Source organism: Zosterops lateralis (genome assembly GCF_965231275.1).
Source record: "Zosterops lateralis genome assembly, chromosome: 1".
NCBI lineage: Eukaryota > Metazoa > Chordata > Aves > Passeriformes > Zosteropidae > Zosterops > Zosterops lateralis.
This window is the reverse complement of record NC_139762.1, coordinates 68602770-68720156: the sequence shown is the minus strand read 5'-3', so window position 1 is coordinate 68720156 and position 117387 is coordinate 68602770. Positions and strand designations below refer to the sequence as shown.

The 117387-nt window shown below is 42.9% G+C and overlaps 1 protein-coding gene across 1 annotated transcript; it reads right to left on the bottom strand.

The window, feature by feature from the left end:
• Positions 1 to 7675: 7675 nt before the first annotated feature.
• IRF4 (interferon regulatory factor 4) lies at positions 7676 to 84207 on the bottom strand. Its single transcript, XM_083857012.1, is given in 15 exon segments — positions 7676 to 9502; positions 11439 to 11551; positions 15415 to 15768; positions 17093 to 17200; positions 18962 to 19103; positions 19654 to 19742; positions 20521 to 20707; positions 21211 to 21458; positions 21461 to 21497; positions 47161 to 47332; positions 48849 to 48923; positions 54882 to 54931; positions 70421 to 70503; positions 78023 to 78056; positions 83945 to 84207. Coding segments are annotated over 15 exon segments (1857 nt in total). The 5' UTR covers positions 83966 to 84207; the 3' UTR covers positions 7676 to 9358.
• Positions 84208 to 117387: the final 33180 nt, after the last annotated feature.

The window sequence follows — 117387 nt, the reverse complement described above, 5'->3', positions numbered from 1 at the left end:
ATTGGTGTTAAAATCAATGATTAATTGAACTACTCACTACTTAAAATCAGCCTTCTTGGCCCATTAAACTCTTGGCAGTCTTGATGAGATTCCCTGGCGGACTGCACAGGAACTACTGTCTTTGTTCCAAAAGTAATGCTCTTCACTTTCTACTTCCAAACATGGAGCTGGAGATGGCTGGGCAGGAGCAGGAGCACGTGGGTGTCTGTGGGGAGATACTCACCTGAAGCCAAGGAAGCTTTGCTTGATTTTGTTGAGGAACTGAGGAGATATTCAACATCCCACTTTCACTAAGGCTTCACCGCATCAGGACCACTGGCTAACTTTCACTCCTCTTTAAAATGTTCTTCAGGTTATGCTCTGCTCCTTATCTGATCTCTGGGCTCTCAGTTCCTTCTCTAAGGCCACCTTTGTCCCTCCCTCAGCATCATCTTCTTGTCTCTCCACCTGGCCTTGCCGTGACCTTGGTTGTATCACTGGCTGTGGCTTTGCTGCTTTTTTTCAGTCTCCCCTTGTCCCTCTGCACAAAGTTCCTTCAGGTCCCCTCCAACAGCTCTGAGTATCCTGATTTTATCTCTTGTAGTACTGGGTTCACTCCAGCTCCCTCTATCCCATGAGCTCATGAGCTACTTTTACCCCATTCTCCAAGTGTGGAGGAAAGCCTCCTGGCAAGGCCTTCCAATGATCCTTTCCTCCAGCTCCTCTAGACCCAGCCACACACCTAACATTGACTCCCCTAAACACAACCAGATCCTTACTTCTGACCATCAGCATCCCGCATCCTCTCCTTCTTTCCTGGCCTCCCTTCCTTCTGCTTGCCAGAGCACCAGTGGCTGCAGCATCCCTCTTGCTGTGCTGCCTTCTGCTCCTTTCCTCCCTCCAAGCTCTTCCTCAAGCTTCCTCACCTACTCCAACCTCAACTCACTACTGTGTATTCCTCAAACTGTCCCTTGCCCTGCACTTACACCCACACTCAGCAGCCCCACTGTCACCTTCCCTCACAGCCAAGGCCTGACCACTGCCCTTTGGGGGGCCCTTTCACTCCCTTTTCTCTCCTCCATCCTCCCCTAGGATGGTCTCCAGGCTTGCTCCTGGCCCACTCCCTTATGGTATTCCTCTCTCAGCTCTCAATGAGCTCTTCCATACCTGCCTTCATAACAGCTCCCATTCCCCCCACCTCCCACATAACTGACCCTGCATGGCCACAAGCAGCAGCTCATACCTGTCCACCTCTTTTTCCAGCCAAAGTTAGCTTGTCTCTTTGCTTTTATTTTTTTTTTTTCTTTCTGAGGGGAAGACGTGTCTCAATGCACTGATTTTTATTTTTACATTCTTTATGCCTTTCCTGCTCCCCATGTCTGCATGTGCTGCCTTATTTCTGAGAACTAGCTGACTTCTCCTCCTTCCCAAAACCCACTTCTCTACTTCACTCCCTTGCAAAAGGCAGAACACACTAAATGGCCCTCACGAACCTCAGCTACACCTGAACTGGCCTCAACCTGCTGTCCTTCTCCACACTTTGCTCCTTGCCCTCACTGAGTTCGTGCCTGTAGCTACTGTCCTCTGCCTCCTTCACCCTGCAAAGATGCAGTTTTTCCCTGGGAAATACATAGTTTGGCTGGAGTGGTAGAAAGCAATGCTGATAATCCTTGCATCCCGCTAGACTAATTTTCTGGCACATCCACAGGGGTGTGCCAGAGGGGCTGGAAGAAGAGGCTGCAGAAGAGCATTCATCTTCCCCTGCCCACAGCCAGCCAACCTCTAAAGCTGGTGACCAGGGGAAAGGGTTGTTGGTGCCAAGAGCTACGGCCTTCATCCTGGGAACACTTGGTATGTGGAAGGAGGAGAAATGGGTTTATTGGGCCCTTGGGGTATGTGCTTTGTTTTCCACAAGACCTTGCAGGTAAGATGGAGTTCTGGAGCAGCAGAATTAGTGAGCAATGTCCTGCAGGGCAGTCCCTGGGAGTTAAAAAAGGCACAAGGTATCAATGGACACTTCTCCCTGGTGGGGTCTAAAAAATTAGGTGCTTAATATGTGTTGAGAGCTTGAGAGCCTGCAGCAGATGCTGATTTGCACTTGATCTTTTTTCCTCTCCCCAGCCTAATATTTTCATAAAAATTTTAGGGTGTCATTAGCACCTCCCTCACATGGGAATAAACCCTGCCAATTGGGTAAAAGATTGTTAGAGGGGGGTGAGAGTGGCTTGCTAGCTGCACACACACACACTCCGTATGCAACACCTTCATGGTTTACTTAATGATTCTGGCTTTGATATAAATTTTGCAATCAAAAAAGAAAGGAATTAAAAAAAAATATTAAGTCAGGCCAAATAACTTTGCCAGATATGTGCATGTAGCAGGCTGCAGGACGGTGAGCAGCACAGAAGTCATGCTTCAACTTCCTGCATTCATCCTCTCTGCTCTCCCCTGCGTGCAGGAGCAGCCCCACCGCCGCCTCCCAGAAACGAACCCGCTCATTTCCAGAAAACGCCGCGCCGTCCCCTCCCTGCGGCCGGGACCCCGGGCTGCCTCCGGCTTTTAGGGGGTGCTGGCGCCCTCGGGGCACAGGTGCAGCCCGCTCCAGGTGGGACAGCTCCCTGGAGAGCGGGAGCGGGGGGATGTGCGTGCCGGGGGGCCGGGAGGAGCCGGGCTGGGCTGGGCTGGCGGTGTCACCGCGGGCGCGGATGGGGCAGGTTCGGGTCCCCCGGCAGGCGCAGCCTGTCACAGCCCCGGGCTGATCTCAAACTTCCTTCTTGCGGTTCACGGCGCCTCGATTTATTCATTTCCTTGTAATTTGCAGATAGACATCGATGCTTGCTATATTTAAGTAGTGCCTGTAACTCTGCGGGGATTGTAGGTAAGCCATTTTATTTGTAGCGACGGTTTTTAAAGGAAAGTGAGACTTCAGAGTCATCTTTGGGGCTGGCGCTGTCTGCGGGTACGGGTGACCTGCATCCACGCCCAGTGACACCAGGCAAACCCCCTCTCTGGCCCAGACAGCTCCCAGCTCCTCCAGCTTCCTGCCGCCACCACCGAGAGGGTTTGTCTGCCTTTGTCCCCACAGACACAGCTGCACAAAGCTCAGCAAACAAACCAGATAATTAGTTCAAATAATAATAATATTTGCAAGACAGTGCAATTAAAACTTCCAGGATTCTGTTGTACTGGGGGTGGAAGAAGCTCAAGAAGAAAACACTGTGTTTGGTTGTAAAGGGCAAAAAGGATTTGCAATATTCCCATTCAAACATCTGTCGTTTATTTCATCACTTTCCTTCGGAAAGTCCATGTTAAGAAATGGATGGTAACCTATGTTAAAAACCACAGAGCAGCCAATTCTCTGGATGGAGGGTCACCAACCAGTTTGGGAAAAGATGAGCTCAAGGGTGAGGACATCAAGAAATCTTCAGACAGTCTGGGTTTTTTAGCTGAGTTGTGAAAACCCCATTGCTCTAAACAGCTCTGACCTTTCCTATTTCTTGGAGACTGACGTCTCCACGGTAGATGAGGTCACTCACCCTGTTTTTGAAGTCTTACTCTCTCACTACTCCTTGCATGGGTTTTTTTCTGTGGGAGGGGAGAGCCACGAAGAGGGCTAAACCTCTTGATCATGTGAGAAAAAAGGAAATGAAAATGAGCTATTGGAGATGTATCAAGGCCTGACCCATAACTTTGCTATCTGAGGATATAAAATCGGGAAACACAGATGTTTGAAAGGAAAAAAGTAGGAAATCTAGCTCTAAATGTGATTTTATTGGAGGCTATATGCTCTGTGCTAGAAACTAGAAATGCTCAGCCTTTGCTTTTATGAGCCAGTTATGAATGGCTCTGACAGGAGCGTGGGAAACCATTGATTCAATCACCTAGAGAAACTGCAATTTGAATGTGGTGCCTCGGGTGGGGAGAAGTGGCACACCTACAGGAAAGTTACACACTACAGGAAAGCCTAGCATGAATGATTGCCATGATTACATTCTGCTGATCAGTTCATGGGTTTGAGGGTCAGAATCACAAGTGGGAAGACACAAGAACATCCTATCCACAATTACAGCAATTGTGGTGCTGTCTAGAGACCAACCTTCAAAGGCTGTGCCCTGTCCTGCTTGGTATGCACAATTAAGAGGCACTGTCTGCCTTTAGATCTTGCTGCCAGTGTAGAGGAAAACTGATAGAGGACCCAAGAGAGAATCAAAAGGGTTAGATAGACCCACAACAAGGTACCTTGCAATGCACATACTAGATGGCTGCAACCACCAGGAAAAAAGGAAATTTCTTGATGACCATTTGCCAAGGCACATCAGACCAGGAAGAGAAGGCATTAGACTATGAGGTAAATAGTCCCTGTTATATGAGTAGGACTTATCCATGGACAAAGGCTAGTGCATTTTGGAGACAAAGAGCAGAAGTGCTTGAACCTGAAAGCATCTGACCACTGCCTGTGCTGCACTGGCCATTCCCAGGTCAGAGAGAGAATCTGCATCTTGCAGACCTGAGGAAATCAGGGCTCTCTATCTGCCTGATCCAGATTTAAATATCTGCTCTTCATGAAGGAAGTGAGAAGGAGCAAGATGAACACTATGGTGAGGATGGGATGAAATGTGCTTCATGCACATGGTGATGTACACATTGCACTTGCACTGACATAGCTGAGAGAGCTTGGAAAACATATTTCAGGTAAGATGCAAGTCTTCTCTAACCTCACCAGATCCACACAGATGTTCACAGAATTTTCTCTGGGAGGTGGTTTCATTGATACCACACAGACATCATTTCTTCCTGGCTAGGAAAGGGATTAAAAGCTGGGGTAAGCAGACAGTACAATCAGAGTCCATAAGTTTTTGGATTTCAGACATTCTTATAGCAAGAATTCAGAAGCTGGTCTCAAAATCAAAACAGAGAGAGCCCAAGTGCCAAAGATTAAAAGCACTTCCTAGGAATACAGAGGGCATGCATTAGCTGTGGTTTGTGAAAAGTCATCTGGATCTGTCTATTCTCTTAGCTTAAAAAACAGAATGTTTTGCATAATTCATGACCTGTCTTTTGTAGAGAGCAGGAAACGATAGCTGAAGCCTGGAAGACCAATCTGAGAGAAGTGCCCAGCATGCCAGGTCTGGCCTCAGCTGGCAGCACTGTAAGCTGGAGTGGCAGGAGGCTGCCAGCTGCCTGCAGAGACATGCGAGGCAGCCGTGCTGTGCAGAAACAATAAAAATGCATTTGCAAAATGAAGTCTGGTGTTTCACTGCCATTGTTTACCAGGGCATGACGCTACTCCTATCTGAGATGAGGACCTGGACTGGGCTCTTTGCACTCTTGATAACTGCCTTTTTGTGGAACATCACCCTGTGCAGAACCACTCAGACATCAGCTGTCCAGTCAGCCTCTGCTAGGACCAAGCAGAAAAACAAGTCCAAACCCAGAACCAAGGCATCTGGCCTTTCCACTTGAGCACAGGTGACTGCCTTTTCCTCTTGCCAGCTGCCAAAAGGACAGCGACAACCCATCCAATCAGTGTGCTCCTAAGTTATTTAACATATATCATTCAAAGAGCCTTATTCTGAGACACCTAAGTTAGCTCCTCCTTCACTGTCATTTCAGCACGGTCAGGGCACGGAGCATTCTGCAGGCATTGGGCCAGCTGGCTCCTGAAGGCCAGCAGTGGAGCTGGTTGTGGGTCACAGTGGATGTGACCACTTCTCTGGGATGCAGCAAGGATGTGCTTACCTGACTACACTCTTGAAAATGCTTGAATGGCTGCACACTAGCAACCTCACAAATGTTCCAAGTCACAGGGACCTGCTGACAGCTCTTCAGAGCCAACCAAACTCATAAGCATTAAATCAATAATCATAAGCAGTAACTCTTAGCCTAGTACCAGCCAGATCAGAGTCCAGATAAAAAACACCCTGGAAATCTTTAATATCTTGCCATCCAAGTTCACCTAAATCTGACACACAGTTCTGCCTGGGAAAGGAGATACCATTGTGTCAGTCTGCTTGGCCTTTTCCGTGAGCGCTCTTTCTCTTTCTCTCTTCCCTCCCTCTTCCTCCCTCCTCCCCCCCGCCCCGTGCCTCTCTGCAAGTACACACAGACAGTTATCTGAGAGCATGCAAGAAAAAAATGCTTTACTTTTTCCTGAAAGCCCTTTGCTGAGGGTGGTGTTTCCCCACCTCCACGCTGGTGACAAACGCTGATGTAAACACCATACATATGCCTGGCTAAAAGGCCACAGGGGTTTTCACGTGAATCCTGTGTTTTTTCCACAAGCCTCATTACACTGTACTTCAGCTTAAAATATATCTCATTGTTTCTGGTTAACCTACAACCCCTCTAAGGCAGTTTACAGTTTACATCAGTAGGCAAAACTACTCAGCAGAACCAAATTTGGAATATAGGTGCTTCTCAGTTACAAAACCCTTTCAAGAAACAGTTGCAACTGTTAAAATCAGAAAAACCAATACTGACACAGAAAACGTTTGGAAAAAATATAAACAGCTATGCCTTTGGTGTTGACAAGAGTAAAACATGTCATTTACAATGCCACAGAAAACATAACAGGAAGGAAGTAGACCTCAGAAACTATAAACAGAATTTAACCGAGGTAGGAAGTACCTGAAATGCTTTCACATAGTGACTCTAAAAAAGATACTAAAAGGAGAAAATGTTTTCAGGGTTTTTTTTTTCTTGTTTGCTTTTTGTTTCTTCCTCACTTTAGGTATTCATAATTATTTTGAACAGTAAGAAATGGTCACAAAAGTAAATGCAGCTTTAAGTCTTCATATGCAAAACAATTTATGGTACAAATAATTTGTAAGCTTGATTTTCCTTCCACTCATCCTCCTGCACCACTCCTTCAAGCAAGTTGTCTTTGGCCAGAAATTAGATGGTGCTCTTCTCCCTCTCCCTCTTCCTCCCCACAGCTTCTGGCTTTAAATTATGCTACTTCCAGGAAAATAAATAAAAGCCAAGAATTATAATGCACCTCAATAGCCAACAGGAGTATGCACAAAAAGAGAAAATACTTTCCCCCATCTTCAGATGCTTCACAGATCTCACAACATTTCACAATATTTCACACCTTGCTTGCTCTGTAAGCTCCTGCACCCAAAAAACCCTCTCAGAACCCTGATTTCCCAAAAAGAGGGCTACCTGGTAAATTCCCTCCTATGTGCAACTTCACTACTTTAGTTCACTTTACCATCCTCCTTTTCACCCTTACCTAGCTCTACTCACTTTAAAGTGCACCAGAAACTATAACAACTATAACAACCAGGAACTAAATGGCAGTCAGAGGATCCCCACATGCTGGGCTGGGCAGGAGAGTACCAGCCTGGTCCCCAGCCCCAGAAGCCTTGGAGGGGCAGGGGCAGAGCATGGCAGCACCAGATCCCCAGCTGCAAGGCTCTGCTGCACTGCCCATGCACCTGGAAACCAAGAGCCAAAGGGGAACCTCCCCATTTTCCCTTTTTCTGCTACCTGTGGCTAATATTGCAGACATTTCTGTAAGCAAAACTCCTTACCTCTTGACCTTTCTCTGCACTCTTGGCTCAGAGCAGAGTTCCCCATAGACAGCCAGCAGCGCTGCCCAGGTTCACAGTGCAGAACCACACGTGTTAGATTTTACCCCACAACTGAAAACAACACATATGCACCGAGTTGGTAGGGAAATAGAACTTTATTCCAAGACGTGAGCTGAAGCAATGAGCATATGAAACAACAATCACTAGGAAAAAGTGAAAAACACATCAAATATTTGTACTGTACCAGTTAAGTTTGAGCACAGAAGTCCCTTTCAGTAAAATGTACGCGCAGGACAGAAGCACATGCGAAGCTCAGATGGTCACCTAGATCGTTGCTTTTAATATCTAACAAAGAGGTCTCCCCTACAAAAATCTTTAAGCCAGGAAAAAAAACCCTTCAAGTAACAAAGTAGAAATGATCTGCTCATTCTGCTTGGCACTGTGGAGAAGGAGAAGGATAATATATCCCAAAAGAGTATGCATCTGTAAGATGTATAAATTCAAAGTCCCTAAGACACAAGTCTGGTGCCAGACCAAGTACCGTTTTTTCTTCCTCATTTAGGAAGTCAAGTGAAGTATGTCTGCTAAGCACAGGGGGATCATGCTCTGGAGGGAGAGCTGCTAAGACCACATGGTCTGCCTGCCAGCAAGGAAACTTCGTTGACACACACATCCAACAGACCTCTTCTCTTTGTCTTTCTGACTGCACCCTACCACTGAAAGCTGCAAACTGCATCAAATTCTGCAAACATTCAAACAAGTATTTCCTTGACTGTCTTAGTACAGGAAGCCAAAAGCTGTTCTCCTTGAGCTCTTCCTTCACATTCATTTCAGTACCAGTGGAAGCAAGCTGCAAGTGCACACAGACAGCAGAGTTGGCTCTGTGTAAGTCAGCGGTGGTGGTTATTTTAACCTGGCTTATGCATGTGACATCAAAAATGGGTAGCTGGACCATTTCTGTGCTATTTGCAAGGTCTGCCAACTTCATTCTAATGCATACATATATACATACATATATGTGCATGTATAATGCATGCATAGTAGCTTAAAATTATGAGAAAAATGCAACTTATTTATAAACTTGCTCTTTGGGACTCTAGAATTTCAGTGGTTAATCCACTAAATTCACAGGTAATACAAGTTGAATGGTCACTTTTCTTAACACAGTACCATAAAAGCATCACTTTATAAACTGCTATCATGGAGGCTAATCCAATAACAACAATGGCAGCAACAAAATTCATTGTCAAGGACAAGTGTCAATCAGGCATTAAAAAAATATGTCTCTGAAGAATTGCATTGTTTTCAAAAAATACACTGAAATATTCTGTACAAGAATATAGGCATCACACTTATGAATCTAAATTTATAACCACTTACATGTATTAGCTATTCTCAATAAACCATCTACATTTGCTACCCACCTACAGTAGCTACAGCTTCAAATTGGGAACACCGCAAATTTATGTACCTTCCCTGAGATCAGTAATCCAAAATAAATAGCCCTGCAAAGGTAACAGTGTAAACTCTGGATTTAAGTCTTCGGTAAGGATCAGTCCTCAAAAGCCAAGGAGAACATTAAGCAAACGTAAACACAGCAATCATTTTGTCAGTTTTGAGTTATTTCTCAGCAACAGGGGAACCCTATGTGAGACGTAGCATCCAAATGTTGAAGACCCATCATTTTTATTGTACAATACAGTTGTCCTAGTTGTTCACTTTCCTATCATTGAACCCCTGAACACATCCAGCTGGGATTGTGGATCTCCAAATCATGACCCAGATCTGCTCTTCCACTCTGCACAATCTTTACAGTGCTTTTAAAACCACTCTTTCTGAGGTTCTTACTCTTGGATAGAGGAATGGCGAATAGATCTGTGATAATCCTCTGGACCAGTCACAAGTTCTGGTAAATCATAGCCTCTCAGCAGATGTCCACTGTTTTGTTGAGCAAAGTAATAGAGTTGCCTGGCAAACATTGGTTCAACCTTAAGAATAGACAAAATGTTAATCAGACATGTGACAAAACTTCACACTTCTCATCTTAGTTATTCAGGGTGGTTTTAAGTTATAAACAAGATGGGACAAAACAGTTCTGCTTACCAGAATGGGAAGACAATTTCAGCAGTCTCACTGATCTCTGTTTTAAGCTAGGTCTTGCCTAGCCTAGCCTAGCTCTGCTGTCAAGTGCCTCACTACCTGCATACACTCCTTACCTTCACTGCCTTCATTTAGAAGGGATTGTAGCAGTGACACAAATGATGCATGAAAACTTGCAGTCCCTTAGCCAGCCCCAGGATGTGAGCAATGCCCACAGGACACACATGTCCATGGCCATTGAAAGTGTTTAAATACATATTGAACACACCAGAAGTCTTGTCTGCATTGCAAAGTACTTTGAGGACTTAACTTGAAATGTTGGAGCCCTCAGGTAGGCTGAAGTATGTCACCAAATGACTGTGTCCGAAGTTAGACTTCAACTTAACATCAAGGGTACTTTTGTTTCTGTTCATTCAAGCTCTGATGAGGAATTTGCTCAACCACCAAGTGGGATTTGTATGAGCTAGCACCGCCTTCACTTCTGTCTCTTCAGAAACCACCACTCCCTCTCAGGGCTTTGGGCTCTGACTGTAAATATTTGAGCTGCACACTGAGAACAAACACCTGAAGCTCTCCTTACTCTCAGTGGAGGACAGGCTGGATGACGCTTCTCCACTACCCTCTCCTGCTGGTCAGCCAATCCCCCCATATTAAAAGACACAGTAACTGTTTTGGAGGAAATAAATGCCATGGTAGAGATGGGAAGGTAGTGGGACAGGTGCCCCAGGCAGCTTCCAGTGCACAACTGTTTGGTGGGATGGTAGAGTCCCACCAGCCCACAAGTCAGGACAGATCAAGAGGATAAGCAGATTGAGCAAACAGTGGAAGCAAAGCTCTAGAAAGAGCAGGAGGTACTGGCTCACAGAGAAGATGCCAAGACAGAAGATGGATAATGGGGCTGGAAAGAGGATCTAGGAAGGAGGGATAGAAAGGTGGTGAGTCAAAACAGGAACAGAAAAGAGTTGAAGAAGAGTCAGGGATGGGCAGCTATCTCTAACTAGTCATTGCACAGCTCAGGATGGATCTATGAGCTTCTCTACTTCCACCTCAGAGATCTGCTAGGCAGCAGTGTGGCAGCACAAAAGCTGCACAGCCTTAGGAGAGGCCACAGCTTATGGCAGAGGTCTGACTTGGGACCCATCCTGCTACTGAAGGGGCTTTTGAAAAATTTAGAAGAGACATCAGTTTTCTTCTCAAGGATGCAGTAAGCTAAGCCCTGCCACTGATGTGAGCCTTGCCACCTCTCTTGTGGTTTTATGTGCCAATACAACCAATTCAGAAAGTACCTGGTCTCAGTCTCTCTCAGAGAGCATCCCGAAACAGCAGCTTTGAGTGTGCATGAACTGAGGTCAGCCAGTCCCTGAGCCTGACAGCTACTGAGCCCTGAAGCTGCACAGGCAGCCCCTACATCCCATTAAGGGCTGAGGTCCTTGAGATGCAGGCTGGGATTCTGGAGCACCTTCAGGTGCAGTGGGTGTAAAAGCACCACATCCTGCACTGGCCAGGCCAAAGAGCTGCACAACTGGGCTGGTGGTGATAACAACACAGCCCAGCAGCTCCAGGTACATTTCAGCTTTAGATGGGATTTGCAACAGATCACAAATGACATGCTCTGTAAAGAGGGAAAATCAGGTGCTCTGCCATACTGAGGGCTACTAGTCAGTCCTTTGCAGATATGGGGATTAAACCTTGTTTTGGAAAGTGCTGCATTTTCAACAATTTACTGCCTCCCTCATAATCTACACGAGGCACAAAAGCCCAACTGGCAGATTCATATCCTCCAAGGAGTGTGCTTGTTTTAGGTAAGGCAGAAATCCTACTTACATGGGCTGTAATTAGTTTCCTCTGCCTCTGTGGATCTGGAAATTCCTCCCCAAAGCACAGAGCGACCTGGTATCTTGGCAGAGGACGTCCATGGTGAGCAAAGGCTTGCAGCTCTGCAAAGAGAGAAAGTACCGTGCTGTGGAATAATCACGGGAGACAGGCAAGCACCACACAGCCACTCACTCACCCCCACAACCAGCCCACAACCAGCATGAGAGAGAAAATCAGAATGGCAAAAGGAAAAAAAAATTGTGGGTTGAGATAAAGACAGTTTTAAGTGCAAAAAGAAACAAAAAATAAGATAAAGCAAAGAAAAACAAGTCATGAAAAATGCAATCACTTGAGACCGGCTGACCTACACACAGCCAGTGCCCAAGAAAGAGTAACCTCTGGCAAATTCCCTCATGTCCTGTTTTACTGCAGAACACAAGGTCATATGGAATGGAATATCCCTTAGGTGGGGTTGGCTGCCCTGGCTGTGCCCCTTCCCAGACTCTCATCTACCCCAGACTGTGGCCTGTGAGGTCAGAGTGAGACATTGAGAAAGCCTTGACATTGTGCTTGCACTGTTCAACATCAGCTAAATTGTCCCTCTGTTATCAGCACTGTTTAGGTCACAAATCCAAACCCTAGCACCACATGGGCCACTAGGAAAAAAATTAACCCTGCTCCAGTCAAAACCAATACAGGCCAGTAAGACAGACTTTGTGGACAACCCTGGAGAAGATAAAGTAACTCCAGGGGATGATGAGAGAGGTCAGGAAAAAGACAAAAGGTAAGCACAAGACATTGAGTTTGGAGACTTTCCCTCAGATCAGGGGGAGCTGGTTACAACACTGTGACTTTTCTGTTTGCTTTGTCTCACAATTAATTTCATATGCACAAACCAAGATGTCTTCCAATTAGTATTTCCATGGGATCCCGACAGCAGAAGCCCTGGAGCAGACACTACTGCTTGCTGGGAACCATCCAAGCAGACACACAAGAGCAGCACTGAAACCAGTGGCTTGGTAATGCCAGAGACACTAAATACTGCCAGGCATAAAATTTAGCCACAGCCAGAGTGTCACAGAGCCACTGCCATCACTGTGCGCAGTGGGGGACACTGAGGTAAGGGGAGGGCTCTACTTCAGCCACATACTGAGCCAGCAAAAGCACTCTCTGTGTCTTCCGTGCCCCTGCACTCTCTTCACTAACCCACAACCTTGTGCAAAGTGTAATGAGCAAATTACATTATTATTCTAATAGTCAGTGTCCCCTGTGAGAAGTAGCAGGGGAGTCCTTCATAAGGTACCTCCAATCAGACCAAAATCTGCAGTTCTGTGGACAAAATGTTGTGGTTTTGACACTGCATTTCCATCCAGAAAAGAGAAAATTCTATCTAACACAATATCCTTGCTAAAGTGTTTGTTAAGTGCTGTGTTTCTACATAGCTGATAGGTAAATATTGCATTTTAATTTATAACCCAGTTCATGCTTTCTTGAAAAAGCTGCAATTACTATTAAAGCCAATGTGTTATAATGAAGCACCCTCCCTGCTAGAGAGGGAAAGGAGAGCCTTTGAACTTGACATGACAAATGCATCTTTTCCCAAAACACACCCCTGCCATTCCTACTCTAACTGCAAGCTTTTCAGACCAAGGTGTGGATTCAGTGGTTACCACAACAGCATCCCAATCCTTACTTCTGAGAGGGCTAGTAAAACATAAAACATGGGATAAAGTGTAGCTTTCCCCAAAATCTCCCCAAAAGCCCCTGAAAAGAGCCCCTGGGGGTAAGGCAAGAAAGAAGAGATATTTTCCATGGGACTCTGCTTCCCTCTGTGCTGCTACAGAACAGAGAAGGACAATCCACCCAAGGTCAATCCAGCCATGCTGCTAATGTGCAACTTCTTTCAACTTTCTCTTTCCCTAGTTTTATTTGGCCTAAGCAATTCTCCAAATCCTGAATACCTGTGGGAGTGTGCATAGCACAGATCTGGAGAAGAAAGCCCTTTCTTCCCACCACCAGGATAATCATGGTTTGAGATCAGCCCTGCACTTCTCCAAAAACTTCCACGCACTCTATCTTCCTTTCCAGGCCCAAGTGCATCATCCAACACCAAAGGGCTCCCCATGTGCCTTCCTAAACCTTTCCCACCTCCTGATACTCCAGCTCCAGCTGCCACTCCTGTCCCACCAACCCTTCTCTGGCTGCCACCCTCCCACTCCAAGCTCTCTTCCTCTGTTTTTCCACCCCCCACCAAGCCCAATTCACAACAATTGCAATGCATTTATCTCTCTCTCCACAGAGACCATTCCCCTGGTTTCTGATTTATTGTCCCATTTTAGCTTTCTCAGCAGCACAGGCCCCAGTGCTTCAGTGCAGTTTGCATTGTAGGGCTCAGCTCCTCAGTGGTTTCCCAAGAGCTGTGGTTGGTTCATAGCAGTTCTGCACCTGTCCCTTTCTCTGCTGTTCATGATCCCTTCTCCTGGAAGAGATCTCCTGCCTCTCTTCCCTGTGGAGCTCCAGTTTCGCAGTGTAGGGGATTCCCTGAGCTTGCTTGCAGGCTGGGACCTCAGCACATTCAATTAAGATGCAGATGTGACAGGCAAGTCACAAATTTCACTCAGCATCATCACATGCAAAAACCCCACTTTGCACACACCACAGACTGTGACTGCAACCACACACTTGGGTTTGCACAGGCACTGGTGCATAAGTAATTTGGGAGGGGTGAAAAATAACTATTGCTTGAACTTATCTTTGGGGTTAAGTGTCTAAAAGGAGATGTCCTGTCAACCATTTGGAAGAACCCAGAGCATGTCTAAAAAAACACCTGAGAAAAGGGAAAGGGATTTCCAAAACCATCACCAGGCGCAGAATTATACATCTTTAAATTAGCATGTGATTGAAGCCCAACCCAATACCCAACCTCAAATTCCCCTTTCTAACTGCCAATTCTCACATCTATGTAAGATTTCTCTCTTTAAATGCATTTTTTTCTTGGCTGTTACTCTAGGACAGAGTATCCACCTTGGAATATGAAGTATGCTAAAGCTGATGATTTGGATTAATTTTTTTTTTTTTAATTTTGCAAGGCATTATTCCCCTGAGAGTGTCATACCAGTGCTGATGCACTGTTCTAGTACAAAAACATACCAAATCATAGCCACTTAGTTCACCTCTAAGCAAAGCCAGAAATATCAACAAAGGACCAATGTCTATTCCTGCTGCCCAGGCTGTCCTCTTGGGACAATGACCATCTCCCACTAGTTCCTCTGGGTGGACAGCTCTCCTCTCTCCAACTCTTCAGGTGTGCTGGGAAGTGGGGTTGAAGCTTTGCCCCTTCCCTTCATAGGAAGGAGAAGGCACTGCCCTAAAGTACTCCCCTGCTCCCTCTGCACTGCCTTGTGCAAAATGAGACATCTCCAGAAAGCTCTGGTGAGGTATGCACCTCCTTGCTCAGGATATTAGGCAATCTTGAAACTCCAGAGTTTGTGAAATCCTTTTGAAATCCTAAATATCTTTTAGACACTGGCACAGACTGAAAAGAAGGCTTGCTACTGAAATTTGTACGCTCTGAGCAAGACCTCAGGCTTGCTCTGGATCAAGCTGAGAGGAGTGCAGATGCAGACCACAGACCTATCCAAGACTTAGACTAGCAAATCCAATATGACGATCCAGTTTTTAATGTCAATTTATGGGAAAAACTATTTTGCTAGGAACCTCCTTATGCTTCATGTAGAAATGTGAGGGATTTGGTGTCACCAGCTGAGCCTCAGTTGACTCCTGCTGGTCTGTGCGGGGGCACTGAATGTGCAGAGGGCACAGAAATTTATAGATTACTCGGGACTCAAGTACCCCTTGGCTGCACACGCCCAGAAGTATTGAGGAGCAATTCTCACTTTAATGAAAAGAGCACTCCCATAAAGCTGATGTGGACAGTGACCATGGGACATTTCCAAAAGGGTATCAAAGCCATAGTGGGAATTACCTGCTAAGAACTGCTGAGTATCAAAGAGCTTGCATGTTTGGTCCCTCTCCAGCTTGTTGGGTCGGTCACTGCAGAGCGCCAGAGGCCCATCCCAGTAGATCCTGCTTTGGCAAAGTCTCTTGGCATAGAGGCCATCAGGGGCCATCCATAGAATCACTCCTCTTTCCAGGTGGTTCAGTAGCTTTTCTATGTTCTTTCTCTGGCCATTATCCTCTGGATAAGGGAAGATAACTTGGTCCAGGCTGCTGACCTCATAGCTTTGGCCATGGGATATCCTACAGCCTTCAGGACTGGAAGTTGTCACCTCCTTCACCAATATTTCACGGTAATACAAGCAGATGTGGAGTCGGCAGTCTACAAGGAGAAACAAACAGACAAACAAAAAACAATCACTGTGATACATTAGTATGGATGTTTTATGTTTCAGATCTGTGCTAAGGCCAAGAGACAAGCTTGCATAAGATTTCTGAGCCCAGTGGTCAGCATCACCCAGAAGCTCACATTAGTAAAAAAAAAATTAAAAAGAATATAAACACTAAAAATTTTTGGGCACAGTAGCATTAATGGTCTCTCATCTTATTAAAAGGGCTACTGATGGATGGGAATTTGGTAGGAACTAAAATCCCACAAACTTCACATTTCCATTTAAAAGGAAAAATCTGCACAGAAAAAGTTGATGTTGGTCACATTTTCCAAGGTCACGTCACAATTAAACCCACCAGCTCAGTACACTTCCTCAGATTTAACAAGGAAGTAGCTGTGTTTCCCCCCAGACTTTGCATAGAAATGGCTTCTGCACAGGGGACCTGCAAACTTGCACTTAGCTGCCTGGAGAGAAGCAACTGCTCGCTCCAGCTCCAACATCCCCTGCTGCATCCAAAATCCCCTGCCTTGCTTTCAAATCGCCATTTGGTCCACTTGGCTGACTCCTATGAATTCACACAGCACTGAAAATATGTATATATAGTATATACATGTGTGTACAATATATGTTCACATACACACACAAAGACACACACATCTACACACACACTGACCCTGATTCAAGAGAAAAATCCCACTTAAGAAACCCACCAAGTATCACTTTACAGGTCTATCCATGTGCTGTGGAAAGCACATTTCCACACCTTTTGCCAGAACTACTTAGAAAGTTCTCCAGCATCCAGACATCTGCAAACCTGGCTGAAATAATTTCCCTTTTCTTTCCTGAATGTCTTTTTTTTTCCTTTTTTTTTCACCAGGAATAACAAAGCAGAGCAAAGCCAGATGGCACCAACAAGAGCAGTACAAGGTACCCAGGCAACATCAGTTTAGGAAGTGGGGCTCCTCCCAGATGAAAACCTGAGCCTTAAGTCACTGACACTCCTAAATTGGCAAACTCCCCTGGGAAGGCCTGATTTGGTGTCTCACCAAAGCAAACCAGTACTAATATCACAAGCCAGCAAAGCACTTCCATTAGCTTTAACCACCCCCATGCCTTGCAGCTGGGGCTGGAAGTGCTTAATTATCCTGGAAAACAGAGATTTACAACCATACACCAAATTCATTCATTAAAGAGGTTTGTCTCTTTTTTCCTTCTTTTTTCCTTTCATTGAAAGGAGAGATGGTGCCTGGGCAAGTCAGAAGTGGAAGTCTCTTGCCAAGCTCCCCAGGAAGCCTGGAGGGTTATGGGCCTTACCTGACAGAGCGAGGGCTTCACCAGACCTCATGCTTGGCTCAATCGGGATGCCAGGAGTCTGGGACTCAGGAGGAGCACAAGCATAAAAGGTTCCTGTCACCTGACAACCTGTTTTCACAAACAAAAAGTTAGTGACAGTGGCCTAAATCCTAGAAGAAAAGCTAGGGCAGAGATCACAGCAATTCAAAAGTGAGTTTTCCTGGGCCCCATAAGGAACTCTCTCTCTCTTTCCCCTTCTTCTTAAAAAGGTCGTATTTCCCAATTTCTCCAGGTAGGCCAATCCTACCAACCACTCCAGATGTTACTTGGACTGTATTTTCATTTGGGTCTGCATGAAAGAGTCCCTTAGCCTTTCTATATTCCCCCTAGTCCTTTTCCTTACTTAACATGTTATTCATTAGAGAAATAATTTACATTTTTAACTAGACTACAGTGTTCTTAAAAGTTGCCTGCATAAAACAATCCATATTTCCAAAAAACTTTACTAATGATGGGTATAACAATAAAGCTGGTATTAACACTGTTTAAATATAGGTAAAGAAGAAGGTGCAGCAGGAGGTTATAGGGTTTTATTAGCAGAACTACTATTAAACTGTCCCAACAGGTGCCTTTCAGTAAGTGGATTATACCCTGAACAATTGATGCTTTTCCTCTGTTTCTTAATGCAAATAAAAGTCTTTGGAGGATGATGCAAGTGACTTGCAGACAAGCACACATTACCTTTCTCAGTGGCAGAACCCACCACAATCAGGAGCTGGAGCAATGGGGATAAAAAGCACCCACAATATCTTGAGGAGTTTTAGAGCCCAGTGATAAACATAGTATCAACCACTTACAACTGCCTACACATTCAGCTAAGTATCCAAATGTGTTTAAGTGCTGCAGAGGATGTACTTCAGGGCACAGCTCATCCTGCTTGCTACCTTGATTTTTTTAATAGCAAATAACTCAACCAAAAGCAAAGCATTCTGCCTAATAATTCCAATATACTGCCAGCAAAAGTTGCAGTGTACTGAGTATTTACTTTTTATTAGATGCAAAGATTTTGCTGCATCAAAACCAGGAGAGAGCTGTCCTTTGAATATATAGCATCTATTTGCAAGGATCCTTTCTTGCTTTCCATTCCTTCCTGCCCTTCTGAACCAGGTGCTTCTCCTCACAAAGCAAATGCCTGCATCCTCAGGTGAGTTACTCTGCCAAGGTCTACAGCACACAGTTCCCTTTCTCCTATGTTTTATTCCCTGCAGGCTTCAGCACTGCCAATTTTCACAATTTGGGCTTTTTCCTACAGATGCGGAGCCTTGAAAGGCATGATTGTGTTAGGCTCTAGTACTGTGAGATCTTTGGGGAAGGAAACATCTCTTTATTCTGTTTCTGCTGTACCAGCCCCAAGAGAGTCTCAATCCATGACAAGTTGTCCCACTGCCACAGCACTAAAATAAAGTAATAATTCCAGCTTTCCTCTAGGGAGAATAATGCCAGTCTAACCCACAAGGCTGGAGGGAAAACCTCACTGGTCTATGCCTCAAAAAGTCCAAAATCAGAGAGAAAATCTGAAGAACATATGTTCCCATTTGAGGTTTTTGTGAGGGTTGGTTGCCTCCTTTATTGTTCAGGGCTTTGGAGACAGCTGAGGATTTTTGGGGGCTGATTTCTATCAATGCAGAGAACTGCACAGCCCACACACCACACGTACAGTGGCAGCGAATGCAAGAGCCAGGACAAAGGTGGCTCACTTTCAAGGGAACCCAGCACTCCCCTCCATCCACACCGCTTAATTCCAATCAAAGCCAAAAATGATAAACCTGGAGTCTGAGGTTCCTGCACATGGGCAGCCTCAGCCAGCAGCCCTAAACAGGGGTGTCTTACCATTTTCACAGCTGGGCCCTTGCCAGTGGTGACCGCGAGCGGCGAAGGGGACGCTGGCACACTGGTAGGGAATGTCGGGATGCGGCTGCTCCGGGGCAAAGTCCCTCCAGTTCCGTTCATGGGGCACCATGTAGTTCGGTACCTATTCAATTTAACGAGGTCATTCTTTTAGTAGGCAGCTGTCAGAACTAAGGCTATGCATTGCAACAGCTTTCTCATCTCAGCTCCTTGATTTTCCCTGCCAAAGCCCATGGAGGTCTGAGCTGTGCCCGGGCTACGCTGATGGCACTCGGCCACCACCACCAATGAGGCTTTCAAATGAGTTTCTCACCACTGGTGTAAATAATAAGCTGAGTGGAATAACAAAAGGCAGTCAAAGCACTGCTGGTAAATGTCTGCTTGAAAGAGCAAGGCTTCATTGGGTGCTTGCATTCTGGCATCAACAGAATGGCAGTGCACTAGGAACTGTCGTCCAACAGAAAAGAGCTATTACTCCGGGATAAACAACACCAAGGGAAATCAATTGCCCTGTGGCCTCATCTGACATTAGAAAAGTTGCTTCTCAATTTCTCAGTTTTCATAATGAAGTTTCTTCACAGGGAGAACCTGAGAGCCCCACCAGCAAGGACAGATACAGAAATTGTGCTGCTCAGTGTAGTGGCACCCAGCAAAACACTCAACTAATGCCATACCTGGGATGGTAGTGCAGTGTAAGGAGATGTTATTGGGAAGGGATGGTTCATCATTAATGGCTGTTCCTCCATGCTGATTTGTTTTGCACCTGTGTTCACCAGAGGGATGAAAACAAATTATGTCAACCACATCTTAAGGCAGTCTGAAATCAGCACATTAAAGACAAATCCATACAACCTGCCACTGAACAGAGAGAGGACCAAAATGCCTTCCAGTGCACATTTGTGACTGGATTCCCTGGCCCCTCTTGCAGTCAGCTCCAGGAGCAGTCTGTCACACTGGGCTCTGCAGTGCCCCACAGCACAGTGCAGCCCAGCCTAGTGCACAATGATGCCAAGCCTTTGCCTCCCACAGGCCCTGCCTGGCACCAGGGCATTCTTGGAGAGCAGGCACTGCCCTGCCCCTGCCCTGGAGGCTGCAGGCTGGCCATGCCTCACTCCATCCTCCCCAAGGCAATTACCTACTGTCTGCCCCAAAATTGCTCTTCTCTGTATTCAGAACCTAGATCCAGCACGCAATTTTTTTTTTTTTTTGGTCTGTCCCTTGAGCCTTCTGCTTGGCTCTCACTACACAGAACTGACAGAGAGGCCCCAGCTAAAAGAGCAATTCCTCCAGTGATGTGCAGGCGCTTGTCTGCATCTTCCTGCAGGGGCTCCCTTTCAGTGCTCCACCTCAAACGCCAGCAGTCCTCCCACAGACACAGCCTCTCAAGTCACCAGAAGAAGCTGCACTTGAGCCCTCATTTTGGTCCCTTAAAAGACTTAAAAAGGCTGCAGGGCCATTCTGGAAAAGCACACTTCAGGCTTCATATGCTTGCAATGAGACATATTCACATTCTGTTACACAGAGAATTTGAGATGCTTTACCTTTTTTGGCTCCTTCTGGCACTATTCTGTACACTTTATAGGGATCTGAGATGTCCAGCTGGCTTCTCTCCACCAGTTCTTCAAAGTCATTGCTCTTGTTCAAAGCACACCTTAATCTTGTCTTCCAGGTAGGGGGATCTGGTTTATCAATGCCCTCTCTGAACTTTCCTTTAAAAAGAGCCCAAGCCTGGAAACATTTCAGATAATCAAAAGAGCAGGAAAATGAAAAAAAAAAAAAAAAAAAAAAATAAAAAAAGAAGAAGAAGAAAAAAAGAAAAAAAAAAGAATCAAGTACAAGGTATAATGCTTGAAACAGCATATATGTGTGTGCTTACATGTGCATGAATTGTTCATGAATTTACTCCCTACAGGTTTAGGCTAAAAAAAAAGCAGCATGGTAAGGTACAAAAACCAATTTAGTGTGCATAGGAAAGGGGAATGAATGTGGAAACAGATGTGCTGTGGCCCCAGAAGCATTTAGCTCCACGCAGAGAATGGTGGAAAGGTGGGCTGTCCCACAAACACAGGGACACCAGGACACAGCCAGCACCACCAGCCAGGCAGTGTCCAGCTGGAGCTAACCAACCAGCAGAACCAGGCTGCAGAGGCAGGTGGCAAGGATGGGATGGTGAAGGGCATCCCTCCTGCCCTGCCAGTGTTCCACAATCCCCAGCCCAGGCTGAGCCTTACCTTGAAGAGGGCAGCGTCCTCCTCCCGGTTGTAGTCCTGCTTGCCGGCGTGCTTCCAGGGGATGCGGAAGATGCTCTTCTCGTCGTTCTCCCACACCAGCCCGGGGTACTTGCCGCTGTCTATCTGGTCGATCAGCCACTGCCGGAGTTTCCCATTGCCGCAGCTCACCGAGTTCATCCCGCACTCGCCCGGCTCCAAGTTCATGCCACTCGTGTCAGAGGTTGGGCAGGGGGTTTTGGGGTGCCCCACCAAGCTGAGCTCTCCACAGGCGTCCAAGCACCGGCTCTCTGGGAGGCTGTGGAGGGTGGGAAATGGGCAGGATGTGGGGAGAGGCAGACTCACAGGTCAAGTGCTGGGCTAAGCCTGCACCAGTCGTGCCCAGCCCCTGATGTCACACACACCACACCAAACAGCAGCCACGGCACACAGGGGGGCCCCGGGAAACACGGTACAGAGCCTCAGGAAATCGGGCTCAGCCCCCCACAGCCCTCCCCAGGCACTGCCTGTGCTGAAGACTTTGACAGACTTCCCCCTGTCCCAATACCGTTTTGCATGAACAGACATTGGCTGTTGAAATTGTTATTGTGACTTAAGGCACAACTCCTTTGCCCTGCTGAGAGTTCAGCTGGGGGTTTACTTTTCAACCAAAAGAGGAAAAAAATGCATTAAAATATACTTGCATACGACCATATGCACATACGTGATCTCAGACATACCACGCACACAATTCGGAGGGTTTCACATGCAGTCACGGTTTATATGGCATCTATCTATAACACCAAAGCAGCTTTCACAAGCTCACTTCAGCAAGACACACTTGAACACATGACGTCCTATACATATCTACCCCTCCAACTGCTCCCAGCACGCACACATAGCAACATTCAAATCTATACCCTGCATATGCCTAAAAGTGGAAAGGCAGCAACCCACAGAGCCCGGCAGAAGGGCACCCGTGTCCCCAGGGACGTGGGAGCTTGCAGCCCACCACACAGAGCCCTGGAGCTGCAGGCAGAGGCGCAGGCGCGCACGGAGAGCGGAGCGGCTCCCAGGGATGGGCCCCCGCCGGGAAGGGGCAAACACCGGGACACCACACCAGGGATGGGGACCTGCGTCAGGTGTGTCCCACCCATCTGGGAAATGCTCGAACGCCCGAAATCTTAGTTTGGTGGGTTCCCACTCCACCTCCTCTATTACATCTAACAAAATTAAGCGATTCCTCACCCAGAAATCTTTGCCTCTACCCACGAGGAGCCCCCCCGAGCCCTTTCCCAAACAGGCGCACACTGCTGTGGGCAGATGGGCAGCACCGCCCCGCGCCCCTCACACCCCTCCGGACACCAAACCCGCTCCCTCGGCATCTCCCTTACCCACGGCGCGCCCGGCGGGATGGGGCACGTTCGGGATCACGGCTCCCCACCGCGGAGCCCGTACGAGTCCGTGCCAAGACCCCAAAAAAGTCACTTTCCCCCCTTTCACTGTGCAAGAAGAGGATCCCTCCCACACGTTCCCGCCCCGCTCCCGACGGGCTGGGGCCGGTGCGCGCCGTCACCTCGGGAGCGGATAACGGGCGGGGATTATTCCTTTGGCTTTAAATTAAGGAAAAAATAGAATGAGGGGGAGAAAATAAAATGGGAAGGGAAAAAAGGGAGGAGGAAAAAAAGGCAAAGGGCTCGCTCAGGTGGCGACAGGCAGAGGAGAAGCCCCGAGGGGGGGAAGCCGAGGCGCCCGCACCGCCCACCCCGCGGGAGCGCCGTGCCGGGCGGGCGGGGGCCCCGGGGCTCGGCTCCCCGCTTACCTCTGCTCTGTCCCGGGCTGGAGCGGGCAGGGCCGCCGGCTGCCGGGCGGCTGCTCACACGGGGCGCGGAGCGACTGGGCCGACGGCACCGGGAAGTTTCTTTTTATGATGGAGGGCGTCGAGCGCCGGGCGGGGGGAGGCGGGCCCGGAGGTGGAGCCGGCGCAGGGGAGCGGGGACTCGGCGAGCTGGAAAACATCTGAGGCAGTGACACATCCCCGGTGCTGGTAAACACGCCGCGGGCGGGAGGGCGCAGCCCGGAGCCCTCCGCGTCCCCGCTGGGTTGGGTTTTTTTTAATCTGTACAGACAGACGCACATACATAAATAGCCCGGGGAAACTCCTACCGGCGAGAGCTTTTACTGTAAAGACCCAGCTCGCTACACCCACCAGAACCGTCCTAGACGGCGCCGGCCGGGCCCCCGGGATGCTCGGGGAGACGCGGGGCCTCCGCCCCCCCGCCCACGCCGTGCCCGGGGTCGGTGCCCCCCGCCCGCCCCCTCTGCCCCCCAGCCCCGCTGTGCCCGGGCCGCAGAGCGGGAGCGCGGAGTGGGATGAGACACACCTGCCTCCCTTCCCCGCAGGGCTCGGGCTCTCCCCGCCCGGCCCACACCGTGTTTTGCAGCCCGAAAGGTGTGAAATGGGGGGCAAGGTGGGGGGCGGCGAGCCCCGACGGGGCGGCAGCAGCGGGAGCGGGGACAGCCCCAGCTCCGGCCCCGCTGAGCCCGGGGGATGCTGTCTCCCTCTCTGTCATCCAGAGGCACCAGGGCTGGATCCCGCTGCCTTCAGAGCCCCCTGCCCTAAGGCGGTGGATGAAGGAGCTCGCTCCGGGCCCGCATGAAAGTCTCTCTTGCCGCCTTTCGGGTCCCAGGCACGTGTTCCGTGCCCCGACACTCCGGGGTTGTTGTTCTGTTGTAACGTCCCCGGCGCTTCCATCCACATCCTCTCTGCTGCAGCGCCTCGGGTCACAGAATCTGTCACCGCGCTGCGCCCGAGGGAGGGAGGGACATTAATTGCAAATCTTCAACGCCATCTTCTGAAATTTAAATGTAATTATCGCCACTTTTGGAGGGAGAAGTGAGAAGTGCAGGCGTTTTCAGGTGTTGGGTTTGCAACACACCAGCCATCCTCTGAAAAAAGCATTGGCAGGGCCAGTACAAAATCCTTTCAGGTGTGAGCCAAGGCACCTTTGGAACACTGGAATACATGTTTGAGGTTTGAGGTCACTGCTACCATAAATCAAGACAAATAACCACAGCTTTACCAAAAGGCATCTGAAAGACTTTCTAAAAATCCAATTTCCATTTGTAGGGTTAAGACTGTGTGGTGTGGTACTCGGGGCACCAACTGTAATTTCACTAAGTATAAAACCATCTTGAAATGCATCACTGTCAAAGGAACACTTCTCATGTCTTCTCTTTTGTGGTTTTTAAACCAGCAAATTCAGGACCAGGGTGAAACATGCAGATTGTATCTGCACTAGGTCAGACCCTTCAGGAGAAAAATAAAAACCTTCTTTCTCAAAAAAGAAATAGTTGCTCTTCTCCAAAGGAATCCATGTATAGATGTAGAGGTAGGTAAGTTGCATATTAAGAGAAGATGCAGTCATAAAGTCCCCAGAGAGTACATATGTAAGAAATTACCTGGCTGGGTGATTAGTTGCTTTGTGCAGCAAGAACTCTATTACAAAACTATCTCCAGTTCCTTAAATGTTAGAGGAGATGATTAAAGCCAGATCCCTACATGCACACTCGGCCTTTGCAAATCAGTCTTCTCGTGAGTAAGACATTCTAATCTCATTAGCTTTGCTGACTTTGTTACTCAGTGTTTCTGGACATCACCCATTTCCATTTGAGATGGCAGAAATATGTAGGACCACCGTTTTGGTCTGCAAAGTAGAAAGCTCTGATCAATAACACGACTGTGGTGTCCCCATTTAATGTTGCATCACTGGGTGCTTTTTGCATATCCTAATAGACAATTCCTCCCTAACCAGCCTCGCTAATGATGCAAACACTCCAGCACCTCACAGGCTGTTCATACATTTCTGGTGTTTTCCGCACCATTGCAAGTGCCTGACTCTTCAAACCTTACCCAAAAGCCCTGCTGCCTTCATGGAAGTTTTCTGAGTTAATGACTGAAGTCCTCTTGTGAAAATGCTCTTGCTGCTGTTTAACCACGGCAGTCACCACCGGGCCCCCTGTTTTTCACACTCTTAAGGTCACACTGACTAAAGGCATGCCAGGAAAAGTGACTGTTTCTTCTCAACAGTTTCTTCTCAACAGGCCCTCGGCGCAAAGGAAGATGGCTTCTGCTTTCACCAAACCCCTCTGAAGTCCCACTGACTCACCTGGGAATTGCACACAAGGTACAAAAGCGAAGAGAGACAGATGTCATCTCCAAGCTGCTGCCAAGGGCTCTCTGAAGTGAGTCCCTACAGAAAGGGGCAGTGCTGAGCCATGGGTCACACACATTAAATGTTCTTGCACCCAGGAGTTTACTCCTCCTTTCCTTCGGGAAGCTTTCCCTCTCTGGGTACAAAGGCTCTCCTGTCTCCCTTTAGGGAGTGGGTGAACTCAGTCCCTAGGCCAGGGGGACCTGTTAGAGGTATGCTGGATGCAATAAGTCTGGCAGCAGAGACCTTTTGAAGACTGTGGCTTGTTCAAGGGCTCGCTCTGCAGCAGAGACCATGAAATCCCCTCGGGCATCAGCACAGGGGGAGTTCCATGCTGCCGCAGAAGAGGAACCTGCAGAGGGGAGTGAGGGGCACCCACGCCCTGGTGCTGCTCCACCCTGGGGTGGGAGGGCTGCACTGGCTGCCCTGACATTCCATCTGCAGTGGCTCTGCTGGGAATATGCTCGTGGGGGCAGGTCCCAGTGCTCAGTAAAGGTCTGGCCCTCTGCACTCTGGCTGCAGCCCAGAGCAGACTCGCCAGTGAGCAGCAGCGTGGCAGCGAGTGAGCTCCTTCCCCAGCTCTCCTCTCAAGTGAAGACCCTGACCAGGGCTCTTCAGGAACCCAGCGAACCTTGTGCAGAAGCCCTTGACAAATGACATTGGTAAAAGCATTTTCAGAAGGGCATTAAGCCCCTAAAAGTATTTTTGGAAAGCCCACAGCTACATATCTACACCTTTAGCTGTCCAAAAACCAATTTCCTGAGATGGAGGCTGCTGGTGGCACAGGTTTCTACCATGGGGTTTTCATCCCTCAGAGGTACTTGCCAATCCATGGTTACAAGTCCCTGTGGAATAATGTCCTCCACTGCCCAAAGCAGCAGCATCCAAAATTCAGACCCAAAGAGGGGCACTGTTAAAGCCTCCCAACACCATGCTTCAGTAACAGGTCTGAGGCACGGGGTTGAGTTCAGAAGTCATTCATACATCAGAAAGATGTCTGTGGATGTAATTGAATTAATTCAGAAACACTGTGGAAATTTGGGGCAGATTTCTGATTACTTTGATTTATTCCAGCAAAGCACCTGCTCTATAAGCAGTCTAACATGGATCAAACAAAAACAACAAACAATTTTACGCATCTTCTATTGTAGTAACTTCAACTTCTGGTGTCATAAGAGCTGCCTTCTTGTTTTGGAAGGGTATTTGCAGTTCCTCCATTTAAAATAGTGACTCCTAAAACAGTATTAGTCATATATTTTCCATAATACTAATTGCAAAGACATTTTAAACCATTAGAAATAAACCAAACTGGCAAGCATAGCTATGTCTTTCAAGCAGAAGAGTCTCACAGCCCAGCTGACATTATTTTAGGTGGATTTCGTGGATGTTTTGTTTTCTTTTCCTGTACTTCCCCTCTGCTTCATAGCCAAGAATATTTCAAACCAATTCCCATTAGGCTGCTTTCATGCCTCTGTACATCAGCCTGTGCACAGGACTGAAAGAGCCCTTCACCACATGTCCTCACTCCTGAGACATTATAGAATCATGGATTCAGTTACATTAGAAAAGCCCTTTAAAATCAGCAAGTGCAACTGTTAACCTAGCACTGGCCAAGTCCACTGCAAAATAAGACAATACAACATTAACTGAAAAATCTATTTTCCAGAGAAATGTGCAATTAATGTCACATAAAAATGCTATTCTGTGGCTTTCCTTTGGAGAGAAAAAGTTGACAAGCACATCCAACCAATGTGACACACAGGCAGCGAGGTGCCCTTCGCCAGTGCCCAGATGTCAGGCCAAGAGCTTGGAAACCCTGGGTTGACACTCACCTCTGAAAACCAACAGCAAAATTTTTATGGACTTCCTGCTCCTCAAGGAAGGAGGCTCCTTGCCTCTTGATTGAACTCCCCAAAGCATTTCAACCTATGGTATTCCAGCTACTTTCATCAGCAAGCAGCAGTCATGAATCTAAAGGAAAAAAAAAAAAAAAAAAAAAAAAAAAAAAAAACAAAAAAAAAAAACTACAGGAAAAAATAGAAAAAATTAAGTAGTTTTCAAATTTAAAAAATAAGGAAAGCACCTGGTCCAGGCCAGGAGCTGTTGAGAGCAACCTCTCCCTTAACTCAGATAATCTGAGGTTCCATCTCTGCAGTGCAGCCTCCAAAGACTGCCTGGGACTGCTGGCATGGGAAGGGAAGGGAATCATGGTCCTCTGCCAGTGATGGGAGGCACAGAGTGGCCGTGTGTCCCCTGTTCCCTGGAGGGAATAACAGGTTCCTGTCACCTGGGAACCTATGTTACCCTTCATCCAGTGGAAGAGGCAAATCCAAATAATAGGATTTATCTTTTTTCCTATCCAATCTCCTTTATTTGCAGTAAAAAGTTGGAGTGACAGGTAGGAACTTCAGACCATCAGCCCACCTGACCAAATTTCTTCAGCTATGTTGTGTCCTCAGAGTATTTCCCATAAAGGCAGTTTACAGACTGCACTCAAAAACATCCTAAATACGATGAGCACTGGCAAAAAAAACCCACTTACTGCAATTTGATCACATCACAGAAGTTAGGCCAAGCTAGGGACAGACTCTCACCATAGTGGAGAAGTGGGACTGTTCCAGAGGTGGTACCTGATCTAAATAAAATTTATTACAGTGAAGAACAAGGTAAAGACTGAATTCCTGCCCTGGAAACTTTCCCTGTTTGGAGTCTGTTTCCCAACTGTGGGACACACAAGGAGAGGGCCAGGCTGACTGTTGTGGGACAAGTATAGAACTGGTGACAGGGGTGCTGTCACCTGTGTGCCTTGCTTGGGACACCACCAGGATCACTGCCTGAAATCCATTCCTCCAGCAAGGAAGAAGTGAGTTTCCAGAGAACTGGGGAGCACTGAGCACTGTGTGGCTGACACATTGTTTGATTCCTGGCACATTCTGAGCTTGTCAAGAGTCTGTGGCTGGATGACACTCCAAGTGCTGGACACCCTGGGATGCTGTGAGAGCCCCATGCCCAGGGGAAGGGGGGCTGCATATATGACCACTTTGAATACTTCTCACTTTAACCAGTTGTTGCCAGCTTTCATACCAGCAAGTGTAAGCAATGTGCTTGGGTTCCTTTTTGTCTAAGTTCAAACCCACATAATTTCCTGGGTTCAAAAGTTCAGCTTGGTTTTGTATATTTTGGGGTTGAGGTTCTACTTCCAAGGAAATGAGCTGCAAGGAGCCCTTCTCCAAGTCAAAAGAAAATGACTTTTGAAAGAAAATGACTTGGAGAGGGGAGAGATAGGGTGGCACAAGAAGAAAATTCACTAAAAACCAAGCACTGAATATTAAAAAAACCCACAAGATATATACTACATATATATTATCCATTCTGCTCCTGCTACCTACTATAGTTGTCCATTAAATTTAAAACTATCTGAGGTTTCTGTTCTTTTGAACTGGAGTATCTTTCTGAAAAGCAGTGCAAAGCAGGAATTTAAATGATAGAGAAAGGAACTCAGGTGGAAGGGAGCTTTGGGAAGTTTCACAAAGGTCATAGATGTGGGTGCCACTAGGATTTCCCTGCTTTAAAGAAACTGGGAAGATCACCAGTGGCACACTTGGGGCACATACAACACTGTGGAAGGAGCTTCACAATCTCAAGCATAATTCATCCTGTCTTGATTAGCAAGGGGTAAATCCCCAGCCCAGATTTACTGAACAGATGGTGATGACATGCAGATCGTTGTGAGAAGGAGGTGGTGATGGTCTAGCAGTTTGCTACATTCTTCTTTTTGATAGACAAAAGAGGAACCCAGAGCCCCACAGGAAAAATACTTAGTGAGCAAGGAGGGCTATGATCTAATGTATTTAAAGAAAAAGAAAAACCCATTTATCTATTGGTCTTCTTTAGGCAGCAACAAAAATAATGTGCCTACATTTTTCTATTGAGGAGAGACCTGGCTCATCATTCACAGGGGCACAATGTGAGTTTGGCTGTGATCTACAGGGAGTGAGCAATCAAGCCCTAAATGAATGTACCGTGGTATTTCACTTTGAAAAGAAGCAGGTCGGCTCTATTAGATGTGCAGGAGAATGATTTAAAAAGAAACAAGTCTTTGTAAACAAGGATTTCGGTGGAGAGTGAGAATGGGGAGGTAGCAAGTCAGAATTTCTCCTGCTATCAGTGATCAGTCTAGCACGTACATAAACTGGTGCAGGCTTTCTGAAAGTTTTCAAAAACACATAACAGCAAATCCAATCAAAAATCACTCTACAGCACAACACCAGATGAACCACTGGATGCTCAATGGTTTCAGCTCTATCCCTTGGATCAGCAGGGCCCACAAAGCACTCCCCTGGACAGCTGTCCTGGGCAGGGGCTTTAGTGCAAGATCCTGCAGGGGAAAATTCATCCCTCTACAGTCCTGTGACAACTGGGACATTTGTGTTACAGTCCTCCTTGATCAGGTACCTTTATAAATGAGAGGGAATGAGAGCATGGAGAGTGCTTGACAAGCTTGAAGTAACCCATCTCTCCTGGGATGTCAGCATCTTTCACCTAAAACAGCTTTGGAACATTTTTCATCCTGGGTGATGGAGGATAAACCCAGTAAATGTGAGGGAAGTTCACATGAGCTGAAATGTTGCCAGAAGACAGGAGGAAACTTCACAGCATTGTGACGTTGTGGCCACTCCAGAAAGAGATTTGGCTGCTTTTGGAAATGTCCCCAGGAACAATGAATATGTGAAATTATTGTAAGGATACACTGTTACATCTCCTCCCACCCCTCTCCACCCCAGATCACAGCAGCTTTTGGTATCATTGGAAAAGGAAGGACCACGGCCAGAGTAGTGCTGTATCCACAACTGTCTCATCAGGGGATCAGCATCTGGGACCACCAAGAGCAGATTTGCAAAGAGGGGGGAGTTCAATGGCAGTGAATTGCTGCTTTCCTTCCAGTGACATGGGAAATACTCCCCTTATTAGACACATTGCCTGCGTGGCTTTATTTCACTCTGTCTTGGGAAAATTCTGAATATTCTCTTAATTTTGCCTGACAGTTGATGCAGGCCCACGGTGCCTTCTGAGGACTGAACAGCTGCAGTGACTGTTGACAGCTGATGCTGCCTGGATGGCCTCTTTCATTGACTTTGGTACCAGGTTGCTCTTTTTCAGTGGTGAAAAAAGAAAAGATCTTTGCATGCATGGCTACTCATGGTTGGCATGAACAGGAAAGGTGCTCTGAAGGGTGACTTACTAGCATGGGGGAATGCTTCCCTTTTGAAGCAAAATAATTTTTTTCACATTGTCAGTGATGAAAGCCTAGCCACACACACTTCTGCTGAGGGTAGCTGCGTGCTAGAAAACACCAAGAAATTCCCTCACCCACTCAGCATTACTCATTTGGTTACATAATTTTTTTTTTTTTTTTTTTCTTTTGCTATGGATTGGGTCAATAAATACACTGGCCCTTAAAAAACCCAGCTGTCTGTTGTGTTCGTTTATAGCAAATGCAATTTTGGCTGTGACAGAGCAGGAAGGCACCATGGGCTACTGATCCCAGCAAGATGGTATGAATATCTTGCCACTGGTATTATTGCAGCACCTCAGGCTCATGGTGGGACAGTTCATCTCTGGATATTCAGACCTACCAGCCTTGCAAAGGCCTTTGAAATTCTCTTGCAGTGCTCCCCAGCTCTTGCTCTCCAGAAGGACACAAGTCACTGCCACTGGTTGCTGTAAGAAGCATATTGTCAAACGTGCTATATTGTTTTAAATGTTTTCTAACCCTTTTCTTTCATTTAGTCCTTGCAGATGGGAGAATTTACTGATATAAGATGTGAGATGAAATCCCTTTGCACCTCTATGTAAGGCAAAATCCTGTTACATCTCTCTACTGCTACATGAGCCTTTGCCCCACACTGGCTGCCTTGAGAAAGGGGAAAAAAAAAACCTTAAAAATTAAGAAATGACCATTTGTTTGCCTTAAATTGCTACTCAAAGCACCAAAAGTCAGATCCTGCTGTCACTGAAATGGGGATGACTTCTTCCTCTTTGTTCACTGGGAACAAAGTGTCCAGGCCAGGAGCTGCCTGTTGCACAGGGACAGACAGTCCCAGTCCTGCCAATGCAAGGGGCTGCCTGCTGCTACACTGCCCCAGTAGCTGTGAATTATGAGGTTTCCCTCCACAGCTGCAAGGCAATGACTTTTTAAAAGACTTTTTTAAAAGGACGGACAGCAGCATTTAAGGGGATGCAAACAAAATTCCCTGCTGACACAGTAAAACTTCTTGAGTAACAGTAAATGCTCCACATAAAATGGCAGATGGATTGGGTTTCTGAGGCACCTCTGGGGCAAGGACTTTAATGCCACAGTTACTCCCAAGTTACCACAGCACTATATGACTGACAACAGTCCCAGGACACAGCTTCAGTGATGTTGCTCCCAATCCATCTAAATTCCAGCCTAGATCAATATGTGTTTAATGTGCAATGTATGACAGAGATCAGTGCCTAGGTAATCCAGTCATCCCATGCCTGGGATAGGTGTGTGCTTCCACATCAGGCAGTCAGATAGATTCTCGGAAAGCTCCAAGACTGGTGTTTATTTTTCATAAGGCAAATGAGAAACATATCATATAGTGTTGGAGAAGCAGCAGGACAGCCTGTCCTCATTAGGAAATAAAAAGTGTCTGACAGAGAACTCAAGAACATCATTATTGCTGCCCCAGGCTCATCTGGGAACCCATATTAAAAGGGCTCTGCTTGGGACCAATTCTTTCCTCTTCCCTCAAAGGTTCCCTTGAATCAAGTTCTCATAATTTTGACACTTGCCAGAGATCAAATAGGATCCTTTTAGCAACCCTCAGTCTATAAATTTACACTTCAAAATATTAACTCACATTTCCAGAGCACAAAGGAGGTCATAGATGCCTCCAGTGCCTTGGGGTGAGGATAGATGTTGGTGCCACTAAAGAGCACAAGGAGAGGATCTGATGTTGTACCTGCAGAACTGAGAACTATTCAGCTTGGTGCACTTTCATAAAGCTCCTCAAACCTTAAGGGAGAAGAGGTGGCCTGTTCCTTTCACATTTCTGCATGAGCAGGAGTTTAAAATGTAAAATATCAGTACCAAGTGGACCTGCTCAGGAGAACATCAAAAGTCAGCATGGGCTCATGTAGCCTAAGTCTGCAAGTCCTAAATCTTACCATGGAAACACAGAGTACCAGTTTGGGAGGGACCTCAAGTCTCATCTGGTACAACCTTTCTTGGCAAAAGCATGGTCTAGACATGGCCCAGCACTCTGTCCAGCTGATTCCTGAAAGCATCCAATGTTTGGAGAATCCACCACTTGCCTGGGGAGATTATTCCAATGCTTGATTCTTCTCATTGTGAAACATTTCCCTCTTGTGACCAATAGCAATCTCCCCAAGAATAACCTATACCCACTACCCCTCATCTTTTCCCCATGACCCTCTTAAAAGGGAGTCTCCATCTTCTTTGTAGCTACCCTATAAATACTGGGACATGGTGATAAAGTCCTCTCTGAGTCTTCTTTTCTCAAGCTGTTTGTCCAACCCCGGGTCTGGGTAAACGCCAATCTGTGATACAGTCCTAGATTGTTTTCCAAGGTACAAGATATTACATTTGTCCTTCATAAGGTTCTTATTCACTTGCTCTTTCAATCTATTCAACAGGGTGCCACTCCCTTCCAAAGTGTCCATTTCCCCTCTCAGTTTGGCATCAGCACCAAATTTCATCAGGGTATCCTTGATCTCATCATTCAGATCACTTATGAGAATATTGAACAGCATTGGGCCCAATATTCTCTACCAATGCATTCATGTCCCTTCCTCAAATTCCTGCTCCACAATATTGGAATGGTGCCTTAACCATTGGCTTGTCAAGTGCAGCTCACTGGCAGCTAGTTTGTGTATTCACTCTAAGCTAGAACCATCAGTTTGGTCATGTTTTCATTATTGGATTCTGGGGAGGCTTTTTGGTATGCTGAGATACAATAGTCAATGAAATTATCCAAGTAAGTGTCCTTTTTCTTTCACCTTTCTGATTACATGCAATATTAGCCATCTTTTCTGCCCCCTCAGTAATCCCAGGACAAAACCTTTACCTCACTGTGCCTTTCTCAGGAAACTTAGAGTTCCCGAAAGTTCCTCCAATTTTTCCTTCCAGTTCCCACAAGTACCACTATTTTCTTGTAGTTTTTCCCTTGTGAAAAAGCAGCAGGAAATCAATAGACCAAAACCAAAGTCTGACTTGGCTTTTCTCTAAAAACATCATTATGCTATTCTCTTTACCTTCACTAAGCTAGAGAACTACAAACCTCCTTAAGATCAGCTTATCTGTTATGACTGTTCACCTCCAGGGCTTAACAAATGTGCACCATGGCTGCCCAACACACCAACAATGACAGAAACTGAGAGGCACTGATGCAAAGCTCTAGAAGACTGTAGGAAAAAGAGAAATTTGATGACAACCAAAAGTCCTACAAAGACTACGAGCTTTTTTCTTCTACTAAATGTTATGTGTTACATTCAAAGATGATCACAGCAGATACCTGCATAACACAAACTACTCTGTTGTTCTTTATTCCTACTATCAGATGTCAGGATACACCACCTTGCTGGAGGATCTTTTGAAACCTTAATTTTGGGCTATACTCTATCAGTCATCATGTCTAAATAAATAAATTATGTCCCTCTAGGGGGGATCTTTATAATCTCTTCCCACGTCTAGTTTTTACTGACAGGTGGAAGGGAAGGTATATCATGTCAGAGGTCTTCCTTTTGCAACTGCTATGACTCTGCTCCAGGAGTGACCTTGTACCTGCAGGGCCTGGCTAAAGTCATCCCTGAAATGTGAAGCTGCAGTTCCATAAAGCTGCAACAACATGCGACAGACCACGAATATTGATCACTCTCCTTTGAAGGATGGCCAAAAAGCAAAACTGCCAAAAGCATTGTTGACTTCTGAAAATGTGCATTAAAGGCTTATCTTAGGGTTGCACTCAAATGTTTAAAGCTTCCCCTGCAGGTGGTCAGGCTAATCCTCTCCCAAACTGAACCAGCTCAGTGTCCCCGGTGCACAATCAGCTCCCAGCTCCCTGGGGTGTGGCTCATGCAGCCTTCCAGTAAACCATGGCATGGCCTGTCCCAGCTCATCAACCCTCTGGCAAGCCAGGGAATACCATGTGGAAGCACAGAACCAGCTGGGATGCACAGCTGGCAACCCTTCTCACTGCACAGGTTTCACTCTAAGTGATGGAGACATGACCCTATTTATTACCATCTCCCTGGAGAATACGGCCATTTCACACAACTGCATTGTCGAGTACTTCCTTCAGGCATCATCTTGGCATCTTCTGTTGAAATGGGGTTTCTAATGTGTCATTCCATCCCTTTTCAAAAAAAGTAGCTGCAGCCTAGCACTATTTACAAAGATTCCTTCTTGCTTTAATTGCAACTTCTTGTTTAAAATATCCACTGCCCATCTACCCTCCTTCTCCCCCACCAAGCAGATAGGTGGAATTTCTCTTGCTCAGAGGTTCACAGTACTTCATGAAATATTAAATTAGAATATGGCTTGTTTAAAACAGCTACTAATGCCTTTCTTCTATAGCCCACAAAACATTCTTGTAACCAAAGCCACAAAAAAGGGGGTATTTTTAAATGAGCTGTGCAGATTGATTCACCGATTACCGTCTCTTCCTCCCCTTTATTGTTTCCCATCAGAGTTAGCAAATCACTCTCAGAGCACTCCCCAAACCATGCTCTCCCTACTCTTACCTCTGCTATTTCCACAGCCTGGTCCTCGTATGAGTTATTTTCAGCTAGGTAAATAATCTATTAGTTTCTAATCACCCTAATATACATGCTTCCAATTAAAAATGGATTAAACTGTTCAGCTTTCTTGAACAAGTGATCAGAACAGAGGCCAGCAACCACCTCCATTCAGTGGGAGGAAAGCCTGGAGGGACTAATAGGATCCTAATTACCCAGCTTAGTGCTCCAGGGCAACCCTGGAGAGGGCAAAGAGACTTTGGCCATCAGTAGAAAGACAGGGGCTTCTCCAATACACAGTTTGCATCTACTCTGGCTGGAAATTTAAGGTTTTCTTTTTCAACTGAGGTGCCCACAGCAGGCACTGCAAGTTCCCCAACCCTGCATGAAGTTCCATGTGTCTCAAGCCACTGGGGCTCCCTGATCACTCAGCCTGAGTCCCCACACCCTAACCTTCCCTCAGGAATTACCAGAGAGGTGGCACTGATGGCATTTCACAGAGTGAAATGCATTCAGAGAAAAACAGCTAAATCAAGGGGGAGTCCCTTCCTCTGCTGCCTGGAGTTTCCAAGCTGTCTTTGGAAATGAATCAAATTCACGTCTTCCATGAAGCAGTCCAAAAGTAGCAGCAGCAGCTTGGCCAGGGAGACACTGATTTTGTTCTTCTTCCAGTTCTCATCTGCCAGAACAGCCTTTATTAGATGTATTCACCATATGCACTTTCTTTCCAGAACAAGAAAATCAGGACAACACTTTTTTTTTTTTTTTCTATTACCACAGCCATATATCCAAAGTACTGTGGAGAATCCCTCCTTCTTTTTAATCCTGCAGACTTTTTCCTGGAGTACATGGAACATATCAGCACATGCATCACAAGCTGTAACCATGTTACCCTTAGCTATTCCAATGCTTTAATTTTTTGCCATTTGCTATTCCTCCACTGCCTGCTGCCCACCACTCTCCCCATCAATCTTGAAATCACAAGCACATTCCGTATCCCAACTGTTTAATTTTCACCTGTGATTTTATGTCCAACTGATGCACCAGAGGGATTAATTTCATCTACAACAGTCACAACCAGAACTGCTCTGGGCCTCTTTCTCTTCACTCCATTTTTTTTCTCATATACAAATTATGACAGCTGCACTTCATTGTTCAGGTTGAAATACAGCAAATGGTTCCTGGGGGAGTAAGATCCCAAATTTTCTCCCATCTACATCCAACCACCATCCTGTGTACCTTCATATGCAGGTGGGATGAAGGTGTTGACACCCCCACAGCTCCTTGCCCTGCTCCAGGATCTCTGTTACAAACATATTTTAGCACCCCTGAGATGGAGGGCAGATACCTCATTTGACAATACACAACCAACACTGACGCAGTGCTTTTCAGTGGGGGCATCTCAAAGCTGTACGAGGGAAAGTTGTAGCTGCTTCCCCATTTTACTGGGAAAATGAAGCAAATCAGACTGAAACAACTTGCATAATCACACAACAAATGGTAGATCTGGTAACAGAATCCCAAATGCTGCCCAGTCCAGCATTTTATGGACTGAACAAAGGTGACAGACTCAGTATGCCTTCTTGGTAAGTCAAAACCACAAGTCCTTTGTTTCAAAAAGGACTATGGAAACTCGCAGCCTGTCTTACTGCAATACTGGTGCTCTTGCAACCCTGTCTATGCCATTTCTGCAATTTGTGCATTATCAGGGAGGTATAATTCTAAGGGAGAGAAGTCCAGCTAGAAATATGTGAGATCTCCCAAGGGAAACACTGATGCATGGTGACCAACCCAGGGAAATGTAGGTCAAGTCTAAAACAAAAGAAAATATTGTGAAGTATATAAGACTCGTTCAGTGACAGCAGAGTCTAGAGTGCACTTCCAATGAATTAAATGAATTATTGTATTACATTAATATCCACTGGTGGTTATACCTTTTCCCATTCATCCTCCACAATTATGCCTTACCCAGCTGAGAAATGACAGAGGTACACTTGCACAGCTTCCGAAAAAATATGTGCAAAAATATGAATTTTTTGTTTGTTTCTTCTTCTTTTTCTTCTTTTGAGACATTGTGGGACTTCATAAGCTGTTCTGCTGGGAAAGTCACATGCTGCAGACTTAACTTCCAAAATGCAGCCCTTGGAAAAATATGGAGTGAGCATGCATATACACAGCCCTAATTCTGACACCTTCAACATATACTTTCTCTAAACACAAGACAGAGTTTTCCCTACTTAGAAACTTTCAACAAAGTCCCATCTTCTTGTAAAATAGAAGGGAGAGATTCATGTAAAATGTTTGCAATCAGTAGTAACCTGCACAGGATGCTGGTCCACCAATGAACATTGCTTTCTGGCATACAAATCAGAAATAAAATATCCCTTTTTAATGTTTCTAGTGACAGGCTCAACACTGCCATGGATCAGTGTTACTTATCCAAAGCATCCAGTGCTGTACAAGAGCCAGAAGGCCACAGATGACAACATCCAACAGAAGGCACATCAGGCTTTGGAGAAAACCATCCCAACCATCACAGGACAGATACACAGACAGCCAAAGTGTACTTGTTAATACAATTAATTAAATCAGCAACCTTATAACAAGATCATTTATTTATATAAACACATACTTACAGGAAACAAATTGTTTGCAAGCCACAACACACTGGCACTTACCCTGACTTCAGAGGTCTGGGATAAATACTAATTATTAAAAAACAAAACAAAACAAAAACAAACATACAAATCCACACAGAGAAAAGTAAAAGGATGGAAGGAGGGGAAGAAATGCAATACATTGAAACAAAAATCCCATTTGCTGTATTATCCACTGACTAATTAAATAAAAACTCACTTCCAGAGAAAGAAAGGAAAAAGGAGAATCAGAACTCAAACTTTCAAAGAGTCAATTTGTAAATGTCTCCTCCCAGGTCTAACACTGCTTTGCCTATGCCTGTATGAATAATGACCAATCAAGCAAACAACCTAAGAACACTTCACACTTCATGCAGCTTCAATGTCTTGGTTCTGATCTCTCTATTTATAGTTCAATAAATAATGGAGGATACAAACCTGCACATTCATAATTGTCTCATCTAAAATGGAAACTAGGCTCAAGTCTGACTGAAAATCCCACTTTTTGAGGCTGTCTGCAAGTGAGTTTTAGTCCCAGTTCACTGCAGATGTGTTTGGCTTACATGAGCAGAACCAAGTCTCCTACAGCAGCTCAGTCTCAGGACTGAGCTATGCAGCTGCTCAATGGCAAAAGGACACCTCTTGCTCACACTTCATTAATGCCCATTCCTAATATTTACACTAGAAACTACATGGAAAACTACAGGAAGTCACCTTGCTACTCACAAGCTACTCAGTTTTGGTAAACCGCAGTTGGCATAATTCACTAGAGCAAAGCACACATTCAAATATATAAAGAAGAATTTGTTCCTTGGCCGAGGGGAGAATAATAATATTGGAGAGAACAGCTAAATGTAGCAGTGAAATAGTTAAGCACAGGAGCTGGGCCACATGGAAAACAAGACCCACATTTAAAGCTCTGCTGGGAACAAAGTGTGAAATTAGCTGTTTCTGTCACGTGCCTTGTGTCTCCAGGGGTATCTACAGAAACACTGCAGAGTGCAACATCGTCTTCCTCATGCTAGTACTTTCTACAGACCATCATCATATTCCCTCTGCCAATGCAATCTTCTTGAGGAGGTGGAAGGACTCTCAGATAATTTGCTGACAAAGACAAAACTCCTTATCAGGTTATAGGCACGTCTAAGGACATGCAGGTTTGCCCTCTACTTCCCTCAGCAGACAGTACGGTGGGACAGGACTCCAGGAATCAGATCAAAACTGCCACTTTCCAGAACTCACAGCAGTTCCATGTAACACTGAAGGGAACGAAATACACAGTCAGGAACAGCAATACAGCACCACAGTTCCAGCACAATTTTTGCATGTGATCTGGTTAAAAATTACCCTTGAAAAGTACTAAGTGATCAAAAGGAAGATTAGGCAGTAAAGCATTTTTCATTTGGAAACTGCTGCTTTCCTTTAGGCAGAGGAGAAGCCTTCTCTCCAACTTAGGAGGTTTCCCTAGATCAGAAGGGATTATACTTTAAACATTTTTTCTGTCTCATCAGTGTTGTAGCACATATATCTAAGACACTGCTCTGGATAACAGATGGGAGAAAGAAGATAATCACACTACTAATTCAAGTGTCACATAGCAGGCTGTATTGAATTTAAAGTCTCTTCATAGAAAGACATGAAGAGGACTGAAACACACAATAATAACATCTGAGCCATCCCCTTTACACTGAAGATGAATAATGTATTATGTATTGTGAAATGTATTTGAACAAGGTGCAGTTATCACCTTCAGAGCAATCTACAGACACATCTACTCTATTCTAGTAGAGGATATTACTGATTAGTTGAATGCCCAAGATTCCTTAGGAATCACCATCCACACATTCCCAATAGTATATAAAGTAACAAGTGCGGGAGAGGAAGGAGAGGGAAAAAAGAGACGACTCAAAACTCACTGTGCCTGAGCATCTAATTCTGCCTTCATAAGGGAGTCCCACTGCAAAAGCAGCTCAGCCTTCAGCAGTGACTGAAGTGGCCATGAGATCTGGCTATAAACTGACTGATTATACTTTCAGGTTCGTGGGGTTTTTGCTTTAGGTTTGGATTTTTTTTTTCCCGATTGCCCAAATGTCAGAAATACTCTCTTAGTAGAGGTAGTGTCAAACCAGAAATTCAGTGAGTTATCTGTGGGAATTTGAACAGGGCATTTCCTCCCTTACACTGTAAGTTTTTTAATGTTTTCCCCTGAGACTCATCTGCCACTTACATCAGCTTCCTCTGACAGACCACTACTGAGAGCCTTGATCACTGTCAGCCTGAAAACCAGGTAAGTTTTACAGCTGATTAAGCCCTAACTGGGTGTGCTGTGGAAAAGAAGGCATTTCAAAGTAATAAAAATGCTGGATTCACCACATAGCCCGTTGCAATGATGGGCCAGCAACAATCAGTAAGACAGTAACATGCAAGATCCTCTTGGGAGACTATCAAGAGGTGCTTGTGCTGAAGATTCTTGAACTCACCTGATAGAACTCAGTGAAGAGTGGGGAAGTTTCAAGAAGTCTGTGTGCAGGGGAAAAAAAGTAATCTAAACACCAAAATGAGTTAGTCTTGTACTCTTACTGTACCTGCAGGGATACAAACAGCAAGAAGCCTTCTGGACACCATTATTGATTTCAAGAAATACAAAAGCAGATCAGGTGTTAACATTTAATTTTATTTATAAAAAAATCGTAGAACGTATTAAATACAAACATTTGGAAAAAGCAATCAAGGCTTCGCTAAGATGCCCAGGAAGAGGAAGACAGAGAATCAAGAAGCTTACCAGATTTAGAGTTTTTAATCTAGTGGAATAATTGCTATAATTTTTCAGTGACATCTTCATAGGTGGTGGCCATTATAGCAACCAAAGTTATTATCCCTTTTAAAAAACAGATATGATTTGCCGTATCTTCCCACTCAACCACAAAATGTAAGGAAGCAACTTTTTCCAGGTTAAAAAACAGAGTAATAAATACTATTAATGCATTTACCCATTACCTACATTCTATAACACTAGACATTTGCTTATAATCACACGTGGATATCAAGTTTAGCCCAAAAAAAATCGATTATACATTTCAAATCTGGATATCCAATAAGGTGTTATAAACTTTATACATTTTCCAGTGAACATCAAAATGAGGACAGTGTTTTAAAGTACAGAAACAAAATAACTGAATGCATCATCTACACTACAAAGGCCAACTACTAAGAGGTGAACTGGGTCTAGTCATGTTCCAGATAGCTGGAAAGTCCTACAAATTGCCACTGAAAGGCTGGTTGGAAGACAAATCATGTCACATTCTCAGTATGCGTTAGCTCCTCTCCCTCTCTAAAAGGCTAAAGGTGAGAGCTGTAGCTCTCTCTACTGCACCTGTGGTAATTAGGGAGGAAACCATCATTCTGCTCTCTACATGGATAAACCAGACTCAAGTTTTCTTAGACTGCAGTTGCTCTCATACTGCTCTTACCTGCAGTATGCAGTGCACACAGACCACTACACAAGGTGTTGAAGGTGGAGTCTGCAGAAAACACCCCCTCTGCCTTTCCAAAAGAGAGAAGCACTTCCACTCACTGACAATACGGCATTCCCTCCGTCTTCCCAGCTTACCCTGTATCTGCTTTGGAGCTGCAGCATAACACACAGTGATGTAGCTATATGGCCCTAACACCAAACTCAGTTCCAAAAAAAATCCTGTTCAGGGGACTGACTCTTTGGAGATAACCAAACTATTTAAAAAAAAACAGTGCAGATTAATCTTGGACACATGAAAATTAACAGGTATTTCCCATTCTGCCTTGTATGTGTCAGAACAGCAAAAGAACTGCCAACTTATCAGCACCCACAGCATTCCTACTGAAAGGACAAGATGCCAGGAGTGTTACAGGATACACAGTGTTGGCAGCCAGCTACAGGATGGACTGGCTAGATACCTGCAAGACCATAGGCAGAATACTTCTGACAAAGCTGCCCTTCAGAGATGGGCTGGTGCTGCCCTACATATCATACCATGAGTAGAGGGTTGAACAAATGGACCCGCATCCTGAATGTGTGTCCAGACCCTGTTACCGAGGAAAACATTTTCCAATTATCACATCTACTCTCAGAGCACAGAAGGGACTGCCAACGTGGACACTGCTGGGCTGGAACTGTTAAGCAGGCAATTATTTGCAGATCAACATCTTCAGAAACAGCTAAATCCGTCTCTTACCTGACAGTCACAGAGCAACTGCTAGATATACCAAACAGGCAGTGGTTCATTTAGCTGCAAGCTTGAAAACAAAGTCAGTTCCAGCACTTTTCCCAAATCCAGCAACATCCCGTACTGCAACAAAGATATGACTATCCTGCTCTCATCATGCTCAGTACACCTAAAGCATGTAGTGCAATGAGAACCCTGATGCAGACTTGACCTCAGATAAAATGGATAGGTCACTTCTGCCCCATTCCCTTTTTTCCTTTTAGGAAATTATTGATATGCATGACCCATATTTCACAAGCCATAACATATTTTTTTTAAGATACTTAACAACAGATATTAACAGCCAGAGTTTACTTGACCCAAAAGCCTTGCTTCCATCCAAAGAACTCACTGTCACCTGTAAGCAGGAATTCACACATGGAGGAATCTTGTGCAGGAATGGGAGGCCAGAGTACTGAAGAAATTGAAAGAGACACAACAGTCTATTTAGTATGCTGATTGCTTCTCACTCAGTGCTCAGCTTTTAGCATGACATACACCACACTTGAACAAATTAAGGGTTTGGCTTTAGTTTTCTATTATGGCTGTTTGGGGTATTTTTAATTTTCTATAATCTTCAAGAAAAGTGGGCCTTCCATCCTCCAAGTCAAAGACAAGACATCATGATCTTGGCATCAGGGTCACCCCACATTACACCATCAGAAATCAATACATTGCCCAGCATCCCTACTGACATGTTTGAAGTTACACTCTCACAAGCCGCTTGAGTCAGGCAATGGCTCCATTCCAGAAACATACAACATTACCAAGAGCAGAGTATGGCCCCTAGTTTCAACCTAGTTTAAAATATATTGTACAAATGCATTCCTATAAATCTGATCACAGCAAAATACATAGTGGTGTTTAAATGGCAGGACAGTTGAATTCCAACAACTCAATCTTTAAACCAGTGAGAAATGTGGGCAATTTTAAAAGAAAACAATAAACTTCTCAAATACAGACATTTGTGAAATATACATGCACACGCACACTCTCGCACACACACGCACCCACTTACTTCACTCAGTGTTAGATTAAGATTACACAAGGCAATTTTCCAGGTTGCATTTACAACCACAATGACAAGAACAGCATTTTTGAGGTAGCTGAAGTCAAAGAGCAAACCACAGCACAAGCAAAGAAACAGGTGCTCGCACTCACACCGAGCCCACTCTTTGGAGACACGTTATCGTGCGCGCAGGGGCGTGTGCTGAAGAGGCACGTGTTCCATGGGGAATGAAGTTCAGCGGCTCTGGAGACATGATCAACTATTCTCCAGAAAAGCTTATGTTGGGAGACCAGATGCACAGTCAAGGGACCATGGCTTAAATCACTGCACATCAGCTGAGCTGTGGTAATAGCCTGGGTGCTCTTGGTCTGTGGCAGCTCTGCCGACAGCTCAGTCTCATGGGCACTGAAGCAAAGACAACTGTGGCGGTTGAAGGTCTTATTACTCAGAGCTGTCTGTCCCACTTCTCTCCTAGATGCCACTGCTGGGGGAAAGATACTTGGGCCCCTGTCTCACCTGATCTAGCATTCAAGTTCACGCCCACCTCCATGCTATTACTCGCCAATGGACTGTGAACAGGAGCAGCAGAGACACAGACTTGAGTTCCCTTCTTCAGGTGCAGTAACACCTTTGCCACACTAAGAGTGCAGAGATGCCAAACTGCCACAGCTTGAATCACCAGACTTCATCTCTCCAAGCCCTTTGCTAGCCTACAACAAGAGGAGTTAGTTAGTTGAGCTAACCTCACAGTAAATGCCAGGCAATGTGGGCAGAAGGGGATATAGCTGTGGCTGGCAGACAAATTGCCTCAGCCACAGTAACTGGATCCTGTCTCTGGGCACAAACAGAGCTTGATCCTGCCCGAATTACAAAACTGTGTGAAACACACTCATACACACGCACACATAATGTCGTCAAGAAGCTTTCTATAAATCAACAGTTTGCACGGTTTACTGCTGAAAGTCTTGAAGATGGGATGGAAAACATGGCAAGATGTTTTGCAAAAGTACAAAGAAAAAAAATTGACCTCTTGCAATTAGGTCTCTGTTGTGTAGTTGCTGTATGAGAGTGATGGCACAGATGAGAAGTTGTTATTCCACTGCCTTCCTCCAGTAGTCTGATGCAACTCTGCCTGCTCTTTGTATTTGCTCAGAAGATTTTTGGCTTCTTGCAGATCCTGAGAAGAGTTTTCCCCATATTCTTCTTTCAGCCACTGCCTGAACTGCAGAAATTAAAAATACGTATACAAAATGATGAAACGGTAACATGAAATTGATGGAGAAGTAATTCTTCCTGTCCTACAGAATTTCAATAACCTTTAAGATCATACACAGTTTAAAGAAAAGCACTCCAAATATTGCATGTCCTTCAACAGCAGCACAAGAATGCACAGCACAGGAACACATATTTGAAATCACTGAGAACCCTTACATCTCCTGAAATGACACATCTGTGGAACAGGAACACCTGCTGGGAAAGGACATCCTGAACTTAAAATCTTGTTCCTGCTGCATACACAAGCAATAAGAGGAATCAGCTTGGAAGCCAATACGATCAGCCAACTTGCTCAAGTCACAATAGGCTCGAAGAAGATTGAAATCAGAAAGTGAACCACTCTTAAAGGTTTTTTATCTTGAGCCCACAAACACCAGTGGTAAAAAATGCAGTGTGGATATACTAAGAAGTATCTTCCAGGAAGAAATAGTCCACAAGTTTTACAAGCTGTAGAATAGGACCCCATATGTTACTGATATGAATGACTGAATATGGTACCTGGTAACATATGTACCAGGCTCAGCTGATGGTCAGTCCAGCCCTGTAACCTGCTTTGAAAGTAACCAGATATAAATGATGAGGAAAGAATCAAGCAACGGCAGGGCAATAATGCTGGGACCTTTCCCCTGGTCATTTCCTCAGGTGTTCCAAGTTCCATTGCAGCAACTTTCAGCTCAGGTGCTTTCAGAGGCTGAGGCAGTATCTTTGTGTTGGATCACACAAATGAATTCTTTTGTCATGAGATCTCATTTTAAACCCACATTTTTTACCACAAGATACCTGTATGCTCCATAAGTACATAATGAATAAATCCCCCACTCCTTTTCCTTGATTTGGACCTGCCAACAGATAACCCTGTCTCATAGGAAAGAGTGGAAAATTCACATATTTACTTTTTCTATCCACTCAAATCTGACACATCTTTGCCTGTTGGAGAATTTCAGTCCAGCTGAGTACAATTCCAGATGAGGAACTGTCCAGTTCTTTACAATTTTCTTGAGCTTACCTGCAGAAGCAGCTAGTAGACACAGATTCCACCTGTTGTGTCCCAGTGGGGGTAATATTAATTTTCCAAACCTCAACCTTCATAGCTTCATTCTGTTTGAGGCCCATGAACAGCTTGATCCATAAAGATCATTTATTAGGTCACTAGGAGACAAGACCTCAACATAGATACTTCCTCCCATTCCTTAAAGAGGTCCTCAGGCAAATCTGAAGCATCAAACTGCCATGTGGAAGTTTGGAACAGGTGCAAACTGTGTCGTGACCTTAGTGACTAAACCTCATCCTGTAGGACCAAGATCTAGAGGACAGCATTCCAGAGAGCCCACAGGATACCACCACCCTTTAGTGGCACAGCAAAACACCAAATGCTGCTGAAATCTGAAAAAAGTTCACGCCCTTGGCAGATGGCATCATTCCACTGAAATCAGGTGTGTAAACAGACACCTGCTAAGGATGTGGTTGCTCTTAAGAGACAGTAAGAAACTACAGCCCAGCCAATGAATACAGGTGGATACTTCTTTTTGCAACCTACTGCCTCCCCCTCAGTGAATAAAGACAGAATGCACAGTCCATGGTGGATGAAAAAAGAGAGACGTTACTGTCTTTATCAGGCTATTTGCATACAGCCTTAATTGTCATTGCTGTTAGACCAAACCAATTAGAGTAGAAATGACTGTAAGGGAGGAAGGAGACAAGTCTGGAAAGTCCCTCTCTGACTTTTGTCTCTTAAAAATCAGTTATTCTGCCATTTACACCAGTTCCAAACAACCCAGGAAACACTCAGTTAAATATTAAAAAAACACAAATATTTACAGTTGCTAACAGCATCATGCAAAACAAATGGTAGTTTCTAAACACTGAGCTTTCTGCAGCAGAATGACAGGGATGGGATGGGATTAAAAAAAAAAAACAATATCCTTTGTCTCATGTATTTTGCTTTCTGACTTTGGTTTGCCTCTGTTGTTGTTTTTAATAAGCACCATAGACAAAAAAGCCCACGCAACAACAACATGCCGAGCAATGGAAAATGGAAGGGATGGCCACAGTAGGTTGGTAACATAAGTGGAAGTCACCAACCACTCACAGGGAGCAGGTCTGTTGCATAGAATGGGGTTTTTTTGGAGTTAGAAATTAATTTTTGTTTTATGAAATCCCTTTGGCAGTCCTACTCTTTTGTTGATTCTCCTAGTCCTACAAAACCTTCAAAGGCTAATAAGAACAAAAAAAAAGAGTCAGATCTGAGGCTTCCCTAAACATCAGAAAATTTATTAAATCTTAGGATATATTCTATAATCTAGGATATATTAGGAAATATATCCCACAGGAGGTGGGAGTGGGGTCACAACACACAAATCATAATGAGGACTTAGTTTAACCCCTGGACAGGAAGATTTGTGATGATGATTTCTTTCCTGCTTACTATTTCAAATGAACCTGTTGGGGAGAAACCCACTACTTTTATGGAACTGGTAGTTAGTTATAGGCTGGCCCTTTTGCTGTGTTCTGAGAACTCACCCTTTACCTTTTACCCTTCTAAAGGTGTTAATCTTGAACTGTGTCTTAGCTCACAGGAAGCACAGTTGGGTAGGAGGTGTTTAGATAGTGTGCTTAATCCCTTCTCCCAACCCAGCACTCCCTGATACCTTCAGATCTACCTGTATCTCCTTTGTGGAGCAGGCTGAAGCCATTCCCTCAAAGCAAAAACAGGGAGTCAGATAAACCACACCACAGACAGACCCCAAAATAATGAGAAGCAATCCATGATCTGACTTGGAGTTGTGTTTCACAGCTCTTTTTTGTAGTTCATTTACCTGATCAACATCATGTTTTTCGAATTCCTGTAGCTGTCTCTGGAAGCCCATGTTTGGATTGGCGCAGGATCTCGCCGCGCGGACAACGGACAGCGCATCTTCCCAGCCAAAGTCTGTGATGGTCATGATGTAGGCAACCACCAGGGTGACACTCCTGGAGACACCTGCAAGGCTGCATGGAAAAGAGGGTGCAATACACTAAAGCAGTGCTGTATTTCACCTGTCACAGCTGAAAACATCGCTTCTCAACATCACAGCACATTGCTGTGTTGCCTGCCATGAGTAAGAAATATTATAATATTTGAATTAAATGGTTTTGGTGCTGCTTTTTCAAACGCAGCAGAAAAAAATCTACATGATCAAGAAAGTAGGGTTTGAATGGTAATTCATATGAGACTGAAAAACAAGAAATAAGCATGAAGTAGTCACGAAAGCAGGGGACAGTGCACACATTCTAAGTTAGATTTGAGTTTTAAAAAGGCAGAAGTTACACACTTTCTTTCTTCTTTTTCTATAGCTCAGAGCAGTGAAATAAGACTGTTTTCCCTCCACCATGAATAAAGGCTGCAATTTCATGGGGCCAAAATGAACTTTAACTGAACCAATAAGAGGTACATGTCTGGTTGCTTGAGTTCCTCTTTTTGCTATCCACTGCATTGTGCAGCTTAAACTCTCAGGACTCCAGTTTCCCCAGATGAAAAGCTGGGATAGAGTAAGAATGATTCATTATGCCTGGCTGGACAACACTGGACAAATTCAGAATTATTTTTATTGAGAATATAAAGAACGTGTTTAGTTATATTTACCACAGTAAAGAGTTACCAGACTCTTTCATAATTTTATGTTTCTGAAATACTTCACAAATTTAAATAAATGTTTTTTAAAACTCTATCAGTATTCAGACTACTTATTCCTGTTTTCCATACACCAAGACTGACCAAATGGCTCACGTACAGCCCTGTCATGAGTCAATAGCAAAGTGAGGGTTTATGCTCAGGGCCTATGTACAAGTCCAGTGTTCAAATCACGAGATGACTCTGATTCCAGATATAGACTCAGATATGTCCCTTGGACATATAGCACAAAGATCACAACCAATAGCAGAGAGCAAGAAAAAACCCAGGGTGGGATTTCCTTTTCTATTCTTTACAGTCCCAGAAGCATCTCTCCAATCAGGGTCTTGCTATTAACAAATGCAACATTTGAATGCTTCAGCAGTTTAAAGAAAAGAAAGAGGGGAAAAAATCAATTTCTGTTCAGACATGTTTTTTAAACTCTGAAGTCACCAAAACAGCTGTTAGAGAAACTAATCAAATTATGAGGATTATGGAAAAGATATTTACAAATACAGTGATTAAAATTATGGGAAATAAATAATATGTCTCCAGCCAACACACTCCTAGTCAAATCAATCCTACAAAAATGTTTTCTAAGAGAAGGTGAAGAATAATTTCATGGGCTCCTTTCATCTCCAAGCAGCTGTCCACCCCAGAGACTCAAAAGTCCTAGCATAAGGCTTTAATAGCATTTGCAAATCTTCTGGAGCTTTTGAATAAAGGGGGACAACTCAGTCCAAGAGGATTTTGCTACAGAGGGGAGATGACCACTAATTTATTACAATTATCAACATCCAAATCAAGGTAGAGAAATTCTTAAAAAGATTTTTTTTTAGCAAGCAGTATACATACCAGTGAACTAAGCAGCCTTCACCTGCGAGCCGGCACTCATGGATAAATTTGATGCTCTCTCTGAAATGCCTTGCTCTGAAAACAAAAGCAGAAGGGGGATAAAGAAAGTGCTGTATTTAGTAAAATCACTACTTAGAAAGAGAGAAATATATCCGAAAGCTCACCTCACACTGTTTCTAGAATTTAGAACTGAATACAGGGCCCACAAAGTAAAAGTTACTGTCTGCCAATGAAACACAAAACTCACTGGCATAAGTTATTCTACTCTATCCGAGTAAGAAACTGGTATTTTAGGTACTACAGTGTGATAAACTTTATTCTAATGACTGTCAAGTTTATATTTCGGTTTGTGTTTGATTATATTTCAGTTTGTGTTTGATTATTCTTTAAAGCAGTGACTTGACCTCACACGTCCTTGTGTGCTCAGATGTCAGATGGAACTCAGCACAATTACATGAGCAATTCTCCAAACATAATGTCTCTCACAAAGAGACACTACCTGCTACCCAAACTTATGCTTAACTTTACCTCCTCCTTCAAGTCATGCAATAGGGCGTTTCTAAACATTAAGACCTTCTGCTTGGCTATGTGAAATTACTCGGTTTTGTCTCTGCTATGAAAAAATGCTCAATTCAAGATTCAAGCCCTGTTTTCTTCAGTTTTTTCTAGTCTTCTCCTTTCAGACAGCAGTACTCCATCTGCCCATACTCAGGGGCAACCTACAACCCACCCTTTTTAAAGCAGCAGAGCAGAAAATGTAGAGAAGACTCTGTTTGCAAAGTTTAGGGTTTCTAATCTCATTATCCTTTACACATGCCCCTTTCATTTTAAATGGGGCATAGTGGAGGATAGCAAGTGGGCAGTTGTCATCATGTGAGTGACTATGCAGCATTGCCTCTCTGCATCCCAGTTCCAAGTTGCCCACCCCTCCTTTCCGACTCCGAAGCCTTTGGCACTGCCTGCAGTTTATCGCAGTTGCAAGCAGCAGCTCTTAGTTCAACAGAGCTGGAGTGCACTGTGGCCCTTGAGTGCTCCTGCAATTCAAACTCAGGAGTAGTAGTAATGTGGGCAACACGGGCAGAGGAAAGAGGTTCTTAGGGGGCAGTCATTACAGGTCTGTTGGCAAGGGCAAACCTGAAAGCACATTGCGCTCAACACCCATGAAACACAACGTCCTGTATTCAAGATGTTTCCCCTTTCTGGGTGAATATTACACCACAAGGGTAAAAGAAAAAAACCTCAGCCCAGCACCAGCAGCCACACAAAAATCAGGAATACCCACATAAAAGGAAGCTTCCCTTCCTGCCTAACAGTGCAGCTGCTGATGCTGTAAACACTCCTGACCTGAAGGACAACACTGATGCAACAGAGTGTCACTGCCTGCAGAACTTGCAAAGGCAACGATATCTAACTGGAATAAATGAAAAGAAGATCCCAAAGCCCAGGACTCCCTCTCCAATGCAGTTCCTGCATCACTGGATATAGCATGGAAAACACAGCTAGAGAAGACCTAAGCAGTTTATTTGGAATATCTCAAGGCACAATGCAATCCCAAGCTTTAGGATAGCAGGTCAACTTAGGAGTTTATGTTTCTCAAGGAGGTGATGAAGTATGTGGGATAAGTGAAGACAAAGCCTTACAAATGCATGTGTGCTCAGACTGGACTGTCACACCAACCCCACTGTCACTGGCTGAGTGACAAATCATGGTCTGCCAGGGGAGCACAAGAGGTTTCACATAAACAAACTTAAGAGGACAGAAGAGATCTCTGGCTATGTGTGCAAGAGGCTTTGATATTGCACAATGAAGAGCTTAGCTGAGATTAAACTATTCACTCAGATGCAGCTTGCTTAGGTCTGTATTGACAATCTCATCTTCTCATCTTTTCTCTTTCTCTCTAGAAAATCTGGCCAGGAGGGCGGCTTCATGCATCAGTGAATTCGTTTCAATGGTCTCACACAAATTTTGGTAAGACACTTCCAACACTGGTTTGAAAAATATCTGTGACTGCACATAACACCTTTGCAAGGTACTAAACATCTTGAACTCCATTCACCCAGTTTTCTTCACCCTTCCTCACTGCTGATGCTCAGTCTGCTGATGTGCTTTCAAGTGTGTTTACAGGCAGTCATGAAAATGAGAAGAGAAATAGTCACATCTAGAATTAGTGTTGCTCTACAGCACTCCAGCCTGTCCTCACCTCAAGCCACAGAAAACAAGGTATGTACTCCTCCACAACCCTACAGCATCAGGGTCTCCTCTGGAGCCAGCAGACACAGTTGCCTAAACTCACTCTCAAAGTTATAGTAAAATCATGTTTAGATGAAAACTAAGATTGAGGACCAGTTAGCTGTGTGGCAAGTGCCAGACACAAAGAAGAATGGTGAGTCTTACATTAACCACAAAACAGTTTACTATCATCTCTAACAGGAAAGCACTTGACAAATGTGTTGATTTGCAGCCCATTTGTTGGACTTCAGGACAATTTATTACACGATATCTGGCTTTTACATCTCCCAGCTGAAAGCTGGGTCCTGAACTGCATCATCTTTATAGTGGGAAAACACCACAGGAAGAACCACCACTAGTACAACGCCCCTACCAGGATGTTGTAAAAGTTATCTAAACTTATGCATTAGCACGCTGCCTAATTCAAAACTAGACCAAGAGTAGAGTTATGATCCCAGAGCTGTATTTTCATTGGTTGCTAGTTGGACTTCTACTAATATTTATAAAGGTTAAAAAGACAGCACCCAAATCAGATAGGATGAAGCATCTCGATGTTTCTTTCCTTTGGTGGTGTAAAAAAAAACCAGCAATCTACCCAAATTTTCTCCTCTTAATAGGTCATCTGGCTTCTGTATAGTCACCACTAACCACCTGATTGTTGAAGGTTAATTCCTTAGAAACACACAGCCAAAGACAATTAACTGGAACAGGGCAGGAAGGGAAGATTTTATTTCTATAGAAATACCTTTTTAATGATGAGTTCTATAGAAGATGACATTTCTGGAGCAGTTACTGGCCCAAGGTAAAATTCTCACAGACCAGGGAAAACATTGATTTAGCATCTAGGAAGTACCTTGAGTCTGAAAAGCAATTGCTTTCTTCCTATGCTTGCTAGGGGCAGAACAGGGGAGTAAAATAAAGCTTTTGAGACACTTTAGTGAACACCCACATGCTAACAGGGGAATCCCTGCTGTATTTCCCTGGAAACTCATCCCTCTGAGAAAAAGAACTCCACTAAACAAGTTTTCTAGGAGTAAATGTGCATTATACACACAAGAAACCAGAGGTTTCCTTCAGAAAAACTGAGCTGAGGTGCATTAAGAGCTCACAGTCCCAAAATTCAGTGGGTAAAAGGCTTCCAGTTGGTTCTTGCTGTTGGGAAACAGACAATAGAGCAGTGTGCACCCCATCACTTGTGCCTGAGAGAGAGCTAAGAGATTGCTGAGAGAGCACAAGGACCTGCAATACAAGGCACTGCTTGGTTAGGTTATATTTCTCCCTGACACCAGCAGAATCCCTCGTTCAGAAGAAGAGGGTAGACACACAAAAATGCTGCAGAGGGACCAACTCCCTTTCCTGTTCCCTAGCTATCCCTCCCTCCTCAGTGGGGACAGGCAGTATGGTTAACCACTCCTAGATAAGACTGCACCCAGTCCTCACAGGCTGAACAAAGACAACTTCCCCTTGCTTTCAGAAGACTGCATGTGCAAAGCAAGCAATGGTGCTATTTGTGAGCATCATGATTTGATTTTACTTGAAGGCCTGGACTGTACAAAGCCAAAGAAAAAAAAATCAGTTACTCATCAAGTTTTATTTTAAGTGATAGAATGTATCAGTATTAGAAGTAATGACGTTTGCGTGCAACCACCTGATACCAAAGCAAGTATCTTAGATGCCTGCAGCGTAACAGAAACAATACTCATGCAAATATTCTATCTTCTTACGGAAGCCTTAAGAGCCTTGGTACTGAGCCAGACAGCTCAAGCACAGGAGCTGCTTTTTCAATATAACTCCTTGATATTTAAGAGTGAGGGAATTGTACATGGATTATTGTTCATCACAAATGCCATCCTTTCTCTTTCCATTCCCAACTGATCTCTTTTAACGAAGGAAGCAGATTTAGAAAACATTGTTAAAAATGCTACACACCTCAAAATACCAATGAACAATTAATGACATGTGAATGTTTTCCTCTAATCTCATATTAGCTTTCCTTCCCCAAAGGATATTTTTTTATTTATTTTTATTCTAAATATTAAGGTCATGGAAGTTGTCCTTTGTTGGGAAAGATGGGACAGGAAGGATTTGCGGATATGATTGCCTGGTAAGAAATAGTGGAGATGTATAACCTGTGAGTGAAATAGAAATGAAGGCCAGATTTGAGATGTGACCATGGCAAGCAGGAAGACAGTGATCAGCTATAAATAGGTTGAAGGTCAAAAGAACAAAAAGACCAAAGAATGCAGCCCCTCTCCACTCTGCCAAGGTATCAAGGAAAAGGTAGATAAGAAAAGTAGTCTTAGAGTTTAGAATATAAGATGACATGGTATTATAGTAGTTCTCATAGGTTGCATGCAACGTTTGTAGGTTCTGTATCTCGCGCCGGTTGGTCATTGTAAATTAGAATATTCAACACAAAAGAAGATACAATGTATTGTAATAAGGCCCTCGCTCTCTCTCTTACCTCTCTTACCACTCTTATCACTCTGACCCCTGCTCTCTTCTTACCTCTCTTACCCCTCTTAGCTCTTTTACCTCCCTTACCTCATACCCTCTCTCTCTCTCTCTCTCTCCTCCTCTCTCTTTGGGGCTTTGCTTCAGCCGAGACTGGTGGCTGAAGGCAGGCCCTCTTTACCCACAACTCTTGCAATAAAACCATGTGTTTCTAGAGTATCTCAGGTCTGCAGAGTTCCTTCTCCCTGCCATCCACAGATGCTCCTACAGTCCACGATGAAGGCAGTTAGCTATCTACCTTCTCATTACAGACCTGAAATTTAGGGGATTAGGGTGGTTTTTATTGCGGGTGGGGTGTGGTGCTCTTTTTTTTCCCTTCCCCTAAAATCGTGACAGAAATGCAGAATGAAAAGGCAAACCATCACATATCAAGCACCACAATGGAATCTTTCTAGAATATGAGAAACACATGCTCTAAAAATATCCCCCAAAAGCATGAGCCGGAATATTGCTGTGATACAAGAGAAAAGCAGTGCTGCACTTCCTTCCGTACCTACCAGACCTCTTTCCACTACTTGTTTCTCTACCAAAACTTGGTAGCAGGATGTGGCTGAAACCCCCCTCACCTCTCCCCAACACAGACAGTGAGCTCTAGAAGAAAGAGCTGGTCATCATCCAAGTTCTTTTGTTTTGATTGCTCTTTGGAATCAAGACTTGCTATGCTCAATTAAAACTAGGGGTAAGTCAATGAGCAGTATGTGCACTTTGGCAGAGATGAGAAAGAGCAAGGCTTGGACACCCCAGTCGCAGTACCTATGTCCTCAAGGTGAGAGTCACTGCAGGGCAGAAAACTCTCTGCCATGCTAGCTTATACTAAGAGCAGGTTCAAGAAGTCCCCAGCAGACAGTTGCAGGGGTAGTTTGCACACAAGGATTTTGTTTTGAAGGCCCACTGTGAGGAATTTATTTCAAGCCTTGAGGCACCAGGCTTCAAGCCTCTTTCAAATATTTTCTTTTTTTTAATGGCTGCTAAAAAAAAAAGAGGAGCAAAACACAAAGATTTACAAAACCAGTGGCTAGAATAAACTGTGACTGAATTGGGCCCAGACTCACTAAGGAATTCCTGAAGTTTAAGGCCACAAATGAAGAGTGTTTACATACTAAGCCTCCTACAAACACACACAAAAAACAGGCTGAAATGAAGTGTTACTGTGTTTTCTTAATGGATTAAACCCCACATATGTGTAATGGTCATTAGAGATGAGAATCGGAGCTTTCAGCAAATTTTAAAATAGGAATCATGGTACCATGGGATTTCGGGCGTTTTGCATTTATTTTTAAAAATACTTACAAGTTCTGCGAGGGTGAGTCAGCAGCAGGAATGCACAGATACTTCATTCCCTGTGTAAAGAAGCAAAAAGGTATGAGGAAAAAAAAAAAAGATTCAAGTTAAATACATTTATCCAGCACAGTTCATTTATCTAGACTGGTGGAATATTAATGACTTTGAAGGAGCAACACTATCATTCAGACAAGTAGTTATCATCTCTATAGAGTCAGATTTTAAAACATTTGCTTTCATGTTGCTAAGACGCCAGCATATAGCTTAGTCATCCTTCTCCCAAGGCTCAATGGTGAGCTTTTAAAAAAAGGAACATCTTCACAAAAAAGATCTGAACTCCTTTCTGAAAACATAATTGTTCTTACATTTCTAGGAAAATGAAGTTGCATATTCTCCTGCCCTTCTTTTTCTCTGAACAGATCTTATATCCTGAATTTGTGATACGCAGTTTCTTTTAAACTCACACAATCATTTTTCTTTACCCAGTTGATACACCAAACAAAATGTATTACAAAGAAGAAACATGTTTGTGATATGGATTTTGTTTATTTTTTATTTTTTGAAACCTTCAAGAAGGACAACCATAAAACTCACACCTTTCCTCTACAAAGTTAGCCTCTCTTTCTTAGTCAGCTATCATAAGTTACAAGATCAAGTAGGGAAGTTAGATAACCATTTCTGATGCATTAAAAATGTTACTGGATATATTTAAAACAACATATCTATAATCCTACACTACTGCTTTGCATTGTCAACGCTCATTTCAACTGTCATTTTATTTTCGTAGTTTGCTTTGCTCCTATGACTGTTAAGAAATAAAACACTTCTGAAAGCATATTCAGCTGACTTCTCAAATAGTACTTGCAAGAGTACAATCTGCAGCTCAGACACACTAAAACTACGTTATTCACTAGAACTCTTTTGAATTATCTCAGAGGCTGAGTTATGAATTTTCCAGATGCAGTTATAAAGAGAAAAATTCAAGCAAAAGGATCATTATAAAATGCACCTTAATCTATCCTTTTGTTACGATACACACCCCTGTAATAATTCCACATGTTCAACACTACACACGGAAAGCCACACTTTCATGTACAAGAGATCCTTTGTCAACAAGCTGGAACACATTCTCCACCTACCAGGCATTTTATTGCCAGCTGGGGAAAGAAGAGGAATTTTCACTGCTCAAGTGTGTGGCTACCTGAGGCAGCATCATCTACAACCCCTTTGCTTTGCTGGCTCAGAAACCCCTCCATTTTTCCCCTACACATACTTTGTTTCTTCACTTGCCATCGTATAAAGAGCAAGCTCTTTTACCAGAGATGCTGAGCCTAGCACCATGACACAGCTCTGCAAGGTGCACCAACTTCACCACTGGGTCAGAGAGATTGCGGGAAACAATCAGAAACAGTCAGTAACAGTCAGAAACATTGTGGGAAACCAGGAGGGCTCGACAGCCAAAAGCTGATCTAAAACAACCCGTATAGACACGTTCATTTAGAAAGATAATGTAGCAGTAATACTTTTATTGATATTGCTAGGCTGATGAGCCAAGGACAATTAATTGTATTGATGGATTAATTACCATAATAAATATTTGTATGATACATCTGAGAGGTTTATCTTGGACACTAGTATCACTTCAAGTGAGTCACTCCAGTAAAAAGAGGGCCTGAGACTCGAAAGCAAATTTACATGCTATTCTTTCCCCATCACCTCTAGCAACTCTATCCCACTGAAAAATTGAAAACTGAGGGCAGGAGATGGGTTAGCTGTGGAGTGCAGTACATGCCAGAAGGTTCGCTCCTCCAGCATGCACTGACGCAAGTTGTTCTGCAGATTTCAGAAGCTATGGCACAGGCTGACTGCTTTTCACAGGCTGAGTGCAGAGGGGCTTTCAGATTGTGCTCACTCTAAAAGCAGAAGTAGCACCAGCACAAATTTAAGACCTGTAATGTTCTTTTTTTTGTCATGGCTGGTTAGCTCCAACTACTGCAAGCAACCATGAAACCAGCATATGAGAGACCACACATGGTCCAGAATGGCTCATCCAAAGCCTGATCCTGGACATCTTTAGCACTTACAACTTCCAGTGAAGCCCACTACACAGTTTTCACTACTGTGCTTGCAAATCCTCAACATCAGCCTATTAGCTTTATTAATAAATCTTCTCAGAAAGGAGATGGTTAAGTTACTGGAATCTGGTATTTTGACTGATGTATATCACCTGTGTTTTTGGAAGGCTGTGGTGATGGACTCCTCCCTGTGAGGAAATAATCACACACTCAACTCAGAAATGGTTAGAGGTGGGATTTCAAAAGTACTGTGCAGTGACCTAACCCATCTCCCACAAAAATCAACAGTGAAACTTTCAGCAACTTCGAGCCAAACACAGTTTGGCCGGAGCTGGTAACTCCGGAGGATCCCACCCTACCATCTACTTTTGCTTCTCTTGGTTGAAATAATAATTATAATAATAGGATCAAATATCATTCATCACTATTTGATACTTGAAATACAACACCACGACATGATTGCATGAGGCAGATATTCATACATGAGACTCAGGAATTTTTGTGTAGATATTCCTAGGTTGATTGCTGGAATTAGATTTTCCTCACACATGCTGTATAGACTTTCTTTTTTTTTAAACATTTCATCAATAGGAAGACACTTAATTGCTGAACCTTGATGTTTGTGACTCTTTTTGGGAAAAAAAAAAATATACCTACCCAGGATATTTGTATAACTGTGCCCCAAGACTGTCTTTCCTGTGCACATACCCTGCAGGTACCATCGAAGAACTGTCCCAAAGGGACCTTTTAAAGCAGAACAATTTATGCCAAGCAAACAAACAGCTACCTACAACATTTAATATAAAGTATTAGCATGGAAGAAAGACAGAAACAGCACTATTTTCTTACCTAGCAATTTGTTTGCCTTTCTTAAACTGCAAAGCACAAAATGTTAGGTGGCAACAATCATTGGAACAGTGACTACAACAGAGTAAGCTAAATCAAAGATTGTTGAAGCCAGCTTCTTGTGAAAATTTCAACAGGCTCCAAATTGGTCCCTAGTTAGCAGTTTCATTAAATAAACCTGAATCCAGTTGCAGATATAATATCCCAGGTGGAACCAAAATGCATATCAATAAAGATGGAGAGACAAATACAAACTTTATGTCAACCATACGGAAGTCTTTATTTACATCTTTTTAAAATAAGGACACTTGCTTCCCTAAGAATAACAATTCTATAAAATTACTCAGTGAAGGAAGGGCAGAATAACTCAAAACAGGTATTGTGCCATTTCACCTACACACACTAAATTAGGTGCTACAGAGCAGCTACTCATTTCAAAACATGGTATTTATTCAAAACAAAGAGAAAAGCTTGCAAAGCATAAAAACTGATGAAAAGAGAAACACCATTTAAAACACTATTTAAAATCCTATACAAAGTAATACATTCCCTCTATTTATTGAATATTCTTGCATATATATTGTTATTCAAACATCTCTTCAGCTGACAGCTATGTCAGTCATGCTTAATCTCTCCAAACACGCTTTTCCTCAGAGTACCCAATTAAAATCTATTGATCCAGCCTTTTTAATTACACAAAATCTATGTATATTATTAGGTAATATAACATTCCAAACATATGGCATGGGTACAGACCCAAGCTCCTATGGCAATGAGATGCTGAAGACAGCATTTTTCTGCTCATCTCAATTCACTACTACTTTCCACTTGTTACTTTGAAATCACTGCTCACTTTCCTTTCTCCATCAATCACCCTTACCAGCAAACACCCCTACCTTCCAACAGACACACACATACACCCCAGATTTTTTGCTCATTACTCACATGGTGATCCTAACTGATGCCCCCATCAAATAAAAGCAGTGCTTCCTTTCTTTTGGTGTATTTAACCTGTTAGCATTGTCCTTAAAAAATTAGTAAAATAAAATATAATTTACTTTTTTGTTTTCTGTTTCAGCAGAGTAACCACCAAAACTAGATTTCTCTCATAGGCCCTGAAACTGAGTGCTGCAGTTAAACGGATACAGTGAGAGCTAACAAAACTAGGGCGAGTATTCAGATTTCAAGATTGTCAAAGTTGAAACAAGGGAGAGTAAAGTAAAATTTCTAAAGATCACTGTTATTTGAGAAACAACAACACTGGTGCAATTTCATCACAGATTCTGGAAATAATAAGTCAGTTCTGCTGCAGTGAATATCAAGGGGTTAAACCAGATTTCAGGTTCATGCAGAAGCTTTACACTACAGTCAATAAGGTATAAATGGAATCCTGTCAAGTCAATTTTCTAATTATTTTAGAGGTTGGTCTGCTAAGGTTGGAAACTGAACAGTTATGTTGCATTAGGGAAAGTCAGTAAGACTTAAGAACAAGATTTTTCCCAATATCATTAGCTTTTAAAAAAAAAAATTAAATCTTTGTTATTAAATTCAGAATTTCATTCAGTGCCCAGGATCACAACAGACCAGTATAAGTAAAACTCTGTTTCTATTCAACTTAAATAGAATCTTATTTTAAAAACTCCAACTTCATTTTAACTGAACTTGTAAAAACTAGTATTTGGGGTTTTTTGGTAGAACTTGTAGAATTTTGCAGTAGCAGAATGACATATCTCTAAGTGCCAAATGCCAACTAATGGGTCAATGACTGAAAACAGGACCTTTGCAGACCACACACAAATTCAATAGTACAATACCAAGAATTATTTCGGCTCTGAACAGGATAAAGTGCAAACAGCACTGTAAAGACAAATGCAGCACCTATACAGATGGCTGCTCCTTGACAATGATCAAAGATATTCTGAAGTCATTGAGAATGATAATCGATTTGATTGCATCTTAATTATACTAATATTTGTTTTATATGTAAAAGGAAACTGTCCAGTGATTCTTATATAAAATGAGCGCTCACAAAACAGCTTGCATGAGAATAAGAAGGACTAAAAATGCAACTCATTATTTCATGTTCAGTGGGTTTTCCAAGTAACATTTTTACAGACGTTTTTCAGAACATCATCTCTGCCATTGCTGTACATACATTTCTGAGGTTCTAGTTAGCACTGGAAGCTTGAATCTAGAGTATCAGATTTTAAAAGTTCGGGAGAGGAGAAAAGAACCTCAAATTACAAAATTTCTGCTCTCCAAGGGCAGAGAGTGGAGGGGGAAGGGTCTGTAAAAAAAAAAAGTCTAAAAGGAGCAATATTGTATTTTTGGCATAAAACTTCTCTATTTAAATTTATGTAAAGATACCATCAATGATTTCCAAGAAATTTTTTTTTAAACATAAAACCCTAAACTTATATTTGTGAACTAAGATGCAAATAGAAAACCTCCAGCACCTGGCAAGTTCTTTCAGGTTAGTCAAAAACCATGTGTTAATTTGAGTCGTCACATCAACAGATGAGGACAGGAGGACTTATTTTTGTTTAGGGGCATTTCAGAAAAAAAGCTAAACTGGGAAACAGCCGGCACAAAGCTTCCTCAAGCCAAACCAATGAGAGTTTATAAAGGGTTTAGTCCAGTAATGCACCGAACTGAACCTGCTAAACTGAAAACCGTTCAACCGTTTGCTTGTCCTTTCAGTTACTTTCTGTAGCAATCAACATTAGTGCTGATTTTATTAATGACTCATAGAAAATGCATTTGTGTTTCAGCTGAGGAGAACCACTAATTGAATTTAGCAAACAACACACTCAGGTTTGGCTTTGAAAAATATTATAAATTAAATTGCAATTACATGAACAACAGGAACAGCAGCAAATGGGATACTCCTGCAATAGAACTTGTACATTTCATTTGTGCTATCAGGAATAATACATTGTCAGAGTTTTTTTACAATGCTGCTTCATAGCTTTCTTAAGGAAGTAGTGTCAGTGACACTTCTGAAAAGCTGCTTAAGGCTGGAATGTGCCAATCACAAATACAAAGTGTCCTGTTAAAACCCTCCTGCCTCATCTATCCTCTCTAAAATTAAAGGAGGCAAATGTTGAAAAATTAAGGATTTTATTTTAATTGCACTGTGGTTATTATTTCTAATTCTAACCCTGAATTCCAGTTCTAACCTGTCTGATATGAAGGAATACAGAGTGGGAGAAAACAGTGAGTTTGTATTTAATTGTGGTTTATCTCCTTTAGGACATACCAAGAGTATCTACAGGACTTCAGCTGAGAGGAAAGCCTTTGTTAGTCTGCCCTGACTATATGACTTATTCAAGCTCCCAGGCATGTCAGGGCATATCCAAGCACTACCAATCACACTTGATCCCTGAACCCTCAAGGGGGTCTCTGAGTACTAAAATAAAACAATATATCCCATCTGCCTCTTTCTTTAAAGGAATGCTGGATCTTGATCACTTCACCTCCAGAATATGGTCACATTAGTTTTTACAAGGGCACATAGTGACAGGACAAAGGCTTCAATCTGAGAGAGAGAGCAAGTTTAAGTTAGATACTAGAAATAAATTCTTTACTGCAAGGGTGATGAGACACTAGAACAGGTTACCCAGAGAAGTTGCAGATTCGCCGTCCCTGGAAAGGACGTCCCTGTTTAAAGTCAGGTTGGATGGTCTAGTGGAAAGTGTTCCTGCCCATCCATGGCAGGGGGGTTGGAACTAGATGATCTTTAAGGTCCCTTTCAACCCAAACCATTCTATGATTCTGTGATTAGAAGCATGGGTTAACACATTCCACATTATGTCCTCTGCAGATGCAGGTCAGAGTGCTTGTCCTGGCCTGGTTAACACCATAACCAAGCAATTATAGACACCAGACGCCTACTGATCTCAACATTCCTCAAGCAAACAGCTCGCCATTGACAGCTCCAAGCAGTCCTCACCCTCTTCTCCCTGCCACCTCCCATGATGGGAACGGGCTTCTCTCAACACAGCTCGTGTGTGATGAGCAAGTCAAACTGTGAACTAATTCAGTGCATCACCACAGCAGCCTCTGCCAGGGGTACCCCATCATGAGGGCCTGGTCTGACACACTTTAAAAGCTGCTTTGTGGAAGTCTGTTGGTGGCTTCTTAGTGGGCTACTGAGAAAATATTTGAAAAATTAGTCAGAGCTCCCAACTTCACAAGCAGAATCAATGCCAGACAGGGCATTACTTCAAACTAGAACCGTCTGGTGCCGCCACACCTGAAAGAAAAATGGTAGCTGTTTTGCTCAGCATGGTCTTCTGAAACATCTCATGAGGTGAAACCCTTACCATGAAAAGACAGTGAAACATCACAGAGGAAAGTTAAGGTTTTTTGTTAGAAGTGCTTGTACACTTTCTCTTGAAGGTAGCACAATGGCTGAAAACCAACAGCTTCTAACACTGTTGATATATGAGTTTAGTGCTATGGATGGAAATGCATCAGTCCAACTTGACGAAATTATTAATTTGTAGAGCTGATCTTTATACAACAGCCATGACCTTGCTATATGATACTAGCACCTCTGATTTTGAAGGCTGTCCTGCCATCTCCCTCTTTAACAGTTCCCATAAGCATTTGGGTTGGATCTCAGTGACAACAGAGCCTGGACAGAGAACATGTTGCCCAGTCATAACCAGTAGAGCCTTCACTTGTTATGTCATCAGGATGCAATTTTCATGTATGAAAGGCCTCCTACAGTTCAAGACTTCTGCATGCTACCCAATACTGCAATACAGTTTTAACAGATTGCCTGTTTTCACTTCCTGAGAGCATCTCTCCAGAATAAACATACATTGCTGTTTTGTTTAAAAAAAAAAAAATACAGCTGATGGGTTTCCCAGTATTTTCCTTTTTAGGGATTTCATGTTAAGCCTTTGAGTACAGACAAAAGCTTTCTGGACTACTATCTGTTTGAGGATGGTCCTCAGAGAGTGAGGAATGAACAGATCAAGGTCAGCCCTGCTTAGAAGGACTTGGGGGTGCTGGTGGATGAGAAGCTCAACATGGCCCAACAATGTGCACTGACAGCCCAGAAAACCAACAGCATCCAGGGCTGCAACCAAAGCAGTGTGGGCAGCAGGGCAAGGGAGGGGATTCTGTCCCTCTGCTCTAGTGAGACCCCACCTGGAGTGCTGCATCCAGCTCTGATGCCCCAACACAAGAAGGACATGGACCTGCTGGAGTGAGTCCAGAGGAGAGCTATTAAGATGTTTAAAGGCATGGAGCACCTCTCCTAGAAGAAAAGGCTAAGAGAATTGGGATTGTTCAGCCTGGTAAAGAGATTTGGGGTATCCTAACTGTGGCCATGAAGGTAGCCTAGAAGAAAAATGGAGAGGGGCTTTTACGAGAGCATATAGTGGTAAAACAAGAGAATGTGACTTCAAACTGAAAGAGAGTAGGTTTAGATTAGATGTTAGGAAGAATTTCTTTACTGTGAGGGTGAGACACTGGAACAGGTCACCTAGAGAAGTAGTGGATGCCCCATCCATAGAAGTGTTCATGGCCAGGCTGGATGGGGCTCTGAGCAACCTGGTGTAGTGGAAGGTATCCCTATCCACAGCAGGAGGCTGGAATGAGATGGTCTATAAACTCTCTTCCAATCCAAGATATTCTATGAATCTATGATGACAAAACAAATCCCTAAAGCAGATTTCAGCACTTCCAAAGTTATCAGCTGGGGAAATTGGGGGTTATTCCTGTTATGTACACGCATAAAAATATTAAGTCAGTCAAGAAAGTCCAACTATGAGAGAAAGAAGTTTCCCCAAACTTGTGATAGAAGGAAAGAATTAGAAAACTTAAAGGAGATAAGGCTGAAGTTCCCTGGCCAAAATTATGACATTAAGTGCTAACAGCAGATATTATAGATTTCTATGGTCAGAACCTAAATAGTTGCAAAAATGCAATCCACAAACTGTGCTAACCAGATTACTTGCATTGTGCCAGGGCTGCCACTTCAAATAGCTGCTTTTGCTTTCCATTTCTAAAAAAAGCACACATGTATAATCTAAAGATCATTGATAAACATGCAAGGTTATCAAGCTCAGCTAAAGCTGCATTAAGAATTACAACATACAGCCAGGCTTGAAAAACATGAAGCAAGATTCCAGATCTTAATGCAAGCTGGTATGAATCCATTATCTATATCAGGTCTTCAGGCTATGACAATTAGATCTTAGACACATTTCTCAGTTTTTGATAGGTGTCCAGTCATTTAGTTCTTCACCTTCTTCCAAAGGTCTGGATTTAGCAGCCAGTTATACATTTTATTTTTAATTCATAATCTTGATTCAGCACTTCCTCTTGTGATTTCTCCAGCAGCAAGCTTGTCATCCTTAATACCTTATAAAACAGGTATATCACAGCATTCAGCAGCGATAAATCTGATGCAGAGAAGTTATACATCTTCTCCATAGCATCCCTATTTTTCTGCAACTTCTTAGTTCCTCACACTTACTGGTTCTGTTCCAATTACAGCATCTTTTCACTGCTGTATTCTATTAATGCATTTGTGACTGTTTACTCAGGGAGTATGAAAGATTTTTCTGAAAGATCATCATAGAGCTTTTTAACTCTGTTATTCCCTTTCAGTTCAGCTTCTTAGATACTGTCTTTGAAACTCTATTTCTATTTGGATAAAAATTTTGGAATTTGAAAGGAAAAAAAAAGTACCTAAAATTCTTTATAAGACAACCTGGCTGAGAAGTTCTTTATTTCCAAAGACACAGTTAATTTATGCTGGCTGCATAAGCTGATAGATTGGACAAAAAAGATTATAGAATCATAGATTGTGGCAAGTTGGAAGGGACCAATGAGGATCATTCAGTCCAACTCCCAGCCCTGCACAGGACATCCCAAGAGTTACACCATGTTCCCTGAGAGTGTTGTCTAAACACTTCTTCAACTCAGGTTTGGTGCTGTGCCCACTTCCTCAGGGCACCTGTTCCAGTGCCCAACCATCATCTGGATGAAAAACTTTTTCCTGATAACCAACCTAAACCTCCCTTGAATCTACTTCATGTTGTTTCCTCAAGTCCTGTCACTGGTCATGAGAATTAAGAGATCTGTACTTGCACCTCCACTTCCCCTCGTGAGGATGCTGAAGACCAGCACAGATGGATGGGCAATGAGGTCAGCCCTGAGTCTTCTCCAGGTTGAACAGACCAAGTGACCTCAGTTGCTCCTCATAAGGCTTTCCCTCAAGGCCCTTCACCATCCTCATGGCACTTCTTTGTACAGTCTCCAGTAGCTCAATGTCTATTTTATACTGTGGTGCTCAAAAGCACACACAGTAGTTCAGATAGCAACCAGCTTTTCTCTGCCGCCCTCATCCCTCCACCCACCTACCAACACTTATTTAGGTAGTCAAATTCAGGAAAAAAGAGGGGAAAACCACTGCTCTGGAGACACACACCAGATTAAGACGGTATTGTTAATGGCATCAGAATACAAAGAAAAATAGATAACTGTCCTCTTAGGGTGCTCTGGTTAACTCTGCAGAATGAGGGGGGGGGAAATCAACTGAAAATAAAAACCAAACAAATATTCTGTAGCCACAGAAAATGAAGAAAGAAAACTGGCACACATACAGAGGCAGCACACACGCAAAAAGCTACTCTTAATGCAGTTCCTCACTAACAGAGTGAACAACAGAGAACCTCTGTGGCAGGGGACAGTACAGGCATGCCCACATAAACTCTTGCTGATTTAAAATCTACATCACTGTGATCATTATGATGTCTACCAGATAAGTGCAGTATAAAAAGCTTCCTGTGACAGAGCAGGAGTCAGTCTGACAATGATAATGCTTTAAATAAATTAATGCCAAAGGACTCTACAACCACAGGCAACTGGTAACGGGATTCATACGTTTACTAGATCAAACCTCTGGTGCAGGTCAAGAGCAGCAGCAAAATTACTGGTAACTGACAAATGTGTGGTGGACTGTGAGAAAGAAGCTGCTGGTTTCAGTCCATTTCCTGACTGGTGGACAGGTGTCTGCAATGCTCAAAACAGTCACCACAATTGGCACCTCAAAGTGTCTCAGATAGACCAAGGACTATGAAATGCTCTGGCTCTAAAATGCAAAGCTCAAAGATGACTATAACCCAACCTTACCTGAATCAACTTCCACACAAAAGTGGAGCATATGAGGAAACCTACCTTTACCTCTGGAAATACATTCCAGCAATTACTAACCCTCATAGTCAAAGTCTTCCTTACTTCCAGTCTGAATCTGTGGCACATCATTTGCCAGCCACAATGACATGCAGTCCTGATGTGGACTTTCCACATGGGGACTCACAGAATGCCCATCCATCCCTGCCCCTCTTTGGGGATGACACCTCTCTGGGACATGGTCTGAGCACCTGTTTGACAAGAAGAACTCAGTACCCCTCCCTCTCCCAGGACTCACAATGTTCTCCTTCCTGCATTGCAAACGGCAACCACTGCCCAATGCAGCACAGGCAGCATTCTTCCTTCTACCAGCACTTAAACCTGTGGTTGTGGGGACAAATGATGAGAGGACTAAGAATGTTTCTAAGTTCAGCTGCTTGGACATGACTGTCCACCACAGCCTACACTTTACAGAATGAGATGCAGCTGCTTTCAAGCTGCTGCACAATCCACATGAACAGTCTATTTAGTTTGGGCCCACATTCATCTCCATATAACCACCCCCAGAACAGGGTTAAACACTTGGAAAATCCAGAGACAAACACCTCAATGAACCTGCAAGCATATTCTTCTGTTAAGATTAACAAGATTCACCTTTACATACTTTACTTTGAGCAACTGGAACAAAATATTTTGTCATCTGTAAATATGCTGAGCGTACACTTGATTCCTCTATGTCATTGATGCAGACATTAAACAGCAGTGGTTCCAATACAGACCCCTGAAGGGCACCACTCGTGACTAGTTTCCATCTGGACATTGAGCTATTGACCTTCTGGATGTGACCATAAAACCAAGTCCTCATCCACCAGACAGTCCAGCCATCACATTCTTCTCTCCAATTTTGAGAAGGATGCTGTGAGGTACCATTTCAAAGGTCTTACAGAAGTCCAAATACAAAACAACCTGTTGAATGGATCCTACAGGTCACTGCCAAACACACTATTATCTAAAGCTCACTTGGAAACATGTTTCCCCATCTACCTTTCAGTGTCTCATATTCTGAATAGAGATTTTAAAACCTAAACTGACAAATAGGACAGAAAAAGCAGGTGGCAAGAAATCTAATTATTCTCCTCAGTTCATGGCTTTTGTGTGGATTTATAAAACATCTGTGAGTGTTCCATGGGCAGCCATCCAAAGCGCTCTGGAGGAGCCAACTTGATTCACCAAGGCTACAGCCCCTGTGCATCTGTGGGTGCTGTTGGACACTGCTCTCACTCCTGACATCTGAAATAACAAACTTGGTTCCATACAGCATGAACGCCTTTCTCTTGGACACATTACCTGCTACCCACAGGGTTTTCTATGAGATAGATATTTGTATCACAGGAGCTATAAACATGCATCTTTAAACTACAAAATTCTCACCAAAGTGGTTAAGATCTTGTATAATAATGGCGTGCTTAATTGGAACAGTCTTAGAACACTCTCTATATTTCAAAATTGGTTTTGTTAGAGGAAAAACTTCTTTAAAACAGTTTATACAGAAAGAACTAAAGGGCAATATGGCAAGATAGCTCAGGCCAGATTTTGGCAAATTTCTTCCAGTGTAAACCACTTGAAGTCTTACAAACAATTCTGTGTCTTGCACTTAAAGCAAGCTAGCCATGTCTAAAGGTGTAAGAAGTCTCAGAATCCAACTAATTTTATACCTACTTTTTCCTGTTATTCCAGCTTGAACATACTCATGACTTCCTAAGGCCAAACTTTGATTATGAGCCACCCATGAATCAGACACCCATAAGGGTTTGTAAATGATGACTAAGATAATGTCCAAAACAGAATTTCTATAAGAAAACCTTTTTAAAGTATATCTCAGCAGGCACATGTAACCTAAACCAATAAAATACTTTGTTGTGAAACTCTTCAATCATTTTCTAATAGCTTACTAACTTATGAGGAACTGAAGCAACCTATACCCAAAACGTGCAGCATGTAAGTCACAGAGGAAAGCATACTTTTTAAAAGGTACTGTGAGCATTTCAAACAACCAGATAAAAACAGCCTGTAACATCACAGAGAGGGGCAACGCCTTGAGTTACTGCAGTAGAAAATAATTTTACAGTCTGTAGCAAGTTGATATTCACCGACTGATGCTTGTTTTCATTCTTCATTATGCATGACATAGTCATATGGCGTTCTTGACTATGAATGACAAAGTCAGATTGGGCATTTTCATTCTCTACCCTGGGCAGCACTGGATACAGAATCCATACTTCTGATACACCACTTTAAGTGCTCTATCCAGAGGTATTATTGCATCAAAAGAGTGATGAAACTTCAAAATCTGACAAGCAAGATGTGGGTAATTTGTGACTTCTGGGAGCTGAAGTATGCATCCATATTCTTTGTTCCACAGACAGGCAGGAAAGACCAAATTGTCTTTGATAACATGCTACTAAAACACTACTGGTTTTACAATGTCTAAAAATACTCACCTTCCTTGGCATGCACAGAAAGCTTTGTCTAATGAATTATTTGTACCATTTTCTACAGGTACCTACATGTCCTACAGGACTTGGGAACACTGGAGATAAAATATTGTAAGTTAAAGATAAAGGTAACTACTGTAGAAACAAAGGCAGCTTTTTACAGGTGATCAGCATTCACATAAATGTATACACATAAAACGGAGTATCTCAGGGAAAATATGTTCCCTTATCACTGCAATTGCATGTTTAGAAGTCGGAATAACATCAGACGATTACAAAAAAGTAATCACTTCCACGAGCGAAATTTGGGGAGGAAGGTGATGAGGGATACACATAGGGAAAACATTCCTATTTGATTTTAGTGGACATGAGAACAATCCCCAAGCACAATATGGAAACACAAGCTGTAAATAAACCCACCTACAACCTGGCACAGACATAAATAAAAGAAGCAACCAAACCTAAACCAGTCACTGTTCACATACCACTGTAACTTTTGAGACACTGCTGTAAACCAGATTGGGAAGAGATGTGGGTAAACATAATCCTTCATGTCTTTTGTGGTGGTAACTAGAGGAAGAAATAGGGACCTGGTTATATTTAAACCACAAAAGCTCCCAGTTCTATTTACCATGCAGCCTCACAAACAGATGCACCACCACAAGCAAGGAGGTGGTGTGTGGGCTGCCAAAACTGCCACCACCACCAGAAGCAGTGGCCTGAGGCTGCAGCTGATCCGTGCCATAATCAGTATTCCTAGTTTTCTAATCATAATAAAACAAAACAAAATTCCATTCATTTTAAAGAGCAGCACCCTAGAGGCAACATGACATCTCCTTAAAGGACAAATGTTTATCTCTTCAACTAAGAGCACTCTTGAAATTCAGTCTGAAACAGACTTAACAAGCACCAGGTACAACACAAGTCAAATGGACAGTGTAACAAAGTCAACAGCTAAAGCTCTGCTTCAGCACATTTATAAACTCAAGGTCAACCCAGAGTTCACCATTATCTTGATATTGGGGTTGGTTGTGACTACTGGGGACACCTCTTGTTTGGTTTACCTATTGACTTGCCTGGGAGAAGTGGAAATTCTGTTGTTTAAGGACTAAAATAACTGGAGACATTTTACATGAAAATAAAGAAAAGCAGAGATTCCCAGCAGCATATGAAGGCTAACACCAACAACTGCCTTACCCACAATTTTGCCACACACATTGCCCACCCATAATTTCTCATCTCATGAGAAGGGAAACGCAGGGAATGAATGAACAAATTTTAGAGGATAATAGTTCTGACATAAATCAAATAACAGGATTTTAAGATGTAGCAAAGTCCAGCCAGGCTCCCCTCCAAGGTAAGCTGGTGTAAAGAAGAAAACATAGCTATCCAACAAAGGAGACCTGTATCCTGTTCCCACCTCCTTCCCTTCTCAAGATGACACAGCAAATACAGTTCTTCAGATTAGTTTTCCTTCAGTGAAATGGGAATAATACTTTATGTTAAAGTGTTGGAGACTACAGATGCCCTGCTATTTTAGATCTATTATGTGAGGATCACTGGTTCCTCCCACACTCCTAAATAAGGCTATTTCACATAGAAAAGGACTGCAAACCCATCTGCCATAAAGATTCAAGGAAGAGGCCCAAGAAAAAAGAAGGATTAGTACTGGGGAAGGAATGTTTATGTGATGCTTAAACTCCATGCAGAAGGAAACTTACCTTTACTATTAAATTAATAACATAATCCCATTATTGTGTTACACAGATTGACAGTGTAGTTCTCTTCCTTTGTCAGTTAGATTTCTCATTGTTTTAACAGCAGCAACAACAAAACCTGTGGCTGGATCTCCAAACTACAGCTTTCAAGAAAATCAGTCTCAAAACACCAATTGCACAGAACAAAAAATAATCCCAAGATGACTGCAACAATCAACTGCAAAGTAAGGATTTACTGTGGAGTCCCCCAAAACTCTTACCTCAAGCATAGGGCGGGCACTGTCATGGATTGAAAGAATGTGCGTAATGTTATTCTTACTCAATTGCTCTACATCTCGGGCATCTGTGATAGAGGGAAAAAAGGAAGATATTTTTTTTTAATCTCTTGAAATAGCATTTCCATGAGTGCATGTTGAAAAGTTACTTATTGTTGATACATTTCATTTTGAAGCTGCATAAAGCCAGGCAAAACCTCAAATGCAGCTGTTCTAGAACACCATCATCAGAGTGGGTAACGGGAAGACACACTTCTAACTCCAAACCAAATTATATACTATATAAAGACCAAGCTTAAGTGACTCAGGAATGTGTTCTCAAGTCAGAAGTTTCATATATTTTGCATCTGAAATATGTCTGTGCACATCTGTGTGCAGGTGATGGACATCTGAACAGGCATTAAGAGCTGTAAAAGGAGTATCTGACCTCCTCTCTACCCACAAATCCCCCTTCAGGGAATACATTTTGGGAAACAGACCCTGTGATATCGAGGTTTGAGAAGGGAATCTAATCATATCACTTGAACTGAGGTCCCAGCAGACAAGCCAAGACGATAACAAGATTCTTACTTTCTGTGAACTAGCAGAGAAAAATTTGCATTTAGCCAATACAAATGATAATTTTAAGTCTAAAGAGAGAAGGTGATAAAGATATCGAACGTATGAAAAAGCAAAAAAGCTACAGCAAGGAAGTGCAGTTGTGAAAAGGTGGTTCCTAGACCTGTAACCAAGGGGTTTCAGACATTCAAAACTGGAAAGAAAACTGGGGTGAATGAAAATTTGATGCTAGATACGGCAAAACTACGGGCTCGATTCTATGAGAAAAAAGGTAAAATAGACTGCCATCAGTGAGCAATTTTTCCCATACTAAACTATCAGCATGTCAGAAAATGACCTGAAAGAACCACCAACACAGGTAAAAGTTAGCTTTTGTGCCCATTTACTTCTGACCTTCTTGCTTGAGAATGGCTCACCATGGCAAGTACAGCAGTGGTATTGTGAGGTGAACACCTGCCTTCAAAATCTGCCCATACAATCTGTTCACATTAGCCTGGTTGCACACAAAAAGAGAGCACTGACCACAAAGGTTTCAAACCGGCTCTCTAGGTACAAAAATAATAGCATCACCTGGGCATTCTTTATGTATATGCAAGAGTTCAATTAGCTTCTCTTGTGTTGTCTTATCCACCTACTATAAAGTTTCAATGCCTTTTCACATCACAAACAAGAGCTGGACATTTAATTTAATTATACTGCCCCATAGACAAGATCCGAGTGAGCACAGTAACAAGAAATAAAATTTAAACTTAATCCAATTATGAAAGCTTCTCTACAGCTAATAAAATGAAGAAAAGAATCAAAACTGCAAGGATTTTACTCACTACTGCTCAAGCCTGCATGATCAACACAGATGTCTAATCCTTCAGGAGAGAATTAACACAAATTCTGTCTGAAACAGAATTAAAGCCTAGCTTCACAGTACAAATAAAATTTCCTAAAAATCTCAGAGCAAACATTTCAAAGAAGAAATGCTAAGGCTTGCCAGGCGAGGTCCTCTAATCCACCTGACCTTCAGATTTTTTTAACAGTTTGTAGGGCAGTCTCAGTTCCTTAGGGAATGCCTAAGCAGGCAAGGATTTGGAAACCCAGAAACCAGTCTAAAAACCACTGTTTTCTGTCTTACAAAAACTAAGGGCAGACTTCAGAGCCTGCTGTCCGGAACTCACAGTGTTAATGTACACCTAGCACAACGAGGTGCTCTCTCTAATTATCAGTATGACCTACTGGTAAGAAATGTCTTGCCACACATGGCAATCTGCTTCAAAAGAAGATATGATCCAAATTAAATGCTGACTGCTTTGAACCAGTTTGAAAGGCCTAATGGACGTAGTAGGACTCAAAAAGACTGAAGTACCTTAGTTCTTCAGTTAACAGAGACTTAGGCAAAAGGAATTTCAGCAAATCAAAACTATACAGTGAGATTTCAGATATTCCTAGAAACAAGCTGAAAATGGCCATGCCAGACCTATATCACTGGGTAGCCAGCAGGTCCTTAGTATATTTGGGAAATAACCATTCAATTCTCTAAAGCAGAGGAGAAAAAGCTTCCCAGCTACTATCTGGATCTAAGTTCAAACAGTTTAAAAAGGGGAAATTCCCCTGGTTCCCCAGCACCTGCCTTAAGTCTCTACAGATACTACAGATAAGGCTATTTAAACATCAGTACAAATAAGATAGCCTGTCACTCACAGTCTCATACCATAAATAACAAAAAATATTTAGAGGTTATGTAAAGAACCACCAAAAACCAAAAGAACCACCATCACCACAGCAATTCCAACTTCTTTGCTGTAGCACAATGCTGTAAAAGCACATGCAGGCCCACTTTTTGAAATCACAGTGTGAAAAACCACATTTTCAAATGTTAAGATTAAACCTACCTATCAGAGCCCCTCCTGTGCATCCTCTAAAGGGTGCCTCAAATGTGATACTATTCTTCACAACGGGTTACCTAACATTCTGTTTCATACAGCAAAATGCTTGTCAGCTAATGCAGATATGGACTTTTGAGTAAAGCCTTTGGGAAACTCCTCACACAAAATGACACAATTCACACTGGGGAAGTCTTCCTCTCTCCCTCCCACATTTAGCCTATTTTCCCTCAGTTTCATACTATGACTCCAAGCTTAACCTCTACTCACGCAGAGAGCTGCAAACACTTAAATGCAAAAGCAATGCCAAAGTCATCCAAATGGGACCGGGGCCTGTCAGAATTTGTCTCCCTGCAGCTGTGGGAAGCCTTACTGTGTGACTGGGGAGCAAATCACCTAGTGCAGTGTGCTTCCATCCCCCATCTGCAAAAGAGACACAGCTCCGACCACGGCAGTGAAGACACATCAATGACTGAACAACTCCAACACTACAGTGGTGAAGTCCCAAATGTACCTACAACCATTCTCTCTTGCTTTAGTATTTTAGCGCCTCCACAGAAATGCAAGGCGAGGGATTAGGACTTCCTCTCAGAGAAGGCAAGTCAGCACAGCATGTACAACAGTATTAAGTCTCAATCTGCAGATGTATAGAGACTACAATTTCATCATCATCAGACCTTTATTTTTTTATTATATAAAGCAAATTTCATCTACATTTTATTTTCTACTTTGGAGAGAGCTAGATAGAGAGACAGCCACCTAAAGAAGAACATCCTCCACAGTGGTTCAGAGCACTAAAAGCTATTACTGAGAATGGTCTCCCATCAGGAGAGTTTTGATCCTGAATCCAGTTATGTGGAGTTACAGACACACACACAAACTGTGTACACCAACAAAACCTACATCTCTCCAGTCTCCACACTTTGTTCTAAAACATGTTTTGTCCCATATTCTCAGAAGGGCCCTTTTGGGGAATGAGAAAGGTGTGGAAAAGAGGTCAGTACTCTGTTTAATGGAGTACCAATAAACTGTCTTCCTTCAAAAGGTGAATCTGAAAAAGGAAATGGTATCTCCATCCTCTCCTGTTTTCAGTACCTGATATAAAGCCTTAGGAAATGGAACTTAAAAAAAAATACTAAGCACATGAGAACAGGAATTAACTGACTTTAGAAACACAGCAGAACTACTTAGTGGGCATTACCTTTTTATACACTTAGTAATGGGAAGGGCAGAAACTTCCCCAAGACTCTCCAGACCATCCACAGCAACACTGGACTCTTTGGGGGAAATTAAACCTCATTGTGGCTTTCCCCTTCAAATTAAAAAGCCCCCAAATATTCCATGGGAAAAACCTTGAATGATTACAAACAAGGAAGAACACAAGCTTTTTAGTATTCAAGGTAGAAACACTCTTGAGTCTCTAGTTTCTGCTACTGCCACACCTCTTGGTTTGGAAGCAAACTGAGCACACACTAAGAATCTCTCATCAAAAAGAAACAGATTTTTTTTTTCCATTTGTGCAGAAAATCAGGCTGCCCTGTCATTCTCTTAAGGAACAAAGCAGCCATTTTTGTTATGAGCACAGGTGACTTTCAAGGGACATCAGGTGCAGAAGACAAGTGGACATGCAGTCCCACAATAAATTCTTTGTCTTTTGAGAGGACTGCATTTCATCTGTAAGGTACAAATGAAACAAAACTAATTTTCTCCAAAACTAGAGGCAGAAAGAAGAGTTAACTTCCTCTTTCTTTTCCCTCATCTTTCCCTCTTAGTCCCCTACTCTCCTATTTGCAAAGAAATAACTCCTCCTTCACTTTCACACAAGAATCCCAAGAGCTGTGTTTCCTTCTGGGCTTTCAGACCAGCTTGTCTTGTATTTTATATGGACATCTATGGTTCTTCTTGAATTTTTCTGCCCTCTAGCTGTGCAATCTCAAATATACCGTCTCAGGAGCATACCACACTTTTCATGTGCTACTGATGAGCTGAATCATACTTATAGAGCCTGTAAGATAAAAAGCACTTGAACACATGCCAAGATCTGTGCTTATTCAGGGAAGTTTTCCAGAGACATACTCAAGCTCTGTGGACTTAGGGGGATTTCAGGAGATATTTCAGTGCTTTCCATAATCAGCACTACGTGTAACTTTCTACCTTAAAGACCCTCAAGGTGGTTATTAAAACCCTTCTCAGTCTATGTGCTTCGAGGTTTGTGCAGCAGCAAACAAAATAGAGGCAGCAAGCTCTGCTCCCATTTCTGCCACACGTTCATTTCACAAACTGCTTCTGGGCCTCAGTTTATCTCCCAGTCAAATGCAGAATTTGCACTGCTCTGTTACAGACTGTATTTAAGTTTACTAGGCCTAAAAGTAGAAATATAGCTGAATGGTGAATAATAATTCCCCAATCAGAACAATTGCTGAATGCCTTCTCCAGACAACAGCCCTCCAGAATTAGTGTTTAACATCTCAAACATCCTACTTTCACTCAGCAAAAAGGAAGAAGAACTCATCTGGAAGAACTGTGCCTTTTCCCAGCCTGCCAGTGCTCCCAGAGGTCTCCCATGCATCAGCAAGACAGGAGTGTGAGTAGGATGGTACTTTGATTTAGCTCCGGAAACTGTGCATGCCCAGGCCCCCTGAGGAGCAGCTATCCTCCAGAGGGCAGATCAGAGCGATTTACAGACAGTTCCCTGACTCAACTTCAGGAGAAGCTCCCTCGTCTCCACCCCTGCTCAGGGACTCAGTGACTCGAATTCTCAGCTCTGCATCTGGGCAAGATGTACAACACCAGGGATCCAATGTTTCCTCTTCTTACTTACAAGATGCAACTTTATTCAATTTCAAGCTATCAGTCTTAAGCTGAAGAATGGGAGACTGGTCAAAAATGCATTACAGGAAATAATTTTGAAAACCCCTGTCTTTATGGGTTGTTAGTCATTTCAGCTGCCCAAATCAGGATACTCTGACCAATCCCAACTGCACATACTGCTGAGTATTTCTCAGTCAATGATCCGCTTTGTGGCAGTCTCAATGCTCATTAGTCACTTTTTCAAAAAGTGTCACAAATCAGAACATAAAACTCCTCCAGAAAAGTACACTGTAATTAACAAACAACCTGTTCCTAAATGGGATGACTTCACTACACAGAGAGCTTGCTGCAACTGCTCCTAAGCAGTGAGGCAAGGGGGTGTTGAGGGACAAGAGATGGAGAAAAGGGTAAGAACTGTAAAGTATGCTCTTGTACTGGTGAAGTATCTTTCCTTTTCCAGGTATGGTAGCTTATCTGAGATTATAACAGGTACTTGTGAGGGTAGAATGTAATGATTAAATGCAATATGAGCAAAGGTCACAACAGTAAATAACAGGACATTTTGTTTGTATTTTTAATTAATTTAAAAACCAGACTCCGTAGCACAAACACTGGGGTTAAAGTCATCTCATCTTTCCTCTCTTTTATGGAGGTAAGCAGAAGCATTTTACACCCTCTGCTTTCTTTCCAGCGAGGTTCCCAGGAACGCTTCCCACTCACAGCACCTCCGCCTCTGCTCTCGGCGCCGCCGTGCCGTGCCATCCCAGGGCTGCTCCTGAGGCACACGGAGAGTGGCTGGCAGGCCTGGTGTGAGCAGAGGTGCTGACTCACTCCACAACCCTGGCCAGCTCCCCTGCACTGCAAACACAACTGCTCCAGCAAGTAGATGCTCCGGCTGAGTTTCACTCCCCTGGGTAAGGGCTTACCAGCAGGATGGCTGTGGTGAGAGGGACCATGAGAGCCATGTTACCAGGGCCCATCCTGCCAGGCTATCTGAAACCTCCACTATCCAACATCTTCCCAATTCCAACCCTCGCCTGAATTACTTTAGGAACAGAAAACAAAAGAGGAAGCAACATGGCAGTGACCAAGTTAGTTAATTTTGTCATCAGACAACGCAGCAGTCCATCCAAAGGGTTTTCAAAACTACCCTCTTGGCCTTATTTTCATTTTTTTGTATAAATTTTCTTTTTTCTCCTTTCATTATCAGCATGAAATCACCTCTATCTGCTCATTTTCCTTACCATGGCACAATTAACTCCCTCACACAGTAGCCATTGTACTTGTGTTTATGGTGCAGCAAAAGGCAGCTTTTAACCTCACATGTGCCTTCAGGCTGCCTTCCAAAGTGATCAGCTCCACCTCCCAAGGGGCAGCAAGCACTGGATCCACAGTATGGGTCAGCAGATCCAGAAGCAGGTAAATCAGGCAAAAACCACTAAACTCAAAGGTTTTGGGATGGAGGCAAGGAAGGAAGACTGGGCATGAGGCAGAGAGAAGGTGCAGGACCACCTAAATCACCTAAATCCAGTGCAGATGTTGCCAGCCTTAACAGACTGGGTGTGGTATCAGACAGCCCAGGAAGGAGAGGATATTGCAGGAGCCCCTGTGAGCCCTGCTTTGCTGTTTTACCCAAGCATAAGAAATATGGGGTCTACATCTATCAAAACAACTGTACATGTATAACTAGTTTACTTCAGAGTAGGGAAAGTCAGCCAGAACAGCAGCTAACAGAGTGCTTTGAGAACAGGCCATTTATTTGGATGGCTACATAAGGTGTTGTGTGTTTTCTAAATGTGTCTGTTTTTCTGTACACAAAAAATAAACCTCGCGCATAAAGGAAAAAAATCCATAGAAACTTACATCTGCAACTGAGACAGTGTGAGTATCAGTGGTCAGGCTGCAACCAGCAGACCTATCAGTCTCACAAGCAGTGATAACAGAACTCTTCAGCAGTTGTTATAAATAACCAAAATAATGAGCAGGAGGCATCGTAAGCCTTTACTTATAAGGCGGACTTGCAATAAGCCTTACAAAGAATCCGCCTGGCTCACAGGCTTGCTTGCCAAGCATGGGAATGGTTTAAGGCAGGTCAATGTTTAGGAATTCCAGCTGATGCATGCTCAAGGAGATGATATTCATTTTACTTTTCTCAAAGTACTTGCAGCACAGCACACAGATGAGAGAGCAAACAAGCCCTTCTTTAAGTGTTACCAGGTGAACCCAGACATGAAGCAAGATGGGGTTAAAAAGTTACAGAGATGCCAGAGAATTCTGACTGCCTGCAAAACACCGTAAGACCCCTGCTAAGAAATCCTAGAGAGAATAGTAAAACTAATCTTACCTTTAAAGTTGCCAATGAACAAGCCAGGAAGAATCTGTGAGAAAGAAATATAGTATCAAATATAGATATCTTGTGGCAAGACAATTTGACAAAGTTCAATTTGCATACAGGATGGAACATACTACTTTAGCAGACTATTGTGAAATGCAATCTAAAACATGCTGACAACATTTCATGCCTCTTTGCAACCTTCTCAAACCAGATAGCTCTAGGCACGCTGAGCTTTGACAGCATTCCTTGGAAGAGGGTTGTTAATCGTGGGGATTCTTTCACTTAATGGAGGCTCTCCAAGGACAGCAAATGTGGTTTACAAATTACAAAGTGGCCTGCAACACAGCCCTCCCCTGCCCCCCGCAGCAGTGTAAGAGTTGCCCTCATGGAACTAATGATGAAACTTCACACAGCTAAGGTGATTTGCCTAAAGTTGCTAAGGAAGCTGGAAAAGGCCCTGCAAAATTACATCCTTCGAAGCTTTTGAAGTGCAAAGCCGTGCAAGTCAGGGCTGCAGCACTGTGCAGCTCTTAGAGGAAATCACTGCAAACAGCGACCTGTGTGTTCACATAGAAAGGAAATTGCTGAAAGTCTGTGAAATGCATGTTTCTCTCCCAGATCTACCCACTCACCCACCCCCCCACCCCCCCACCCCGCCCCAGATGCCTGCACAGGTGTCAGTTACAGGACACTCTTTAATTGGGCAGTTTCAAGGTCTGCCCAAGGAGCAGCATGTGCAGTCTGAGGGCACGTGCATGCACACACACAGAGGCAGGTGACTCCTAGTGCTGCCCTTCCCACCCTCCATAACCCTCCCAACTTGGGAACAGCAGTAAGGACACCAAAAAAAGGACACCGCAGGCACACTGAACACACATTTGCTGGCCAAGATTTTTGTTCTCTGCCACCTGAAGCCTCTGACCCACACCCACATCCTTTGAGGAGATCAGAACTGTGGTAGTGAAACCATACGATCCATTTTCCTTCAGTCCATGCTTAGCATACCACCAATACACATATGTCAGCACTGACTTCCTACAGCCTTAGCAACACCCCGGTGTCACCACAACAGCAGCAACAGTCTCTCAGGCACAGCTATTTAAAGGGAAAACTCCACCCATTTAGCTCAATCCGGCAGCCGCGAAGTCCCAAAAGTCTTGAAGGACTTTTCATCAAGGATTATTGCCACAGCCTCCGTTTCACTGCAACCTTCCTGCTGAAAGGTGACCCAGCTCACCATGCACAGGTTAGCAGGTCCAGCAGAAGAGCCTGTAGAAGAGCTTCTGACCTGCCCTAACTTCAGGGCTTTCATCTGCTCAAAGCATCATGTTCACTGTTATTTATCGAGCCTTGAGGGAAACAGAAAGGCTGCAGCACCTCTTGCACTCCTTGCAGCTTTGGTTGTGCAAACATTTCTCCCTTTAGGCTTTGCTGGGCAATCACTCTCTGCCTGCTGTGTCATACCAGCTCTAAACACAGGGCTCAATTCTCCCCCCCAATATAGAAAGACACCTCTCTGGGACCCCGGCTGTCCCTTACTGTTTGTAGCCCCCTTGATTGCAAATTAAGGGCTGATTGACAGCACTGGCTCATTGAGAAAACTGTTCTTTAGTCTTGGGCACCTGTACATTTTGCAAAGATAAGCTCAGACAGCGTTCTCCTTTTTTCTTCCCCATTCATTTGTACAAACTCAACATTCTTACAAAGACAGCAAAAATCCCCAGGGCAGTTTCCAATGCCAGGGTATCGTGTAGGATAAAGAACCTATACAACATCCTGCTGTACCCTTCCACGTACACAGAAATCATGGTTTCAAGGGACAATTCAGTATTTCAAGCACTCAATGACATTGCTGGAAATGCAGCTCTAATGCTGCATCCCAGGCTAGGAAAAAGAAGCCTGTAGCAGCTCCAGAGAGGACAGTTCTCAAAAGTCATTGTCAAAGAGGCCAAATTCTGCAAACAAAATCATATTCTAAAGCAAAAGGGACCCAAGTTATGAATGAATTTCACCAAGATCACCCCAATGAGCTCCCTCAACTTAAGCATAAAAAAATGAAAAAAAATAAAAATTAAAGGCTTTCTGGTATTTTTAAATAGCTGTCTGGTATTTCCTATCTGCAGCACAAATCTTCCATCACACCACCACTGCTGTAGAGTATAGCATTTTAGACTCCAGGACATTATTTCTGCATCAAATGCACATTCTCAAGAGATAATAAAAGCCTAATTTCCAATCACAGTCATTAAGCTTTGACATTAGAAATTAAAGATACTGAGAAGCACTGGGGGGTTGCAGAAATGAGGTTTCTTGTCGGCAAAGGAGGAAAAATCCAGAAGTCTGCATTTGTGCATCACGAAGCAATGCTGTATATGCTAGACAGGTAATTAGGACACCATGAAACCAAGGACAGCTGTTATCCCTGTTGCACTAGTCATTCTAGAAGTAAGAAACATTACTATGGGTGAAAGCTACCTGGAAAGAAGTGAATCTTCATGTCATGCTGACTAATACTTCATTATTCAACTATGGCTGGGAACTTTCAGCTGGGTCATCTCACACTGCCTTCAGTAACTGCAACCCCAGGCTGTGCAAAATGAAGGCTGATGGCTGCTAGGGGCGTGTGAGAGAGAAGGGGTGGGAGTCAGAAGAGTAGAAAAATAAGGTGGTTGTTTTTGTGAACGTCTCAACCACTGCTATATGAATAAAAACTGTAGCCTCTTTATATGATCCAAAACATTGAGAAAATGACCACAGACCAAGCAACCGATGTAGAAGAATGCACAACCAAGGGACAAGGGCACCAACGTCTGTCTTAGTTTGTACCTCACATGAGAGCAGCTCATGTTCTCCACCTTGCACAAAGACTGAGCCCTGGGACTGACAGCAGTTGCAAATGCTTCTGTCAGTCCTCTCTGACAATACACCTCTAAAATGGCTTAAAGGGCTGCTTTGCTGTTGTTTCCTGTATGAACAAATGCTTATAATAAAGCATCTAACTCCTCGCCCAACGCTGCTTCTGACTGTGTTAGTACTGATGGGTGTTCTAGAGAAGTCTATGGGCTGCCCAGGCACTGTAAAAGGAGAAGACAGACCTACATTCATCCAGTAGTAAAGGAGAGTGGCCCACATCAAGGAGGCAAATTTGCTGCTGACATGAACTGGCACAGCTTCTCTGACTTCCATAAAATTGGCTACCTCAGCTGTAACTAGCCACACTGGTTTAAATTTCTTATGAATCCACTCCTACAACAAACAGGGCTTATCTGCCCTTTTTGTAGAGATAACACTTGAATCTTCTGAAGTGTTTACATGAATAACTGTCAGTTAACTTTAACAGCACTAAACAACTAAACCCCAGGAAGAGCTCTTCACCAAAATCCTGTTCACAGATAGTCAAATCTTGTCGCCATCTCAGCCGCTAGACTTTAGCTCCTGGAAAACATCTTTCTACATTTCAACCACAGACTTCAACTTGAACTTTGACTACAAGTCAAAGTTAGACATTAACTATGAACACAAATCAGAGCACTGAGACAAGTTCCTAAGTCAGACCCTATTACTCATTCTGCAAAATATACATGGAAAAAAAAAGTGAAGTACTGAAAATTAATACTAGGCAGGTCAATGCACACTCACAAGCCAATTCTCCTTCTCTGAATAGAGTAAGAAAGGTATGTATGAACAAATGCTTTCAGTTTAATTTGGGAATTGTCAGAAGGCTTAGATGGGCTTTAGGAAAAAAAACTAGGCCAGGCTAATTTTACAGAGAAAATTAGCAACAAAAGACAAACCCCACCTAAAAAGAATGCCAGGCCTCCAGCCCTTATCACTCTAATGGCCACACAAAGTCACGTGCAATTACTCTTTGCTATGAAATACGTCAGCATCGTGGGACAGAAAAATAAGGAGGGGACCATGCCAATGCAAAAGGATCAGCATCCAGAGGCTGCAGCAGTCCGGAGCTCTTTCTTACCACACCCATTACAGGCCATCATTAATCCTCTTCCCTCGGCATCAGTACAAAGAGACTCCTTAAACGAAATAATCCACCACCAAATAAACTGATTATTTTTTCCTACCATCCGTATACAGCTCTACCACAGGAAACACACTTCAGCTGGAAACTAAGGCAATTTGTATTGACTGACCACACTGAGTCAAGCAGATGCCCCCTACATTGCACTGATGGCCCCACGCTTCCCCTGGCCCCTCCAGCTTTGCCGACTGACAAGATCAGAAGGATGAGATGATCCAGGATCACATTCAGAAGGTGGCAAGTTCCAGACCAATATGTGGGACTCCTACAAATACAAACCCTGATGGCCAGTGCCCAACATGATTGTAGCCTCCTCAAAGGAGCCAGCCCTTTGAGGCTGCTGGACATCTCAGTCTCTTAGATACAGCCATAAGAAAGGGGAGAAAAATCCAAGAAGTGCTATGCTTGGTCCTGAAAGCACCGGGTGGTACGTGTCAACAGGTACAGGGCGACATTTAACAGAACTAAAGTGACCAAATTGGCCAGTCACAGACTGCCAAGTCCTACCCACATAGTATCACAGTCAAATGTAATGCAGCTTCAAAGGGCTGAGAGCTGTCCTTTTGGTTTTATTTTTTTTTCCCCAGACTGCATCTTAAGCATCCCATATTGCATCCTCTAAACATTCTGATAATTTCAAGCATTCCACGAAAAATACTACAAACATATCAGAATCCTAAAAAGGGTTCTTCTAGCTGTATTTCTTCCTAATTGCCCATTTCTAGAAGGCTAATATCAACGAGTGGTGAATATCATAGCATTATTCCCAGATTTTGAAAGCAAAAACTGAGAAAAGGACCAAGGGAGGTTCTACCTCCTACGCACTAACTTAATTCCTCAGCAGCCAGGATCTTTTCCCTGTCAAAGGTTTCTATTTCAATGTCTCTACCCATAGGATAAGGCTTCCCCTTCCAGGTGGCACAGTAAGCACTCTGGATGTTCTTCAACCTGACTTCCAGTGGCAAGGCTGTCAGACTGGGACAACATGTGAGGAGCTATTTCTAGCTGTTCTCTGCGTTGTCAGAGGCCACGCACACAGCAAAGCTACTCCCAAAGCACTCAAAGCAGGATGTAAGACAGAGATGACTCAACTTCTGTTCCTCATAGTAAGCTATATATAAAAGGCTAGTTACCACCACACTTTCAAACCTGGGTTTTAAACAGAGGTGGAGACACTGAGAAAAATCACAGTGGTCCCCAGATAACCACTATGACACGCCAGGGGAATCGGTGCTTACAATAAACCCCCTACTGCCAAAAGGCCAACACCCTTTGCAAAACAGATCCATCTTCCTTCCTCTTCCTCACTGCGATCCCCCCCGGTGCCGAGCGCTTTCCTGTCCCACCGGGCGGGCCCAGCCTTCAGCCACAGCCCGTGTCCAGCGGCTGCTGCGCGCCTGGGGAGCGGGGTGAGCTTTGGCCAAGGGACACGGCTGGGTGCTGACAGCCCCAGCCCCGGCTCAGGGGATGCCGGCCGTGCCCCAGGGCTGGGGGACACAGAGAGGGCACTGCACCCCAGCGCCGGGGACACGGCGCTCCTCGCCGACCGCGGAGAACACGCTTGGCTGGGGAAGGGGAAGCCCAGGCACATCACCGAAACCGGGGCCCCCTCTCTCTCTCTCTCTCTCTCCCGCCCGCGCTGCGGCTGCGGAGGAGGAGGCGGCGCCCCCGCGGTCTCCGGCCCTCCGCCCTCGCCCCGAGGCGGGGGACCCCCAAACCCGAAGGGGAAAGCCCTCCTGCCCTGGCCTTTGTTCCTGGAGCGGGTGCCCGCGGCGCCGGGGCGAGACAAAGGCGGGGAGGGCCCACTGCCGCCCCGGCCCCATTGCCGCCCCGGCCCCACTGCCGGCCCCGCACATGCACTCGCGCACGGCGACAACAACGAGCGGGGTTACCTTGTTCATCCCATTCCCCATGGCTTAAGCGACCCGCACGCCCACACCGCGGGAGAAGCCGTGGGCCGGTGCTGCCGGCGGCGGGTCAGCGTGCATGGGACAGTGCTTGCCGAGGGGCACCGGGGACGGGCTAATGGCTAATTACGGGCGGCCGCCGCTCGCCGCTGCCGGACAGGGCGAGGCGCATCCCTGTCGCCCCGGCCGCGGCCGTCGCCCTCCTGGATGCCGGGCGGCTGGGGGTGGGTTTCCGCTCGCTCGGCCGCCCCCGGGAGCGGCGGGAGCCGCGGGGCCGCGCTGCCAGGAACCACCTCCCGCCGCCGCCACCGCCCCACGCGCGGTGCGGCCCCCGCGGGGCTCCCTGGGGCTTGTAGTCCGAGCCGCCGCCCCGCGCCGCCGCCGCCCGCCCCAAGGAACTACGCGTCCCAGCGACCCCCGCGCCGCAGACCTGCCCCCACCTGCCGCGGCCGGCGGGCGTTCCGGGAAGGATGAATAAGCGCCGGCCGCGGCGGCGGAGGGGCGGCAGCGGCGGCTCTGAGTGGTGCGGGTCGGGTCTGACTCGTGTGGTCGCTCCTCGGCGCGGACAGCCCGCCGCCGGTGCGCCCAGGGAGGGCAGGGCTGCGGCGTGCGGTGCGGGAGCGGGCAGGTGCTGCCCGCCCGCCATGCCGAAACCCGCTTGGTTTCGGCTGTGGAAGGACTCTGGCAGGAGGCGGCAGGCCTGGGGCCGCTCCACAGCCGCCGCTCCCGGCCCCTGGCGCTCCGGTGTGGAGCGGAGCCTCGCCCCGCCGCCCGGGCGCTTTTAGGGCACCTGCGGCGGCTCCCGCTCTGCCATCCCAACCTTCTGCGGGCCAGCTGGGATCGCAGGTGGACAAAGGACATTCGTGTCCTTAACTCAGACAAACAGACACACAGGAGAGAGCAAACAGTGTGAAGCAAACATCGCAAGATCATAGTGTCTGAGATGGGAACACACCTCCTGGTCCAACCATCTTCCCCAAGCAGGGAAAGATGCTTTTTGCTGAGCCGTGGCAGGCGTGGCTTCAGAGCCATCCATGCTCGCTGCTTCCACCCGCACGGTTTGCTCCCTATGCACAGTTAAGCGTGACGTGATAGAGCCGCATCCCTCTGCCCACGGGGATGTGGGGATGGGGATCTGGTGGTTAGTGAGGGAATTTTTCCTCACTAGTTAATTTGATAGGGGATACACACGTTTCAAATATACAGGATAATAGATGGCATAAGGTTTCTCCCAATAACCAGTGCAGTAACACTGCCTAAAAAACCTGGAATCCTTAGTGGCTCGAGTGTAAGACAAAGGAGGATGCTGCTGTGTGGCCACCATCAGATTCCCTGTGCCAGTGGTAGATGCATATAAAAAGTGAAGATGTCATTTTTTGGGCACACCTTGGTAGGACTGGGCAGGTCAGGGGCATCTGCAGTCCAGCACAGTCCAGTGAAAGGGTGAAAAATGGAGAATATAGTAAGGCCAATGGGCAGCAAGACCAGATATGGAATAAAGGATTTATGAACTCTGTAAAGGATAGGTTAGTGGCAAGGGGACTCTTTCCTAGTGTCAGTGTTTGCCAGTACAAGCAAACTCCAAGGGAACAATTTCACAACCTCCAGCTGTAATCAAACATTGGCGTCCTCACACTACCCTTGACAGCACCTCTGTTCCCCTTTCCTGGGGCAAACCTTGACACCTCTCTGACCCAAGACCAAACTAATTCGGAGTATAAACCCTGTAGAAAGCTGGAGAGTCACAAACCCACTCCCCATGGGGTCAGACCAGTGCATACAGAGACAGCATCAAGAGATGATGCTGTTCCCACAGAAGCCAATGGCACGCCTGAAATCCAACAGAAGATAAGCTTAGGTACATAAAAAGATGGAAAACCATTCCTGAACCTCTCCCTCCCTGAGGCTCAACAGAGTTTTGGGGCTATATCATGTCATCATCAGCCTCAAAAACATCAGAGCACTCTCTCTGTAAGGCCAGGAAGAATAGCCGTCAGATTTAATGTGCTGCTCTTTTCCCTTCTCCCTCCCTACTGCTGAAAAGCACAGCAGTGAGCTTTACCTCAGGTATTGGCTTTAATATTTCATTGGCAAAGCTCTCCAGAATGTAATTTACTTTATTCTCATGCCACGCAAAATATGAATGAGGTCCAAACAGTATGAATCACAGCTTGCCATAATAACTGCTAAACACATTGTATCCCCAAAGTGAAAGTTGTCAGAAACTCTGGCAAGAAGGAGAAAAAGTAAATAATATCCATAAAAACTGCAGGCATCTGTGTTGTGCTAAGAGGTCCAAGATAAATGGAAGGCCTTGTGGTCAATTTGCTGGAAGCTTGGATTCATCAATTTAATTCCCCATAACTCAGTTCCTTTATCTGAAAAACATAAATAACAATATTTCTGACTTTTTTTCAAAGAGCCCTGGAAAAGTATTGTGCATGAGAAGTTCATGTGAAATTATTGTATTAGGCAATACAGATGTAATACAAGTATATCTAACTTAGTATCTGACATTTTTCTGAATAGGAAGTGTTAAATATCCTCATTCTTCTGAATAGGAAGGGTGAGCCTCTGTTTTAATTTCAAATTTTGTGACTCTTTTCAGGATGCCTACTTCAGCCTGCAGTGTTTCCCCATATTAAACTTTTATTGCATGCATGCAATGTTTTACAGTGAAAGAGCAAAAATTAGAGTGGAAGAATATAACATACCAAAATTAAAAAGCAGTGAGAGGAAATCCACTTCTCTCTTAAACATTTACCCTTGTGTACAGTATATTATTTGCCTCTCCACAGATCTACAGGGGGAATCCTGATACTGTTGCCAGACCTGCCTCTCTTACCCACTTAGTCCAGAAAGTGACTGTTTTAGTTCTTCAGTCAATCATTTAATAAAGTACCACAGAATGCATTTATGGGGGCAGGTCTTCAGTAAACCTAAATCCTCATACAGTGTTTATTCATTGTCTGTTCTCAAGATTCATTGTTATTTCTCTTATTCCTTGTGGTTAGTATCTGCACAGTTTTTAATATTTTGAAAGTTCATTTTAAAAAGGAAGCTATCCTGAGATGACTGGACTGAATAACTCAGAAAAAGGCAAAAAACTCTTGCTGAATCTCACAGTCTTCAGTCAGTATCCCTGAAAAGATAACACTTTAGCATTGCCTATAATCCCACAAATCCAGGGATTTTCCTACTTCTTTGTGATATAAGGATCATAAATTGAGTAATCCCCACTTCTTGACTTCACACACAAATGTATCTGCCAATGCCAAGTCTTCAACAGCAGTGACCATATTCTAGTAATTGCCTGAAAACTAACAACTAACCAAACTGATAACAAAACTGAACCTTCTTAAAAATTTGACAAAACTTCTGCTTTGGCAGTACATTGAGCTTACTGTTAAAAATAAGTAAGTAAATACTCTCTAGTTCTTATCTTCTGATCTCACTTTCTCTAAACCCTAAGGTCACATGCAGCCATAGGCAGAAGGCATGTCAGCTATCCGTGATCTGCCAGGAACTGATAAGGCCTGGGCTGGGTTCCTGGGAAGCAGCCTCACAACTTAGTTCTCAGAGGTGGCAAGAAGGGAGATAAAAAGGATGGTTAGTCAGAAATAGCCAGTTTTCCAGAAATAGCCAGGATGGTTTTCCTTTGAAACAGAGCAATTTGACAGAAATGAACTGTTTCAGCAGAAATAAACAACAAAACTTTAACACTCATAAATAGCACTGGGTTTGTTTTCTGACTGCTGAGAGGGAGATCAATGGTAAGGAAAGACGTTGGAGGACTCATGCCCTTTCTTTTAATATTTCTACTTGGTAATAAACATTGCCAAAGCATTTCAAAACCTGTTTTCTCTGGATAGAAGAGATAACACCTTGATTTACTGCCATGTAGCCTAAGACCAAAGTTCATTAATAGTTTGATACATTCACTGTCTTAAGGCAAATTTGGCTTTTACTGTATCTCTGTGAATCTGCAATAGCCTTCAGCAAAATCAATGGGTTTGCAGCAAGGTTTAAGTCCTAAAAATGAGGGGAATTACCACTGTGGTTTACTTCTGCGAAAATCAGCTTTCAGGAAGCTGTTCTCAACAGGCAGAGTAGCTGGAAGAGTATAACTCTGCCTTGGACTCCTCTTGCTTCCCCTTTCCATTAATGGATAATATCAGCAGCTTGTAGAGTGTGCCAGGATGTGAGGGCTGAGCCAGCAGATGAGACTGAAGTGGCACAAAGAAGGGCTTTGAAGAAGGCAGGGCTAAAGAAAAAAAAAAAAAAAAAAAAAAAAAAAAAAGGAACCAACAATTCAGACAGCAGGAACAATGCCAGAGAATGGCTGAGAAAAGCATGTAGGATAATTTAGATGTAGGTTAGCTGCCATGGCAACCATGTACCAAATTACTTCACTTCTGTGTCTCTAAGCCTGCCAGCAGCTAATTTTGTTTGTATGTACTTCAGGCTTTAAAACAAATTAAACCACCTTAAAACTCATGAGGGATTGCAAATGACATGCATATACTGGGACTGCTGTGGGATGCTTGGTTTAAATATTTAGAAAACAGAGAGAGAAAAAATAATAGCCCTGGAAATTTTTGATTTCAGTAAATGGCTAAAAAATACATAATTTATTTAACATTCATAGCAGGCAGTTTTAACCCTGTGTTTGTACTGCTTTGCCTTGCACATATTTATCAGGTCAACCTTACGCTTTTACCTCAAATGTGTTTATAAGAAAGAAAGTGGTCTTAGCAGCAGCTCTGTTTATTTCTCACTGCAGGAAACTGCCATGCTATAAAAAGACATTTTCTTTTACTCCAGGATTCTTTGGAAATACAGTAAAACCCTAGATCCCTAGAGAATAGAAACAAGGCTATCAAAGAGCATGCTGCAAGGCACATGCATATTATTTGTTACTAAGAATAGTCCACTGCTGAGTGTGAGTGAAAATACCCAAATGCATTCCCTTGATAAGTTAAGGGAATGTATTCCTCTCTCCAGGCACACATTGAAGTGTCCTCAAATGGAAAAATATTGTTATAATAGCCTAACCTCTACTTCCAGGCCACATACATGTAACCCTAGAGAAACACAACAGAGCCTTCACAACATCTCCGTGGAGGAGGCCCACAGATCATTATAGCCAATGAACTCCTCTTGTAAGTTCATGAAAACTCTTCAGAGTAGAAAGAGGTCAGTTTTTGATCTTCCCACTGAAACCTGGTGAACATCATTGAGATGTTCAGTCATTAGTTGAGAGGCATTAGGGCTTGACACCCCCCCCACCCCCCCCACCCCCCCCGCAAAATCAGCTGAAATCTTTGCATCAAGTGCACAAAAAGCTGTGGTCAGTGTCAGGAGATAATTCTCATCCCTCCACCATCACATAATACTCACCTGCCTTCAGGCAAAATGCTGGACAGAGATCTTTATTTTGATGGCATTTTCCCAATAACTTCTCCTAATGGGGTTTGTCTGAAGATCTCCTGTGTTTAAAAAATTGAAAACAGTTCTCAATTCTATATTACATTTTCTTGCCCAAAATTTAAGATAATAGCCCTTAAATACCACCTATGAAAAACTAGTACAAATAGTTATGTGATCACATTCTCCAAGAACATTCAGTTACCCAGTGAGGCCCTTGCACTGTTGCTTTTGTGGCTCACTCTTTATACAAGGGTGTTATAATGCAGCATTAAGTATTTGATTTTTCTTGCAGAGTTTTCACTGGGTTTGATTATTTTAGCCTGTTGCAGTTATCTGTGCCAGCAGAGTTGCTCCAAAGTTGCTTCCAAGCTACATGGTTACCCAAAAATTCTGTCTCCAATGCATCTGTGATTCAGCATATCCAGGACACTTCATTGTGCTGTCTGGGAATGATGTGTAGCACAGCTAGGAACAAGAGATGAGTGGGAAGCAGAGCACAGAGCATGCTTGCAGCCAAGAAACCTGCTTCTTGGAGTGTGTAGGTGTAAACCCTTAAGATGTTCTGAGGTTAAGCAGCAAACTCAGTGCCCCTTGCCTTCCTGCCTTCTGCAAGTTATAGTTAAAAATGTGTTTTCTCTCTAAATATGTGGCCATTGGAGACACCCTGGATCAGTACGATGGCAACTACTCTCAGCAATGGTTAAGTACCTTTGTGGATGTGAATCATGTCAAGCTCAAGAAGCAGTAACAATGCCAGGACTTCAAATTCTGCTGTTTGAAAATCCCTGTTCTTCTAGCATCATCCCCTGCTGGCCACTGTGTCTCCTGAGGAAAGTATCCACTGCTGACAAACTATCCCACTGATGTGACCCCGTTAAGTACAGATGGACACCTGATGTGATATGTAAACCTGTGCTCCACTGCCCATGGTGTAAATTCAGAGTCATTAAACCAGAGATATTTTCAGATATTATAATATCCAATATGTCTTGTCTGGCATTACAGGCACAGTCATCAGTAAAGCTGTGTCACAGAAGCATTACTAGTCTGGGGTGGCTACTGTTTGCTTTCAGGTTGGCAGTTCATTGATCTTGTTTTCAACCAGTGCCTCCTTCCAAGGCAAAAACTGCTGGAACTGCTGATACTCTCTGCTTACACTCTGCTCTGTAAGCCTATGTCTGTCTCTTTTTGCATCTGCTGGAGACCTTGCAGTTGCAGGAGACATTGCTACATCTGTGTCTGAACTCTTCAGGTGTTACTGTGATGTTTTATTGTGGTATTTTGGACTGTCAGTCAACCCCTGTGCTAAAGCACCAGAACACCCAGTAAGCTTCTAAGATGGCAAGGGTTAATCCAGGATCTCCTTGTGGTCTCCTTTGAGGCTTTTTTGTTTGTTCTGATGCTTTGATCCTTTGTCTGGAACTTGAGACTTTGGTTCTCACATTGTATACCTCTATGGTTTCACTTTCCTTTGTGACTCCAGGTTAGATCTACTTTCTCAAACTGTTAAATCGACATAAGCATGTAAGAGCAGCTGTTCTTTGCCATAGAAAAGATCTACACAGCTCCATCTTCTCTCAGCAGTGGCAAGTAGTGGATACCTATGAGAAACGGGGTGAGTACAGAAAGTTCCTTCCTCTTTTATATCTTCGAGTTTCTGGCAACCAGCAGGCAAGTTTGTGAGCCAAGGGCACACCCACTCCCTGGACTGAATGTTAAGCTGATGTTTTTGTGGTAACATTTACAGTGACTGCAAGATCTCTTTCTCAAGCGACAACTGCTCGTTCAGAAGCAGTTATTAGAGCTGCATTCATTAGGGCTGTATTTTTCACATATGAACCCTTTTGTATTTATCAGCATTGTATTTTTCTGCCATTTTACTACTCAGTCAGTTGATAATGTGAGGTCCCTGTGTTACTTTCTCAGGCAGATTTTGGTTTTGACTGTTGGAAACAGCTTTGTATCATTAGCCACTTTGGCTATCCACCATCTTTTCCCAGCCTATTTGTCGATGTGCTGGTCAATCCAGGACCTGCCCTGATCTCCTGTGCTTGCCTTTTTGAAAATTCCTTTAATTGTGAAAAATTATCAGTAGCTCTCACCTTTGTTTTTCATCCTCTAACACATTACTAATTCACAAAAGGATCTTCCTTCAAACTACGCCTTTTTTATGAGCCTTCTGAGGTTTGGGGAATCCTGTGAAAAAAATTTTGAAAAATGCCATTATACAAATGCTGGCAGAAATTGGAATAGGGAGAATGATGGGCAAGATGTATTTGTCTTTGACACTAGAAAGGTTTTAGTCTTCTTATGTTTGAACTTTTTGTTAACATGACAAAATGGTGTAGTCCTCCAGAGCATTACTTGTGAAAACCAGAGCACTACTTGTGAAAAGGCAGCATATTTCCACCGAAATCCATCTGGCAATGCTGATAATGTGGACTGAATGTTCAGCTTATTAGTAGAATTGCTAAGGTTTTTTTCATTTACTTATTTCTTTGAACCCAGTTTTGTAAGCAAGAATACTTTTGTCTCTTCATAGTGAATAATTGTGCTTTGTTCAGAAAAAGTCAAACCCACTGGGAGGGAATACAATACTCAAACTCCAGTTAGACTTGGGTGGGGTTAATGCAAGTTTATGCTGAAGTCCATGAAGGCAGTGTCAGGGTTTGCATTTTTACCTAACAGAAGCAGCTTATGCTGCCAGTGAAGTCAGAGTAGCTTAGTCACTGATTTCAGTAGGAAAAGGAACACCATTTGTCATACAAGATTCACTTGACCCATCTTTTTTGTAAATAATGAAAGAAGACCTTCAGGAAATTTCACAGTGTCTTTTTTCATTTTATTATTATTCCACCTGCTTTAATGGTTACTTTATTTGTCATCTGTCAGAAAATGAAACTCAGTTTATACTCTTAATATCTGAATAGAGCTATAATGCATGAACATGGGCTTGTATTTAGGAGTGGTGCCAACACTGAGTAATTTTAATATATTATATGGTTGATAATATCTGAAAAAATATTCTACAATAGTCACTATAGAAATGAAGGTATGTTTCCTGTGTGGCTTCCAATATTATACTAAAATACAAAAGAAACCTGACTGGGTTTCAGTTATGAAATAATAGATACTGAGCCATTTTCAGGTTTGCTCCATATTGCCAAAGTGTTTAAACAGGTGTGTTTCACAAAGTTTGTGAAACAAAAGTTCACCTCAAAGTAAATCAACATTAGGAAGCAAAACCAATGCTGAGTGATAGTGCTTAAAAACTGAGAAACAAGAGTGGTTTTAAACAGCAACTGAAAAGATGCTTTGATGTTTTTTCCAAGGACTCTCCTATAGTCTAAAAACATGTTCGAGTTTTCTGTGATTCTGTATGAGACACTGCATCTTTTATTGGTGTAGTTCTGTAGTTTGGATTAGGAGCATCAAACATTAACTTTTGTATTGTAATATGAGCATGTCAGCAGTTTTTGAAGAATAAGAAAACATGCTTATGAACCTAACTGCTAAAACCCTTTTTTAAAATTATTTTTAATCTAGAGCATTACCTTATGTATACATAGGTGGGAAAAGGGCAATAAACCTAAAAGCCTTGTTAACTTCACTTGACCAGCAATTATACTTATAGTTTGTAGAAACAGGCAAACACCTTTGCAGTGAATGCAAGGGTAGGCCAAATATTGTTTGCTGAATTCAAGTGACATCTGTAATCAATACATTAATTAACTTGATGACAGCTGAGAAAGTACCTTTCTCTTGCACTGTGAGCTGAACACCTCCCATTGCCGCAGCACGACAGGTGGCCTCCCTCTGAAACACAAGGCTCAGCAGTAGCACAGGCAGGAGTATTTGGGTCAAAGACTCCCAGCAGAGGCAGAGGTGGATAACGTGACCTGAGGAGAAATTAAGAAAATCTTAAGAATTCTGTCTGAATTTACTTAAGTCCCTAAAATCTTTAATTCATTTGAATTCACTGAAGGCAAATCTCCTCATGCCTTTAGGTGTACAGAAACCTTGTGACAGCAGGGCTTGCATTGTGCAGCTCTCTGACATGACTTAGGAAGATAAGACATGAACAATGGGGAGTTATTAACATGAATAATTTTCCATGCAAATTGGAAGCACTGCATAACAATCGGATGGCTCTGGCTTAATGGCATCTGGTTTTCTGCAGAGTTGAGTATAAAATATCACAGTAGGAAAGAAATAATAGAGTCAAAAGCTGTTAGAACAAAACTGCTTTGAAAAATTAGCTCAGGCAGGTGGACTACAAGATCCCTTTTCCTGGAAGTCTCTTTCACCAGAGATTCAGTGCCCAGAAAACATGCCTGGAAAGCCAGAGCTAAAGAAAAACCATGGATTTTCCAAACCTGAAGAAGTTTACAAATACAATGAATGAATCTAAACATCTTCACCAGATTCACCTTCATTCCACACCTTGGGGCCAGCAGGATTATGACAGATGCATTTGCATCTATATTAATCAAATACATTGTATCCTTCAATATAGGAAGCAGAGAAGCAACATAGAAAGATGAGCAAGTTAAGTTTTCTCCATGTTTCTTTGTGTGTTGCCACATTCAGGAGAAAGGCTGTAGGAAGGAGGAGGATTAGTAGAAGATGTAATGAAATCTACATGTTCCTTGGGGTAGATAGTTGCTGATCTGATTTTCCCCAGACTGTATCTCTGTTACATGTGATACAGTTTGCAGCTGAGCAGCAGAGCTGGTGGCAATATCTTATACTGGTTGAAACACCAGTCCCAAGAAGCTCAACGGAAAAACTGTTGTCACAAATGATAACAGCTGTTCCACTCCCTGGCTGTTCTGTCTTCTCCTTGCTGAAGCCTCCTCCACTTACACACACCTGACACCCGTGGGAGGGATCCGACAGAAGTGTTTCCATTTGACATTTTGGTGGACAGTCTATGGAGCAGCAGGATGCTCTCTGAAACAAGCAGACCTCTTGATTTATTCACTCCAACAGTGGGGATAATTTTAGAGCATAAATGACAGGAAATAATTTTTTGAGCAGTTCATCAGGACACAAGACAGGGCAAAGTACCAACTATTGAGAAACAGGAGCTATGACATGCTGCCCATGTGCATATTTAGTGCCTCTCTGCCTGTAAAAGGAATTCAAAACAGAACATTTATAAAAAGGGTTGATTTTGCTGAGTCAGATCAAACTACTGTATGATTCTGCGTTCAAAAACTCCCAATGTAGTTAATGTGCTATTGGAAGCCAAAAGGTGACAATCAGCCAGTTCCAGTCCATCAAGTGCAACACTGACTGAGAGCAGCAGAGCTGTGTCACTTGCCCCTAAGTCTGAAAGGTTTCCAACAAATCGCTGACATAGAAGAGGTCACTCAACCATTTCTAGTAGTAGGGAAGGAGGCAGGGAGAGACAGAAGGAATCATACCCTTAGAACAAGATTGCTGTATGTCTGTGTTTGGGAAGTCTATGCTGCTGCTGCCTCTGTGAGCCTTTCTGTGGTTACAGGGAGAATTTCAGTCTCTGTGCTCCTTCTGGTGCACTTGGCAGTCTGGCACCTTCAATGCATACTTGATTCTCTACTGAAAGTCTTGATGCTAATTCTTAAAATTAAGAAGCTCTTTTCCTCTGCCCACATGCAATGAGAAAGGAAGTGTAAATTTGTTTGCATGTCAATTTCTGTTGAAGTGATGAATCATGACTCAATACAATAGCTTTTGTATTTTGTACACAGGTTTTCTGCCTATGTGGAAGAAAGATTACCCTGTTTCGGCAGTCTGATAGCGTTAATCCAGCCAGATCTCTAAAGTTTGTGATGGCTTCTTTCCTTCTTGAAACTTTTCTCCAGAATATCATATTATATCCCTTAATATTTTCTAGGCATGTTCACCACTTTCAGAGTGAGTGAAATATAATGTGATACAGAGGGAGTGGTCCTGTATACATTGAGTCAAGGCGTGAAAGTCCTTGCTGCAAAAGCCTGAACTTTTTCATGCAGAACTGAATCAAGTATCACCTCCTTTAGTTGGTCACCTAGCTGCACAGAGGTAAAATCAGGGGGAAATCCCTTCTTCAGCACAAGTGATGATGACAGCTGTTCCTACAGAAGGTGGAACTCTTCCATGGTGACTTCAGGACAGTGTCAGATTTAAACTGGCCTTTGGCTCTTCTTGGCTTTAGACACAGATCTCTTTTTAGTGAGCCTTCAATGACCCTCTTGCGATGTTGATTTGGTGGCTGACAAGTGAGAAGGTTGCAATTTCAGCAAAAATGCGGGAGAAATTATGACACTTGCATGGCCAGTAGCAAAGTCAGAAGCACTACATTTCTTGCAAATGAAAGATAGGCTTTGAAGCTACTTCAAGATTAAGAAACAGAAGAAAACTATCCAGTTCCTGAGATCAGGCACCAGCCCTAGCTGCATCCAAACATCAGCTTGACTAGACTCTCACCTCACAGCTAGGCTCACTGCAACTTTGGCAGTGAAGCCTAGATGCACAAACTTGTGAGGAACTAATATATACTCCAGCAGGTAATCTAAACATAGACAAGGTGCATGTCTCTCCCTAGGACCTGAAATTTTACTCAGCAGCTGAATAAACATCCAGGATACTGTTTAGCTATAAGCCTGATGCATGTTTTGCGTGCTTGTTGTGTGCCTGTGACATTGAAGCTATTGTTTCATTATTTTGTGGCCCCCTGAGTCACTCATTTGATAATAAAGTAGTTCTGCCTTGCCTTGCGTGTCACACTGCCTGTGGCATGGAGGTGAGAAAGCTGAGCTGATCTAGCACCTTTAAAAGTACACAGCATTACTAGTTGTGCAATGCAACTCTCAGTCTCAAATATTATTACTTATGCATTTTTTTCCATCACAGCTAATATTCTGAGTAGTTTCAATTGTCATCTATGGGTAGAATTTTCAAAACCGCAAGTGTCAGCCTAGCTCTGCTTTCAACAAAAATGACAGTAATTTTATTGACCTTGAGTTTGGGTGATGGTTGTGCACTATAAAGCATTTCATCTTGTATTGGGCCAAAAAGAACCTCCAAAAGCAGACCTCCTCTTGAAAGCATTTGGACAATTTAATCTTTCTTTTTAATTCTATCTCTGCTTCCCCAGAATTTTTTAAACATTGGGAAAGGTATCTGACCATGAACATATCAGAAAAATGAGGACAAAAATCTGGTTTAGAAATGGACACGTCAACCATTGAAAGGGATAACATCTGCAGAATTAACTGTCTGTCTACAAATTAAAATAAAATTTAAGTTTTCTTATCCCTAGTGCTCATAGGAGCCTTTTAGAAAAGTCTCAGCTCTTTATGTGCCATACTTCAAGAGCTTATACAAAATTGGTTTTGACCTTTGCCATTTCTGAAACCTCATTGACTGACAACTTCTAGCCCTTTGTCCTAATGCTGGAATCAAGCACCCCTTTAAAATTAATGATTGTACCATTCTCCAACATCCTACATGGTCTTCTGGAGTTTCATGCCTGGTCATAGGGAGCGTGGTTACGCACTCGAACAGGCACCCAGAGAGATTGTGTGCAACCAAAACCCAACTGAGCAAGGCCTGAGCAACCTGATCTGTTTGTGACATGCTCCCTGTTTTGAGGAGGAGATTGGACTATGTGATCTCCAGAGATCCCTTCCAACTTCAGTTAAGTCTTGGACTCAACGATTCTGTTTCTTTTTCCCATGTACCACCCAGTACTATGGGAGATCTCGCATAAAAATGCAGCTATTGTAGCTCTCCCCTGCTAGCCTTGGCCTTTCACAATTGTTTTTTTCTGGACCTTCCCTCTGCCTTCCTAATAAATACTCTGTTTCAGTATTTTCTCATGGTGTCTAGCCATCAGCTTAAAGACAACACACACAGAACTTCAAGCCTTTCTTATAAAATCCTCAAGTTCACTGTTAGGTACATATTTTTCTTGTCCAGCTTTTTAAGACTACATATTCAAGCTGTATCTAAGTATTGCCATTTCTTTGTACATCAAATCTCTTACACTCATCCCTCCCTCTCAGAAACGAGGGACCTAAGATAGGGTTCCAGATATGTGAGCTTTATATTAGTATTACATCTACTTCTGTACATTATTTTGTGGGGGTTATTTGGTTGGGTTTTTCTGCACTTTTTGGTGACTCACTTGAGATATTCTACAGTTTCACAGATTTTTTTTTCTTTTCATTTGTTTTTTCTTTTGTTAAAAGACTTAATCTTCTCAGACAATTTTTTAAAAATGTAATTTCTATGAACTAAAATTAAGATTAATACCATGGTCTTAGCTCTACTTCTAGTTCTCATGTCACATCTTTACTATTGGATGACAGGAAGGGTGGTTGCAAAGACAGTGGATTTAAGATTCATAGCACTTGGTGTTGTTTCCTGCATTTCAGTTGGTCCACAGTGCAGAGCTTCATATGAAATAGCAGTGCTTCAGTTGGAATATATGAAGACTTTGAGACATCTGATTTACGTTTTGGAAGTAGAGTTCTTTATTTAGACCTGCCTTTGGTATATATTTACCTATTGAAGTCTAAGGGGTAAACATAACCAAAAACTAAAAACTGCACCTCAGAAAAATAGGCATAACACTGTTTCCACCCTCTTAACCTTCTTCTGGATATGACAATTCAACATCTTTCCAGCAAGGAATATATTTTATTATATGTTTCCAAGGCATTACTGGATATCCAGTCTTTTGAATGAGTGGAGAGATTTAAACAGACATTTAAAAACAAAAGAAAACCACAAAAAAAAAATCACCAACAAGTTGTACTGCTTCAGCTTTTAAAGGGCAGCCTTTTAAGAAATGCATATTTTCTAATACTGCAACCTTAGAAGAGATCCTATGGTCTAAGAAAATATATGAGAGTTCTGAAGAGAGAGAAATGAACTTCTGTCATTTCACCCTGGTCCTGTAAGTTAGGCTAGGAAATGCAGCTGAAACTAAAATCTTCCATACAGTTTCTGTTTTCTGAGAGTATTTTTGAATATCAGGTGACATATGTGGGTGGGGGAACTTCAAGATTAGCCTTAATCAAATCTCAGCTTTTGCTGGAACTTCCCACAGCCTTTCTCATCCTTTGCTCCTGACTGAAACATTTTGCTAGTTTTGGGTGCATTCCAATTAGAACTAAAATATTTGACTTTGGTTTGTTGTCTTGTCATGTTCCAAGTACACCCAAGTTTCATTTCACCATTCAGATCTATCCCTTTAGTCTTGAAGCTAGCTCTAAAATGTTACCTCTGCATCTGAGATATAGACCACATTCATACAAATCTGGTAGTTTCCAGAAGACTCTTAGTCTGAATAAGGAAGGAAAAATTTGATCTTCTACCACAGACAGTGAAGACAGAATTAACAGGACTGAAGAAAATTGAATCTATAGTGAAAGCAGCTTCTTGATAACATTTTAGAAAAAAGAAGATGAAAGGTAGCTTTCCTATGTTTCTGTGTAGAAATATCACTTATTCAGTAGTGGTCAGCAGAAGAACCTTCTAATATAAGAGAGTAGGTTCATAAAGCAAGAGTTGGAGAGTGAACGAATAATCCAGAACAAACTAAATGCTTTAAACCACCTTTTTCACTTGAAAAAAGTATTAATAAAACAAAAAGGTAAATGTAAAGTTAGAGCTGGAATTTGTGATCAGAAAGAAGATACTTGGGAAAAGAAATTAATTTCACACAAAAAAGGCCCAGCAGGAAAAACTGTTAAAATGAGTCCTTACAGCTATTTAGTGTGTAATATAATGGGTCTCTTTCCTGGCTGAGAACTTTCAGGATGTCACAGAACATATACTAAATCATATCAGAAGCCATCAATTTCTTTCCAGTGATAGCTGGTTAAATATACTGTGATTTTCCTCTTTGCTTCAGGCTGCCTTCAATTGCTCATACCTTTTCTTTGACTTTCTCCTTCTTCTCACCTCATGAGTATAAATTTTTATCTGCTTTCCTCATTTAACATCTTGTCTTGCCATCATGATCCTTTCCTATTCCAGCTCCTGGTCCCTTTTGCACTTCCTTGCATCTCTCCCCATCTCTTATTCTAAGCTTTTCTTGTCTGCCTGTCTCTCCTCCCAACACAAATAACCTTGATTATATTCTATTCTTAATTCTGCTACTTCTACAGATTTTTCTCTCTCATCTCTGTTGAAATGAGATTCATTAGAAGCAGATAATTACAATTTTTATCAATAAAGCAAAATGCCTAAAATTATGGCCAATATTCACATACAGGACATTGACAGAAATGTGAGCAGTTTATTTTCCTCTTTGAAATCAGTGCACTGTAAACAAAGCTTTTCCTGTTGATTTTAAAGGTGTGTTTTTTTCTGAACTCTATCAATTATTCCTAGATGTTACTTTCCAATATCTGTACTATTTTTCTTTCTTTTCACTATGTACCACTATTAGTTTTGTTTTGTTTTGATTAGTTTTCATTGCATCAGTGAGGTTTTGTGCTGGGTGGGGTTTGTTTTTTTGCAAAGCATCTACTCGGTTTTTATTCCTTATTGCACTTTCATTTCTTTCAACTAATTCATCCTACAGTACCAAGTGTTCTCCCTTAAGTAACTACAGCCATTTCTTGCAGGCTTGATACTTGAAACATGGAAAAGCTGTTTCTTTCTTCTAGAATTATTTTGTAACATGGTCTCTGCTTAGCAAATGCACCTAGCTGATGATTTTGGATACTTCAGGTATGTTGCACATGGCACCTGTAAGCACAGTGTCTAGAGCTGGCTTTTTAAATTACATCTCAAGCCTTCAACAGTTCAGTTCCTGGCAATTGAGTTCAACTAAACTGTTTTCATCATAGTGTCCAGTGACTTCCTAACTGCAGCTAACACTTCTAGCACTGCAGCTCCCTGCTCTTGGTCTGCTGGTTGTTCTTGGCACAACCACATAATTTCTGAAAATTTCACACTCATTGGCTTCAGGGTCTCCATTCTCTCCTGATTCTTCTCTACTCTCTATAACAGCTCACAAAGCTCTTTGGAGGCATCCTCATTCCACCCCAGCACTGCAAGGAGGATGGGGTGTTCTATCAAATCCTGTGTTTTGGTTCCCTTCTCTTCTTCTGCCTCTTACGTCTGAATAATCACTCCCCCGGTTCACTTAACAACCTCATACTCATCACTTACAGATCCACATTTCCACTGTAGGAATGAATCATTTTAACCAAGCTAACAACTCAGCCTGTCTTTCCAACATCTCACTCTGTATGTAGAACCATCAGTGGAAGCTTAATATGGTTAATCATTCTCCCTCAGTAATTGCTTTTCCTAGCTTTGGCAACGCAGTCTTGCACCATGCAAGTGTTTTAGCAAAGACAAACTTCTTACAATAAGATTTTTTTATTTCACCTCACTTTTTGAGATACATCTTATCCTTGCTTTTTTTAAATCATGTGAAATTTAACCTAACCTTCTGTTTGTAGGACCCATCACAGTCTAGACCCTAATGTATTGACTGTGTGTTTCCTATCGAAATGCTGAGAATGAGAAGTCCTTTCAAATATCTTGTTACACAACCACTTGTCACATTTTGAGATCTATGCCTTTGCTTTTCTCTTTTATCCTGCTTACATGTGCCTTCATGTTTCCCTGTAAAATGGTCGATTACAACAAATCTGGGTCCTAATTACACTAACAGTGAAATAATTGAAGTCCCATCTTCCTTAACAGACTGTGTTCCACTGTTATGTTTTTGAGTTACTCTTAGATTATAAGCTCCAAGAGGAGAGAATCACCTTGACATCAAAGGGGTTTATGGTACCTGAATAAAAATTCTAATTTTAATAGAATTATATACAAATTAATATCTTGTCCTTGTATTATTTTATGATTCTCTACAGAGTTCCTAAATACTATAATCTTTCTGTAAATTACTCATTTTCCAAATAAAATTTACTTCTAAAGTACTCTGGTAGGACTTATAAATGCTTGCACATTTCAAATAATTGTATATCAAGTTATTTAGTTTAATCTTATTTACTTATTAGAGTAGATGCCTCCTGTATTTCACCACAGTCAAGTAAAATGACTACATAGAACATGTATGCTCAGTCTGGAAACCCTGGGAATCAATAAGCAATTAATGAATACAGTACAAATTAAGAGCTCTGATGAGCTCCCTAACACTCATACCTGAGCAGATTTATTTTAGAATACCTTTTTTTATAAATCAGCATCCAGTGCATTGCAAGATAATGTCTGCATATGCCACTGTTGGAATATGATATGAGTGCCAAGTGAAGTGACTATGCTGTTGCATGAGCAGAAAAATAAAAGCTTTTTGCATATAGAGATTTATTTAAACAGTGAAAATTCTTGATCTATATATGAAATTTTATAACAGCTTAATTGGAAAAAACTGCTACAGAGGAATATCCTAAAATTGCCAGAAAATAAAAATGTGAATTAGTAACTAAAGAACATTGATAAATATAGCATGTAACCACTTTACTATACAGAAACATATGTAAAAAAATTAGGAAAATGTGGCAATGATAGAAATAGCTTAAGGAAATAGAAATTCTTCAAAATTCTTAAGAAGCAGAAGTAATTTGACTTTTTTCTGAATTTAATATTTTTTTTCTGAATTTAAGGAAAAATGAGTTTGCTTTCATTAAATGCTGTATGGCATGATATATTTAATTTAACACTACACTCTGCTAAGTGACATACCTGATTTAAGGAAGTGCCAAGGTAAGGAAAATAAAAGAAGCCTGGGCTTTTGACCTTTCAGGGAAGTTCTTACAGGATCCAAAACTGATCAGCATTTTTTATCAACATTTGATTATTTCTTAATACATCTTCTGTTGTCATCTACCTTATAGTTTTTGTAAGATGGGAGAAAAACAGCACTGAGCTTTTCATAGTCCTTTATCTATAGTAAGTTCAAACCACTAACATTTCCATTATCATTCAGCTAGAAAATTATACTTTGGTCTAAAGATCCTGTGAAAGAAATAGAAAAAGCTTCATTTGGTTGAGATAAGTTGAAAATTACTTCTCTTTCTGAATTGTTCTCACAGAACAAACTGCTTAAATGAAGGCAAACTTATAACTTTTATAAACTAAACATAGCATAGGATAATGTCCACAGCTAATTTGACCCTGTGATCTGTCATCATAATTGGACCTGGAAATAAGTATGAAAAGAATGGATTTGATTTCTAGATGTATTCACAAGCAGCTGAGCTACAGAGCCTAATTCCTGTCACACTGTAACTGCTCATTTATTGGCACAGATATCTTCCCTGCATAATGTCTCGCCAGTCTGTGACCCAATCTGGTACATGAAATTCCTATATCCCCAGTAGTAAACCTAAGACTTATTTTTTAATTCTGCAAATATCTGAGGCCTCCTTTCCTCTTCTTTCATCTGATGAAATCTCAACATGTTCATTCAGCTTTTCCCCACTGCTTGATGAGGCAAAAGTTCCCATCGCTTTCCACAACTTGTTTTTTCACCAACTTCCCAAACTCATTATTTCCAGGGAGTGGGACCAAGATGGCCAGTTTGTTTCACCGTGGGACAACTAGTAGACTTAGGACTCAAGTCTACAGGTCTTCCAATTTCAGTTACATCTACTGGTGTGCACTGAAGATTGCCTACAGAAATGCCTTAGTTTCTCAGAAGCAATTTCTAGGTCCTTTACACTCCCCTCACCTCTTGTCCAGATGCCTGGGACTCCCCCAGCTGTGGCTGAGTGTGGATTTCCCCCTAAATGGGGAAGTTCCCCAGAAGAGACAGGACTCAAGGAAATAAGTGCAAGTCTTCAGTTGTACTGAGCATTAAAAAGATACCCCAGGGGACTAACAGAGGGACAATTATTTTCTTCCCATTAATTACCTCCTCTCTGAATCTTGTGCTCACCCTTCAGAAGGAAGGAAAAAGAACCAACACAAAAAGCAAAGACTGAAAAATAAGTACAAGAATCTCAGTAGTCTAGCAGAGGATGCATAGTCAGAAGTGGAAGCTGGGATAAAGAGGATCAAGCATGCAGATATGGTATTTCTGCCTAATACTGGTTTTGAGAAAATGGTCTGGACTTCTGGGAGGCTGACTTCAATAAAGGCAGAGGAAAACCTGAGGACCACATTCTGCTCTACCACACTTGAGAAGTAGAAAGGAGAGATAAAACTGGAACAGGGACAGTTGGCCCATGTAACAACTTTCATATCCAGTCCAAGATATTTCAGGAGGAAGTAACTCAGAACAAGAGGGCAGGATAAGTCAGTCCAACTGACCTTGGAAGGGGTATGGCTGTGTCTGCAGATGCATTTTTGTTGTTAATGATGCTCCTTTTGTGAAAATGCTGCCTGTTGCTTAGCCTGATTACAACACATGAATCCTGTCCTACTTCTGACATATTGAAGGGTCAATAGGAGTTTGACATTAGTGGGATCATGAAAATGATCCATGAGATCCATGCTGCACCAGACATTGTTCTCCTGCATTTAGTTTAACCTCACTGAAGTACGGATGAGGGCAGAAGAAAATCTCCTCATTTGGTGTAATTTTTTCTCTAATATCTACTACTTTGAAACTTCCCCTTTTGTTCCACTTTATACTGTGTTCTGTCCTCACAATTCACACACTTTCTATTCTCCATATTCTTCTTCTTTCATTTTGGTTTAATGATTCAGCTGCATCTTCTTTGGGGTCAAGAACAGCTTCACATGGTATGATGTGTGAAACGTGGGGGCATTTACAGGAACTTGGAAGCATTTCTATAAGCATTCCTATCAAAAAAAAAGAACCTTTTAAAACAGAATTTGGGGTAGGGGTTTTGGGGTTTTTTTCAGATTAACAAGTGTCTTTAGTGGTTTCCCTTGTAGAAAGAAAGAAACTAAAAATAATCATTATTAAAGCTTAATGGTAAGATCTGAATAGTTTCAGAATGAGCTTTAATAACCTCAGTGCTTTTTGTGTCTGATAGTGACATCTTTTGTTTACACTGAAGTAGTGCAACCAATATTCTTTGGATTATTGCTTTGAAGAGTAAACTTCGTAGCTGCAATTCAGTGGACCTACATTACGTAGTATTAATTCTTTCACCCATTATTAGAGTTTTGCCTTTTCGCTTGTGTCAGTGATGAAATGAAGATTCAAACACTGAAATCAAAAACTGACATATTTTGTATCTGAAACATATCCTGAAGCTTCCAGCTTGAAATCCCACTTCCTTTCTTATCTCTACACTATATCTTGAGAAGAAAAATTTCCACTAGATCCTTATGCCACAGATACTAATCCATGTTAAATTATTACTTTCTCTCCCTATTTTAAGAAGGCATGACTGAGAAAGAGCCATAGGGGGAAAAAATCTGTATTAATAGTTTCCTGTGAGTGTGTCAGTATATACTGTCACAGTCTAAATCAGGGACTGACTTTTATGTGAAGAATGCAAAAAATTAAAGAAATTTAAAATTAAGAACATCAATCTCAATAACTCCATTTTAATATTTTCTTCTTTTGCATATATAGACATTTTAATAGTAACTTCATTACCAAAGAAAAAAGAACTTTAATCAATCATGAAACCAAAAATCCTAGAAGGTAAAAATGCTAGTCAGAGTAAAACAGTTATTTTGCTATTTTGCACTAAGGAACCTTTTTTTTTTTTTTTTTTTTTTTTTTTAATAAAAGACAATAAAGCAGTAAAATTAATTTCAGTTAGAGACTGAACATTACTTTAGCCAACCAATCTTGCCTGAAGAAACTGGGGTCCATATTATGCTCTCCTTCTCTTCAGATTGATGAAATAAGCAGTGAACAAATAATATAATGGAATATTTAGACACATGGCAAAGAAATATGACTCTTCTACTAAGGAGCACAGCAAGATCCATGTGCAGGTGTTCATGTCAAGCCTTTTTAACTGTAATCTGTTTGTAGTCCTTCTCCTAGAGTCTTGCTCCACTGTGGATTTGAACACACCAAAAAATCTCAGTGAAAAAACACCTCAGATCCAGGTGGCGATTGTGACAAATGGCCATGCCTTGGTTTGCCTGACTGAAAGACCCAAGTCAAGCTCTGCAAGAGCCATCAGAACACACCTTTGGGTTAGCCTGACACACACCCTGAGCCTACTGTTATCATACCAGTGTTTAGTACATAATTTATTTCAAACTGCTGGGCAGCAAGTTGAGTACTAAATGCCACAGCAAGAATAAATTCTGCATGGTTTTGATCAAATAACTTTGCTATGTGTAGCACAGTTATGGGTGGACCCAGAAGCTGCCTCTAGTCTAATGCCCCTATACCAAAACCCCACGACAGATTTGACACTTCTTCACCATCTCCTGCTCTGTTCCCCCCTCTAAAAGTTACCCTGTTCTAAGGGCAAATTCCCAGAGACCTCTGCTTCCCCGTTCATGATGTCCTCCAGAAGGTATCTGCCAGTTGTCACCAACAAATAAGGATTTGTTTTCAGACTTCAGACAGCTGAACCTTTCTTTCACCAGCCACAATGTGTTTCTTACTCTGGGAAACCAGTAACTGTGTGGCAAGTGAAGAGTCTGCCAGGTTTTCTGCCGCTTGAATTCAAATGCAAAACCAGAAGAAACAGCCACCTTCTCTACTACCCTCAGTGGCCACACTGGACCTGTCAACCAGACTGTGCAAAGCATTTGTGCCCACACAAAAAGGATGAAAAATCTCTATAGTGTTGTCCTAGGTTAAGAAAAAGGACCCACTTGCAATTGTATGTGCAACTCTACTCTGCTCTTGAAAACTTTTCTGAGGGGGAGTAGTGAGACAAGGCAGAAAGCTGGCTTAGCTCCTGAGAGTGCCAGATGGCAGAGAAAGCTTGTGATGAGATGCAAGCCACAGAGAACAACTTTTCAGGAAGGGAAAGTCCCAGAAATTACCATTGGGGAAACAAGCCTATAGGAAAAGCAAGTAACAGTCTTTTCCAAGCAAAATTAGCCTCACTTTAGGTATCATTGAACATTCAGTCTCTTGTTGTCCTGAAATACTGAAGAGAATGACCAACTACCAAATACAGATGGGCGTAGCCAAGCAGCTTACATTTTCCAAAATCTTTGAGATAATCTATATGCTTTTCCTTCATGCCCAAGCCAAACATCTTCTAAAGAAATTACTTCAGCACTCTACGGTTCACACAAATTCTTTGCTAGTGATATAAACACCAATTTGTCTACTTGTTGTAGCAGAGCCACAGTGATTTTCAAATCACTTCAGAGCGGGAAATGCACCAGACAATGACAGCTATTTAAAGAAATACCACACAATTTCTACTACACTAACCAGGAAGCAGATTCCTCCTAGCACACAGAATGGAAACATAACCTTCCACAGCAGGGCCACTTCTATTTTCTTTTCTGTCATCCGTTTGCTGACTGATCCCTGAGAAACTTTTCTTTACAACATTGCATTTTGCTGTCATTCTATTACCTCCTACTCAAAACTGAAGGAAAGCATAAAATGATTAAAGATGGTCTCAAATTTGAGGCACTTGCAGGATATCCAAAGCTGTTTTGCCATAGACTTCCTCTGAATAGTGCTGGGCAACTTGTTTCATCATTGTGTCAAGCCTAATGCAAAAACAATTTATTTTTTCCTAGGGTACAGTAATGTCAAATACTGTGCCAGTGGAGTAATTCAGATACCATAAAACAAACATAAAAATTTATTTACAACCTTTAATATGCTCTTCAAAGAAAAAGTCCAGGTGAGGGAAAGAGGGGTTGCCCTGCACTTGGGGCTAAGTGGTAACATTTAGGAGTTTTATATCATTAATAACCTCATTGTGACCTGTGAGTTGTTGGGAGCATACACAGCGCCTTTATCATCCTTGTTACCTATTGCTTCTCACTTATAGAGGATGTGGGTGCTGTGGGTTACCAGCAGATGTTGATAGAATGTGTTCCTCTTGCTTGAGAGCACGATTCACAGAGAAACCAACCGTTCATGAACAATTCCATCCCACAGCCTTAGGTCTCATTCATATCTGCATGGGAGTTATCCAGCACAGGGCTGGGACCTGCACAGGAGCACTCTTGTCTCCAAGACAACCTCCCTTCAGGAACAATGAGCTGAAAACACTGTTCTACTGCCCTGTGAAGGAGTGAAAACATATCAGGGATCTTCTGTCAGTTTGGGCAAATGTTGGCTGTGAAAGTCAGTGTGGTGGTCAACTCAAACCGTTAGTTACAAATTCCCATTTAAATCAACTTGAAATAAAATTGAAGTGCAATTTCATTCAGAGCTTTCTTCTCTAGCCAACTGGATACCATTCAGCACATTAAATACTATTTATCATCTTCCTGTATATTTGGCAAACCATTAGATCCCTAGTAAAGAGCAGAACCTCATAAATGTGAGATGATTACTTTCAACTTTGCCAGGAAACTCCTAAATTTACATAGCTCATTTACCTTACTGTATATTTGCAATAGGTTGAAAAGCAGTGATAATTGGGTATCCCAAGTGATCTCCATGAAATTAAATTTTCTAACAATGTGAGGGTGGAAAAGGAATTGTTTAGAAAGGAAATCATGTAAACCCTACAAATAAAAAACTGAAGAATTACAGTTCTAGATGGAGGAAAAACCCTCGCTGTAAAAAGAATCTGGGAGTCTACTAAGCATCCAGGAAAGGTCCAAGGTCACAGAACGAGTCGAAAGGCATTGATTTTGGTTCAAGTTTTTTAAATTTTATATGCAGTCCATGTATCAAGCTTTTGGATCTTTTGGAAAGATGCATTATATAAGTTTAGGGAAAATGGCTGCCTCATCTTTGCTGCATTTGATAATAGTTAATATTTAGCCAAAAATTCTACTTTGGGGGGAACAAAAGAAAGATAATTCTGTGCTTTTGTGCAGGCCTTATACTCTGTCCTTTACTTTTATTACATATGAAAGTACACATTTTTCATGTAAGTACAAGCATATACACATATATGTAGTGACTAAAAGCAAAATAGTTCACAGAAAATTAAGCCAGCTTTATGTGACTGGAGGTGTGCTGTGCTTAATCCAATGTATTATCTCAGTGGAGATCTGGGTATGAATAAACTACGCCAGCCACACACCTGAAGCAACAAGGCAAGAAGAGGTGCCTTCTGTAACATCTGTAACATACCCAGCCCCCTTTGCCCAGGAAGACTGGGAGGGATAATGATTTTCCTGGAGGTAAAACATGCTAGAGGGCAATTTTTTTCACATGCCTCTAAACAAGAGGTGGGTCTAGATTTGCTTCACCATCAAGTGGGGACTTATTTTGATGGGGAAATCCTTAGCTTCTCTATCATAGTGATTTTCCAGCCAGGTCTGAAAGGGTCTAGAGTAGCATCTCCAAATCCAGCCCTTGACATTAAATTGAATTAATTACAGCAAAATTCAATGAAAAATTTCTTAGCACACTGCAGTTGTGTAAAAAAAAAAAAACAAAAACCAAAAAAAACCAAAAGGAAAACAATCACCCACCAAAGGCAGCTCATCAGTACACCACTGTCCTATTTCTGATCTGTCTTTGACGTCAAGATTCAGCTTCTTATGGTGAGCACAGAAGTAATTGGCAGAAGTTCAGTTTGTATAAATTGTAACATATCAGCAATACAGTATAACTTCATGGAAAACATCAGCAGCAGACTTCCTCCTAGTAACAGTCACAAGTTGAATTGAAGAAAGATCAAGAGGAAATCATACTGGTTTAATTTTTTTAAAAGGACACTTAGAAAATTCACTACAAGATAGTCTTAGCCTTTAATAAAAGGACATGATAAGATTTTAAGATCTTTTTGTTTTTTAATTTGATTTCAAAATAAATTACTGGAGTTTTGGTTTAGGCTTCATCTCATGTTTATCTCCCCACACACTTCTAGAATTCCTTCAATCCACAAATAAACTTCTTAAGAGAGGAGCTTTTTAGCTTTTCCCTCCTCTCTTCTCAGAAATCAAGCATCCCAACCCAGAGGGCTCATGTTTCAAGGCAGCAAGACTTCACACTCATCAGTAAACTCGAGATTTTCTCACTTACCAGAAAATAACTGTATTCACACAAAGCTCCTCTAAAGCAATAGAACAACAAGAAGGCAGTAAAATTGATACAAGACAGCATGATGTACCTGTTCAGATTTTTGTGGTGAAATTAGGACCTTGGTATTTTCTCAGGAATTTAGATTAAAATCACAATACAAGTGTGGTCAATTTGCTGCCTGTTGGAAAAACCAACACAGAATCCCATTGCTTGGACTATGCTGGGCCCAGGGAAAGCTTGTAGGGAATATAAGAATACTAAAATCAGAACTGTACAGCCTCCACTAGTTCTGAAGAATTAAAGGAAAAGATGTTATGCATAAGGTTCAGGAAGGATATCGAAGTGGCCAATTTTGTCTTGTTCAAAGTCCTGGAAAGCAAGGCGGGAGATTGATGAAGGGATGAGTATACTCAGAGAGGCAGCAACCATCAGGGAAACAGCAGCAATTTCTTCCACCATTCTTCTGCTGCCCCAGCAGCATCTGAAGGCTTTCCTTAACTCCGTCATAATTCATCTCCTAGTTCTTCCATCTTTATCTACCAGTCTTGATATCTTTGGGCTAGTACTGGCACTGGGCTGTTCCTGGCCAGCATGTTGGTAGTCACCACAGTCACCACCAGGGAACATCATGGCACTACTCATGTGTGAGACAGCCTGGGCCCCGAAAAAGGGAAGGGTTTTCTAAACAGGCATGGAAATGAAACAATGCCCAGTCACAGATTACAGATACAAGGAAATGAAGGCTCAAACAGATCCTGGAGAAAGGGAGGCCCACAGGCTTGGTGGTACTTTTGTTACTCATAGTGTAATTTCATTATGTATGTGGTTCCTTTCCTTTCTCTCACAACTTCCTTTTCAAAAGTTTGTACAATACAGGTGCTAAGATAACACACAACTGTTATACTGGGGCCAGCTTCTACATGGCTACAAAACTGCTCAGGATCTGGCCCTTTTTAATCCCTTCATGCAGCCTCCACCATTTTTGTTGCATTTTCTTAGCACGCTCAAAGTCTATTCTCTTCAGAGTCCTTCAGTATAACCCTCAGCAAGGCAAATACAAAGTCAAACAAATCCCAAAGTATTCAGCAGGACTTAGATACCTCCACAGCAGCCCAACAGAGGGAGGGAGGGAGGGAGGGAGGGAGGGAGGGAGGGAGGGAGGGAGGGAGGGAGGAAGGAAGGAAGGAAGGAAGGAAGGAAGGAAGGAAGGAAGGAAGGAAGGAAGGAAGGAAGGAAGGAAGGAAGGAAGGAAGGAAGGAAGGAAGGAAGGAAGGAAGGAAGGAAGGAAGGAAGGAAGGAAGGAAGGAAGGAAGGAAGGAAGGAAGGAAGGAAGGAAGGAAGGAAGGAAGGAAGGAAGGAAGGAAGGAAGGAAGGAAGGAAGGAAGGACAGGACTTTTTCAAAAGCCCTTCCTGCAAGAGCTCTTGCAAGCCAGCATTGTGAAGTGAGAAGCTGCAGAATCAGGCTGCAATCAGGATTCAATTCAATCAATTCACTACACGGGATTTTCATTCATGGGGTTTGATATTAAGGTGGGTACTTTGAAAAGCTTTTTTCTGAGTGCCTTTTTTTTCTCCCCGGTAGTTACATGAAAAAGACAGTATGGAACAGACCTGTCCTCAACTCCTCTATAACAACTCCTCCATAACAGTGTTGACTGGCAGAGATTGGGAGATGTCTGATTTTTTTGCAATAGAGACAACTGCCAAGAGTCCTAATATTATTTCTTGGGAATATTTAACAACATCAAATCCTACAGAGGCACCTACTAGGGAGGTATGTCCATTGAAGTTCTGTCACTAGGCTCCTGTTAGATTTAACAACAGTAGCAGTTCAAATTCCAAGAAATTCAGCTCATTTTTCCATCTTTCAGATTATAAACATGAGATAAAGATGTGCAACTTTTTCTGAATATGGCTTCATTTCCAAGGTAGAGTTTTGGAATACAGACACGGAGATATAACTTCATTAAAAACTGAGTTAAAATCTTTTGGCTTCACTTTTATAGAGGAGATGCCTATAATTGCAGCTGTACTTAGACTGTCTGCAGTCACTGTTAGCTATTCTAATTAATGCTAATCCAGGCCCTCTTAAACTGTAAAAGTACTTCTGACATTAAAAACTACCAGTAAAACTAAAGGTATTTATGCAGGTAACGGAAATGGCATCTTGGACGGCATATGTCCAACAGAGGCTATCAAACAGTAAAAGCTGACATTATGTACTGAGGTAGCTCAGCTAAGTGCTTAAACCTTGTACCCCACAGATGTTAAGTTTAAGTAAAGACTTGTACCCTGTTTAGAATGAACCCTTCTGTTGACAAAACAATGATTTCTTTTAATAGTGAAGATTTACATCCAAGACTCACAATCTTATTTTCATGCAAGTTATTTAGTTTTGATTCTGGATCTTACAGAAGACTTATTCTTGGTTTTCATGCTGACAGCTGTCTTCCTGTTAGTCCTGTACTATCTCTGAATGCAGCAAAGGTTGCTTTAGTTGGGAAATCATGTAAAAAGGGAAACAAAGGCTCACTTTCTCTTCTTTCACATTGCATGACATCACTTAGATACAATTATATCTCTCCACACGCCCACATTTTTCATATAAGAACCAAAATTATTACTACAAATTGGCACATGTTACTGCATAGTTCTGGGCTCTGGGAAAAGCAGAGTTAATCTTTAAAGCCCAAACTTGCACAAGCTGCAGCTCAATCCTTTCCTCTGCACATGTCTTTCTAACTCTGGGGGAAGCCAGAGGAAACCCTCCTGAGCAGCATCCCTAACACATGGTAACACTGCTGCAACATGATTTCTGCATTTTTTATATGCTGCTGGCTTTGAGCCATCTCACCCTTGACACAACATGCCCTATAGCACAGAGGGGTTAATATGTTGTGTCATACACATTCAGCCTAAAACTATTCATCTACAAAGCCCTCACCTGTAAATTCTGCAGGGGACCAGGAAAAAATTATGCAGTCTAGACATCTGACTAGACCACTGCCATTTGCTTCTTATCACACAGATTCTCCACCCCAAGAAGAGATGGCAGCAGGGTTTAGAGGAAGATGAACAGTACAACGGTTCAGTACAACTGCTGAGTAGGATAGTATGGATAAAAAAATTGTCAGCAAGGTGCTCACACACATGGATCTTGGAGGCGTACACAAGCATGCAGTCCCACATCTGTTTCAAACAAATGGTATTTTCATAATCTTTTATATGAATCTCAGCATATAATTGTAAGCCGGCAGTTTTCCAAAATACAATTGTGTTGTGGAAGTGAGAAAGCAAATAATAGATGCTGTGTACTACACAAAGAGTTATCATGGTGTCATTCTTCTCTAGAGACCTTTCAAAATAGTGAAAGAATGATTTTAGGTTTTATACTGCTCCAGGGTGGCAAGTCAAGCAAGAAGGCTGGATATGGCAATCAAAATGAAATTGAAATGTGTCTTTGAGGACAAGACTTTCCAGAAGCGATGTCATGAGGAGAGGACATGGGCATTAGAAAATCAAGTATCAGCCCTCATCAGAAACCGTAAGAAGAGCTTTAGGAACATTGCCTGCTGTGTCCATGCAAATAAAGAAATTAGTCACTGCATCATGAGGGATGAAACTATTACAATTAGTGAATACAGCAGGCAGTATATTCACATAGCTTTACTCCAAGTCATGCCCCAGCACACGTAAGGCTCAGCAGAACCCTGGCATGTTTCCAGGAGGCCTGAAAACACCACTGTGCTTCAGAACATATTGCTGGGGAGAATGGTTTGACTAAATGCCTCTGCAGAGAAACCACCGACACCTATGAGGTTATGCAAGCAGCTCAGTGTTTGTTCTATGATATTGTTAGAGCAACGTTCAGAGAAATTCAAGTGTGATCCATAAACCATCAGGTTATGTATTAAATTATATCCAATTCTACCTGTACTGCAACAGATGAAGTAAAAAGTTTGAAGTCTGCCATGAAACAGAGGTGTTTGAAGGAGAGTGGTGTATGCACATCTTGGTTAAAGATTTTGGTAGAAAAAAAAAGGAAGAAATTGGTTTCTGTTAGGCCCGGGGAAATGTTCCTGTTCAAATCTATTATATCACTAGTAAAGCAGATGACTAGTTATCAACAGAGGTTTCAATTACCTTATTATTTTTTTAAACTCAATTCCATGACTCATTTACACAGGCCAGGAACATGTAGTGCGTGTTCTTGTTCCCATTTCTCTCATATTTCTGTTTATTTTTTCATTTCCTTTCTTAGTTAAAATAACCTAGGGTTGAAGAGATAACCCTATTACATGGCAGCAAGGCTTCCCAAGATCAGCTCTAAACCACTATCATAATTTACAGTTCTGCTGTGGAGCAATATTCAGTCACAGCAAAGGTATTCTCGAGCAGAGAGCATCCAAGCTTTGCCCCCTTGGCCCCTTTTCAAGCAGGGGGGCAGAATGCTGTCAGCCTTCATATCACTTGTGGACTGTGATTCCTCAGAGAAACAGCAGCAGCAGGGGAGATGCCCTTCCTCCCCTCACTCTCCTGGAACACTCATCTTGGGCACTAGCTGCCCTTTTGAAATAAACATTCATGATAACCAGCATTTTTATAACCTTAGTCTTAAAGCTCTTCTTTCAAAAGTAGCCTTTTGTTTCTGAGTGCTCAACCTGAGCTTGCTCTCATGAGTGCCTGTTGCCAAGGGTTCTCTAAGGAATATACTGAGACAGGGGCTGAGTGGCCCTTTGGTGCTCCCACTCCATCTGTTTCAAGATAGGCACCCAAAAATCAAGATAAATCAACTTGAGTTAATGACTGTTCAAAACAGGAGTCTATGCAACTTTCCCATGGCTAAGGAGATTGTCAGTGAAAGAAATGAATGGTCCTTACTTCCCAGACTTGCACATATTCCCCTGACTGTCCTACCTCTAAACCGCAATAATTTTTCATATTTGTGCATTTACTATCACAAAAACTAATGCACACTTTTCCGGGAACAATTGTGCTATCATCACAGTAGTTGGAGAGGGGGAAGAAATTACACATACCTTGCTATGCTGTCTTCCCACAAGATAAAACTGCAATAGTGAGGGATTCTGTTACGGGATAGAACAATTAAAAGGGAGGAAAAAAGGCTATGATATCTCTTTATCCAAAAAAGTATGGAGAACTCTTTAATTTGGGCATTTGAGTTTGCAGAGAGAGGAGAAGGAATTTACTTCTCTTTCAATTTTCTACTTGGGTTTTTGCTGTAAGCTTTGGCTGCTGCTACATTACTTGTCAGGTTGAGCCCCTGAACTACAGAAATTAATCCCAAAACAAACTACTTTGGCTTGTGAGGTGGTGTGAACACAGGATGCTAGATGACAACAGGCCACAGAAAAGGTCACAAAACCCAATGGGGGAAGCAATGCACATGTCGGGTGCTGTGAGAGTCGTGCTGAGTAGCTGCACGGATAACTGAGTTTGGGAGATTTCTCAGCTCTGCTCATTGCTCTTGGGGTTTGTAACTCTGCAGGTAGCAAAGGAAGGGGGAGGGGAAGGGGCTGGGCAGCACAGATGTATGGTAAGGAAGTAATTCTCAAATGTGAGGGCTCTGTGACAGGAGTGCAGTGAATCTGCACTACTAGTTAGGGTGCTGCAGGGAAGTAACTTTGTGCTTGTGCCTTCTGCGTAGGAGGGCTGGGAGCAAATGGGGATACCCCACAGCAACATGAAAAAAAAGAAGTATGCATATAGCTGTATGACTAATGTCCTTAGTGCCTGGGACAGACCTTTCTGAGCCATACACAAGTCTTTGCCAATTCTTTCATGCAGACCAAGCTAGAAGCAATCTAAAGTAATGAGGCACACCGAGTTGTGTGAATTTTCATTCATATTATAACAACAAATTTAATATTTCTCAAACCAGAACTCCCAAAACACTAAGCACAAGCAAACAATTGAATTAACAACAATTTGTATGAATATGTAATTTTGCATTGCTCTAACCTCCACTTGGTGAATTGCCAAAACCTTTTATTGGTAGTTCTGTAAAACTGTAACATTCTACCCCTCAGAACAGCTTACCAAACTGGGCTCTGCATGTGTACAGAAAGAACACCTCCTCATATCAAAGAATCACAGAATCACAGAATGTGTAGGTTGGAAGAGACCTTCAAGATCATCGAGTCCAACCCAGCCTTAACACCTCAACTAGGTCATGGTATCAAGTGCCACGTCCAGTTTCCTTTTAAACACATCCAGGGATGGTGATTCCACCTTCCTCCTTTCCCTGCATGGGGAAGAGGCATGTTTGAGTACTGGTTACTTTCTGTCAAGATTACCCTTTCACATCTCTAATGACTGGGATCCTGAGAGGGCGGGAGTAGCTATCAGATATAGTAACACTGCAAAGGCTTACATTGTATATGAATGTTACAAACCTGCTCTTTATCTCAGATTGTATATGAATGTTATAAACCTGGTATTTATCCCAGAGAACCGCAGCCCATGGAAGTGCTCAGACACTGACCTGCCAGGGGCTAAGAGGTTGGGATGCAAGCAGTCATTTTCCAGGGGGCCACCAACCAAACCCCAGCTGCCCCCAGGACAGCACCTCTGCCGGCTGCAGCCTGCATAGGGTTCATTGGCAGAGAGAGAAGAGCAGACATGGACATCCTGGCAAAGAGGCTTCGGACACGGGAGTCACAGGGCCACAGAAAGACAGATTTTCTGCAGCTAACCAACAGTAATGCAAAAGCAAGTAATATTGGGAATATATCTTGAATCAGCTTCCTCAACCATTTGGTACATCCCAAGGGACAACTACCAACAGGCCTCCACTCCCACACGCAGAAGTTGGCACATATCTTTCCCCAAGTGTGCACGTGCTGATTATTTTATTTTTCCCTTCTATGTTATAGCCCAATGATTAAGACTGGAATTGAAACCCTCTCTCCCTGGAGAGAATTTTGTCACAGATTTCACACTTCAGGCCACCTCAGCACCGAGCCCCACGAAACTGTAGAAGAGCAGGAGGTGAGGACAGAGGGAAGTGGAGGCACCTCCGTGCTGCAGAGACTCCCACCCGCAGAGGAGCTGAGGCAGAGCAGCAGCAGCTCTTGCACAACACTGCTGTGGCCTGCTGGCTGGCCCTGGTAGTGCAGAGAGGAGTTTGGATCCCAGCTCTGGCTCCAAAGATTTTCCCTGTGTTTCACGCTATACGATCATTACCTATAAAATTCTAGGTCAAATCGTAAGTCAGAAAGTTTTCTCCACGTGGATTTTGAGCATAACAGATTGGACAACACACAGTTTAAAGGGCTGAAGTTTTGTCCATAGGCGGACTGGAGGTGGTTATATCTTTTTTATCGAGTCTCCCTTAGTCTCTAGGCATCAGTTTGCCCATCCATCAAACATAAATCATTATTCTTCATTTCTATCAAGTACTATGATGACAATGTCTGTTCTGTTAAAAGTACAGGTGAAACCCAAGATGTCTAGATTCTTTATCTGACATATAAAATAGACCAGGAAAGGATGGTGGAAGTAACAAAACAGCTGCTCAGCAGAGCCACACCTGGCAAACACAAGAAATATTTTTATTAATTCCCTATTTGTTTTGCAACTACCCGCACAAGGCAGAAAACACGGTGCTGGGAGGGGTTGGAGCTGCTACACCGCACGGCCCGAGGAGTTTAAAGCATTTCACGGTGCCGTTCTCAGCTCTCCAGCACCCCCAGCTGGGCTTTGGCAGGGCAAGCGCCATCCTGACTCCTGTCGCACACAACAGGCTCGATGAGTTGGGGTCAGGGCACTAAAGACAATGAAACGTTGCTTTGCTCCTAGTGAAGCTTTAGAGAGTCTGGTTTTGGCAGAAATTTAGAGGGGCATCGCCCTAGAATTATGTCCTCTGCATAACATTATTCTTTTGGACTCTGGCTAAGTAGTTGGATTTGTTTAGATGCCACTCCTCACTCAGCTCCTCACTATTTCC